Raw genomic sequence first — 144,179 nt, forward strand, 5'->3', positions numbered from 1 at the left:
AAGGATTTTGCCCACATGTTTCATGCCCTCTATGTGTTTATAATTGAAACTCTTTTAGTGGTCGACAAGATGCTAAGGTTAATCTTTAGCTGCCATCAAAGAAAATTCCTGTCAGTTCAGTTAGGTGCAACAGTTCGAGTTCCTGTTCTTGAGGTTGATAGAGGAGGGGGGAAATGCTCACAACGTTTTGGCCATCATCATGGATGTGAGAGCTGAGTTTTCAGCTGGGTACAAAACAAGGAACTTTAAAACAACTGTATGCAAGATCTCAGAATGTCAGAAGGGTTTTGTAGCAATAGAAGAAGTCAGAGTGGACAAAGACGTATGTCTCAGATTAGATCTACTCAACTATTTACAGGGACTGGGCAATGATTTACGTAAGTGCAAGTGCAAAAAATGTCTATCCATTACATGTTTTTGTGTGAAAAAAGAAGGTACTTTGCAGTTCTAAACGCAATAAGTAAACTCTTCATTACATACTTTTGTAATCATTTTAATTTTTAATACCTTTGTAATCATTTTAATTATTTAATACAATTGATTTAAATATATTTCTATTAATATATTGACAACAAACACCATGTACCATCCATCTTTTATCATGTGCAAAAAGTTACACATTTTGCTTACTAACACTTTGTTAATACTGGTATTCCATATACTGTAATACCTAAGTGTTTTATATAATGCCTTGTCTAAGTACTGAATATAATACAGTATATTAAAAAATGTTTTCATACTTTGCCAAAAACTGCCAGCCATTGTATAGAATACGAAGAAATGTTATATATTGACTGGATTTTATACTTTGCTGTAACATACACAATACTTTGTTTATTAAAAGCAAATGCAGCACACACTGAAAGCATGCTTGTTTTACACATCTCTCTATCCAAAAATGTTGAAAAATGAACCTTGGGGACCTTGTAAATATCTAATTAAATGGCCAAGAAAATTAATAAAGTTTTTTGTCTCATAGTGAGCAGGAAACTATATGCAGCTACATATTTTATTAAGTATGAATGGTAAATATAAATAGTGTTTAATGCATGCAAACATGGTGTGTATAAACAATTAATTTGGCATTTTTTGTAACTGTAGGATGTAGATAAGCATCATATGTTTGTTTTTATTGTAGCTGATGATTAAACATTGCCTAAAGGATTATGATTCAACAAATTAAAATGAACTAAGGATGAGACAATGTAATAATACAACAGCTAACTGCCAAGGATAAGGTGTCAGTTATTGTACATAAAGCCTGCCTTTGAGATGAAATGCATTTTACATTTGACTTCAAACAAATACCACTGAAATAGAACACACGGCATAATTTTGAAAAATAAAAACATTTTGTCAGCTGAACTAAGCCTGTGGGTGGCTGCTGGTGTTTAAAATGTGTGTAAGGCAGTATCTATCAGAGCAGCACATTGAAATATGTTTTAAAGGATTTAACTGCTATGCATAATGTTATATTCTTTTAATCTGTCAAAGGCATAAACGTTTTGCTGGAATATTTCTTTACAGTGTTTGTCATTAAAATAACCGCAGGAAGGTACTTGTCAAAATAGAGCACTCAAATAGAGCACCTCAAAACTTTGGATAGGGATCACATTTTTTTAACAAAATAATATCATATTGTTACAGCCATATGTGACTACAGAAGTGTTTCTAAGAATCTAGATACAATAGGTAACACTTGACTAATTAACATTTCCAGCTTCACAGCAAAGGGATGTTTGGCTGAACTGTAGCGATCCAGATTCAGTGATCAAAACAATCATAAAGTTTACATTAGTTTAGCTTATCTAATTAAGTTCTGAGTTAATGATTAGATTTCAATCAATAGTCCAGGAAGACAGTATGTAACTAACAGAGAGGTACAGTAGGAGAAAAACAAGAGGGAAAATAAGATATCAGAGGTATGAGCTCTTTTTTACAGATCACCCAAAAAGACTGAATTGGAGCTAAGTATTTGTACATTGTGAAGAGACCTTGCTATTCTGTAGCTTTTAGGAAACTCTGAAGAACCCCTTGATTATTTTCTCTCCTGGTTAATGGGTGCATTTTTAGAATAGGGAGATAAGATTCCCATCCATTTGCTGGCATCCAGGTTTACACGGAGGGAAATTCAACTGCAGGTTGTGCTCTGGTTGGTTTAAAAGCAACCTATTTCTTCTTTGGGTCCTGGTAGGCATTATGCAATACAAGAGTTTGAATACTTAGTAACAGCCTGGGGTTTTTCTGACTGGTTAGGGCATTAGGCCTCTGGGACGCCTTTTTTGTAACTCTGTACATAGTGTTATGTGTGTTGTATGTTTATGTTGTGTGTAGATTAGTGAGTGTATTTTCATGGTCACTGTGACATGGTCATTGTAGTTCACCAAGCACCAGCAATTCCTGTTCCTGGTTAAATACCTACATTTCTTTTGGTATTAATAATGTGAAACCTTTGCTGGGATGCACCCACTAGGCTTAAAAAAACAAGACAAAGCACATAGCTTAGTGACATGAACTTCTGTGGAGTTTTGTGTGCATTCATTTTCTTCAAGCTTGGCTGGGTAACTGGTGGATTATTTGAATAAAGAATAATTTATTGAGCTAATGGCTGAAAACTGTGATATTGCATTGAATATCCTTAATCAAGAATTATAAGATTGCTTTAATTGTGTTTGGCGCACCATATTAGCAAAGGTCTAGACAGTATTCATGTGTGTTACTTCAGTAGAAAAGAAATGTTTATTTGAAAAATATACTGATGGAAAAAAGAAACGCAACACCTCCTCCTCCACACTCTGGCCCTCCCATCTGTGTGGAAAAGGCTGAAGAGTGACTCATCCGTGAAGAGGACCCGATGCCACTGCTGATGAGTCCATCGCAGCCTCTGTCTGGCCCATGTCAGTCGGTGTGACTTCTAGGAGTTGTGAGCAGAGGGTCTCTGACAGGTCGCCTTGCTCTAAGGCCAGCAGCATGGAGCCTCACTGTCCTGTCATTGATGCAGGCCTTGTGTCTGCTGGCAGTTTCAGCAACAATACGGGCGCAGATCTGAAGTGATCTCTCCTATGGACCAATCTGATGTGTTGGTCCTGCTCTGGTGTAGTCACTCATGGGCGACCGGATCGTGGACGATCATCTGTCCTGCCGCTGCTGAAACCTGCTCTGCAGTCAGGACACAGTGGAATGGCTTACTCCATAGTGTCTGGCAATGCTGGACCATGACGGCACCATGCCAATGGCTCTCTCCCTTGCTTCTGGTGACATGGTTATCATTTTAAAACATAACATATCTATACAGTATTTTGTTTTTCTGAAAAAGGGATTACATGCCATGAATGAAGTAGGATTGGAGCATGATTTTTAATGTGCCTGATTCTTTCATGGAGTGATTATAAACTAATTAAAACAACTGAAATTGTTTATATTGAAATGTTCCATTTTATTGTTAAGTATGCATATTATATAGTATATAATACAGTACTGTATATTATTACAGTATGCAAACATTTGAAACATTTTAATATCATTTTAATTATCCCTTTCAAAACCATGGTGTAACTAATTGCATCTAGATGAAGGCAGACTATAAGAATGATGGTAATACTGTAGTTGATGTATCATATGGAAATCTGTGGATGTTAATTAATGGCATTCTTTACTGTGTGTGGGATATTGGGAAACACAGTTTTTTGGTCCATGTATTCAGCTCACATAACAGATTAAATACTGTACTTGGTGAGAGAGACACTACCTTTTCCATTTAAAATAGACCCTTTAAAATAAAAAATAAAACTATTTTAGAAATGTAAAATTAAAAAATGCTTCTGAAAAATTTAAACGTATTGCTAATATTTGTCTTTTGTTTTGTTTCCTCATGTCACAGTTAGTAGTCAAAATATTGTATATAAGGCCTGAGCCAGACATGTAGGACAGCATGATAGAAAAGCAGATTAACGTGCCTATGTGAAACACTACTTAATTTTTTTTTAATTCAGAAAACAAATGTCATTGTCACTAGCTTCTACCAAAAACAAAACAAACCACAACCAATTAGTTGCCCAGCTCATGGAAGTATTTCTCAATTTTGTGTATCACCATTTGTACTGGGGTTCTTAAACTGAGCAGAACATATTTGTCACGATTGTAGTCTCTCCTCCTTAAGGGCACTCTGGCTCTTTCTTGTTTGCCTCATTCCCCGCACCTGTCCCCTGTTCCCATCCTCCTTAAAAGCCAGGCGCTGACGTCAGTCCTGGCTCTGCATCTGATCTCCGTATCATGCAAGTCCAGGACCTGGAAGCGCCTGGTCCCGTTAAGGTTTTATTCTCCGTTCCCGTTTGTATTCCGCCGGTTCTGACCCGGTTCCAGGTTTTATCTTGTTTGTTCCCAGATGGACTTCCCAGCCATGGACTTTTGCTTGTGTTCAGATTCTCCCTTGGACTTATTCTTTGGATTGTTTGCCTCGGCCACACCTCCCCGGATCACCAGCACTGCATGGACACACCCCCCTGTTTTCATCCCCGTATTCCTGCATGACTTTTTCCCCAGTGTTTCCTCACATTCTGGATTGTGTTGTCCGCACAGGGTCCAGAAAGAGCTGTTCGTTACAATATTTTTATAGTTTTTATATGAAGAAGCCCTTTAAATCAAGTTTCTCAAAGTGAGCATAAAACAGATTAAGTTTATTTGGAAGGCTGCTGTCATTGGTCATTGTCCCGTAAGATGAAAGTTTTTTTTTTAAATAAATGATCATTTCCTGATGTTTTTACCACAGTAATCTTAAATTGTTATAAAAAATTGCAATTGATCTCCAAACCTTTGAGTGTAGTTGTCTTTTGCTTTCCTCACAGCAGAGCGCAGCTGATACATAGCTGAGATACAGTATATTTACAGATGCAGCCATTCAAAATGCGCGGGCGATACCGCATTATTTTCCGGTACGCTGTACGCAGTCTACCGCAAGCTACCGGTAAATACCGCGAGTTACCGGTAAATACCGCTAGTTACCGTAAATTCTCCTATAATACGACAAGCAAAATAATAGTATCCGGAATTTCCGCAAGGTGGAGCTAATAAAGCTCAACCTCTCATGTTTGAGCTGTGGCCATCAGTCTTTAACGAAGATATTACTAATAGTATTAATAATGAATGACCTTGGACAAGCTGTAAGTGTAAACTCAAAGTATTGCCCTGGTCAACATTCTTTTTTTCATTGACCGTCTTTGTAAAAGTAACACCACAGCATTTCGCAATCACGCATTTGTTTCCAATCATGCAAAGTACAGTGATTCATCATGCCTTTCACATGCTCATAAAAGAGATTGATTTAGGAACATATTACCATATGCAAACTGTACTGTATACAGTATGTATATGTACATTTAATGTCTTAACTGTGCCCGTTTAAGTATTGAATATTCATATCTAATTTTACCACTGAAGGGAAATCTTAGTGCCATAAAAAGAATGGGAGCATACTGCAACTCGTGTGAAGTCCATAAACGATATTAATTTTGGAACTTAAACATACAGTATATGGCTGGTCTCGGTACTTTAAAGAAAACATACACACCAGTATTCCATTTCTCCCTAAACATTTTAAGCATCGAAGTCTTTAACTAACGTGATACCGGAGTCAACAAGCATACTTTTAGAATTTGATTAAAAGGGAATATAATATGGAATCGCGTATCTCAAGAAATTAATAACGATATAATTATATTCATGTTGCAAAAGAACTGCAACGGACATAAAAACTCCCTTGCTTTTAACAGAGCGTTCCATAATTTCTAACTACGAAAATGATTTAAACTGCGACACTTACCATTCAACCAGAGCTCGAAATATCACAAGGATCCTCTAGAGCACAGCAAAGACTGTATTAAAAGAATCGCGTATCTCAAGAAATTAATAAGATATAATTATATTTGTGTAATTCGTATAATTATATAATGCCAGCGAACTCTTGTTTTTATGTCCACTATAACAATCTCCTTTGCTTTTAACCGAGCGTTTAATAATTTCCTAAAATGAAAATGATTTACTTTATTTCCCTCACGGGATCAATAAAAGTATCTATCATCTGTCTAAACTATGGGACAGAATTCTGGGGTCTCCCCATACCAGAGATTATGGTAGGGCTTCAGAATGGTGATTGGCCAATCAACAAAAACAACCATATAAACATAATACAAACCAAAAACATAGATAACGACCACAATACAAAATCAAATATATCAAACCATTATACTCTCGCAAATTCCTCCAATTATCATAATCCCGCCCCTTATGCAAAACCAAACCCTCCTCCCATCCCAGTTTATCCTCTTTATCATCCTCAAAATCTACCTCGATTTTCAACTTAAAGCATTACTGCTTACTGGGTTTTTGAGGGGGAGGTGTCTTTCGCTGGAAATCTCGCCTGCTTCCACTACTCAACCCCCTCTCTGCCGGAGTGCTGGCTGTGACGAATTAAACCAGTTTCACAGGTATTCAAAGTAGGAAGTACAGTGTTAAGTGGTAGCTGGGCTACTCCCTCAATAGAATCGCTTTAACATGCTAATGCGTTGGTTTAACAGTACGCTGGGCAAACGTTCCGAGGTCAAATTCTTCCAGCACGGGGGTACCTTTAAAGCGGAGACGACGGCACCGAAATTTTTTGGCGCGCCTTCTCTTTAAAGCCCTGGCCAAATATGAAAACAGTACGTACAGTTATAATTCAAACGGAATTAAAAACTACACATCCCAGTTACCATGGTGGTGCTTGTGATCATTGCGTTTAACCAACGAAACAGGGCGAAAAATCAGTCACATGACTTTGGGGCAGAGTTTCGAAAGCTTAACCTATCAGCAACAAAGCGAAATTTACACGATAGGCTACCTCAAACTGTCAGTTACACGACTGTGTATGTCGCTTAAGCCACTCCTATTTGGCAATTTAGTTATGGAAGCGAGAAGATGCCCCCCCCCCTCTCTGGGTGCCTGATTTGCCGCCATCTTTAACCGCTTCGTGTCCAAATCGCAGTAGCTACGCGTACGAAATAAAGTTCATCCCACCTACAAAACATATATATTTTTGTGGTAAGAGGGAGCAAAACATCAGTATTTACTGCTATTAATTAGTGTACGATTTATAGTTGAAATCTGAGCCTAAATATAAAGTTAAAATCTCGACAAAGCAATGTAGGAAATACAGAGAAAATAAATCCTTTCTGACATCTAAAATCAGTTTCGATCAAGGTCTCTAAAACGAACAAGAAAAAGAGGATTTTCGGAGGGCAATTACGCTGTATTTATATAGAATAAGTGATTTATGAGCAATCTAATTTCTTGTTCGTTTAAAACAGTGAAATGTCAGCTGCAAAAGATCGCACCAGAAACAGCACTCTCTCTGCCTGTCATAGACGTTCAGGAAAGGCTGAATGAAGTCATGTCAAGTACAATAATTCGGTGATCAATAATAACAGTTGTAGGACAAGAAACAAAAGATAGTGAAAACTTAAGGCTAAAACTCAAATTCATTCTACAAATTAATGCAAATGAAAAATCAGGATGTTAAAGTGCACAAAAATGCACATGGGCAAAAAGTTTTAGAAATGGAGCAGGTGTTGCTTTGAAATAAACAAACAGAAAAAAAGCCATGACTATAGTGCAGAAGAGGGATGCAGGAACACTTGCTTAGATATACAAAAAAATCACAAAAAGGTCTATGTTACAAAAGAACATACAAACATGTTCATCATGTACATGAACATGTACATCAATTTCCCTTCGCGATCAATAGTCTTATCTATAAACATGAAACAGAGTGAGGAATCAGAAAATTAGCATGCATAAAAAACAGCAATTATGTCAATGAGCCCTAAATGAATTAATAGCAACCATGGTTTCATGGAGGGCTTCTCAGATAGTTGGGCATTCAGGTAGATTGCCAGGTGAAAGGATTTGTAAACATACTTTGTTAAAGCAAGTCAGTTTTTTCCGCAACACATAAAATACATTTTTCCAAGAAAGTTTAGCCTTTGTCACTAATGCCACCTTTTATGGTGATATATCAAATAAAGTTTTTTATTATTGTTATAGGGAAACATGATCAGATTTTCCCTGGTTCAGAAAAAAAGATCTAAAGTATACTAGTTTGTCACTCTTCTCATTCCCTTTGCTAAATGACTTTTCATACTAATCTGATCAATCTAACTGCCAGTTTTCTGTGCTTTCTCTATCCTGCTAGATTTGCAATTATTCTGAAAATTTTCATCTTGAAATAACTCATTTCTAAATACCTTTTTCACTGTTAACATCTTGCAGCAACTCTGCAACAAAATATACACTTAGCTCAACCTGACAGTTCATCCTGCTACCAACATTAAATAAAACAAATCTTAAGATTTCTATATTTATGTCTTTATTTAGTGGTTTCATTAGTGACAAAGGCTAAACTTTCTTGGAAAAATGTATTTTATGTGTTGCGGAAAAAACTGACTTGCTTTAACAAAATATGTTTACAAATCCTTTCACCTGGCAGTTTACCTGAATGCCCAACTATCTGAGAAGCCCTCCATGAAACCATAGTTGCTATTAATTCATTTCGGGCTCACTGACAGAATTGCTGTTTTGTATGCATGCTAATTTCTGATTCCTCACTCTGTTTCATGTTTATAGATACGACTATTGATCGCGAAGGGAAATTGTTGTACATGTTTGCATGTTCTTTTGTAACATACACCTGTTTGTATATCTAAGCAAGTGTCCCTGCATCCCTCTTCTGCACTATAGGCATGGCTTTTTTTCTGTTTGCTCAATTTCTAAAACTTTTTGCTCATGTGCATTTTTGTATTTTTTACACCTCTAGCACTTTAACGTCCTGAATTTTCATTTGCCTTAATTTGTAGAATGAATTTGAGTTTTAGCCTTAAAAATCTTACGTTTTCACTATCTTTTGTTTCTTGTCCTACAACTGTTATTATTGATCACCGAATTATTGTACTTGACATGACTTCATTCAGCCTTTCCTGAACGTCTATGACAGGCAGAGAGAGTGCTGTTTCTGGTGCGATCTTTTGCAGCTGACATTTCACTGTTTTAAACGAACAAGAAATTAGATTGCTCATAAATCACTTATTCTATATAAATACAGCGTAATTGCCCTCCGAAAATCCTCTTTTTCTTGTTCGTTTTAGAGACCTTGATCGAAACTGATTTTAGATGTCAGAAAGGATTTATTTTCTCTGTATTTCCTACATTGCTTTGTCGAGATTTTAACTTTATATTTAGGCTCAGATTTCAACTATAAATCGTACACTAATTAATAGCAGTAAATACTGATGTTTTGCTCCCTCTTACCACAAAAATATATATGTTTTGTACGTGGGATGAACTTTATTTCGTACGCGTAGCTACTGCGATTTGGACACGAAGCGGTTAAAGATGGCGGCAAATCAGGCACCCAGAGAGGGGGGGGGGCATCTTCTCGCTTCCATAACTAAATTGCCAAATAGGAGTGGCTTAAGCGACATACACAGTCGTGTAACTGACAGTTTGAGGTAGCCTATCGTGTAAATTTCGCTTTGTTGCTGATAGGTTAAGCTTTCGAAACTCTGCCCCAAAGTCATGTGACTGATTTTTCGCCCTGTTTCGTTGGTTAAACGCAATGATCACAAGCACCACCATGGTAACTGGGATGTGTAGTTTTTAATTCCGTTTGAATTATAACTGTACGTACTGTTTTCATATTTGGCCAGGGCTTTAAAGAGAAGGCGCGCCAAAAAATTTCGGTGCCGTCGTCTCCGCTTTAAAGGTACCCCCGTGCTGGAAGAATTTGACCTCGGAACGTTTGCCCAGCGTACTGTTAAACCAACGCATTAGCATGTTAAAGCGATTCTATTGAGGGAGTAGCCCAGCTACCACTTAACACTGTACTTCCTACTTTGAATACCTGTGAAACTGGTTTAATTCGTCACAGCCAGCACTCCGGCAGAGAGGGGGTTGAGTAGTGGAAGCAGGCGAGATTTCCAGCGAAAGACACCTCCCCCTCAAAAACCCAGTAAGCAGTAATGCTTTAAGTTGAAAATCGAGGTAGATTTTGAGGATGATAAAGAGGATAAACTGGGATGGGAGGAGGGTTTGGTTTTGCATAAGGGGCGGGATTATGATAATTGGAGGAATTTGCGAGAGTATAATGGTTTGATATATTTGATTTTGTATTGTGGTCGTTATCTATGTTTTTGGTTTGTATTATGTTTATATGGTTGTTTTTGTTGGTTGGCCAATCACCATTCTGAAGCCCTACCATAATCTCTGGTATGGGGAGACTCCAGAATTCTGTCCCATAGTTTAGACAGATGATAGATACTTTTATTGATCCCGTGAGGGAAATAAAGTAAATCATTTTCATTTTAGGAAATTATTAAACGCTCGGTTAAAAGCAAAGGAGATTGTCTGTTATAGTGGACATAAAAACAAGAGTTCGCTGGCATTATATAATTATACGAATTACACGAATATAATTATATCTTATTAATTTCTTGAGATACGCGATTCTTTTAATACAGTCTTTGCTGTGCTCTAGAGAATCCTTGTGATATTTCGAGCTCTGGTTGACTGATAAGTGTCGCAGTTTAAATCATTTTCGTAGTTAGAAATTATGGAACGCTCTGTTAAAAGCAAGGGAGTTTTTATGTCCGTTGCAGTTCTTTTGCAACATGAATATAATTATATCGTTATTAATTTCATGAGATACGCGATTCCATATTATATTCCCTTTTAATCAAATTCTAAAAGTATGCTTGTTGACTCCGGTATCACGTTAGTTAAAGACTTCGATGCTTAAAATGTTTAGGGAGAAATGGAATACTGGTGTGTATGTTTTCTTTAAAGTACCGAGACCAGCCATATACTGTATGTTTAAGTTCCAAAATTAATATCGTTTATGGACTTCACACGCGTTGCAGTATGCTCCTATTCTTTTTATGCTCAGGCACTAAGATTTCCCTTCTGCTTTGTGTAAGGATGGTATCAAAAGCAATCTTAAGAGGTGAGAAAGCTGTGCTCAATGTATTTAAGGGACTTAAAAGTAAAAGGAATGCTTCATATTGCTTGACTAATTTTAAAAACTAAGTTATAAATGCAGACGCTCCCTCGGTGCGCTGCTCTGGTACGCCGGCTCTTACACAGTGCCTGTCGGCCGTAAGCATTACAATATACATACCCAACACTGCTTGTACCCATCTGTCATGCAAATAAAACACCTTGAATTGAATTGAATTGAGGGGAGAGGGGGGGAATACTAAAGCCAATACTGGCTCAATACCCTCAATGGGCTTTGACATGCTAATGCGTTGGTTTAACAGTCCGGGTGTGGCAAGCTTCCAATGTCAACTCGACTTGATTGGAAGACAATGAACGTATTTTAGCCCTAAATGAATTAATAGCAAACATGGTGTACATAAAATACATTTTTCCAAGAAAGTTTATAATAATACGATCTATAGTTGAAATCTGAGCCTAAAGATAAAGGAAAAGCATTTTCAGAGAGCAATCACGCTGTGTTTATGTAGAAAAAGCGATTAGGTTTATGAGCAATCTAATTACCTATTCGCTTAAAACGCTATATAAAATAAAGTTTATTTAGAGATGAATGATCAGTGTCGCAGTTTAAATAATTTTTGTAGGAGGGCTTGGACAGATTCCAAGTGTATTTTTGCAATTTACGTTGCATTGTCCAATGTTCTGTTGTAATACAGGCTAGAATACAGTTACAGTAGTCTAAGCTTTATCAGCCTATTTAAAATAATTTTTTTGAATCCCCAGCGGAACACACTCCATAGGAATCAGCGCTTTTATACAGTATATCGCCTTTAAACACATATATTTAAACACGCGTTTACGATTTAAATCAAAACGCGATTCAAATCAATATAAATGTATATTTTGTAACGCATAGGTGACTATTCATTGTTATTAAAAAGACTTAAATTCAATCATGTTGTGATATTTAGAAATATAAATTTGTTTGGTGCGAGTGAGGTTTTATTTAATCTCTGACCAAGGGAAACGTTTCATTTTTTCAAAGAAATGTTTGTTAAAAAATAAAGTCATAGTTCCATGGGATTCAATCACAGACCATGTGACATGGGAGTCAGGAAACTAACACACAGCGCCACCGGATTTAATAACGCAATAAAAACGCTATAAAATAATGTGACTAGGCACAGAAAAAGTTTACAGCACAGTACAATAATAAATGCTGACCATGACTTTAGAAGCATAAATTACCTTACACTCAATTTAAACACAAGCTGTCTTTCTGTATGAACCTCTAAGCTGGTTCATACAGAAAATGTAGAAATGCATTAGCCTGATTATGATTAAAAAACACATAATTAAACACGCGTTTGCGATTTAAATCAGAACACGATTTAAATCAATATAAATGTTTATATTATAACGCATACTGTCCAGCCTCCATTTCTCTATAAAAATTTACTCTGTTGCACACACACATACAATAGAAGCAGGAACCGCTGTCAGAAGGGAAGAAGGTGACTATTCATTGTTATCAAAAATGACTTAGAATCGATCATGTTGCGATATTTTGAAATATAAAAGTCAATTGATTGTCCATAATATCGCTATTCTATTTTTTCGAAGAAATGTTTGTTAAAAGAAAAGTCCAGCACCAGCTGGATTCGAACACACAACCTGTGCGTTGTTAGTCACGCACCTAGACCAGTAGGCTACAAGACAACTCGCATGAACAGGGAGGCGAAACAGCCCTAGACAGCCCTGTCGCAGTACACGAATATAATCATACCGTTATTAAATTCTTTAGATACGCGATTCCATATTATATTCCCTATTAATCAAATTCTAAAAGTATGCTTGTTGACTCTGGTATCACGTTAGTTAAAGACTTCGAAGCTTAAAATGTTTAGGGAGAAATGGAATACTGGTGTGTATTTTTTTCTTTAAAGTACCAAGACCAGCTATATACTGTATGTTTACGTTCCAAAATTAATATCGTTTATGGCCTTCACACGCGTTACAGTATGTTCCTATTCTTTTTATGCTCAGCTACTAAGATTTCCCTTCAGTGGTAAAATTCAATATCTACGACGGGCACAGTAAAGATGTTTACAGTAAGTCTTTCTACGACAGACCAACGTACCACGAGTGCCCCTGTCGGTCAATCACGTACCAATCACGTACCGCGTCATCTTGCGTCATGATACGCGACACCGCAGCCAATTACCTGCGGTACGTGTCTGTACCGCGCACTTTGAATGGCTGCATCTGTAGTTCAGTCACCCTTAATAAAGGCCCTATTCTTTCTGTGGCATAGGTCTTGCAATGTCTAGCATTGATGAGTAATGGCATTTTGTTGGACCTTGTCCATATTTTCAGCATTTTCTACATAAAATGCTCAATGTGCAATAAGCCCTTCCAGTCTGTTACCAATTATAATGCACAGCTGACTTTAATTTGCCTTATCATCAAATATTCTGTTTTATCCAGATAGCCTGGATCATGTAATTATATTTTTGTGTCCAAAATATATCAAGAAGCACCACACAAGTGGCTCAACACTGCCTGGTATAGTCGAAGTTAATCTGCCAGGGCTCTCTCAGCTCAGAGAAAAAAAAAAGGGATTTTGTCCAGCCATTTCTTCAAAAGAAACTAGTATATCATTTTTGACAGCATGGCCTTGTAGTTCGCTCTGGATACCCACAACCTTTTTTGTAACACAGTGCCTTGTTTTCTCATCCTTAAATCACATCCTTTATCATTTGTGTCCTGTAGTTTATGTTTCAGTGTTGAACTTAAAGGAGCTTGTTTAATTAACTTTATCAACACCTATTGAGTGTTCATAATGCTTTATTCAGATAACCCTTGTAGTGTTCTCTGCTTAAAATGAAAAAGTTGTTTTTGATTATCTAGTATGCTTTTTTTGTAACTAGATAATCAAAATGTTACAGAGTATTCTAACTGAAGACATAACATTCTTTCATTTGAATTCTATAGTTTTTATGTATTGGATTTGAGACTAGCAGCTGTGATAGCTTGACTATTTTGTAATTAACTTGGATGTGTTTGGCTGAATGATGGTCGAGAAAAAGTTTACAATCATGGACTTCTTTCCATAGCACAGAACTATTTCATACTATAAAACTTGTGATATTACCTTAAAACCCCTTACGCAAAGTTCCTAACCTGTTTCAAGGATCTTAAATTCAGTTTAAATCAATTTGCCAGAATCCATATTGTTTCTATGTATTTTAATAACATAGAAATGTGGGAAAGGGGCTGTTACAAAAGAATAATTTTAAATAAAAATATTTTATTATCTCAATAGAAGGGGGTTTGCTTAACTATGAAACACAGGGTAATATAATTAAAATCATTTAAGCAATTTTGTTTGAGTCAAGCTATTATGTTGTTAACCATACAATTATACAGTATGCCACTACATCACAGTTACAGTATAATTAAAGTATAGCATTTAGAGGGCAATTTCAAATCTAAAACACAAATGCACATTTATTATGTGTGTCTAACTGCATACATTCCAAAGATGTAGTATACAAATTTAACAACAAAATAAAGATTAATTGTTTAGTTTATTGTCTGTTTAATGTTATTTTCTTTTCTAGCTACTGTATATGTTTTGGGAATATCCTGTGATACATCACTTACTATAAATATATTGTTACAAATGGGGGATTAAGAAACTGGTAAAAATCACCAACTGACTGAGCAGTTTAGTCAATAAGTGAAATAACTATTCATAACCCCCAACTTGTACATGATTTCTAACCACACACAGTACCTGAGCGGGTGGTACAACTAGAGGCATGTGAATTCTTTATTCTCTGGCACAGCTTTGTTGAGAGGAGTGTTGTAACAGAAGAAATAAGGTTCTTGATCCCGAGATGAAGTAAAACAGATGAGTTTATTGCATGCAAGGAACAATAAAGCCGAAGTCTTGTTTCCCGCAAGAAACAACAAAACCGAAGTATTGTTCCCCGTACTGTTACAAACTTTTGGGTTATATAGTGTTTTCTTCTCCGTTTCTGACGTCACTCGGTCTGATGGTAAAGAGGGGGGTTCATGGTATTTGGCCAGTTTACGATGTTCTGGGCAAATGGTCAGTTTAACATTACACCCAGGGGGGTTCCTAGCTTGCATCTGCAATCCTTATCAGTTAACCCCCTTTCCTGCCATAAACCCCAGCTTGTAACTTAGAAGTCTAAACCCCCTACAGAAAAGATTAAATTCAAACCCCCGTCTTCACATCTTTCTTCATTCCCCCCTTATAAAATATGGCATACGTCAGTGTAGCCTATTTTTATACATACAATGTCAGGGCAGATCTTTCCTTTCTTGGCGAACAGGTATGTATTGCCATGATATTGTAAGTTCCACGGTTATAGCAAGATGTGATACATGTTTTTGTGCACGTGATGATTACAATTATACATATAAACAATGCTATTCCTACAAATAAACACTGTAAAAAAGTTCCGCCCCAGGCCCCAAACACAGACTTTACCCAAGATCCAATTCCCCAATTTTCAGTATAATAGTCCTGATATTTCTGTCCCTCATTGTAAATGTGTTGGGCCAGATCTGAGATGTGCTCAGAATTATCAGGGATATATGTGCAGCATTCAGTGCCAATTACTGCACAAGTTCCTCCTTGGGCCGCCAGTACATAATCTAAAGCTAGTCGGTTCTGCATGGCCACTGTTCTGAGGGCTACCATCTCATCATTAACAGCCTTCAGACTAGATGAGGTAGAATTTGCTAATTCTTCTAAAGTTGAGGCCATTTGAATTAACTCTCGACTCAGAAAGTTCATGCCGGCTTGTGGAAATATTATACCTAAATAATATTCCCAATCAGCCAATTTTCTTTGTGGTCTGTGGTTAGGTCCGAAGGGGCTGTGGGTTTGAACACGGATATGAGGAACCACATATCCTAAATAACATGAGCCAGACCACTGGGCTGGCAACCATGGGTAGGCTCGTTTTCCACAAATGAAATATGTTCCGTTTGGCGCTCCCCATGCCTCTGAAAATAAGAAACTTATACCGAATTGTGGGGTGTGCCGATCCCATCCTGGAATTTGGAAGGTAGAGGTGGATATATTTGCAGCGATGGTAAGGTTGCAACGACTCCATCCAACCAAGTGCAGACCATTAGTGTGCTGAAAACATATGTTTCCCTCACGTTCCTTATTTAGAGTCAGGTATGGTGGTGTATGGCTTCTGTTATATTTAGGAGCGTAAGAGCCTGTGAAACTCGTGGGCTCTAAGCCTCACTCCTGTAGATATTGTAATGTTGTGCAGGTTAAAGTCGTGTTATGGCAACCCCCATAGTTTGTCATATTAAAATCTCCTAAATTATCCCTCCAAATGATCATGCCTATGACTTCCTCAAGACGCCAAGGAATGGCCCCCATAGGAAGTCCTCCCTGTACATATTTGGGTAATGCGGCACACACCCAGCAGGCACTTTGGTTGGTTTTCTTAGCTGTCAGATAGGAGAGGCCTAAAAAGGAATTAATTCCATGTTCTCCTTTGTGGGAGAGATGATCATTAATCCCTGCGGAACATAGTCCTACAGCAACAATTATCATTATTGACAGAAATGATTTCATTCTGGGTCTGGGGATGAGGCTCGTCGGCAGTGTGACGCGTGGATCCAGCGATCTTTTCCTTCCACTCGAACCGCAGACTCGGTTGTCAACAGGATCTGGTAGGGTCCGTCCCACCTGGGCTGGAGAACCTGTGAAGGAAATTTCCTGATCCACACCCACTCTCCTGGGATGAGGTCGTGCCCTCCTTCAGGTGGTGGTCCCCACGCCTCCAGGACCTGCTCGCGGGCTCCTTGGGTGGCCTCTGTCAGCAACTTGCAATACTGTAACAGAGAATCAGTTAGTATACGCAAGCCTACTCTGTCATGTCCTGGAGAGTCATTCAGTCTCATGGGACGCCCCGTGATCACCTCAAACGGGCTCAGCCCCACTATTCGATTTGTCCCAGCCCGGATGCTGCACAGTACGGCGGGCAATGCATCCACCCAGGGGATCCCTCCCAGGTGGTACTTTGTCAATTTAGCTTTCAAAGTCCGGTTCACCCGTTCCACCATGCTGGAGGACTGCGGGTGATGAGGGCAATGCAGGTCCCATTTGATCCCTAGTAGGTCTGCCACCACCTGACACACTTTTCCAGTAAAATGTGTGCCCTGGTCTGAGTCTATGCGATACGGGAGTCCCCATCGGGGAATTACTTCTGTCACGAGATATTTGGCAGTTGTCTGAGCAGTCTCTCGTTTGACAGGGACAGCCTCCACCCATCTAGAAAACTGGTCCACCATCACTAGGAGGCCTGTTTTCCCTTTACAGGGTGGCAGTGAACAATAGTCTATTTGCCAGTGTCTAAAGGGCCCCTCGGGTGCAGGACGTCGAAGATTAGGAGCCCGAACAGGCGGTGCTCCAGAGGCTTTTGGGCACTCTCCACAGCGTTGTACCACATCAGCTGCGAAGGGTGTGAAGCCTGTGCCCACCCAGCTCTGAGCAAAGCGTCGAGTCATTTGGCTAACACCTGGGTGCCTTGTGGAGTGTATTTGCTGTGCCAGGTAGGGCATTAGTTGCTTGGGACAGGCGGGTCTGCCTGTACGCTGGCACCTCCAGGTCCCATCCTTCTGCAGCCCCACATTGCGTTCCATCCAGGTCCATTTCTCAATCCTTGGAGCCTGGGCCTGGAGCTCGCTGAGCTGTTCTGTCCGGAGTACCTGTATGTTCACTGTGCAAACTGAAATAATCTGAAGAGGTTTTTCTATAGCCCACTCCTCCCATTGCCCCAGGGCAGCTTGACGTGCTGTCCAGTCTGCCAGCTTATTGCCCCTGGCCTCGGGAGTGTCCTCTCTGCTGTGGCCCTTACATTTGACTACAGCTACCTGCTTTGGGAGTTGGAGAGCCGCAAGCAGCTCAGACACCAGATCTGCATTCTTTACCGGAGTGCCAGCAGAGGTTAAAAAATCCCTATTACTCCATAACCTTCCAAAGTCATGGCATACTCCAAATGCGTATCGTGAGTCTGTGTATATTGTGGTGGTCTTGCCTTTTGCTAATTTACAGGCTTCCACCAAAGCTTTCAGTTCAGCTCGCTGTGCTGACGTGGGTACCTCAAATCTTCCCCCACATTGGATATCATGTTCTGTAGTCACAGCCCAACCCGCTTTCCTCTCCCCACTAGAATTTATGAATGAAGTTCCATCAGTGAAGAGGATGAGGTCTTCATTCTTTAGTGGTTGCTCGGCTATTTTGATGCCCTCATCTTCTCCCATTGCCCAAACATCACAACTGTGTTCTAACATGTAGGCTTCTGATGGGTCAGGTAACAATGTGGCTGGATTTAGAGCTCCTTCACGTTCAATGGTAATATTTGGAGCCTCTAACAAGACCTGCCACTTGCTCCATCGTATCGCATTAACCTGACTGACCCGATTCAGGGACATGAGGGTGTGTACCGCATGTGGGCATCGAACAATCAGTTGTTGATCTAGCACTATGTTATTGACTGCCTGTACTGCTAGACAGACGGCCTGAACGGCTCGTAGACATGGTCCCCAGCCCCTGGCTACCTCGTCCAAGGATCCAGAGTAATACCCTACCGGGCGGTACCTACCCCCATGTTCCTGTGTTAGTACAGCTGTCCAAAATCCATTCTTTTCACTTACGTAGAGGTAGAATGGTTGATCTGTCTGAGGAAACCCCAATGCAGGAGCCTGTAACAGAGCTTGTTTTAAATCATTAAAAGCATGTTCAGCTTCAGGACTCCAAGCAATAGGATCAAGGGACCTCCCTCCCCCCTTTAATAGGTCTGTAAGTGGTTTGGCCCTTTCAGAAAAAGCATCAACCCAATTTCTATTGAAATTGCACAGACCCAGAAATGATTGGAGCTCCCTCACCGTATTGGGACTAGGGTGTGTTCGGATTGCCTGGGCCCGATCTTCTGTCAATTCCCTTTTTCCCTGACTAATCTTTTGTCCCAAGTAAATTACGGTGTCTAGGTATAACTGTGCTTTGCTATAACTAGCCTTGTGTCCTTTTTTAACCAAATGGTTGAGAATAATTTGGAGGTCCTTCTTGTGGGTTTCCTCGTCAGGAGACACGATTAAAATATCATCCACATATTGGATAACGACGGAGGACACTTGAGGCAGCTCCCGGAGATGCCTCCAAAGTGCCATGTGATACACGGTGGGGCTGTTATGAAACCCCTGTGGTAACCTGGTCCAAGTATATTGTTCTCCATCTACAACAAAAGCGAACCAATCTTGTACCTCTGGGTGTAGAGGAACAGACCAGAACCCATTAGCCATGTCAATTACTGAAAACACCTGGTGCTCAGGGGTCAGTAGTTGAAAAATAGCAGAGGGGTCTGCTACTAAGGGGGTGAGACGGTTGATGTGTTGATTAGCTTTTGAGTAATCAACTGTGAATCGCCATGCTCCGCTGGCTTTCTTTACGGGCCATATTGGACTGTTGCTTGTACTATGTGTTTTTCGTACAATGCCTTGAGTCAATAGTTTTTGTATTACTGGTCAAACCCCTTCCTCCGCCTCTTTGTTGATTTTATATGGCTTTGTGTATGGCGGGGATTTCCCAGTAAATGTGGCGGGTTCCATATCCAGAAGCCCGCATTCGTCCTTATCCATAGTCCAAATTGAATGCCCTTTTAGTTCGTCTTTTTGGAGGGACCAGATGTTTACCTCCACCCTCTCCTCATGTACGGTTAATGTAACCCCTTGTAGGTATTTCAGAGCATCCCATCCCAACAGATCTGGGGTAGATCCTACCCACATGACAGCATTAAATGTTACCTCCCCATCTCCTAGTCTAATCTTGAGTTTTTGAGTTTCTCTGAGTGTTATTCGATTACCCCCTACACCAGTGGCGTCCAGCTCCTGTGAACATGACACCACACCGTTTGGCTGACTGTTCAGATAAACACGATAATTGAGCCCCAGTGTCCCATAAAAGTGACATTTGAATCCCATTAATCGTGCATTGTAATTTGAGCTCTTTTTCACTCAGTTCCTGAGATAGGCGTAGGGAGGCCACTAGGGGGAGTCCTAGTTTAAAAGCTCCCTGATAGCGCGTTTGTCTGCTTCGCTCAAATCCTGTAATTGTGACAACAGGTTTTTTTGCCCCTCTCGATTCGAGGGATTGAAAGGGGGATCTCGGTATCTTCCAATCCTGCCCTCACTGGCTAATCGCTTTTTGCAATTCTTTTGCCAATGTCCGAAATTTTTACAATAATGGCACCGAGTTGTAATTTCGCCTTTTGGATTTAGTCGGGTGTCAGGGCCAGCTCCACCCTTCAGTATGGGGGGTGTCCACCCTGTTTGTATTGCCCGCACCTTAGCATACATATTTCTCTCGATTTGCCGTGCAATTTTAACTATTTCCTCAAATTGTTTAGTCGTATCTTGCCCTATTTCGGGCTCTTTTAACTGAAGGGCTTTGGCTATATCGGGCTTAAGACCGCCCAAATAAATTTGTTTAATCACAGCAGAGGCGTCGCTATTCACATCATCTTCGTCACTTAGTCCTGAGCATTCCAGCCAGAGTGTGACGAAGCGGTCAGTGAAGTCAGCCACATCCTCGCTTTCTTTTTGCTGACACGCAGATATCTTTTTCCAATCTGTCTTTGGTGGATAATTTTGTTTAAGCCATCGCCAAACCCATTCCCATCGCCCTCCCCTGCCGTTATCCTCACACAATTGTTTAAGTTCTCCGACATGCTTTTTCCCTGTTCTTCTGAGGATCATAGCGGCAGTCAGGGGGGAGATACCATAAGTATCTTTTAATTCCTGAAGCGCACTCCAGGTTCGCTGCATCCCTAATTTTGGGTGCGGTACTTCTCTAGCCCACCGGTCAATATCCTCCGGTTTTGGATTTGATCATATTGGGGGTTCAGGGAAGGTAGGTGCGAGAACGGACCCCCTCGGCGGGGTGCGAGACGGAGTTAGAGTGGCGCTGTCATCAATGGCGCCAGCCCCTGCTACATCAACTCCTTTCCCACTTCGAGTGAGAGTACAGACCTGCGGGCGCCCTCCCTCTAATAGGGGAGACCCTGATCCGTCTTTATCACACTCATACCAAGTGTTATCCCAATCAGACCCCCCATCTCCATATGGCCACTGTGGGAATTGATCCCAATTATTTTCGTTTCCTGCCTGTTTGTTCCCCTGTGGGAGAGCAGGATATAACTTAGTCGCCGGCTGTAGCACATTAACCAGTGCAGCGTGACCAGGAGTTAATTCCTTCTTTAGTTTCTCATTCTCCTGTACTGCCTCTTTTAGCTTTTCTTCTAGTACCTCTTTTGCCGCGAATAAATTATCTTTCCTCTCATTTAACGCTTTTATTTTTTCTGTGAACTCCTCTTTTTTATCCCATTCTGATTTCTCCTTCATGCTAATCTGCCACCTCAGGTGTCAGCCGATCACCAGGGCTGCAGCTAAATCTTTGTTTTTGTTCCAATGTTCATACGCTTTTTTACAGGCATCTTCGCCCCAAACTCCTTCTGACAGACTCAGCTTCTTCCTATATTTCTCTTCCCTTTCAGTCAATTTACACTTTTCCGATATGTAATCAGATACTTCCACCACTTTCTCAAACACCCAATTAGCACACATGTTTGGTTTCTTTAAGATTTACCTTTGTCGTGTGTGAGGTAACAGCTCATTCAGTAGGGGGATGTTTTCACTTGGAAAAACCTGTGCATTACTGCACTCATTCAGCTAAGGGCGTCTGTTACCTCCAGATCTAAATGCCTCTCCGAGACTTTAGAGAGGACTTACACCACACTGTTCACAGGTAAGAAACGAGACCTCGAAAACCCCCTTTCTTGATCAGTAATTCACCATCCCCAGAACGCCAGCATCGCTGCTTTTGCCCCGGGGTGGACTTACACACTGAGCTCAATCAGGGCGATTCTCGGGTCTCAACGTCCTTTAAATCCTGCTACTTAATGCTTTGCTCTTTTATTATGAGGTGTGTTTATGTTAGTGTTGTGCGTGTGTATATGTATTTCACAAACAAGGAAAACACCAAAAACATACATACATACATACATATATATATATATATCTCCTACTCCTGTTTCCTTTAAAACAAAAAACCACTCCACTCCAATCCGTGCACGATCAAGGCGTAGCTAATCTCAGGACCCCGGGCGCAATAAGGCCCACACCAATCCTGGATTATACGTGCATTTAATGCACCACTCAGCTCCAGAACCCCGGGCGCAATTAAGGCCCACACCGATCCCGAGCCACAGAACTCCGGGCGCAATTAAGGCCCACACCAGTTCTGACCTTCAGAACTCCGGGCGCAATTAAGGCCCACACCAGTCCTGAACTACGTGCATTTAATGCACCACTTGCTCTAGAACCCCGGGCGCAATTAAGGCCCACACCGATCCTGAGCCTCAGAACTCCGGGCGCAATTAAGGCCCAAACCAGTTCTGACCTTCAGAACTCCGGGCGCAATTAAGGCCCACACCAGTCCTGAACTTCACGGTAAGGGTCCAAAACCCGTTCAAAACTCCACGCGCAATTAAGGCATACACCAGCTTCGAACGCCTGTACACAATACCGCGGAACCCCTGCCAGACCAAATTCTGGGCTTACAGCAAACAACCCATTACATACACCGGTGTCTTCCCCGGGCCAGAGGAATTCAGAAACTCACGTTTACTCCGTCATCTCGGGCGATTCTCGCAGGGAGCAGAGATTTCCCAATCGGTCAGAGAGAGTCGGGACTTTTAAATAAAAGAGGAGTCCTTACCTCTTAGTTATGTGCGTGCTGACCGTCTCTCCTGCCGATGGGAAGTTCTGCGCCTTCTGGAGCATCCGCCGACTACGCCAAATTTGTTGTAACAGAAGAAATAAGGTTCTTGATCCCGAGATGAAGTAAAACAGATGAGTTTATTGCATGCAAGGAACAATAAAGCCGAAGTCTTGTTTCCCCGCAAGAAACAACAAAACCGAAGTATTGTTCCCCGTACTGTTACAAACTTTTGGATTATATAGTGTTTTCTTCTCCGTTTCTGACGTCACTCGGTCTGATGGTAAAGAGGGGGGTTCATGGTATTTGGCCAGTTTACGATGTTCTGGGCAAATGGTCAGTTTAACATTACACCCAAGGGGGTTCCTAGCTTGCATCTGCAATCCTTATCAGTTAACCCCCTTTCCTGCCATAAACCCCAGCTTGTGACTTAGAAGTCTAAACCCCCTACAGAAAAGATTAAATTCAAACCCCCGTCTTCACATCTTTCTTCAGGAGTAATAATACAGGCACAGTTGGTTAAAACAAACCAAGTAATTAATAACCAAACAACCAAGTAACCAAACAAACAAATAATTAATAATAATTGCTTACACTTATATAGCGCTTTTTCAAAGCGCTTTACAGGTAATGGGGACTCCGTTCCACCACCACCAATGTGCAGCATCCACCTGGATGATGCGATGGCAGCCATAGTGCGCCAGAACGCTCACCACACACCAGCTCTCAGTGGGGAGGAGAGAAGAGTAATGTAGCCAATTCATAGAGGAGGAGTATTAGGAGGCCATGATTGGTAAGGGCCAATGGGAAACTTGGCCAGGACGCTGGGGTACACCCCTACTTTTTTCGAGAAACGCTCTGGGATTTTTAAAGACCACAGAGAGTCAGGACCTCGGTTTTATGTCTCATCCGAAGGACGGCGCCTGTTTACAGTATAGTGTCCCCATCACTATACTGGGTGCCCCCTATCCATAAAATGCACCCTAATCAGGAAACATTTCTAAAAGAGGTATCTTTTACCCAGGAAACCCAGGTTCCCTAAAAACACAGAATAGCATGCTCTAATAAGGTTCAAATACTTAGCTCCAGTCAGGTTTGGTTTGGATGATCAAGAAGTAAGGGCTCTCTCCTGGCTCATGCTTCAAGTCTGAACTCCCCTCTCTTCTCTCTCCCTGCTCTCCTTGTTTCTTCCTTCTTCCTCCCCTCCTTTTATCTAACTTCTGTTTTTTTCTTTCATTTCTCCTGTGCTCTTAATGTGAATTTATACTGTGCCTTTCTGCCCTGCTCCTTTGCAATCATTAATCCACAACTTGCCTAGGTATACCATGATAAACTTTACTATTGTTTCTGCTCAAAGGACCCCCCAGGCCTCACCAACATCCTCTCTGCTTTAAAGTTACAAGTGTTTACTCTTCTCAGTGTCACACATGTTATCTAAAATCTAAGAGACACTTCTCAGTCACCCAAAGCTGTAACAATATATATTATACATATGACTAAAATGCTGTCAGATGGTGCTGGATATGACTATTGTAACAGTACTGCTAAGCTCTCAAACATTTCTACATGATGGTTCTCAACTTTCTGTCAATCTACAGACGCAATCTACTTTTGCTTGTGGTCTTGAAGGCCACAAAATCAGTGCGATTGAGTGGAGTTCATTGCACTTGGCTGTATTTGTTTGCATGAATTGTTCTTATAGAAATAATTATGGGTAAATTACATTTTATTTATAACACTGAAATACTGACAGTGTGGTTAAAAGCTTTGTCTCATCTCCAAAACTTGTTGGATTAGCCCCTTATTTTATTTTATCACTGCCTAAATCTACTATTTTATACGTGTATACTGTAGATATCTTATCTGTAAATGTCTTACATTCTCATTTTTTTCAGGAAAGGTTATATGGTCCCCACAAAAATAATAATTTCAATATCCTTCACATCCAAGTAAAATGACTGAACTTTTCCAGCAATTGTCACAGATGTTGGAAAGGACGAACCGTTGAATGGCAGGAGAGCGAAAAAAGACCCTATGTGTAGCGGCGAGACGGGGGTTAGCCCGAGCTCAGCTGTTGAGTAAATGCCATATAGAAACCTATGCCCTAAGGTAGCGGACGTGGGGCGACCTGGTGCTAGGCGGGTCTCAGGACATCCGAACCACGATGCTGGAAGGAGCAGAGCAGAAGCAGGAAGTAAATAGGCTACACAACAAGACACACCAGAAAGACATGAATGATCTCAGGAAACTAGAGAAGCGCCCTCTAGGTGTACTGGGCATGACAGCAATTGTGTAATCCAATTGGGAACACAATTACCATTTAATAAATAAATAATATTTGCATGGCAATTATTAAAAATCATAGATATAAATATATTTGATTTATAGGGAATTACTCCTTAAAAGGTTAATTGGCTGTTCTCATCTGATAGCCATCTGATCTGAACTCTGATGAGTTAATAATCCCATATCACATTATCACATACAGTATGCATGGGAAAATGTCAAGCTATGTCTATAATGAAAGTAGGACTTCATCTATCATCATCTTTTTGCTTATTGCTTTTGATTACTATACGTTCAACCACTAGATTTATGGAATATATCAAGCCAATATTTTGGCAATTAATGACTTGATATTTGTATGCATCTTAACTTTGTATAGGAAAAGCCTTATTCATTGAAATGGATACACATTTCCAATTATAAACTTATATTCAAACCTCTTAAGACAATGTGAGCTGAATAAAAATGACATACAGTATACTGGTATGTACACTTCAAATTATTTTTAATGTACTTTATTTCACTGTATGTGGTGTTACAAATATTATACTTTTATTATGATCAGGTGGGTATTAAAAATGTATGGGAATCAAAAGCGAGTCAATCTTTAATAAGAATTAATTTCTCTCTGTGCATGACTGAAATAGGAGAAATTTAACCATGGCCCAACTCACAATAAACATGAATTCTATGTATTAGTTTGAACAATTTTATAAAAAAAGTGTTACATTTAGCATCTTACCCTCAGGCTGAGATCACTGTTACACAGCTATATACTGTACTCAGACCATAGAGACCCTGTGGTCCTTTTCTGTAGTTCCTCTATTATATCACCCCAAAACTCACAACTTGCAACCCGCTGAAACTAAGCAGGTGTGAGCCTGGCCAGTACCTTTTCCCAGGAGACCTCCTGGGAAGGCTAAGGTTGCTGCTGGTAGAGGTGTGGGACCAGTAAGGAGCACAAACCCTGCGGTCTGTGTGGGCCCTAATGCCCCAGTGTAGCAATGGCAACACTATACTGTAAAAAAAGGCACCATCCTTCGGATGAGATGTAAAACCGAGGTGTTGACTCTCTGTTGTCATAAAAAATCCCAAGGCATTTCTCAAAAAGAGTAGGGGTGTTACCCCAGTGTCCTAGACAAATTTCACCCTGGCCTTAAGTATTCATGGCCTCCTAATAATCCACATCATGAATTGTCTTAATCTATTCTCCTCTCCACTGATAGCTGATGTGTGGTGAACATACTGGAGCACTGTCCAGGTGGGTGCTATACATTGGTGGTAGTGGAGGGGAAAACCCATTACCTGTAAAGTTCTTTCAGTGGAGTGTCCAGAAAAGTACTATATAAGTGTAAGGAATTATTATTATGTTGGAAAAAAAAACTGCTAGATTTAGCAGCGAGAATAACATGGCCAGGCTTCAGAAATGTTAAGTTAACCTTTTTAAGAACTAAACCTTATTCCTTGCAGCGGAAAGATAATTGCTAAATCAAAGCTCTGCAGGTCAAAATATTAGTCATAGGTCATTAAGAATACTGTAGTTACAAGCACGCCAAGGTTTTGCTGCATTTGAGCAGAAAAGGTAGTTCTTGCTGTGACACACAAAGCCAATATGATTGACAAAATGACCATTCTTAAGAAAATAAAACTTTGTTTCATATATCCTAAAATGTGAATTTGGGTTAAAAGTGATTGAGCTAAAGAAATCTCTGTAGGCTAAAAAATCTGCTTTTATTATAGACTGGTGCCTGTCTGTAGCAGATATACATGACTGTTATCTTAAAAATAAGACATGTAGACTTATAGTACTTCCGATAGTCTTGAATTACATGACTATTGGGAATGAGTCTTGTAGGGAGAGGCATATAATTAACGTTTTCACCTCAAAAAAATCCACCTACGTATAATTTGCAGGAAAAGAGGGCACAATTGTTGTACCTCTTCTGCAATGAGACACATTTCAGTTTTTAAAGAAATGGTGTTGATTGTAACTATAGTACTTGAAATCTCAGACGTTCCATTTTTGATAATTTTTTTATAACCCTCACTCAATACAAAATCTTTTAAAAATCTAACACAATTAAATTGGTATTCATATCCCTATCTACCTATTATTTTCTTTGTGATTTTTTTGTCTATATGGAATTTAAATCTTTTATTTTTTTAAGGATTTAAATATGCAAATGCAAGTCTCAAGAACTACAATCATGCACATTGCTACTGAAAGACATCAGTAGAATGCTCAGTGTCACTGATGCTTCAGTTTTTTGCAGGGTCTCATTGATTGCCACTAGATATTCTGCACAGTCATTCACTATCTGACAATGCAGATGAGAGACTAAGTACTTCTGTGCATTCTGCTTCTGCCCCATTAGTAGTACTGTCCTTGATTGCAGTTATTTGAGTTAGCTCATTTGCATATTTAGGAATCCTTAGAAATTGTTAGAGAACAACATGGGTATTGTACAACCACCTATTAGCAATGAAAAAAAGAGTTAAATAAGATGCTCATTTGTTTCAACCTTATAGACATTTGTAAAGATGAATAACTATTTTGTAAGAAATTAATGACATTACACCATCTTGTATAGTACTTTTAAATATTTGACTTGTTTTAACATCTAATTGCAATCAGTGCAATGTGCAAATCATAAATAAAAAATAATTGCAATTTTAAATATTATTTAGCATAAAGGTCAAGAGCATCTTGATAGAACAACAAAGGAGCACATTTTTAACACCATATTTCTGTATGATTCTTAAAAAATATGCTTAAAGTCAGTTACCTACTGTATCCTTGTATGTTTTTCAAAAATGAAAATGTAAATATCTGCACAATGTAGTTTCATAAATATTTTAACTTCAAAGACAATCTTTATGTAAACAAATAAATGGTTTAGAATCTCAACAACAGTAAAAGTTAAATAATGAATAAGACCTTTGCTTTAGTTTTATTTTATGAATGTTGCTTAGTTCTGGGTTCTATACCACATGTACAATATACAGTATAAGTATACAGTAATTCTTCAAAGTGTGCTTTGCATGTTCCTACTGTGTTTGTGTGGGCCTTCTCTCAGTGCTCCATTTTCCTCCCAAAGACATGCTGGCAACATTATTTGTTGTCTCTAAACTGTTTGTGACATAAAGCTCTGTATTCATGATACTTAGGTATTTAAATCCCCATAGAACACAATGAGAATTAAGAGGCCTAGGTGTTTTGATTATAAAGCTTATTGTGTCTACTAAGCTCTAGTTGGAAGATTCTCTTTATTTCTCAATAGTGATATACTGTAGCAATCTGCCAGCACTATGCCACTGGGCTCTGGGGACAGTGGTATTAAGCCAGTTAAGGATGATGAGAACAATTCTAATCTTAAGTTAAGTTTACTACCATGCTAGGCCTATGTGGAACTATGGAAATAGATCTGTCACATTTGGAGAATGCATATGCTTACCTTGTGTTTTGCCCTTCTCTTTATTCCTAAATAGTCCGACTATACAAGCGGCTGAAACCCCAGGTTTGAACAGGTACTAGGACACCGGTGCAGACTTGTTTGCCTATAGATGGTGCTAACAATTGGTAGATAGCTGTAATGCAAATAATAAGTTTTTAAAAGCATTCATTGTTTTTTTTTTATTACCAGCCGTAGGGTATTTAAAATACTATCCTGGCTTTTAATGCATTATATCATTGTTAAATCATGCTTTAGCAAACTGATACTCTTGCAAAAAAATAAAACAGATGTAGGGACAAGGTCTTTTATTTTGTTTAGAATTAAATGTTATTAAAGATTTCCGTTAATCCTTGTGTGCCTTGACAAACCTCTGATAAGGGGCATCGTAAAGCTGTATCACGTACATTTAATGACATATAGCGCAGATGGGCTCCAGCCAGTCTCCAGGCTGGTTAATTCCCAAAAAGCACAGGACAAAAGTCATTATCCCATTATCACCCAAAGGAAGATCCACCAATAAGTGATCTGTAAGGGTGGTACCAGAATTAAACCTGATAGCATCTTGGCCAATCACCAACTGGTGATACCACACCATATAAACTAAAATACAAGTCCTCTTTCTCCAGTAACTGATTTTAAAGCTCCCCTCTAAACTGCCCAGCTGACTTTTATGACCATGTGACTGCAAGTCAGTTTTTTCCAAGAATTCTGTCCAATATTTTTTCTGAAACAAAAGAAATATTGTGTTTGCAAAACCCCATTGGACTCTTCCATTTTGACAATATTCAGATTATATCCAGAATGAACAAAGGCATAGCACAGAACAAACACAGAGAAGACAAACTGTGCACAGACTATTTTTTAATGACTGGAGTCTGCAAGACGTTTGTTTGGCAGAGCTGCCAAAGGCCAACACAAGCTGCTAAGCAAAGTAAGGCAAAAGTAATTTCTCTCACTCTCTCTTGTGTCAGGAACCTCTCTGCACTGAAAAGATGGTATGGAAACCCAGACAATTTTTACCAGTGTGAAGTTTAAATTCATTATGGATGGCTGGACAATGGATTTTTGAGTATTAAATATCATTATTCACATTATTCTTGAGAGAACTGTTATTGCAAACACATATTTGATGTTTAGTTCATGATACTAAATGCAAGTAAATATGTCTGAGAATATAAATGTGTTTAGTTATAGGAGACACATAAAACCTATGAACTATACTGTAACACATTATGCATTCATATTGTAACTCTGAAGTTATGAACTCAGATCTTTGTAATCCATGAGTAAACAACCAGACATTCGTGTTCACAACAGATCATTTCAAATAGATTTATACAGATGCAGCCATTCAAAGTGCGCGGTACAGACACCGCAGTACAGATACCGCAGGTATGATGTCACGCGATACCGCGGTGCGTGATTGGTTGACCGACAGGGGCACTCGTGGTCCATTGGTCTGTCGTAGAAAGACTTACTGTAAACGTCTTTACTGTGCCCGTTGTAGATATTGAATTTTACCACTGAAGGGAAATCTTAGTAGCTGAGCATAAAAAGAATAGGAGCATACTGTAACGCGTGTGAAGGCCATAAACGATATTAATTTTGGAACGTAAACATACAGTATATAGCTGGTCTTGGTACTTTAAAGAAAAAAATACACACCAGTATTCCATTTCTCCCTAAACATTGTAAGCTTCGAAGTCTTTAACTAACGTGATACCGGAGTCAACAAACATACTTTTAGAATTTGATTAAAAGGGAATATAATATGGAATCGCGTATCTCAAGAAATTAATAATGGTATGATTATATCCGTGTACTGCGGCAGGGCTGTGTAGGGCTGTATATAATATGGAATCGCGTATCTAAAGAATTTAATAACGGTATGATTATATCCGTGTACTGCGGCAGGGCTGTGTAGGGCTGTTTCGCCTACCTGATCATGCGAGCTGTCTTGTAGCCTACTGGTTTAGGTGCGTGACTACCAACTGGCAGGTTGTGTGTTCGAATCCAGCTGGTGCTGGACTTTTCATTTTTATTTATTTATTTTTTAATCGCGTAACATAAACATATTACCGTATGCAAACTGTACTGTATACAGTATGTATATGTATATTAAATGTCTTAACTGTGCCCGTTTAATTGAATTAAAAAAAAAATATTTAACACGAACATTAAGCTGTTTACATCTTCCGCCTGAGAACAGTCACCCGTTGCTACCCAACGCAGAATGGTGATTGGCTGACACTATCTGACACCCCTCTGATTGGAGAAAAAAGACGTGCTGGTGTGCTATACACACTACCAGGAAGAGGATTTCTTTCTATTCAAAACGTGTATTTTAAAAGTTTAAGAAGTAAAAACCTTACAGCGTACACAGATTTCTAAACTGATCAGGATCGTTATCTTTGTCTTATGCATAATAATGTTCACCGCTCTGTCCAGCAAATTAATAATAAACTTTATTTTATATAGCGTTTTAAACGAATAAGTAATTAGATTGCTCATAAACCTAATCACTTGCTTTTTCTTTTTATTTAGGCTCAGATTTCAACTATAGATCGTATTATTAATAACCATAATAACAACCAACCAACAAAAACAACCATATAAACATAATGGTGGTGCTGGACCTTCCAGTTTTATTTATTTATTTTTTAATCGCGTAACATAAACATATTACCGTATGCAAACTGTACTGTATACAGTATGTATATGTATATTTAATGTCTTAACTGTGCCCGTTTAAGTATTGAATATTCATATCTAATTTTACCACTGAAGGGAAATCTTAGTAACTGAGCATAAAAAGAATAGGAGCATACTGCAACGCGTGTGAAGGCCATAAACGATATTAATTTTGGAACATAAACATACAGTATATGGCTGGTCTCGGTACTTTAAAGAAAACATACACGAAACATGGTTTCATTATGACCAGAATCGGTCTTGAGATATTTTTAACTTGATTTACAGTATTTGAGAGGTATGTCTTAACACCGATACTACAGTGCTTAAGTACTGCTCACGTATATGTTTCTAGGTTTATATTATGCATTTCATACGGTCAAATTACTTTTGAGCAACTAATAAGAAGCGCGAAACGGTATGCGTTTTACTTTCGTTTTGTGCTGGGACCCGTGGATTGATTAGAGATATCAAGTACATACAAGTCATTTTTTAAATGTTGTAGTTCGTCTTGAAAAAATGTTACGAGTACATCATCTATCAACAATTACACAGGTTCTGTTTCCATATTGCGGATTTTGGTTACGTAATATTATTTTCTAGATTTCACGTTGTGAATATGATGGGATGTCTGATGGGATGTTTCTAAAAATCCATCCTCTGTAAAACGTCTTCTCTAGTTGTCCTGCATATGTATTCGCTAATGAAGCTGTGTGTTCTGAGCCTAGATCTCTACATTTCTGTATGAACCAGCTTAGAGGGCTAAAGACAGCTTGTGTTTAAATTGAGTGTAAGGCAATTTATGCTTCTAAAGTCATGGTCAGCATTCATCTTTGTACTGTGCTGTAAACTTGTTCTGTGCCAGGTCACATTATTTTATAGCGTTTTTAAAGCGTTATCAAATACGGTGTTACTGTAGTTTACTGAGTCCCATGTCACATGGTCTGTGATTGAAACCTGTAAAACCGGTTTAATTCGTCACAGCCAGCACTCTTCAGGTGTGAGGGTCTTCTGCTCAGAATGAAATGCTAAAATGTTTGTGTATATTCTAATGGTAGTGGGGACGGGGTGTGTGGGAACAGGTTTGGTTGAAACATTTTCTCTGAAAGCATTTTCTTCGCAGTTTAACCGATCTTGTTACAGCATGTTACAGTTTACTATTATTAACCATATTAATTTTAAGTGCTTAATGTAAAATCTTGTAAAAATATATTTTCATTGTTCAAATATACATTAAGTCTGACTATCATATAATAAGTTAAATACAAAACTAAAGAAAAAATAGGGTTAAATATAATTCAAAATATTTTGCTAACAATGTTAACTGTTTAGGAATAATAAAATGTATTAACTAAGGAGTAGGATGGCACAGTTGTTAGTATGTTTTTTGTTTTGTTTCTTTTTCATAAATACAACAGTAGTACCTGATGTCTCAGTGGCTTTCAAAATTAAATTATGCATGCAAACCTGTGAACTAGAAAGATAACTAAGATATCCATCCATTATATTCCATAATATCCATGAAATATATGGCGCTGAAATACAGTATGTGTGACCCATAAAAGACACCAAGGGATTGGGTGAGCTCCCATCACAAAAAAAAAACTGCGAACCTGCACTACAGCGATCATAGTACAGTATGGAGACCAAGGCGTTTTACGGGAAGAGACGGGGTGCTTCTGCCGCCCCAGCTTCCAAAGAGCGAAGGGTAAGCAAATACAGCAGACTTCATCTGAAATACGCGATTACAGCGCATATTACAAGGTATTATTGCCGTTTTGAATTTTAAATTCAATTATAATTATTTCTTCGTAGCCTGTTCTTCAAGAAAACACCGCACGGGCGAAACGATCTACCACCAGGACAGTAAAAAAGAAAGCGGTAAGACGGAAAAAAAGAAAAGTTTATTTTGACTTCTGTTCCGCGACTGATGAATACTATTGTGTGACTTTATTTCTTACATGAATTATGTTATTTTGCCACAGGCCGTGGGTCTCTGCTCTTGGCCACTGGCCAGGGTGCCAACCTGTAGAAGCAGCACCTGTATGGAGACATTTCGGCAGCAGCGGGAGCATTACGATGCATTACTGGGGAGGATTGGGAGGCTAGAGTTCCAGCAGTCAAACAGTTGAGCAGCTGTCTCCCGAAAAGTGCCTCTCCCCGCCGCGCAGGCTGCAATGCCTGGCGGAAGCTCTGCCCCCCGCAGAGCACACACTGCCTCAGGACACTCAGTTCACCACCGCGCAGGAATCTGTTGATGCTGTCCCCGCCGGCTATCTCCCCCCAGGAAGCACAGCGGAATTCACAGATGCCAGTGGGACGAATAATTCTCCCAGATGTCCAACTGCTACCCATCACCCAGGAGATGGAGGGGGGGTTGTACTTGCAGTGCATCGGCATAGACGGGAAAGCAAGAGCCGACCGCTACGCCGCCCTCGTGTTTCGAAATCTTGTGACTTTTGAAATTTACTGGGGGTGGACCACGTCTGTAAATTTCGATGGGTCCAGAGGCAAAAGTGCCTTGCCTTGCAATCTCCGGGAAACCATTAGTACGATGGTGAATCGGAGATTCTCAACCCTTGCTGCGTACAACTGGAAAAGAATTTGTGATCGGATCAACGAAATGCTTCGTAGGAGGAGGCGGTCTTTTCCTCTTGTCTAACAGTCTGTCCACAAACAAAACATTCCTGTTAGACAAGAGGAATTGAAAAAAAAACAATGTTGTCAATGAAAACCGGTGTGTGTGTCTCTCCCTGCTGGATGTCCCTCTCACAAACTGCTGAATGAATAAAATAATTTTATTGAAAACGAGTTTGCGATTGTCTGGTCTTTAAATTCTGGAGATACGCGATTCCATATTATATTCCCTTTTAATCAAATTCTAAAAGTATGCTTGTTGACTTTATGTATGTATGTATGTTTTCTTTAAAGTACCGAGACCAGGCATATACTGTATGTTTAAGTTCCAAAATTAATATCGTTTATGGGCTTCACACGCGTTGCAGTATGCTCAGGCACTAAGTAAAAGGAGATGCTACGTATTGCTTGACTAATTTTAAAAACTAAGTTATAAATATAAAAATTGCAGGCGCTGCTCTGGTGCGTCGGCTCCTACACAGTATACATACAGTACCCAACACTGCTTGTACCCATCTGTCATGCAAATAAAACACCTTGAATTGAATTGAATTGAGGGGAGAAGGGACAATGGGCTTTGACGTGCTAATGCGTTGGTTTAACGGTCCGGGTGTGGCAGGCTTCCAATGTCAACTCGACTTGATTAGAAGACAATGAACGTATTTTAGCCCTAAATGAATTAATAGCAAACATGGTTTACATAAAATACATTTTTCCAAGAAAGTTTATAATAATACGATCTATAGTTGAAATCTGAGCCTACTTTAAAAATAAAGGAAAAGCATTTTCAGAGAGCAATCACGCTGTGTTTATGTAGAAAAAGTGATTAGGTTTATGAGCAATCTAATTACCTATTCGCTTAAAACGCTATATAAAAAAGTTTATTTAGAGATGAATGATCAGTGTCGCAGTTTAAATAATGTGAGTCAGGAAACTAACACAGCGCCACCGGATTTAATAACGCAATAAAAACGCTATAAAATAATGTGACACAGTACAGCACAGTACAACAATACTGACCATGACTTTAGAAGCATAAATTACCTTACACTCAATTTAAACACAAGCTGTCTTTCTGTATGAACCTCTAAGCTGGTTCATACAGAAAATGTAGAAATGCATTAGCCTGATCATGATTAAAAAACACATAATTAAACACCCGTTTGCGATTTAAATCAGAACACGATTTAAATCAATATAAATGCTTATATTGTAACACATACTGTCCAGCCTCCATTTCTCTATAAAAATTTACTGTTGTACACACACACACAATAGAAGCAGGAACCGCTGTCAGAAGGGAAGATATGTTCAAAATATCGCAAATATCGATCATGTTGCGATATTTTGAAATATAAAAGTCAATTGATTGTCCATAATATCGCTTACCTATTTTTTCGAAGAAATGTTTGTTAAAATAAAAGTCCAGCACCAGCTGGATTCGAACACACAACCTGCCAGTTGGTAGTCACGCACCTAGACCAGTAGGCTACAAGAGAGCTCGCATGATCAGGCAGGCGAAACAGCCCTACACAGCCCTGCCGCAGTACACGGATATAATCATACCGTTATTAATTTCTTGAGATACGCGATTCCATATTATATTCCCTTTTAATCAAATTCTAAAAGTATGCTTGTTGACTCCGGTATCACGTTAGTTAAAGACTTCGAAGCTTACAATGTTTAGGGAGAAATGGAATACCGGTGTGTATTTTTCCTTGTGATATTTTAAGCTCTAGTTGAATGATAGGTGTCGCATTTTAAATAATTTTCGTAGCTAGAAATTATGAAACGCCCTGTTAAAAGCAAGGAAGTTTTTATGCCCCGTTGAAGTAAAACAAAATGCCTGACAAAGTATGGCTTGGACAGATTCCAAGTGCTTGTACAAATGTGCTAAAGAAATTATACTTTGAGTATACAGCTTGTCCAAAGTCATCCATTATTAATACTATTAGTAATATCTTCAGTAAAGGCTTTGACGCATAAATATTTCTGATAAAGGTAGGTTGTGTACTTTTGTCCAACTGAGCAATCTTGCTTTCATAAAATATACCAACATTTTAATGACTGATGATTAACATGCTGTAATACACAGTTCAAAATTAAAGGCTCAAATGCTGTACATGAAAGGTTAAGCTCCCCCTGGCGGTTTTACAAGGCGACGCTGGATAGTTAGTCATGTGACACACGTGAAATGCGTGATACCGCGTGATACTGTGACACGCCCACCGGGGTATGCCGCGAAATACCTCACCCATTTTGAATGGCTGCATCTGTATTATATTTCATTGTTGCTTGTCATGTATATTTTGGTTATATCAATAAATTGCATATTGTGTATTTAGAATCCATGAGACTATGTTTGATTGATTCCTAAAAGGTGTAAAGTACTCTCACACTTAACTGTTAAAATTTCTGATTGTTACAGTAAAATAAACCCCAGCCTCCTACACAGAATAAAAATGGGAAAAAAGTAAAAATCCTGTATAAAAAGCCTGAAACCTTCCTTTGAAAATTATGTGACAGAATATAAGAAATGGTATGTACCTTCTGGCTCTCTTATGATAATCCCAAATGCATGTAGTGTTTATAGAATTCTATTTTTATGTCAGTCTTTCATCTCTTATTGAAATGTTGGGACTAGATACAGATTTCCTAGCCAATGAAACACAGGTCCAGCTACTGTATTTGATGAGCTGTTCTTTGATGTTCACTTTGGGAGATAAAATGGCCAGATTATGATATGCTGCCAGGTGTACTCTTTACTAAAGCTTTGAATGATGATCAGAAAACCACTAGTGAGTTTTTGCACTCTGTTTTACATGGTATACAATGAAGCATTAAGAAGATGAATGATTCTACTGGACAAAAACAATTCCATAATGGGCAGTGAAACATATGACTGTCAAATGTATGAAAATATGAGTCATCCACATGGAACAAAGTCATTTTATTCACAGCAAATACATGTGTTAGTTCCATACTTTTGAAAAATGTAGTCAATATTCTTTCTAAGCTCATTTATACTGTTTTAAAAATAAATCATTTTATTATTCTACAGATAATGTACCAAAACTTAAAATGGGCCATTAAACAGTGTTTTTACACAAGTACAGTAGAAAATGTAATAGCTGGAATCTTGAAGAATCATTAATCTAGTAGTGTTAATTAGAGATTGTCAGATACAGAGCAATAGGTTCTTTTCAGCCTCCATTCACAGAATATATTTCATCCATCCAAAAACATCTTATTCCTGGTGATGGCAACCCAGACATTACATTAGCAGGATTACAGTCCATCGAAAAGTACTTTATGTACAGACACATAGGGAGAGTTTAAAAGGTACGTTGTAGGTTTACAAATCATATCTTTGTGGAAGAAAATTACAGTACCCAGCAAAAACACATGCAAACAAGGGGTGAACACACAAGTTCCACAGATGGCAAACCAATCCAAAATAAAAACCTAGGATCAGAATATGCACTTTTTATATGCTATGTATATTAGTTGTTTTAAGTAACAGTTCAAAATAAATTAATTCTTTCTGGTTCTGTGTAATATCATACTATTCACTTTGGAAAATGTTGTAGTATTGAGTGAAGGAAAGGGCTTTTCTAGCTGTTGAGCTCTGTTAATGGAGGAGTGAGAGGCTCTTGGTGTGTGTGAGAAAGTAGTGGTGGCCAGGTATACCGACAGCTGAATGTGCACAGCCAGGGATAGGAGATTGAGATGTCAGAGAGGTTGTGGGGGTTTTAAGATGAGTGTATTGAGTGTCTGCAAAAAAGTCAGGTGCTTGAGATTTGGAGTTGAGAGAGGAGTCTGAGTACAAGAGTGAGATGCTGGAGAATCTGATGTGTGTGACGAGTGTGGGATTTAGGGTTAAATATGTAAATATTTACATATTTATATATATGCATATATTTTTTAAGTGTATTTTTTCAATAAAAGTTTTTTTTCTTTGGTGTTTATACCATTGAAAAAAAACAGTCATGTAAAAGTGTTGACATTCACAAGCACCTCTCTCATTTCACTATTTTTTCAGCTTCTGATGACCTTTACATTTTGAACTGGTTTTACAAAACTGAATATACTAACTTCAAAACAATTACAGTACAATGGCAAGTATAACCAACATTTTTTAGCATTACTTAAAGGAAATCTGCTAGTTAAAATATTAATTGCATAATCAAGTTTATTTAGTGTATAAATACAGAATATCATATTTATTATTCTAAGGTATCAATGAATAACAACTCTACACCAGGCAATAACAAAATCACATTTACTTACATGTCAACAAGATTTAAGGCTGCTAGCATTTAAAAAAAAACGTTCTGGTAAGTAAACTACTTGCACACCTGCTTTATTTTATCTAGTTACAGTATAACTACCATCATAGGTTGCATGGCTTTTTTGTTCCCTTAACTATTTTTAAATAATAATAATAACAACACTACTAATGATAATGATAATAATAATAATAATGTAACGCTACGGGGTTCACGTGGGTGCCCTTACTGCTGCCGCATCAGGTCAGCCCCCTACCGTCGGGGACTTGAACCCAGGCCTCCGGCGTCACTCAACAGGGACCCAGCCAGTTGAGCTAAAGAGAGATCCCCCCCTCAGCCCAGCGGGTGCGGCCCCTGCTATTCACAGGGAAGGGCGGTGACGTCACTGCTCTGGTAAGCCAGCTCAGCTCTCGCAAGCAATAGAGGCCGTTTAGGTTACAATAATAATAATAACTTTGTTTTAAATAAAACCTTTAAAGGTGGGTTTACTAAATGACAAAAACAATAAAAAATACACACGATATGCAAAATGAGAATGCACAATGAAAGGAGACAGTAGATGGGGGTACTGAATACAGTAGGAGCAGAGAGGTAAAGAGTGGGGAGTGGCGGTGCAGTGGGTCTGTGGCTAAGGATCTGAGCCTGTGGCCAGTTCGTATCCTGTGGCTGGCAGAGGAATCCTACTCCGTTGGGCCCCTGAGCAAGGCCCTTAACCCCAACAGCTCTGGGGCACCGTATAAATGACTGACCCTGCGCTCTGACCCCAAGCTTCTCTCCCTGTCTGTGTGTCTTGTGGAGACCAGGTTGGTGTATACAAAAAGACAAATTCTTAATACAAGAAATTGTATTTGGTCAATAAAGTGATCTTATCTTAAAGAACAGAACCAGTTAAATAAACGCTCTTCTAAAGAAGAATGTTTTGACTCTAGATTTAAAGCAGTTAAGAGAAGGTGACTGAATAGAGTTCCAGAGCTTTAGGGCATAACAGGAGAAGGCCCTGTCACCCATAGAGTGTAGACCGGCTTGGGGGACAGATAAAAAAACAGAATTAGAAGAGCAAAGGTTGTGGGGTGGGGAGTAGGACAATTTTAGCTCAGACAAGTACTGAGGTGCTAAGCCATGCAGAGCCTTATACAGTAGGTGAGCATGAGAATTTTGAAGTCGATAAGAAATTTGACAGCGAGCCAGTGCAAAGACTCCAGGATAAGAATAATGTGATCACTTGCCAAATTCCGGACATACTGGAGTTTGTTCAATGTAGATTTAGAAACCCCAGCGAATAGAGCGTTACAGTAGTCAATTCAGGAGAAGACAAATGTGTTGATCAGCTTTTCAACCACAGATAGCTATATATGTAGTCTAGCGGTATATCTGGGGTGAAAGAAAAATGTTTTGACAATATGTTGCACAAATAGGCCAAATGTCAAGCCTGAATCAGATATCACCCTTAGGTTCAAGTACAGTGCCATCTGCAGATAGGGTTACTGCATTGGTTGATGGTGGGGGGCCAATAGGTATGACTTCAGTCTTGTCATAGTTTAGATGAAGAAAATTTTGAGTCATCCATGTTTTTATGTCAGAGATGTAATTAGATTGAATAGAGACAGCCACATCAGCATCAGGTTTGATATGGATGTATATTTGAGTATCGTCTGTATAGAAATGATAGTTGAGGTCATGTGATCTTAAAAGCTAACCAAGTGGAAATATGTAAATGCTAAAAAGTAGGGGAGCTAGTATTGAGCCCTGAGAAACACCAGACATAACAAGTCCAAGTTCAGACTGCTAAGAGAGACAAAGTGACAGTGATCAGTGAGGTAACACTTGAACCATTTAAGAGCTGTGTCAGAAACTCCAAACACAGTCTCAAGATGAAACAGTAAGATATCATGGTTAACAGTGTCAAAAGGCACTGAAATAAAAAAGAATGAGGATTGAAAGAGAGTCAGAATCAGAAACTATTAGAAGATCATCTTTGACCAGGGCTGTTTTCTGTGCTGTGAAGTTGTCAGAAACCAGATTGGAGGGGTTTGAAAAGGTTATTTATAATGAGGTGGTTATTTAACTGAAATTGTGACAGAGCATTCTAGAATTTTTGCAAGAAAGGGTAAGTTGGAGATGGGGTGAAAACTGTTTAGATTGTCCAGAGCATTGTTTGGCTTTTTTGGCACGGGGGTAATTGCAGCAGTTTTGAGGACCATTGGTACAACACTTGTGCTCAAGGATTCATTTCTTATATTGAGGACAAAGGGGCAGAGAGAAGTGAAACATGACTGAAATAAAGTGGTGGGAATGGGATCCAATATACAGGTGTTTGATTTCATATGCAAAACCAGTTTACTGATGAATGCAAAGTCAAGAAGAGAGACGTTAGAAAGAAGGGAACCAGTAAATGTAGACAAACCCGGAGGAAGTTTGGAAGTGATATGTGTTGTGAAGAGAATGTGATGCCAGATGTTGTTAATCTTGTAGCTAAAGTAATTTAAAAATGTGTTGCAAAGTTGGGAGTAATGCGGTGGGGCAGCAGGCTTTAGCAGTCTGTTGATGGTGGAGAAAAGGTGTCTAAAGTGATGCTTATGGAGAAAACAATATTTTAACATTATTAGGTTGGGTTGCCTACTGCTTGAAATACCCAGGCCAATCAAAATGCCTCTTACCTGCTAAAATTGTCCCTTTTCACCTTAGGTCAATTCATCCATTTTCAAAGAACCATTTATCCTTAGAGGCTTGCAGTGAGCTGGAGGCACAGGGTGCAACACAGTACTGCAGCCCAGGAGACACAGTAGTCCACTGCAGGGCACACACACCAGTATCCACCACCACTCCCACACAGGGACAATTTAAAGACCATTTAATATGGACAGCAAATCCTTATATAGGAGCAAGCTAGAGCACACAGACAAGGGAGAGCATGCAAACTCCAAACAGAGGGTCCACAAGGCTGGAATCAAACTTAGGACCTTGTGAGGCATCAATACCTGCCATGCGTTAGTATTTATTTCTGTAATAATATTTCTATCAATATATATTGGGAACATTATAGAAATAAATTATAGAATGCTTCAAATAAAATGAAAAGGATAATGTAGCATAATTGGGGATTCCTGCTTATTTGTACAGCTTTATCAGTATAGTTTGTAGGACAACATGACACTAGATGTTTTTAAAATAATTTCATTGTAGTGAAATCAGAAAAAAAAGATTACTGCATGTTATTATTGTGTCATTTTTTTCTGATTATATTTATTTTCCATTGTCACCCCAGTATGTTTATACTTGTTACCACCATTATTATGTATTTTAATTATTTTATAATACAGATGCAGCCAGTCAAAATGGGTGGGGTATTTTGCGGTATACCCCAGTGGGAGTCGCATCAAAACGCAGTATCACGGGGTGTATCGCGTCATTTGATGTTATACCGGACAGTTTCCGGAATCACCTTGTAAAACCGCCAGGAAGAGCCATTAAAGCTTAACCTCTCATGTACAGCATTTGAGCTTTTAAATTTAAACTGTATATTACAGCATGTTAATCATCAGTCATTAAAAAGTTGGTATATTTTATGAAAGCAAGATTGCTCAGTTGGGCAAAAGTACACAACCTACCTTTATCATAAATATTTTAATTATGCAGAAATATTTTATGCATCAAAGCCTTTACCGAAGATATTACTCATATTATTAATAATGAATGACCTTGGACAAGCTGTAAACTCAAAGTATTACGCTGGTCCACATTATTTGTAACCATCATTTTAAATGAAAAGACTTTATTTTTTCAGCGACAAAAAGTAACAACACAGCATTTCGTTGATCTAACTAACAAGGACAGGACATTAGCTAGCCAATATGATAAAGGAATAAATTACTTTTTTTGTTTATTTCCTTAGCACATTTATTTGAACATTTCCAGCGAATGAACAAGCACTGAAAAACTGTCCAATCCCTAGTTCGACGAGCATTTTCTTTTAGCATAACAGACATAAAAACTCCCTTGCTTTTAACAGACCGTTTCATAATTTCTAGCAACGAAAATTATTTAAACTGCGACACTTATCATTCAACCAGAGCTCAAAATATCACAAGGATCCTCAAGAGCACAACAAAGACTGTTTTAAAAGATACTTGTACCAGATACATGAGAATCAAAACTTTTTTATCTACGTCTTTAAAATTTATCACACAGTAACAAGTCAAATTTCAGGGGCGTCCGTATACCAGAGATTATCGTACCGCTTCAGAAGGGTGTCAGCCAGTCAGATTCCAGGACCGGAATTATCTGTTTTATAATCGAGAATATGTAAGCACGTATCTAAATAAATTAATCATGATATTACTTTAAGGATCTACATTTCCAAATCTATGTATCTATATAGCTGGTAGTATTACTGTATTTCACTTTCTTTGTAAACACATTTTGTTAACACCCGAATCGCAGGTGGATTCTGTTTTTTGGTCTGTTATGGTCTGTAGCTCAAATCCTGCTTAACTAAAAATTAGACGTGAGAAGAGTATTATTGGACAATGTTGTGAGGCTCTGGCGGAATTTCTCTGTAAACTGAAAAGTTATAGAGGAGACAGGTTGTTTATCGCTTCTTTTGACACTTGTAAAAAAAAAACATTCCAATGTTAATGCGACACGGAAGATAATGTGGTGTATTGGTCGTTATTGAAAAGATGTAATCATTTAATCTCTTTACTGTGCACATTTTAATCCGCTTAGTATTGAATATTTATATGGAATTTTACCACTAAAGGGAAATTTTAGTAGCTAAGCATAAAACGCAGAGGAGCATAACGAAGGTCATAAAGGTCATAAATGATATTAATTTAGGAACATAAACATATTATGTAAACTGTATGTTGCTGTTATTGGTATTTTAAAGAAAAAATACACACCAATACTCAATTTCTCCTAAAGTATATTGACATTTTTTATATTTCAAAATAACACATGTTCATACTGTATGTACAGTACACAGCGGTACCGCAGGTTGAACTGTAGGGCGCAAATCCACCCGAACCCAAAAGCCCAACATATTAATGTGCATTTGCCTGATGCTGCGCGGTTTTCATCACTCTCTGCGGGAGTAGTTTTTAATTCAGTTTGAATTATAACTGTACATACTGTCTTGGTATTTGGCCAGGGCTTTAAAGAGAGGGCACGCCAAAATTTTTCGGTGCCGTCGTCTGCGCTTTAAAGTTACCCCTGTCGCGGAAGAATTTGACCTTGGAACGTTCACCCAGCGGAATTATTGTTTCATTGCACATTGACAGATACTGTATCAAGGAACCAAACAATTATCGCGCCCGGCTCCTCAATGGAATCGCTTTAACATGCTAATGCGTTTGTGTAACACTCTGTGTCTACAGTACATTGTGAACAAACCGGTTTCACTGGTATTTTCAACCCGCAACCAATGTTGTTTCATCGGTTCTTATCCTGTAAAGCGCTTTGAGGAGCCACCTTTAAAGGCGCTATATAAAATAAAGTTTATTATTATTATTATTAATATTTATCATATTTTTTCTCCCAGAACTTGTAAATTGTTGTTGTTATTGTTGTTGTTATCCTGTAAAGCGCTTTGAGAAGCATACTGTCCAGCTTGTCAGGTGCATTCTTTTGTAAAATAATAAGTAGAGCTTTGGGCTTATTAGTGCTCCACTTACAGCAACCCAATGTAAATACATATTGTCTCCAAATCCACCACCACTTGTATGAATCATAGCCCTGCCAAATGATGCAAATTCCGCTGCAATGGTTGTGTGCAGGAATTATTCAGTATGGCATCTCCATGTTCAAGTAAACACTGCTCTGTGTGCAAATGCAAATGCATTTAAAAAAAGTTTTTTTTTTTAAAAGCCACCTTTAAAGGTGCTATTTAAAATAAAGTTTATTATTATTATTAATATTGATGATATTCTTCCTCCCAGGATTTGTAAAATTGTTGTTGTTATTGTTGTTATCCTGTAAAGGGCTTTGAGAAGCATACTGTCCAGCATATTGTATTTCATTGCACTTTGACAGATCGTCTTAATTTCACTTGTTGTTAGAATATCCCCCAAGAGGATATTCACCCCAAGAGGATATAGAGGATATCCCCCAAGAGGTATCCAGGTAACAGTGAAATGGGCGTACAGTCTGGGGAGATCGCCCGTTTTCCATGCACTCCTTGGTGTCTCTCTCTCTCTCTCTCTCTCTCTGTCTCTCTCTCTCGGGCCCGCGCTCTTGGCCGGCTTGTGTTTCTCTCTTGTCTGGGCGTGGGAGTGCTGCTGGCGGGTGGTGACATAGAAGAAATAAAGCACAGTTTTTAACTCCACAGGTTTGAGTCTTTGTGTTCGTCCTCAACGAACCCAAATTCATTACATTGGTGTTAGAAGCGGAGGATGGACAGTGAACGGCCGATGATGTTGGACTCAGAGAAGCGCCGGTTCCCCCAGCAGCCGAGTGACCCCCTAAAGCGCCTTTTGGGGGCGAGCAGCAGCCACCAGGGGCCGGGACGACCCCTCAGCACTGCCAGTGGCCACAGCCCTTATCAGGGCTACCCCACAGTGACCTACTCAGCGGAAGGGGGGCCCTTTCCCGGGTCGCCTTAGGCCATGTGGCAGGAAGGAGACGCCAGACCAGCGGGGTCCAGCCCACCACCCCTGCTCCAGCCTGCGCTGGTGAGACTGAGCCGTTATAATGCGGAGATGTTTGAGGCTCAGTTCCAGATGGCAGCCTGGGCAAATGGCTGGTCTCAGGTGGAAATGGTGGGCCACCTCGCTGGCGTCCTGGAGGGGAAGGCCTGTCAGGTGTTGCTTGATGTACCCGGGGACCAGCGGTACAACTACGTGGCGTTGGCGTTGGCGTCGGCCCTCTGGAGGCTTTTAGGAGAGGGGAGGCGCCGGGACTACTGCGGGCAAGGTTGGCCCAACGCTGCTGCCTAGCGGGAGAGCCACTGGGTCCAGTCACCACAGACGTGGCAGATGCCCACCGGGAGATAGCCCTCAAGTGTTTCTCTGGGCCCTGGTGCCGACTGAGGTGCAGTGCCACGTGATGCTGGTCACGCCGGTCCTCTTGGAGCAGGCCCTGGCTCTGGCTGAGGAGGCTGATGCTGTATTCAAGGAGACCGGTGGGCACCAACCGAGGGGTGCACGGGGATTCAGATGGGGAGGAGGAGACAGCCAGCATGGCGATGCTGGGGGAGTGACGAAGGCTGGTCATCTGCCACCGCTGTGGGGAGAGGGGGCACATCGCCCGGGAGTGCCAGGCGCTGGATCCCCGGGGACTCCGGAGGCCGCTGGGAAACGGGAGCGGGGCGGCCTAAAGGGGGGAAGGCCGCCCTTGAGCGAAGCTACCCCCGCTCCGGAAAGCCAGAAAGAGTGCTTCACCCCACCTTCTGTGGGAAGGGTTGGCCACAGCCGGGGCTTATTTCTTCCCTGCCTCATCGAGGGCAGACCCTGCCAGGCCCTCGTTGACACCAGTTTGACCATCACCCTGCTTCAGCCTGGTGTCCTGCCAGGCACCGAGGCAGCTGGACCCCCAGGGCACACTTTGGGGCTGCAAGGGTGAAACACCCCTTCTACCTTGCCCCAGTCTGCGAGGACTGTATCCTGGGGTTAGACTGGTTGTAGCAAGTGGGTGGTTGCCTTGACCTGGGCATGAGGGACAGGGTGCTGCGCCGGGGGTGGCAGGTGATGTGGCTCCTGGGCGATGTGCCCCCTCTCCCCTCTCCTCTCCTTGAATACGGCATCAGCCTGCTCAGCCAGAGCCAGGGGCTGCTCCAAGAGGATCGGCGCAGCCAGCATCACATGGCACTGCACCTCAGTCAGCACCAGGGCCCAGAGGAACGCCTGGAGTGCTATCTCCTGGTGGGCCTCCTCCGGGAGAGTAGGGTAACCCTGGCTAAGTAGGCCACGTCTGCGGCGACTGGATCCAGTGGCTCTCCCGGGAGGCCTCCCCTCTCCTGCCAAAACGCCTCCGGAAGGCCGACGCCAACGCCGCGTAGTTGTACCGCTGGTCCCCGGGTACATCCAGCAACACCTGGCAGGGCTTCCCCTCCAGGACGGCGGCGAGGTGGCCCACCATCTCCACCTGAGACCAGCTGTTTGTCCAGGCTGCCATCTGGAACTGGGCCTCAAACATGTGCCATGGGATCTCCCCATTATAACGGCTCGGTCTCACTGGCACAGGCTGGAGCAGGGGTGGCGGGCTGGACCCCGCTGGTCTGGCGTCTCTTTCCTGTAACATGGCCTGAGGCGACCCGGGAAAGGGCCCCCCTTCCGCTGAGTAGGTCACCGTGGGGTAGCCCTGATAAGGGCTCTGGCCACTGGCGGTGCTGAGGGATCGTCCCGGCCCCTGGCGGCTGCTGCTCGCCCCCAAAAGGCGCTTTAGGGGGTCACTCGGCTGCTGGGGGAACCGGCGCTTCTCTCCGACATCATCGTCCGTTCACTGTCCATCCTCCCGCTTCTAACACCAATGTAATGAATTTGGGTTCGTTGAGGACGAACACAGAGACTCAAACCTGTGGAGTTAAAAACTGTGCTTTATTTCTTCTACGTCACTCTCACTCTCACTCGCTTCTCTAAGCGCTTTACAGGATAACAACAACAATAACAACAACAATTTACAAGTTCTGGGAGGAAAAATATGATCAATATTAATAATAATAATAAACTTTATTTTATATAGCGCCTTTAAAGGTGGCTCCTCAAAGCGCTTTACAGGATAACAACCGATGAAACAACATTGGTTGGGGGTTGAAAATACCTGTGAAACTGGTTTGTTCACAATGTACTGTAGACACAGAGTGTTACACCAACGCATTAGCATGTTAAAGCGATTCCATTGAGGAGCTGGGCGCAATAATTGTTTTGTTCCTTGATACAGTATCTGATCTGCAAGGCCATTTGAAACAAAAATAAAAATAAAAATAAGATACAATCTACAGACATTCACAACATAAACATATCTTAAAACATTTACATATATTGTTAAATTATTACTTTAGATATATACTTTAGGTTACTGAAACAGCCAGTTAATAAAATCATTGCAATTTTGTTCTTGTATGGAGGTGGGGATATTCTGACAATTGATTTAAAGACAATCTGTCAAAGTGCAATGAAACAATAATTATGCTGGGTGAACATTCCGAGGTCAAATTCTTCCGCGACAGGGGTACCTTTAAAGCGCAGACGACGGCACCGAAAAATGTTGGCGTGCCCTCTCTTTAAAGCCCTGGCCAAATACAAAGACAGTACGTACAGTTATACGTTATATATGAGTACAGTTATATATGAGTTGTCGCCATCTTTAACATGTTCGAAAAAAAAGTTAATCCCAGCTACAATACATTATTTTTAATATTTTTGTGGTAAGAGGGAGCAAAACATCATTATTTACGGCTAGTAATTAGTGGACTATCTATAGTTGAAATCTGAGCCTAAATAAAAAGAAAAAGCATTTTCAGAGAGCAATTACGCTGTGTTTATGTAGAATAAGTGATTAGGTTTATGAGCAATCTAATTACTTATTCGTTTAAAACGCTATATAAAATAAAGTTTATTATTAATTTGCTGGACAGAGTGGTGAACATTATTATGCAGAAGACAAAGATAACGATTTATGTTAAAAGACATTTAATTAAACACGGGTTTGTGATTTAAATGGAAATGGGGAACTCTTAATCTAAATAAAAATAAAATAAATAAAACAGGTTTCGATAGTTAATAACCACTTTTTATGCACGAAACACGGGTGATTTTTCTTCCTCCTGATCAGTTTAGAAATCTGTGTACGCTGTAAGGTTTTTACTTCTTAATTAAACTTTTAAAATACACATTTCAAATAGAAAGAAATCCTCTTCCTGATAGAGTATGTATAGCAGATCAACACGTCTTTTTTCCCCAATCAGAGGGGTGTCAGATGGTGTCAGCCAATCACCATTCTGAAGCCTTACCGTAATCTCTGGTATAGGGAGACCCCAGAATTCTGTCCCATAGTTTAGATAGATGATAGATACTTTTATTGATCCCGTGAGGGAAATAAAGTAAATCATTTTCATTTTAGGAAATTATTAAACGCTCGGTTAAAAGCAAAGGAGATTGTCTGTTATAGTGGACATAAAAACAAGAGTTTGCTGCGGCATTATTGGAAACCAAAATTTTACAAAAAATTACTGGCATTATATCCTAGAAGACACAGACTGGCGCCAGACCGGGAGAATGCCTGCAGCGTAAAAGAAAATGCCTAATGAACTAGGGATTGGACAGTTTCCAAGTGCTTGTGCAGTCGATGGAAATGTTCAAATAAATGTGCAAAAGAAATAAACAAAATAATCATTTATTTCTTTATCATATTGGCTAGCTAATGTCCTCTCTTTGCTAGTTAGTGGCTGTGTTTGTGCGTTGGGTAGCAACGGCTGACTATGTTCTCAGGCGGAAGATGTAAACAGCTTAATTTTCGTGTTAAATAATTTTTTAAAATTAAAATTCATTCTATACAGCAATCGCATATTTGGGTACTGTTTCATAAAACTTCCATGCTTAAAATGTTTAGGGAGAAATGGAAGACTGGTGTGTATTTTTTCTTTAAACTACCAAGACCAGCCATATACAGTACAGTTTACATACAGTAATGTTTATGTTCCTAAATTAATATCGTTTATGACCTTCAGATGCGTTATGCTCCTCTTCTTTTTATGCTCAGCTACTAAAATTTTCCTTTAGTGGTAAAATTTCATATAAATATTCAATACTATGTGGATTAAAATGTGCACAGTAAAGAGATTAAATGATTAAATCTTTTCATTACCGACCAATGCACCAGGAGTGCCCCTGTCGGTCAGTTTGGCCAGCCAATCACTTACCGCGGTGCCCTGCGGTGGCTTGTGGGTAGTTTCCCGTACCGCGGGTTTGTACCGTGCATTTTGAATGGCTGGATCTGTACATTCATGTAATTATCATTCCTTTTGTTGTTGACTAATAAAAAATGGAACCCTGTTGGAAGAGATATTCAGGAAATGTGTCGTGGTACTTATGAATTAGCTGGAATACATTTTTAATTTTGCTGCTACCTGGGTTACCAATTTGGAATAATTTTTTTTGTTGTAATTTCCTGACATAATGCTGTTTACAACACTTGCCAAATCTACTCTCATTTTCTTTCTGCTTGCTTGGTTTTTTATATCTTATTCCATCTCCCCATATGCAGATCAGAGGTTTAAGCATGCCATTTCATTGATGATTGCTGCAACACGATTCCGCCCACAGTGGATTTACTGTCTTTGCAAAAGGATTTGGTATGAACTGTGGATTGGCTGAATATTAAGATGCACTGTTTAAATTAAAATTGAAATGCATCATTAAGGACTAACAATATTTCAAACAGTTTGAGTTATATATATATATGGGAATAAAGTGCTTGTGTACCAGTTAATCAACTTATGCACTAGGTGTTGAATACAATCATTTTATAACATAGATTGTAAAGCATAACAATATACTCAATACAGTATATCAATTGCAAATCAATAACTTTAACAAAAAAGACTTGTAGAATTGTACACTGCAATTGCAATAATATATAATATAACTCAGTACATCTATTTTTTCTGGTTTTGAAACCTTTATTGATCCAATTGGTTAATTTTTAACTGTTTTCTAAACTCAGGTTTAGATTTACAAATGTTTGCCTTTATGTGTATCATTTCTCAAAAAATCATCACAAGTAACATTTTAAACTAGGTTGTCCAAAGAACTCCAACCCATTACCCGTTAAAGAGATAAGACACATGAAAGGAAATAACACTATTTCAAATGCAAACAAATGGTCACAGTGCAAAGGCATGTTGGTTAAATTCTACCAACACAAGTAAACCACATGTAAGTTTTGAAATCCAAAACCTGGCACAAGGTAAATGTTAATGTGTCATTTGTCCTACTGTTTAAGAGGAAACAAAATAGTTCCAGAATTATTTTTTCTCCAGAAGAACAGGACAATAAACATTTTTTGTGTCTTGGCAAGGAACATTATATATGGAAAATGGAATGGAAAAAGTCAAAGACAGGCTATTCTCTGTGTGTTTAATCAATATAAAATAGTGACAGATGTTCTTAATTTGTTTTTTGAATGAAGCAACAAGCACTCCTCACAAATAATTATAACAATATTACCAGGTATCATTTTTTACTATGACTGGAAGCATAACTTTCTTCCATTTTACAAACTTGTTTTATCTTGTTTTGAGTATTTTAATGACTCTGCAGATTTATTCTTCATTAATCTAAATATTGGATGAAGATAGTTGCAGCATAGGAAAAAACAACATCTTCAATAATCAAAGTAACTTAAGTACATCTGACAAACAATCCAGAACTTAAATTCACTATGACCATTTTCTTAAAACATTGTAAATAAGTTGCAGTAATAAAATCAGAACAAAGGGGTTTAAATTTATTTTGTCAAGTAATGACCCAAACAAAGATTGTGTGATGACAGCCATTTATACATTTTTTCTGCAAGAAAACAGATACTGTATTGTAACTGCAGATTACACTGTATAAAAGATTTCACATTAAAGCATAAAGTAATCAGCAAAAAAATTGATTTCAAATCACTATACATATTCTTTTTTTTTTCATTTTACTGAGAGAAAAAGAAAAACATCTTTGCATTTGATAATTCTGTAATGGGTACATTTCATGAAAGCAATACAAAGTTAAAAGGATCATGAGAGGTAAATGCATAACCAAATCAAACACATTTAAATATATAATACACAAATACAGACTTTTTTACCCCAAAATCTCCACACGGTGTCACAATGAAGGTAAATATACTGCAAAAAAAGATGCAAAAATTGTCTTTGTGAGAAGTCATGAATATTTTAAGTAGACAATTGTAGTTCCAGTTGTTTCATAAGAGCTTTACTGTAAATGGATGCTCAGTACAAGAGTTTCTCTTCCTTTCTTGCCTTGATAAAAGTGCTTCTTGTGTGGATAATTAGAATGCATTGGGTGCAGAGAGGTGGTTGGAAGTTAGGGTCAACTGTGTTGTCCGCTCCGTGGAAATAGCAGGCAATTTTCTCTTTGCTTTAAGAAGAGAAAGTGATATTGGAAAAAGTCAGCACTTAAAACTATAGTAAGGCACCCTTCACAAAGCCACAAACAAGAAGCAGGACAGCAAGTCCGTAGCTTGTAGCTATCCTCGTACCTGCGAAAGAAGTTATAAGATATTCGCTCATCTTGCAGATTTGCAATGCTTCTTATCAGGCCACTGTTAACACATTTACTAACATGTTGAAAATATGTTAGCACCTTGGCTATGGTGCTCTTGGCTATCTTAGCATGCACTATAAATAACACATACAACCTTTCTCAGTCCATTGTAAAATCATTGATAGTTCAGATGCAAGTCATTTGCAGTAGGGTAAGCTTCCTCTCAGTCTCGCATTTAATTTATAATTTAAATTCTATACACTACACAATTGTTGTTTAAGCAGAAAAAAGTATCAACATGATAGCTGATATATAATTATACTTATGCATTGCATACTGTATATACAATAGTATAAACCTGTACACAAAATATTTTCTGTATTATATACTGTAACATATTTTTTAATATTCTGCATAATATACTTCCCTTTTTAGAGACAGCCAAAGTTGTATGCACTCATATACTGTATATTATTATCTTGAAAAACATCATTTTAAATGTGACATTTAAATAAAGTATGTGCTTAAGCGACTGCTCTATACTATTTCAAAAAGGCAAATGTTAATACTGTATATACTCATACCAAAATGAAATAATTATTATACTAACAAGGATAAGATTGGAAAAGAACAGTAAACACAAGTGGCATTCCTTGCTGTATGTAAACTAGCCTAAGCACTTAAGCGTTTGGAAAAAAAAGACCATGGAATTTCACACTTATTTAATCATGTTGAAGTGCCTTAAGCATGTTGTAGGCCTTTGCATTTTTACTTCTCTCTGTGTCTTTGGGACTCTTTAAGATTTGAAGAACTTGAACTTGTAGTATAAAAGACAAGTCTGAAAAAATGAATATGCTTATGAATTTCAGTACCAAAGAATGCAATGATTACTGAGAAAACAGAGAAACAAATTGGACATATACCTTTGAGATTCTAGTGCAATTTATGGAAAATCAGAGATTAATTGAGTTGATCAACATGGTATTGTTATATTTGTAATAAATATTAAATTGCATTTAGAATGAATGACCATGAAAAAGAAGAAAATCAAAACCAGATGTGAGATTATTTTGCTATATACTGTGATGTTCTTTATTTTTAACTGTTTTTTTTTTATTTAGTCAAACACAAGAGCTAAACAATATCCAACTATTAATGGAAATATGCATATTCCTGGTAAATGTTTCTGTAACCCTTAGCCTATCCTGGAAGCATAATATGCTAAATTGGATGATCCACTGGACAGAACACCACCTCATGGTACATGCATGGTACATGTCTTCCCAAGCCAGAATCAAACCCAGGACACAACAGCTGTGAGGCAGCTGCACCAAGCCGTAACTACACAATAGTGCACATTTATGTTGTAACACTCTGTATGAGGTACTTATTGTATCTTTAAAAATAGCAAATGAAAGCAAGTGCATCTTTACAGTAGGATAGTGTAAGGTGTTTAAAAAAAACTACCTTGACCATGTTTTGTATCAGATTAAGCAAAACTTTTCATTGTAGAATTGTCTTGGAGACTTTACTCCTGTGAAGATTTGGTCAAATACACCATATTATTATTAAATTATTATTCAAAGCATGCTAAAAGCAATATAATGGTACTGTAAAAACTAAAAAAATCTCAAAAAGTATTATACAGTACTGTATATAGTATTGTGACATGATTTAATGTGCATTTTGTATGTTATAACACTATATTAAAATTAACTTGACAAGAAATAGCTTTTTAATAATCACAGCAGCGTTTTGTTGATTTCCTGACTCTAATGATAGGCATACAATAATAAATGAGGGAGAATGCCATGACTGTGTTGATGGTGTTTATAACAAAGTGCATAGTGTACACTTTATTTTGTTGTATTCACACTTAACATTGATGTTATTTTAATAACTGTTGGGGCAGATACTATTTATATATTCTTTTTTCACCCAGATGAAATTCCGTCCAGCTCACACGTTCTCACATTGACAAAAAACATTTTCCAGCCCTGAAAAACATTTCCTTGGTTATTTCCACTTTTGATAAAATGCTTGGATATAATTTTTAATGGGATATAATGTTGAAAGAAAACAGTAAAGATTAAGCTGTTACAAATGTTTTACTCTATTTTTTCATTTAAAGTGACCATTTTTCTCTTCAACTGTAACCTAAAAATAAATGACAAATTTAATATTTATCCATCCGTTTTCCTACTATTTATCCAATACAAGGTCTCAGATAAGCCAGAGCCTATCCTGGCAAGCAATGAGTGCAAGACATTATACACTCTGGGCAGGATGTCAATCTATTGCAGGGCTCACAGACATAAATATGCACACACTCACACCAGGGCCAGTTTCTTCAGAAGCCAAATAAACCTACCAGTACATCTTTGGTCTGTAAGAAAAAAAAAAGAGTCCAGAGGAAACTCATGTAAATACTGATCCCTGTAAACACAGCATCCAAGGACCTGAATCCAGGGCCCCAGTACTATAAGGACATATTACAAATCACTGTACCACCATCTTCCCCAGGTTTATACAGTAAGTAACATAATTTTATTGTAAGGTGTGTTTTACCGTTTACTTCATTATGTATGGTAATGGTATGGTATGCATTTTATTGTGGTTGTGGATCTTGTTCTCATTTTTATCCATATCTCAAATTATTATGAAAATATTAGGGAATTTGGTGGCTCTTATTATTTTCTTTGGTGGCTCTGTGAATATCTATCCTAAACACAAAGTTATAGTATGTTTGTCCAGTTATGGGTGCCTGTGATATGGTACTGATATTTAATTACCAAAGCAAAAACAAAAATACATTTATACATCTAGATCAGGCAAAACAATCTCACTCATTTGCCACATTCTGCAAAACCCTATGTAAACCTATAGAAAAAATAAAAGCTACATGTTTATGTGAATCATCAGTTTACGTTTTATTGAGATTACAAAAGATGGAATAAAAACCCTGGACGAAACTTGATGTAGCTGCAATCAAATAAAGGGTACAGCAAAAATAATAAAGGACTCAGCTGTTTCTAGTTTCTGTTCATTTTATTCTGTCTGGGTGCATTATGAAAAGATTACATATTTTATAATTGAATTAAATTGTAGGTTTAAGGTATAGCCAGTTATGTTTTTTTTTCCCTTTCTCTTTTAAGAATTTTCTGAAAAGCTTATTATTTGTTATCAATGTTAAAAAAGTTATTGGGTAACACAGTATAACCCTATTTTTAATGTATTTTTAATACCACATTTTTTTCTACCAATAATTCTTTAAGGCACAATAATCTTTCAAAGGCAGAATTAGATGATGTAATACTTTCTATTCTTTAAACATTATTATTATTTTTTGCATGTTCCTGAATTTAAGATAGCTACTGTAAGAGTTCAGCACTGTTTTCTTCTTATCTGCATAGTTCAGAGTCACTTGTCATTCATACCAAATCCCAGCATAAATTTAAATCAAAGAAAATACTTTCCATCTTGCGTAAAACCTGACTGATAAATGCACTGTTTTTCAGGCAAGAGCAGTGTGTTGGCTAAGTTTAAGGGGAAAAATAATTTCAATGAGATGTACTGTATATGTAATTGTTAAATTAAAGAGTGATTATTATTTGTCTAATCATTCCATTCATAATCATTCAATTATCAATGATAAATATTAATATATTATTTTGATACTATTTAATTAATTAATATAGTGATCTAATTATTAATTTATTAATTATGAGGTAATGGTTATATATTCATAATAATTACATTCTGTACTGTTCAACAGGGTGAGTGTTTTAATTTAAACAGAGAAACATACCATACAATTTTTCATTTTTCATAAAAGTTAATGTTATTACTTATATGAATAAATTCATGATAAACCTTATGCTACACTCATACAAATGTAGCAGTAAAGAAGCACATTTTTATAAAGGTTTTAAGAGTAGGTGTAATGTTACTAAGGTTCACAGCATGAAACTAAGAGAGACTACTTATTCTTATCCAAGTAAGGTTGTGGTGTAATCAAATTTGTCCTATTAGAATTTTCTTGTAATTACATGTTTAATACACTTTTGATGCAAAGTCATTACATTTTTAATTAAAATACAGTTGATGTATTTGTATTATAATGCATATACTTGTTAGACACACATCATACTGAAATAGATTAAAACAAAACTCCTTACGGTACTTAGTGAGCATGTTAAAGATTAAAAAATCTATTTTTTCACAATAATTCTGTGTTAATTGATATGCATGAAACACACACTCAAAAAATCTGATTTATAAATTAAAAGCTTTCAGCAGAAATATAGTAATTGAAATCTTACTGATTTATATATTTTTTTACGTTCTTAGATAACAGTAGTAGTAGGAAGAGGAGGAGGAGAAGGATGAGAACACAGCTTGTGATAATTACAAGTGAACTCAACACTTCATGCTTTATAAAGATCAAACAAATCAGCTAAATAATTATTATGCAAAACCCCTCTGTCAAAGTTAGAAACACCATGTCTCACACTCAGTACCGATTATATCGGGTAAGTCCTCTCTTATGTGGGTAAATTAGGCAAACAATCACTTCATATGATTTCATATGTTTTCTTATTGACAATTACTTCTGAAAAGGGCAAAGGAATCTATGTTTTAAAGTGCAGTTGTCATGTAATCTTACTGGGCCAGTCATGGGCCCAGAAAAACAAAAAAGAGGAGAGTTGACTGAAAGGGCAGCTTCCCATCACCTTGAAAAATCCCTTGACTACAGAAATCACTCACAGAAGTCAAATGGCATATTAAGAATATGCCATTCCAATACGACACAGTGAAATGGGCAGAAATTAAAAATCAACATGTTAGGTAAGTTAGACGAAAAGATGAAGTGATAACATCACAAGAAACAAACAGTTATATATTCAATTAGACAAACACACAATAAAGGTGTAGGGAGAATTATGAATAAAACTGTCAAGAAATCACTAATGAATTGGCAACAGTTTCAGACATTATACTTACAGCAGGAATCCAATCTCAACATATCAAGTACACCATAGACCAAGAGTATACACTAACAATGCCAAGTAAAATAACAAAGAAAGATTCTATAAAGAAATCAAATAAATGCTGATTCATCAAATAAATACCAAACTAAGATCATGCCTTGGTTAGAGGGGACTTTGATTAGAAAAGACAGAAGGCAATGGAAAAATGGATAATGGCTGATGTAAAACAGGAAAGAATTCTTGAATTAAGTGCTGGCAACATCACAACAATCAGCATTCATAATTCTTTCTTCCAACATAAAAACATTCAGAAGAATGTTTCTTCATATGGTCGAATACAGAATGAGACTGGGAAGAGGGTCTCTGATCCATGTATTCAGATAATTCAAAAGCATTGACAAAGTTAAACTAGTAACATTCTTCAGAGTTAACAGTAAAATAAGGACTGAAGGTCACATGGAAACTATGTAGACTATGCAGAAATACACTGCAATCTGAGAACAGGGTGTACTTCTTTGTATAAAGGGTGTTAGGACATTAAATAAGCTACCCAGTCATATTGTTGAAGCAGAAATCCAGAAATCCACGTCTTCATTCCAAAATTAACTGAGGGAGGGAGAAACAACATAAAAAATCTACAATGTTCTGAGGCAGACATTACTGAGTTAAACTCCTGGAAACTCAGGAAAAGCAAGAAAATGTGAGGGTAAAACACTTTAAAGCAGTGTGAAAATGGTAAATATGGTCTGAAATTGAATAATCCAAACTATCCAACCTTATTTTACTAATATCATGGCAAAGGTTAAAGGCTCAATGTAAACAAATGTAAGAGTCTGGCAGATGGAGAAGTAGAGGCAGAACTCTAAATTTAAAACGCTAGAGAAGGGGGAAATCTTCACATATCTTGGCAGATAAACAAGCTAAGATGATTCCGCTTCCAGTGAAGTAAGAATAAAAATTGGAAAGTCAACAAACACTTCTTTTAGAAAGCTTAATTAAAAACATGAACCAAAATTGAGTGTGCACAATGGTATCATCATTGCCATAGCTACACATAAACACCTAAGAAAGATATTCAGAAACCAGATGCATTTGCCATAAATGACTTAGAAGAATACCAGGAATTACTTATAAGGATTGAAAAATTAATGAAGAAGGCAGAATAATCACTGAAGTGCACTTTCACACTTAACTTGCCAGCAGCCATATCACCCTGCAACTCACAACTGGCAAGGCACTGAAGTTAAGCAGGTGTGAGCCTGGTCAGTACCTGGATAACATCACTTTATTAACATCACTTTATTAACCCTATACAATTTCTTGCATTAGGAATTTGTCTTTTCGCATACCCCAGCTTGCTCTCCATGATGGGAGACCTCCTGGGAAAAACTAAGGTTGCTGCTGAAAGGTTAGTGGGGCCAGCAGGGGTGGTCTATGGGGCCACCCTGTGGTCTATGTGGGTCCTAATGCCCCAGTATAGTGACAGGGAAACAATAGTGTAAAAAGGCGCTATCTTTCGGATGAGACGTAGAACCGAGGTCTTGATTCTCTGTGGTCCTTAAAAATCCCAGGCCGTTTCTTGAAAAAAGTAGGGGCCCCATAGTCCCTTAACAATCATGGTCTCCTAATAATCCCCACCTATGAATTGGTTTACTCTGTTCTCCTCCCCACTAATAGCTGATGTGTGGTGAGTGTTCTGGCGCACTATGGCTGCTGTCGCATCATCCAGGTGGATGCTGCACATTGGTTGTGGTGGAGGGGAGTCCCCATTACCTGTAAAGTGCCTTGAGTGGAGTATCCAGAAAAGCACTATATAAGTGTAAGCAATTATTATTATTATTATAAATCTAAAAGAGAAGACATGAATATCTGGAGAATTATTATAAATGGATTAGACCGTTTGTTGAGTACTGCCAGCAATTGTAGACTACCAGAAAATGCAAGAAGGAAATGAAGGAGACTCAGAACAATATGGCACAGGACAACACCCAACTATCTATAGAATATACTTTAAAATAAAATGGATAAAGGGATAACATGGAAACAACTGGAGACTGTAGTGGGCAATGGATGGACATTGTGAACATGACTCCAAATGTCATACTGAAGGTAATCTCCTACATAAAGAACAATTTGGAAGATTTTCAAGTAGTTGAATTATGGGAGTCCACAACATTCAGCGATAAAGTATTAAGTATTAAGTAAAGTATAAGAGTTTACTTTATTCAGTTGTAAAAATAATGCAAAATCGTTTATTCAAGGAAATTAATGTTTATTTAAAGCACTTTTTTTACTGACCTCTGACCACTTAAGCTTTGAAACAAGCCAAAATCAAAGCTTCAACTCCGTGAACCCTGTAACTGTTTATTAGGGAATGAATAGAAAACACAGTATTTCAGTGTATAGTCTATGTTAAACTCGAAAGTTTACTGATTTTTGCTGTATAATAAAGTATACTCTAGTGAATAAATATACTTTTGTTCAATATTAACATAACATGCATTAGATAAATATAGCTAAATCTCTGAACAAAAAAGCTGTCATATGTCATAACCTACAGTAATTGTTTTTGTTTTTGTTTGATATAAGACATTTTGTCTTTGATAAGATAGATAAAGGGCTTTATTTTTATATATTGCTTCTACAGTATGTTGCATACAATGATGTTGGTTCTATAGGAAGATGGCTTTCACACCTTCCTGAAAAGAACTGGTATGAAATGTTACCTATTAAAAGCTTAGTAATATTGTTATTGAATTGAGATGTTATTGTATTTACTGAAATTATTGTTGCAGTTTCCACATAAAAATATGTATTACTAAAAATACCAACCAGCTATTCTGCAATTGGAATGGATAGTTTTCAGCACCTGTATTTTCTAAGTCCAGTATAAACTGTTTATGCCGCATATGTTGACCAGAAATTAAATGATGCTTGAGGCTTCATTGTTGGATATACTGTATAACACATTTAAAACTGGGAAAGCAAAAGAATCATTGTTGTAAACTACAGTATGTGCAGCAATGGACTTGCAGTTTTTCAGGAATTTGAAAATTCTATTTGGGTACGGAGATGTTATTAATATGGTTTGTACATACAGCTAGAAAGTTACTTCTGATTGAAAATTCATACCTGAACCAGGACTGTGTTTTAGGATTTTGGATGCCGTCGTTTGAGAGCTAGAGGTAGAGTGAAGTTGTTGGTTCTCAGAACTCACTCCATTATCAGCTGCAGCTGACATATTCGTTTTTCTTGGCTTTTTATCTGTCAGAGGCAAAGGTTCCGTCTTCTTGACTGGCTGGTTTCGTAGGCGATTAGTGCTGTTCACTTGAAGATACGCTTGAGCCTTGTATTCCCGGAGTGCCTCATAGTTGGCATCAGTTACTCTGCATTCATACAAACCTTCATCTTGTTTTCCTACTTTGGAAATCTGTAGCTTGTGGGAAATGTCATTTCCTTGAACCCTTACTGTCTGCACAAATACAAAAAGAAACATTTTCTCAACAAATAGCATTACTGTATTATCGGTGTAAGAAATAGAGCTACAAAAAGAAAGATGATTACACTGCATTTCTAAAAGTTAGAGAAATGTCTGAAAAAATATTTTTTATAACACTATTGTATAACATGCATATATACAATAATATTCAAAATTATGAGATTTCAAGTTTATCATTTATTGACTTCTACACATGCATACAAATGTAAACACAAATTAATAAAACAAACAACTTCAGCTTATGACTAATGATATCATGAAAACTACATTGAAATTCTGAGAATACCATTCTGTTCTATTAGGTTCAGCTGCAATGGAATAGAACAACAGATTAAATACTAATGTACTCCATGATTCCATGTATCGTTTAGATTTAAATATTCTAGTATACAAATATCTGAATGAAAATAGTCATAATTTAGTCAAATGTTTTTCTTTAATTAATAAGTATTATTAATTTTATTTGGTGCTGTATGACACATGGCAAAACAGAGAGCTAGAAATAAAACAAGTAATTATCATTTACACAGATATTTTAGAGTCTGTTCTATAATAGTTACAAAACACAATTATTTATATTTCAGTGCTTACACTTATTTTAGTCCCCTCGTCATCTGGATCACTTCCTGGATTTAATTTCACCTTAAAATAAAATAAAGATTGAAAATAAATTAAAATGTGAAGGAGTAGAAACATTCAAATGTGTCAAAGTAGAATGTTTGCTTGAAGGTACAGTAGTTTCAGTATAAAATGCTTGCCAAACAAATCACTTGACACCATAGTAACTATCACATGGTAGCCTGTTTAACAAAGCCAAGTGGGGAAGGATTTTTCTTAGCATTCAATCAGAAAACAAAATACTCCCCATTCCCTCTGTTCAAAAACTACCACAAATCAGCACTTGTACTCAAAGAACATTAAGTAGTCTTAAATCTTAATAGCTGAAGACATTCATGGAATATATAATAGAATACTTTTTAGGATAAAGTATTTCTACCAGTGTCTACACATCTTTTGTGGTAGCACCAAATTTGCTTTAGTGAAATAATACACTGTAAGTAGGAACCCAGCACTTTGATTAGTAAGGTCAGCATTATTGGAAATAAATGAAAACAATTCACCCACCCCTCAACTTCTGAATATAATTCATATGTAAACTGTTTATAAGGTGAAAATGTATAAATAATAATCATATTACTTTACATGTACTGTAAGACCTTCTATTTCTCACACTCCAAAAATTACCTAATATTACTTTGCTTTACCCTAACAGAGCAATGAATCATCAGAGTAAGAACATTTGTTTGTCCATGATAATTATACATTTTAGTCTACTACAGTAGTCAACAAAATAAAGTAGTGTGAAAAAATTCTAAAACGCAGACACTCCTAAAAACACAGGAGCTGTGTTGTGGGTGACTGTAGTGGGAGGTCAAACTAATTGCATGATGTCTTCAATTCAACTTTGTTGGAGTGTTGTTTTATTCATAAATTACTGTAGGTGTTTGTAAATTGAGGGATGAATGTATTGCAATATAGTATACCGAGATGTTTTCAATAAACACTCTGAAGGTAATGGTTTCATGTTTTATCCAGAAGATAGACAAAAGTTAATCAACTGTTTTAATAAGCCATAGTTAGTTTTCCTGCAGCTTGTCTGGGTTATCCAGCTTTAGTGATCACAGATGCCTGAAAGATGGTGAAGTGTATCCAGGATTTGACTGCACATGTTGCATTAAAAGTTCTGGCACCAGTATGAAGGTGTCTTGGGAAATGGGGATAATGAGATGCATTTATGCCACAGTGCATAATCTCTTTAATATTTCACACAAAACATCATATTTTACTACTGTAAGGACAACTAACTACACATGTCTATAAAAACAGCATAACCACAACCATTGCCCTATCAGTTGTGCAGGTTCTGTTTCCTTCCCAAAATTAATCTCAAAATTATTGATTATCTTACGGAGTAGGCACATACAGTATAGGGAAATGTGTTGTAAGTCATATTATCTGATATTAGGGTATATATGCTTGTTTCCTGGTAACAAGTAAGTTTGTATCCATTCCCCACATAGAACATTTCTGAATAATGGAGGATTTGTAATTCATTGTGGCTCCACAAGGCTATAAGAACTGTGAACCCATCTCTCAAGACGAGATAAGAGTTGCACAGACATTGCCATGAAAACATTTGGCCATAAACAAAGTAGTCCTGGTTAATTCTTAGGTCAAGAGAAGAGATTCGATAGGATTACTATGTAGCTGGGAATGCGAAAAAGGAATTTTTTAAGATTCAGTTTTAAGAAACTGGGCAAACATACCTTAAAATCTTCCATATATATACCTTGTGTACCACAAACACCATGTTGTACCATTATGTTGATATTAAATGAAGAAATCACAAATGGTTATACTCAAAAGAACAGCATTAAACTTCAAGACAAAAGGGATATCTAATCAAATGCCCGTAGATATCACTTGTTTGGTCTTAAATTATTTATAATAAAACAGATAAAGCAGTCAGATTCTGACTGCAATAAGCATTACTGAAAGGATTTAAAATTTAGAGAATAGGTTATTATGATCCAACCTCATCGATTGAAGAAAGGAATACCAGGTCACACTTCTAGTGGCTAAATGAGGTACAAACCCATTGCGTGTAGAGGACATCAGATTTTTGAGCCAATAATATACCATTTTTCATTCCTTATTGATAAAAGACTGCACGAAGTATTGGATGTCTTCATTATCCTGTCTCTCCTGACAGAAGCAATAAAAATTCCTGAAGGAGAGACATGCAAATTTCAGATTTCAATTGGCCAACTAGCACCCCGGAAGACAAGACTTTGGAATGTCTTTGTCTGAGGCAAGCAAAGAAAACAGCTATTACAGTCAATGAAAATTATGACGGTAATAATGTCAACGTCAATGTCAAGAAAAACTGTTTTTCTTTTTAATTAATGAAGCACTCATGAAAATAAACCACTATGACGATGATGGACTAAATTGCTTTGTATTTTTTAATGAATTTAGATGAGACGAAAGGAGCTGTTTTACTCAAACTCATACTGAAATTAATTTAATCACATGGAGTTTACTGTGTATTTGCTAGCAGTCATATTGCCCTGCAACTCAAAACTGGCAACCAACTAAAGCTAAGCAGATGTGAGCCTGGTCAGTACCTGGATGGGAGACCTCCTGAGAAAAACTACGGTTGCTGGTAAAAGTGGTGTAAGTGGGGCCAGTAGGGGGCGCTCACCCCAGTGACGGGTACACCATACTTTAAAAAGGTGCCGTCCTTCGGATGAGAAGTAAAACTGAGGTCCCGACTCTCTGTAGACATTAAAACTCCCGGGGTGTTTCTTGAAAAGAATAGGGGTGTCTGCCCCTGTCCTGGCCAGATTTCCCATTGGCCTTTACCAATCATGGCCTCCTAATAATCCTCATCTATGAATTGGCTTCATCACTCTGTTCTCCTCCACACTGATAGCTGATGTGTGGTGAACATACTGGTGCACTATGGCTACCATTGCATCGTCCAGTTGGGTTGTGGTGGAGGGGAGTCCCCGTAGTGTCCACTCCACTTTGTGAAGTGTCCACAAAAGTGCTATAAAAGTGTAAGGAATTATTATTATTTACTTTATGTCTGATAAATTGCAGACTGGCTGTAACAGGTACAATTCCAGGGTGATGGCTGTAGGTAGCCAATGCGGTGCCTCAGACTATTAATGTGCAAGAATTGCAAGTATCTGGGTGTGCGGTTTTCTTTCTTCTCTTTTGTTTTCTAACTGTCTAACATTTTCAACCAATCTTTTCCACACCTCATGTCATGTTCTTATTGTTTCTTAATTGATTGGCACCCAGATAAACAATGAGATGTATGTGCTGTATAAATAAGATGGTTGGTCAAACGCCATGTGGTCTGTCAGAAATGTGATTTTTGTTCATATTGTATATGACTTTCAAAATTATTCAAAAGTATACTGTGCATTTCATAACATGTCATTGCTATAAGAATGTTCTTTAATTAAATGTAGTTTGTTTAATTAAATTTAGTTTGTCTGGATATTGAGCAAATCGAGAACATATTATTGTAACACCAACATCTTACAGCACATGCAGGCATGTATTACTTACTTATTTCTTCTGAATAATGTGGAGTGAAAGCACAGTAACACACCTGAAGCACAGGCCTGTCACTTTGTTTGCATGATACTAGCAAAATGTCATAAGCACTTAGACTACTCTTAAGCTATGGTAGTTTTTTAACTGGAATATTATGTTTTCAGCAGGGCTAGTTATGAATATTATTAAAGTGAGTTAAAGAATGTATATATAATATTACTTGTCCTGTCCGATTTTAATATTTTTAAGTAACTCATGCAGTAATTCCCCTATAATTATTGCAAATTCAGTATTGTCATAAACCGTGAAACAAATTTCTAAAAGTATTTCTTTGAAACTTTGAAAAAAGTTTCTCTGAAAAATAACTTTACAAAAAACATTATACAAAAGTTTGGAATTTTTATTTACAGTGCCAAAATACATCCTCTTACTAGCAAAGAGTCATATGATGTATTGATAACCCTTCATTGCACAAATATTACATGTACAGTATTTGATATCTGGCCTTTCTGGAGATCAATACACTTTAGATTGTGCAGATTGTGCAACAAAGACTTGTGCCTTTTAACAGACTCTTATCAGATGTGTTTAAATTTTTCTTTAAAATTATGTTTTATACATTTTATTTCCTAATAAAATTAAAACTGCTTGACTAAAATGTGACTAAAACTAATTCTGTTTTAGTCATCTAAAAGTAACTATAGTCAAAATTTAGTCGACTACACTAAATTTAAAGTGGGTGACTAGAAAGTCACTATGACTAATAGACACTTGAGTCAACTTGACTAAGACTATGACTAAATCAAAAACTGGTGACCAAATGAACACTGCAAAAAGTTACTTGTAGGTCTCGGAAGACTGAAAGTTACTGTTTGTTCTGGAGCAGTGGTTCTCAAATGGTGGTACACGTACCTGCAGTGGAGTGCCGCCAGGTGGTACGCCAAATGACCCTGGAACTGTGTTGTGTGCGCTGAAAAATCGGGACGGGTTTTCATATTTTGTATTTTAATACATGTCGAATACGCAGCCTACGTACTACGATACAGTGCACGCTAATACTTCAGTAGACACAAGAGAAACTCTGTAATTCTAAACCACCAGGAATGGGTGCTATGGACCTAAGTGACCAATTGTATTTTAAAAAAGCTACTGTATCTCCAGCAAATAGGGAGGTAGGAGAATGTGCGTGATTTTGGAACAATGCCAACATTGTAAACACAGGAATGCATAGAAATACAAGCTATTAATGTTGGTAATCTTGTGAGCACAGGAAAGCATGATAGATAACAGAAAATATTTAAGAACTGGTCTAAATTAATTTGAGAAAAATACACCGAGTGTCTCTGTGTTTTGCTCCCATGCGCATGAAATAAAACTTAAAATAAATACGGAAATAAAAACGGAAACGTAGAAAAACGCAAGCTTGTGGATTGCTAAAGCAGGTAAGTCCCACATTATTATGTGTGGAGAAAAAGCTGCTGAACAGCTCGACCTGCTGCCCCCCCTGAAAGACACAGTCATTCATAGAATTATTGAAATGAATGATTATATCAAAAGTACGCTGATAGAGCGCATTAAGATGAGCAGATGTTTTTCACTGCAATTAGATGAGTCTGTAGTCGATTTGGCTAATTTGCTCGTTTACGTTAGATATCAGTTTGAGGGTACGTCCCGTGAGGACTTTCTGTTCTGTAAACCGCTACCAACAGGAACTATAGTAGAGCACATATTTCAGCTTCTGAATGAATTTATCGAAGAGAATGGCATCGACTGGATAAAATGTGTCGGAGTTTGTACAGACGGTGCTAGAGCAATGACAAGCTGACATAACGGTGTAGTTGCACGAATTAGAGAGATTGTTCCAGAAATGAATGGATGCATTGCAACATCCACTGCGTTACCTTTGCCATCAAGAAAATGCCTGACAATTTAAAATCTGTTAGACTCTGTTGTGAATTGTATCAAGGCTCAAAAAATTAATTCACATCTGCTTTGCTCGACTAAACAGGCTCACCCCTCTCACTGAAATGGTGCTTTTTATTATTTTTATTTGTTGTTGTTACTGTTTTTTTTTCTGTAAAACACTTTAAGAAGCCACCTTTAAAGGCACTATATCAAACAAAGTTTATTATTATAATATTTATTATATGTATGTGTGAGTGTGTGTGCACGCGTGCTCATGTTGGTCATTGAGAATTTCTGGGGTTCCTATGAGATGATGACTTGTAGTTTGTACTTGGTTGGATTAGGGGTGGTACTTGGTCCAAAAAGTTTGAGAACCACTGTTCTGGAGGATGGGTAGGGAATATTTTGACAGGACAACAAAACCCAGGAAAACCAGATCGCCTAGGAGAGAAAGTAGCAAAGAGCTCAACTGGACCAGGGAAGCAAAATACAATATTCAATGACCATCCTATTCAGCCAGCAATTCATCTACTTGCACTCTACAGCAACACCGGATAAGCACCCAAGACGGTTCACAATGCTCCTTGCAATGACAAATCATCACGGATCAGGGGATGCCTACTATGCAGGACATAAGCAATAGGAACACACCAAGCTTTTCTAGTTTATGAATTTCCAAAAGGAATAGTTCACATTTACCTTGTGCTCAGTTCAGTGCTTGATAGGCATAGTATAAGATATAAAATAAGATAAGAAAAGGTCAGATTTTATTGTCTCCTGAGAGAATTTTTTTATGGACACCTAGCACTCCTGTACATTTAAATAGAATGCAAAAAAATAGGGAAGAAAAACATTGCACATCATTCTATTGCACATGTACAGTATAACACATGACAACATGTAACATTTATAACACATCACAAAACATATTGCACTCGAGTGGGTTGTAAGAGTCAAAATTGTTTTTATCCTTGACATTTGCATTGGATTGGATAGTGGAACAAAGGAATGTTTGTATCTGTTTGACTTACATTTGGGAACCCATAAACATTTGCTAGAAGGAAGAAGTTGATATTCAGAGTTGAGGATGTGGGAAGGATCTGAAATTTTTCCTGCCTGTTTGATTATGGATTTTTAAAAGATTGTCTGCAGGGAGTGGTGCTGTTTCACTCCCATGACCTTCATAGCTGTCTGGATGAGGCGGGTAATTTGCGATTTAAAATGAACTGATAGATTACCAAACCACACTGAAATACCATATCTGATAATGCTCTCGATTACAGCACTGTAAAAGAGTAGCATTACTTTCTGTTGTAACCCCAAACACTCTTAGTCTTAGCAGGAAATATAAGCACTGCTGAACTTTGGAGCAAACACTCTCAACATGAGTAGATCAATACAGGTTACGGCCTATGTGTACACCTAAGAACTTATATGAATCAACCTGAGTGATAAGTTTGTTGTGGATTACTACCTGTGAGTGATCACCAACTGCTCTGGGATCGAAAACTATTTTTTGATTGTTGTCACACCATTGCATAAACCTTTGGATTTCTGACATCTATACAGATGTGCTGCTACCTCTATGCATTAATCCAAGAACAGATGTATCATCTGAGAATTTGAAAATGAAGTTGCTTTGACTACTGCTTGTACAACCATTTGAACAGAACTGGAGAGCTCACACAGCCCTGAGGAGCACCTGTGCTAATGGATCGTGACTCGTAAAGAGTTTCGTTGACCCTGACATACTGTGTGCGATCTGTTACAAATGAATGGTACCATCTTATAATGTTAAAATTCTAAACTTTAATAGTACAAATGTGGACTTGGACAAGTTAATGCTATACCCTTGTGGGCAGTGAAGTCATCAAAAAATGAGATGAGACAGGGATTGGGAAACACTATAACATCAGCACAGACCAATGATGGATAGAAATATAAGAATAACAGACACATTGAGCTAGTGGATCAAGAGACAAAACAACACTAGGGCATTTTTGACAAGTGTCCCTTGAAAAACTAACTTGAGAGTAACAGGTTCTGCTTGCTAGCAGCATTGCTTCAGGGTTGGTAATTAAGACATTATTCATATTAATAGACCCTGATTCCAAGCCTATATGATTTAGATTCAACAAACACAGATATTCTCACTCCTGGAGGACACAGTGAATAATGTCAGTCATAAGGAGCCCTTTTTTGTCCACAGCCATGGCGTTTTGTTGGCCCTGACATACTGTGTGCGATTTGTTAAAAATGAATGGTAGCATCTTATAATGTTATGGTTAAAGGACATTTGCTTCAACTTACTTATCAATAGATGGGGCTGCAGCGTATTAAATCAAATCAAATCAAAGTTTATTTGTCAAATGCACAACAATAGAGCGTGCAGCAGTAGTCGCTGGCAATGAAATGTCTTTTCTGTGAGCTCACAAAAATCACAAGAATCACAAAAGTCACAAAATTAAGGTTACAAAATCACAAAATGCAGAGCTGAAGTCCACAAACAGCATCCGAGCATAGGCATTGTGGTCCTTTAGATGTTTTAGAACAAGATGCATTATGCTGTTGATTACATCATTGGTGCCCTGCCAGTGTTTATATGCAAACTGATATGGATCCAGTACAGCGTTCACTTCTGAGCACAGCATGGATACCATAATCCTCTCAAAGCATTTCATCACAACAGACGTCAGTGCTACCGGCCTGTAGTCATTGTTATCTGAGGGACAGGGCTTTTTGGGTATTGGCACGATTATTGCTTTTTTCCACAGCGCTGGAACAGAGTGAGAGTCAACTGACTTCTGAAAGATAGGACACCATGCTGGTGTTAATTCCTCTGTGCAGAGAGGCAGTGATGCCTTTTTTGCACATATGTGCCTGAAAGATTGTGTGGTCATCTGTGGACTTATTACAAGCCTACCAGCACTACTGTCAGCTGTAATAGTATCTAAGACTGTATATTGTCACATGCACCAGAGAAGTCCTGTGTCTCAAACCTCAGATAGAAGTAATTCAGCTCGTTTGCTTTAGCCAAATCATCCATTGTATGGAAGCTCTTCTTTGAAGAATTAATGTTTGTGACTGTTTTCATTGTTTGCCACAACCTCCTGGAGTTCATTGTTTCAAAGTCACTCTCCATTGTCTCCTTGTGTTGATTCCTTGCATTCCTGTGTTTTAGTTTAAGCTCTTTTTGCAGTAATTTCATGAGTAATTTGCACTTGATCATGGTTTTTATAAGTGAGTCTTTTGCAGTTCATACAGTCTATCACATCCAGTGATGTATAAATTGTTTATCTTGATAAGAATTTACTGTAGCTTCATGCCTTTTGCCTCAATTTAGAATTTGAGTTTATTAGCACTTAGATAGATACTTTATTGATCCCATGAGGGAAATTGCAGACAGGGATAGTATAGGCACTGTATAGGTATTGTATAGTTGTACTATACAGTATCTTAGCAGCTTTCACTTTTCTAATTCTCCACTTTACAACCATTTCCTCATGTCTTTCCATAAGCCTTTTTTGGATTATTTTTCCTAATAAATCATTTATTGTAATAAAACTAAACAGTCCTGATTTTTATTCACGCAGATAAACCTCTCCAATATCTTGAATTCGGGTTGTTAAACATTGTGTTAATTATCGATTTTCAGAGAACACAATCATTTAAGGGTTGGCGTGGTGACTACCACTAGATCACAACACCTGTTTTATACTTTCCTTTGGTGTTTCAGTAACCTCTAGAAAATGTGGTATGGGTTTCGTGTTTAAAGCTGTTTACAACAGGGTCTAAGGATTAGTCATATGTGCTGTTCTCCTAGAATAAGCAAATATAATAATAATGATAATAATAATAACAATAATAATAATAATAATAATAATAATAATAATAATTGCTTACACTTATATAGCGCTATTCTGGACACTCCACTCAAAGCGCTTTACAGGTAATGGGGACTCCCCTCCACCACCACCAATGTGCAGCATCCACCTGGATGATGCGACGGCAGCCATAGTGCGCCAGAACGCTCACCACACATCAGATATCAGTGGGGAGGAGAGCAGAGTAATGTAGCCAATTCATAGAGGGGGATTATTAGGAGGCCATGATTGGTAAGGGCCAATGGGAAATTCGGCCAGGACGCCGTGGTTACACCCCTACTCTTTTCGAGAAACGCCCTGGGATTTTTAATGACCACACATATGATTGACTGGAGGGAATCCTCCTAAACCATCTGATCCACAGTGCAATGTTTCAGATGAGACTGAAATAAAATCAAGTCTGGAGCATAGTCTTATACAATTCCATTGTGTTACTTATTACAAAAGTTAATATTGAAAGAAATACATTAGTAATTAATAGAAGGCTGACAGCTGGTACAGTAGACCAGGAATAGGGAATGGTAAAACAAAAAGATGTAAGATGAGTCCAAAAGAATTTAGAGATTTTACATATGGTGCATTTTTCTATCATTTCCATTAAAAGGAAAATGTTACTTATTTTCAAATGTTCTTACATTTTGTGGAATTACTTAGGTGTACAAATATAATATCTCAGAAAAAAGTAAAAAGTGAGAAGATGGAGTAAAGCATTGGATGAATGCATGTCAGCTTATACCCTGAAATTAATTTTTTAACTTTTAGCTTAGAAGTCCAAAATATCCTTGTATATGTCATTTTTTTCTGTATTTGTGCAGGGGTGTCTGTAAGGCATCTGTTTGTCCAACATCACTTGTACCTGTGTAAAATTGCCTTAATTCAAAACTTGACATCATAGATGTCAGATAGACAGCAGACAAACCTCAGTAATGCTGAGGCTAGCAAATGATGCAGTACCTAAATTGCATAAAATAATGCCAAATAAAGCAATTCATACATTCATGTTATATAGGCCTCAGTACAAAGAGTAACTCCACACTAGCTGTCTGGGTGCCAGTTAATGTGACAGCAAAAGGGTTTAGAATCAACATTTTTAGGCCCTATCTATGAATTTATACTTATTGAATACTACTTATGAATACTGCTAGTCAAATATTAATAACTGTATCTTTTGGATGTTAACCAGTAGAGCATTTTGAATAGCTGGATATGTATCTTTTTACCAGAACCTTGCTTGTCTTTTTATCATATTAGGAAGTTTAAATACAGTATTGAATCTACAATTCATATGAGATACATTCAGTGAGATAACACCAATGAAACTATTTAAAATACAAGACCAACCTTTATACATTAAAAATGAATAATAGTAAGTTAAATGCTTGATCATGATATTAAAATATTTAGCAAAGCAAAGTTTGAAAAATGCCTGTTTCACCTCTTCAGTTTGTTCATATTTCTGTATCTTTACAGTACATGCATATTTTTTCTCTTTTTAAAAGACTTTCTGTAATCACAAGCCTTTAAATAGCCTTTATTGTAAACATTATGTTGAGAAAAAACTCCAAAATTAATCACACAATAATAGTAATACCAATAAATGGTATAAAAAACATGATGTTACGTTACAGTGTTTGCACTGTAAAACTGGCAAATAAAAAGCTGAAGGCTAAATCTGTTTCTAAAAGATGTCGTTACATTTAAAAATCAGATCTGTGCACACTGCCTTGACAACTAAATATTCAATGAATGTACTGCATAATAAAACTTAAAAAGGTCAATTAAAAGGCTTTACTAAAATTGCTGCAAATTATATTGGTTTATATAAGTTTTCACATTAGGGACACAGCACAAAAGTTTAACCCAAAATCTGTTGCCAACACATAACATCCATCTTAAGTATAATGTATTTATTTTAAAAAGTGTGCCAAGTGGACTGATGCCCAGAAAACTATTTTGCTGACTGCAGATGTAAATAGTACAGTATTGGTTCTTTCAGTAAATTTGCACAACAAATTCCTCTAAATTCGAATGTGCCTGTATATCTATAAAAATATACAGTGACAGTGACAATCACAATGACAAATCAGAAGTAATATGTCTTCTTTGGTGTCAATGAATCACTGCCTGAGGTGATTATTTCAAGTAAAGAGCTGGAGTTAATCAAGTTGTTTAATGTTCAGTATGACACAAAACACCCAGGACAATCTGATAAATTTAACAAATATATTTAGCACTGCCATGAATATATTGACAAAGAGAACTTACTGTATGATCAATTTCTAAACTCTAATGTCATAATACAGACCAACTCTCCATTTGACTAAGGTTCTATTTTAAAAAGAAATGTACTTTTTTATATTTCTATTAAAAGCACAAAATACCAACTTGACATTGTCCCAGTCTACAAGCATATTCACTATATAAGCACTATTCAAAACAAAAATAAATATAAATATATTGTTATTATTAAATGCAAATTATGTAAACCAATTACAGTAATAACTCACATATACAGTAATAAAATAAAGTGCCAAATAAACTGGCACTGACAAGACTAGCCCATTTTCTAGTGACCTGTTAACATAATGTACTGTATACTGTACAGTATATAGGCAAAATATGTACTTTAGTTACTACTGTGTTTGTAATTCTGTACTTTATTGTAAATATTGTAATATGTAATGATAGTAGTTATGCACTGAGGGGATTATATATTGTAGGTGCAGTCACATAGAGTTAATATGGAAATTAATTGTTAAAAAGATGGCTTGAGTGTTTTGAAGAAGAATTCATACCCATACAATACCCATTATTGTCCCAGTAAATGGCCTCATCTGAGACAGTTAACCTCCTATTCCAGATAATAACCATTGCTAAAGGTGTATTTGATATTTTCACTAATCAAAAAGAAAAGGCCAATCCCTTTGTTTTACCTGTTGTTAAACAGATAATACATTTTTGCTATAGGAGCTGAATTGTAGTTTTTAAGTCAGAATAAGAAATTGCTGTTACATATTGGGGATATTAATTTAAATGCACTACTCATAGTACCCATTATTTAAGGTAGGATGGTGGGAATTCTTTGGAACATTTGCTGAACAGACCCTTATCCTGTCACTTGAGACAGTAACAATATCAAGAAATCTAGGGCAAGCAATTTTACTAGAATTTTGCAATCTAATCTATCTGAAAGTTTGTACATAATGTCAGTACTATTCATGCTTGGAATAAAACAGTTAAAACAAAAGTAGATATGGGATTGGAAATGCATGAGAGGATTAGTGTTTCAGGAGCAAACACAGTTTTTTGACCATCTTGTACCAAAAGATATAAACAGAGAGATATATATTAGACATGTATCCAGATAGATATTGACAAGTGGCACAGTCAGATATTGGCTGGCTTTCTTCACTGCACAATAATGGAACTATTGATTTTATACTCTCATATAGAACAAGAAAAAAATAGCAGATAAGGAAAGAATCAAGGGTTATTTTCTGCAGTACATATAACAATATACTGTTCATCTGCATGTAGAGACTTAGAATGCTGACTGATATTAAGACAATACCTGTGGGAATGATATAGGTATAACACTGTCAAGTATCCTGTGCAAGAGGTTTCAAAGAAAATGTAAACAACAAAAATTAAAGTGGGCATCCCTGATGACTGCCCCTAGAAATAACCAAATGGAAAGAATATTTGTTGCCTGGTAATACATTTGCTGAAAGGTTTACTTTTAGAATTTTAACCATATTAATGAAATTTGATCCCAAGCCCATAAAAGCCAGAACATATGGCATGTGTTCATATTTAAACATATGCCATATATGAACATATTTCTAAATAATCTTTCTGTTACGTTGACCATGCAGCTGGGCCTCTGTAAAAAACCATAGAAATGCAGCTTAAAGCGGCACTCCTGATAAGCAGGTCTGTACCATGGACATTGTAAAACTGTGTTCATTCCTTATGATTTAAGGTGCAGCTTGGTTCTTCTCAGTCTGGTACCCAAGACAACGAGTAAGAAGTCACTGTCCATTACCCAAAGGATGATCAACCAAGAAGGGACCAGAAAGGTGGATCTCAAGATTTTACCTGATGGCATCCTAACTGATCACTGATTTCCTACTTTAAAAGGTAGTACCCAACTAATTTAATTGGTTAGCTCGCTGGCTCATTCCTTTTTCCTTCCTTTTTTCTTCAGCTTCTTTCAATCTGACTTTACCAACTTAGTGACTGCTGCAGTCCAAGTCAGGACTTTAGCTTTGTTCAAAGATGCCAATCCAAGAGAGGTAATAAAGAGCATTCTCCTCAATATATTCTTTCTGCAACAAAAGAAATCTTGTTTTTATATGAACTAATTGTTAACTGATGAATGACCACATATCTCCACAGGAGCTTGTGAAAATCTGCCAAGATGAATGGACAAAAAGTATTGGTTTACCCGTTGCTGCTAATTTTGCTTTCAGCAAAGAAGAAGCTCACAGGTCTGAATATGTATGCAAGAAACATACTTTAGTTTCTTTCCTTGTAGTTTATGTTGACGTTTACTATAACATTTTTCATCCTTAGAGCTATTTAGTTTGAGCGCTCTGGTTTTGAATATAATATTAAGTTAAAAAAAATGTGAATACACATTTTGTAATTTCACAGAAAGGAACACCACAGGAAGAGTCTGAGTACACTTCCCCTGATAGCATTAGATGTCTAAACTACAGTACATAATTTAGAGTAAAACATGCAAACTGTGGAGTTTATCTGCATGCGATGAGCCAATAATTCCCTGTATAATTCTCTCCATTTTAACCTAACAGCAGCAATATCTGCAAAAATGTTCAGAAATATTCCCCAATCTACCGTATACATATATATTTAGATGACTAAAGGAAAATAAATATCAGGTTCATACCAAAATAACAGTAGCTCATCGAAAAGAGCCCATCTTGGTTTTAGTAGCATTATCCAGACAATAGATCAACAACAGTGTCTTCTTACCATTATGCTTTGCTGCCACCCTATGATATTTAAGGCATGAATTTAATTAGTTTCTTAGAACTTTAATTTCCAATGTAGTGGAAACAGAAAAAAATTAGAATGCCAACTAAACATGCCAACTCATTTGAAATAATATGAATGAATTGAAACCTTTAACTGTAAGAGACTTTAAACTAAATGGCTTTTAAACAAGCTCCCTGAAAGAAAAAGACTGAAAATAGCTGCACTGTTCAAATGCACCTGTGGGGACATTTTTCATGTTTTTTCCAAACTGTTCACTATCCACAACTAAGAACAGTCTCCCTTTCATATTTTGTTAAACTGAAAAACTGTTAAACTGATAAACATTAATATTTAGTTATAAATCACTATGTATACATCATACATAAAAAAACATGTGTAGAGCCTCTGATTGTGAGTGGTTCAGGAATGCAAATCCCCTTGGTTACATGCAACCTTCCAGAAAATTATTTTTATTTACATAGCATTTTTCAGGAGAGCATTGTTCACTAGTGCATTGTTCAGACGTGTTGTTTCAAATAAAATTCCTGTAAAATACTGTAGCAATATCTATTATCTCGTCTTTGCAGAGGATCTAAACAGGTATTTTTTTTTTAGCCTGCATATGTTCCAATGCAAAATGGACCCATTAGTCCTGTGTATCAAAAACTAAATCCAATGTCCCCATGGAATTAATGTCTTGAATAAATAAAAAATACTTAGCTAGATGAAAATAAGAGAGAACAACAAGAGTGAATACCTTGGTTTTATTTGTTAACTGGCAACCAATGCCATCCTTTCTTCTCCCCTGTCCCAAACAACAAAGCAAGCTCCAAGTTAGCCCGCACATCATATCTAGAGCGTGGTCCCCATTCCTTCCAGTTTCAGTAACGTAGAGCTCCCAGCTATTCCTACTTTGATGCTTGTACTGTAAGTTCCCCAACACACCTGCAAGTGCTTTTAGCATTCTTGGATCACACTATGAGTCCCACCTCAGAAGCGAAACTTTACAAATAGTGGTTATTTTTGAACTTCTCAGATGTACAGCATGTGAGAGTCCGGGTATTCGGACAGAGGGAAAGCAGCCATTGCAATTGAATGTCTGCTTAAACATTAACTTAAAGTTAACTTGCATTGTAACACTGTTAGGAAGTCTTATTTTCATTAAAAAACTGCAAAACAGTTTCCCACTTCAGTGATAATAATGCATGTTTAAACTAGATATCGCCTCACAGCTTGACAGAAAATCCCAAGTTTGCAAAATCTACAGTTCTTATACAAATTTCAGCTCAATATGACAACTATATAACACAGAGATCAAACAGTAATTTATAATGCAGAAACCTATTTTAAAAAATGGTGCAGTCAAAAAACTGTATAATACAATATTTGACTTCAAAGCACACAGTCCACAAGGGCAAAGTTTTTGTTTATTCAGATAACAAATCTACCTCCAAAGTGGTGGTTTCTATTTTGCAATTTCTGGACTTTTTATTTTCTCCCAGCCAATATATAGGTTTTCAACAGACATATTTTAATGCTGACAATTGTGGTGCAGAAACCTGTAAACGATTGTGAAATCCAGTATTTAGCATAAAATAAACAGAGTAATCAAATTTGAAATTTAAAGTAATCAACGTGTAAAAACTTTCATTAATCATTTTGCAAGAAATTGTATATGGCTAATAAAGTGATCTCTTACCTCTCTCTTAGATGTAGTTATTCTAAAACTTATATTCATAATTTGCAAAGTCATCTCTTAACACCTTATAATTTTATAACCTTTTAACACGGTTCTGGCAATCAGGTGTTCTATCTGCAGTAGATCATGTACATTCACTTGGTGGATAAAGGTTACAACAGAATGAAATCTACTGTACAACTGTCTTATTTGCCTTATCATTGGATCAATGTCACATTCTGTCAAAATATGTGTTGACCCCATAATAGGAGGTGGGCAGTGTTGTCTGGTCTGGTGATGTAATGCTTAGTTATGATCTGACATGAAGGCAGAATTTATAAGAAGATATTGTGACTACTATTGTGCCAACTGAAGTAAAAAATCTAGATGCAACACTTGGCTAGGGTAAATATTTGAGGTTCTCAGGACTTCAAAGCCAGAAAAGAATTGTGTTGTTCACCTAGTTGAGCTGGGTGTTAGACAACTCATCAAAGTAATCTCTGTTTTACCTTGGTTAATTAAGTTCTGGGTAAATGATTAAGTGTAAAACAACAGTACAGGAACAAAGCATAAAACAGGTAGCTTTGGGCGGTGCGGTGGCTCTGTGGCTAAGGACCTGTCTGGAAGGTTGCTGATTCATATCCTGCGGGTGGCAGAGGAATCCTGCTCTGTTGGGCCCCTAAGCAAAGCCCTTAACCCCAACTGCTCCATGGGTGATGACCCTGCGCTCTGACCCCAAGCTTTTCTCCCTGTCTGTGTGTCTCATGGAGAGCAAGTTGGGGTATGCGAAAAAGACAAATTCCTAAAACCTAACACAAGAATTGTATAAACTGATCTTAATCTTAATCTTTAGAAGAGCAGACAGGAGCACAAAGATATAATAGGAGACAGGAATGGAAGACAGAAGGTAACCATCCAGAAAGACCTGATTCGAGATTAGTATTTGAACCTCGTTAAGAGAGATTGTTATTCTGTTTCTTTTAGGATACTGATTTCTTGTGATAAGAATCCCTTGGTTAAAAATTGCCTCTTTTGGTCGGTGGTTGCAGTTTAATAATAGGGAGATACTGTAGGTACCGTTAATTTTAATCTGGGTTTACAGAGAGAAATTTAACTCTAAATCATATTCTGTTTAGTTTAGAAGGCAGCTTTATCGTATTTTGGTCTTTGTAGGCATCATATACAGATGCAGCCATTCAAAATGGGTGAGGTATTTCACGGCATACCGCGACACGCCCACCGGGGTATCACGCGGTATCACGTCTGTCACGTGACTAGCTATCCGGCGTCGCCTTGTAAAACCGCCAGGGGGAGCTTAACCTCTCATGTACAGCATTCGAGCCTTTAATTTTGAACTGTGTATTACAGCATGTTAATCATCAGTCATTCAAATGTTGGTATATTTTATGAAAGCAAGATTGCTCAGTTGGACAAAAGTACACAACCTACCTTTATCAGAAATATTTATGCATCAAAGCCTTTACTGAAGATATTACTAATAGTATTAATAATGGATGACTTTGGACAAGCTGTATACTCAAAGTATAATTTCTTTAGCACATTTGTACAAGCACTTGGAATCTGTCCAAGCCATACTTTGTCAGGCATTTTGTTTTACTTCAACGGGCATAAAAACTTCCTTGCTTTTAACAGGGCGTTTTATAATTTCTAACTACGAAAATGATTTAAAATGCGACACCTATCATGAAAAGAAAAAAATACACACCAGTATTCCATTTCTCCCTAAACATTGTAAGCTTTGAAGTCTTTAACTAACGTGATACCGGAGTCAACAAGCATACTTTTAGAATTTGATTAAAAGGGAATATAATATGGAATCGCGTATCTCAAGAATTTAATAACGGTATGATTATATCCGTGTACTGCGGCAGGGCTGTTTCGCCTGCCTGCTTATGCGAGCTGTCTTGTAGCCTACTGGTCTAGGTGCGTGACTACCAACTGGCAGGTTGTGTGTTCGAATCCAGCTGGTGCTGGACCTTTCAGTTTTATTTATTTATTTTTTAATCGCGTAACATAAACATATTACCGTATGCAAACTGTACTGTATACAATATGTATATGTATATTTAATGTCTTAACTGTGCCCGTTTAAGTATTGAATATTCATATCTAATTTTACCACTGAAGGGAAATCTTAACATAAACATACAGTATATGGCTGGTCTCGGTACTTTAAAGAAAAAAATACACACCAGTATTCCATTTCTCCCTAAACATTGTAAGCTTCGAATGAAACCACTAAATAAAGACATAGATATAGAAATCTTAAGATTTGTTTTATTTAATGTTGGTAGCAGGATGAACTATCAGAGTGTATATTTTGTCGCAAAGTTGCTACAAGATGTTAACAGTGAAAAAGGTATTTAGAAATGAGTTATTTCAAGATGAAAAAGAAAACATACACGAAACATGGTTTCATTACGACCAGAATCGGTCTTGAGATATTTTTAACTTGATTTACAGTATTTGAGAGGTATGTCTTAACACCGATACTACAGTGCTTAAGTACTGCTCACGTATATGTTTCTAGGTTTATATTATGCATTTCATACGGTCAAATTACTTTTGAGCAACTAATAAGAAGCGCTAAACGGTATGCGTTTTAGTTTCATTTTGTGCTGGAACCCGTGGATTGATTAGAGATATCAAGTACATACAAGTCATTTTTTAAATGTTGTAGTTCGTCTTGAAAAAATGTTACGAGTATATCATCTATCAACAATTAGGTTCTGTTTCCATATTGCGGATTTTGGTTAGGTACAGTATTATCAAATCCAGTGGCGCTGTGTGTTACTTTACTGAGTCCCAATCTGTGATTGAAACCTGTAAAACCGGTTTGATTCGTCACAGCCAGCACTCTTCAGGTGTGAGGGTCTTCTGCTCAGAATGAAACGCTAAAATGTTTGTGTATATTCTAATGGTAGTGGGGGCAGGGTGTGTGGGAACAGGTTTGTTCTTCACACCTGAAACATTTTTTCTGAAAGGATTTTCTTCGCAGTTAACCGATCTTGTAACAGCATGTTACAGTTAACTATTATTAACCATATTAATTTTAAGTGCTTAATGTAAAATCTTGTAAAAATATATTTTCATTGTTCAAATATACATTAAGTCTGACTATCATATAATAAGTTAAATACAAAACTAAAGAAAAAATAGGGTTAAATATAATTCAAAATATTTTGCTAACAATGTTAACTGTTTATGAATAAAATGTATTAACTAAGGAGTAGGATGGCACAGTTGTTAGTATGTTTTTTGTTTTGTTTCTTTTTCATAAATACAACAGTAGTACCTGATGTCTCAGTGGCTTTCAAAATTAAATTATGCATGCAAACCTGTGAACTAGAAAGATAACTAAGATTTTAATACTAATTAAATGACCGCGGGCACTTCCCACCGCCTCTACATTCTCAGAGTAGAACAGACTAACCTTCTAATGAAAGACGGTCCACCCCCCACGGACAGGAAAAGTGCCCACAGGCACTTAAACTTAATATGGTCAGTAACGGTAAACAGTAACATGGTAAGAAGGAGCACGTACAAACGTTTTCGAAATAACCACATGTAAGACTCTGATCCTAAAAATGGGATTTCTATAGGTCTTTATTTAGTGTTTACATTAGTGACAAAGGCTAAACTTTTAGCTTCAGTAACGTGTACATATCTCCCCTTTTTATAAAACGACTTGGTTGAAAACTGTTCCAGAGCCACTGTTGTTTCATCAGTGAAAAGTACATCATGAAATGCCTCTCCCTGTTCAATCCACTGCAAAAAAGAAAAGGAGCATAAAGCTTCTGATGGTCATAAACGATATTCATTTAGGAGCAGCATCAGAGGTATGTTTTTAACTGCACTACATTGGAGAGAATACCATAGTGTGTTTTTTTTTTTACTCCCTGGCGGAAACTGGCTTCCAGAAGAATCAGTATGGCTCAGAGATTAAATAAAACTTCACAGACATTAACGAAGAGCATAACGCGTGTACTGTATGCACTGCAAGTACAACCCAACTCTCTGCAGGAGTGCTGGCTGTGACGAATTGAACCGGTTTCACGGGTATTTTCAAAGTAGGAGGCGAGATTTCCAGCGAAAGACACCCCCCCCCCTCAAAAACCCAGTAAATACAGTACTTACTAGTTAAAGGCTAGGCTCCCGACTACGGCGAAAGGAACCCTTCTTTCATTAGAAGACAATGAACATATTTTAGCCCTGAATGAATTAATAGCAAACATGGTTTACATAAAAGACATTTTTCCAAGAAAGTTTAGCCTTTGTCACTAATGAAACCACTAAATAAAGACATAAATAGAAAAATCTTAAGATTTTTAAAATACATGACTTTGCTAAAATTTATTTGAAAATAAAAACAATTACAACCGCCAGGGGAGAGAGAGAACAGGGGAGGGATGTTGGTTTTGCATAAGGGGCGGGGCTATGTTTGGGTATGTTTGGGAATGTGTAGTTACATGTTCTGGCTGTTTGTGAATTATCGTTGTTGAGTATGGAGTGTTGAGGTATTGATTTTGTGTAATGCTTTATGTTGAAAATTGAGGTGGATTTTGTTTATGATAAACAGGATAAACTGGGATGGGAGGAAGGTTTGGTTTTGCATAAGGGGCGGGATTATGATAATTGGAGGACTTTGCGAGTGTAAAATGGTTTGATTATTTGATTTTGTATTGTGGTTGTTATCTATGTTTTTGGTTGGTATTATGTTTATATGGTTGTTTTTGTTGGTTGGTTGTTATTATGGTTATTAATAATACGATCTATAGTTGAAATCTGAGCCTAAATAAAAAGAAAAAGCAAGTGATTAGGTTTATGAGCAATCTAATTACTTATTCGTTTAAAAAGCTATATAAAATAAAGTTTATTATTAATTTGCTGGACAGAGCGGTGAACATTATTATGCATAAGACAAAGATAACGATCCTGATCAGTTTAGAAATCTGTGTACGCTGTAAGGTTTTTACTTCTTAAACTTTTAAAATACACGTTTAGAATTGAAAGAAATCCTCTTCCTGGTATAGCAAACCAGCACGTCTTTTTTCTCCAATCAGAGGGGTGTCAGATGGTGTCAGCCAATTACCATTCTGCGTTGGGTAGCAACGGGTGACTGTTCTCAGGCGGAAGATGTAAACAGCTTAATGTTCGTGTTAAATATTTTTTTTTAATTAAAATTCATTCTATACAGCAATCGCATATTTGGGTACCGTTTCATAAAACTTTCATGCTTAAAATGTTTAGGAAGAAATGGAAGACTGGTGTGTATTTTTTCTTTAAACTACCAAGACCAGCCATACACAGTACAGTTTACATACATACAGTAATGTTTTAAATTAATATCGTTTATGACCTTCAGATGCGTTATGCTCCTCTTCTTTTTATGCTCAGCTACTAAAATTTCCCTTTAGTGGTAAAATCCATATAAATATTCAAAACTAAGCGGATTAAAATGTGCACAGTAAAGACATTAAATGATTAAATCTTTGCACTACCAACCAATGCACCACGAGTGCCCCTGTCGGTCATTTTGGCCAGCCAATCACTTGCCCTGCGGTACCCTCCGGTGCCCCGCGGTGGCTTGTGGGTAGGTTACCGTACCGCGGGTTTTTACCGCGCATTTTGAATGGCTGCATCTGTACAGGTGGTCTAGATGTAGGTTTATAAGTTTGTACATAGCATAACGTGTGTTGTATGTGTATCTTGTGTGTTGTTTAGTGTGTCATTGCCGTTACTAATAAAAACTTGTTTAACCCAGTGTCTTCAAATTATTACTCTTCTAACAAAAGCTGTGCCAGAGAACACAGAACGCAGGTGCCTCAAACTATACCAAAAATATGGATATATTCTTGGCAAAATCTTTATGTTGGGGGTTATAATTATTTAATTTACGTATCAATAAACCTGCTCAACCTATTCCTGATATTCATTATTTTCATAACCCCTATATGTTGTAACAATATTAGGTACTTGGGTTTCTCCTTTGAGGTCTGGGCATCTGTAATCAAAGGTGTGTCCAATATCCAACTCTATTTTCAATATGTCTTGAGTGTGAGTTCCTTTTGATAATTGTCAAACTCCCCGAGTACAGCCAACTTACTCAAAAGAAAATTGCTTCTCCAGCGACTCTGGTGTAATACTAAATCTACCCTGACATCAGTCATTGCCTAATTCCTGAAAGAATACTGCTGCAAAATATTGCTGTCTCAACACAGATGGATCTCCAATTACCTTCATAATTACTGAGGCATGTAAAAATGTGTAACTTAACATTCAAAAGATCAAACTTCGTTCATTAGCAAACTTAAATTGCACAGGCCTCAGCACCTATGATTCATGTTAATACGGAGAGCCTGAAGAATGCCGAGCATGTACCCTACCTTAGGAGTGATTTTTCACAGAAAGCTGGTTTTGAATTAAGGAAAACTATAAATCTAGCAGAGTAGACTTTGGCCACCTGAGAAAGAGGGAATTTGAAGTTCACAACTTCAAAACTGAAACCAAATTAATGGTCTACCATTAGCCAGTATAAGGTACTTACCGGCTCCAAAATAAAACAAAGTGTCTTTCAGAGACACCTGCAAAAACTAACATCCAAAAAGTCACATGTCCATGCTTACAGAAGCTATTTTGCAGCTCCAGTGATCTGAACACATACAAACCCTTGTTTGTACACTAAATGGGGCATGAACTTCTTTTCAGAGATTTTGTCGGTTTTATAATAAATGGTCTCTTAAAATGCTTCCCCTGTCTGGTACCAGAAACCCACCCACCACAAACACAGTGTACGTCTTTTATCTAAACATTCCATACATAACTCTACCTGAGAGTGTGAAATTAATCTCCATCAACAAACTAATTAATTAACTAATTATAACCTCATGTGTCTCTTTATGACTTATAAAGCCCTTTTAAACCTCTCTAGTGGCAGGTACTATCACTACTACTACTACTACTACTACTACTACTAATAATAATAATAATAATAATAATAATAATAATAATTGCTTACACTTATATAGTACATTTCTGAACACTCCACTTAAAGCGCTTTACAGGTAATGGGGTAACCCCTCCACCACCAGCAACGTGCAACGCCCACCTGTAGGCTGTTATTACAGTCCCCTCAATGTCTGGCTTGTAACACATGCATACATCTGATCCTATTAGAACAAAAAATTCTTTGTGTTCAACCCACTGACTTCATGTTAATAAAGATATTGGGACACATTAACTTTAAGTAAAAATCTTTTGAGTATAAAAGTCAGTATTTAGTTGCATATTCCTTTGAGTCAGTAACTGCCTGAGAGTGGAAGTCTGAGATCCACTGAACTTCCGAAACTTGTCTGTAATCATTTCAAAATCTTTGCTAAGCATTTATGGAAACTACATTGTGGTCATACCTATTTGGGTTTTCTGACTTTTTTCATATATTAATGCTCAATTGAATTTAAATCTGGAGATTGACTTGGTCAGTCTAGTCTTCTCACTTTTCGTCTCCTGATGAGCTCTATGTGCATTTGTTTTCCAGTGTGGTGAAGTAACATCAAATACTTTTGGAGGCCTTTTCGTTCTACATAAAAAGACAAAAAATTTCCATAAACTTCAGTTTCCTGTTCCATCATTAGTAACATCATCAATGAAAACAAGTGAGTCAGATACAAAAGCTGTTACAGCATGTATGCTCAGTACATGCTTCACTGATGTGCTCTCTGAAGTATCCAAATTTCCTTTCTCTTTATATAGTTCAACTTTAGTTGATCTTGATCTTATATGCTCTTGAAGCTTTTTTTTTCCTCAAACTTTCCTGGTTAATCTTTATATTTCCAAACAATTCTGTTTTGAATTATGTTTTGAAATTTTGAATATACTGTGTGAAGCACCCATCTGTCCAACATGACAACTGACTATAATTATTTTGCCCATCTCTGTAATTGTAACTGTTGACACTTTTAGTAGACTTTCATATTTAGTGATTGAAGCATTGTTGGGTAAATTGCAAAGAGAAAGTAATAATGAAAAAATTATCTAATCAAATAAAATTAATATTATTGTTCTTGGGAATGGTAAAGATGTAGAATAAAATTAAATTATGCATACATTCATTTGTACGTCCATAAGAAATGTACACAGCAATTAATCATATGAAAATTTGAAATTATTGTTTTGTACACCTAGGAAAATGGCCAACTTAAAACATATGGGAATATGTTAGATTGATATTTTATAAACATTATATTATATAATTGATTGATAGAATGTTATTAAATATTATATAGTTTATTGTCTCCTGCTTGTATTAGTGTTATTATTATTACGTGACAATCTGAATTCTCCTCTCCATTAAAATTATAGTTGAGAACCTAGTTCAGCAAAGAGAATAATGTGATTTATACACAGAGCATCTGTAGCAATTGCATATACAGTATGTAAAATTGTATTTATTCAGTCTCGTTGTCGGTTATGCATATGCTTGTTATTCCTCCTTGTGAATTATGAGATACAGTACCAACATTATTGAGTGCCAAAAAGACTTGCAATGAAGGAAAGACTTGAAAACAGTTATTAATAGAAGCCCAGATGTTCAGAATACCAATTATGCATAAAGCAGGTTTCTGACACTAAGAGTTTGCTTTAGTACTTCAGCATAAAAATGCTTATAACATTGGGTTTTGTGTGTTAAGAAATATTGTGTTGGCAGTTAAAGTTTGAAATGTATTCTAGCATTGACATGATGTTTCTTTAACTAGGCTCTGTTTCTTAGGAGGTTATAAAGTTTGAGTCTTTCACATTTCATTTTTATCTTAAATGAACATGATTAATTTGGAGAACATAAATGTCTTGTATTTCCTGCTCTCTGCTTAAAGCAAATTGAATAGATTAAATCATTTTAATTTATTGTTTCTTGAATAAACTAAATAAAATGAATTTAATTTAGGAAAAATAAAATGCAGAAGTCTGAATTTTAATCAGAAACATTCCATTAGAAACTGGGAAAACAGTAGCCCTAAGGCATTGATTCAAGTCTAAGTACAGTAATAAAACTACAAGCTCACACGCACCTAGCAAGAGTCCCTGGTAGCTGTAAACTTGCTCTTTAGGCATTACAGTCACAGCCAGCACATGACGCAGCCCAGAGCCGAACAAATAACTGGATTATCAACATATATTCCACCCTCAATTGAGGCCATTGATGGTCAAACCATACTAGTGCTTTGTAAAAATATTCTAAACAGAAATACTATATAAACTGAAAGCAAGATAACGTAATTGAATGAATTACTACACTACAATTTATCTTCCTCTTTTTGACATTTAATGACATTTTAACTTAACTTCAAATGTTCTCTACATAATGTCATAATTATTAAATGAAGCTGTAAATAATAGCTGAAGAAGCTGAACAGCTTATTGTCATAATTATTTTCCCGCAGATATACAGTACATTATCATATTGTGTAACATACAGTATATAATTCAAGGCCTTGAATGCGAAATTCCCGAAATACAATAAGCTTTGGAATGAAAATACAGTATTTAAAATACCAATAACAGTGTTAAAAGTGCGCGGTATCGCGTATCATGACGCAAGATGACGCGGTATGTGATTGGTTGACCGACAGGGGCACTCGTGGTCCGTTGGTCTGTCGTAGAAAGACTTACTGTAAACGTCTTTACTGTGCCCGTTGTAGATATTGAATTTTACCACTGAAGGGAAATCTTAGTAGCTGAGCATAAAAAGAATAGGAGCATACTGCAACGCGTGTGAAGGCCATAAACGATATTAATTTTGGAACATAAACATACAGTATATAGCTGGTCTTGGTACTTTAAAGAAAACAATACACACCAGTATTCCATTTCTCCCTAAACATTTTAAGCTTCGAAGTCTTTAACTAACGTGATACCGGAGTCAACAAGCATACTTTTAGAATTTGATTAAAAGGGAATATAATATGGAATCGCATATCTAAAGAATTTAATAACGGTATGATTATATTCGTGTACTGCGACAGGGCTGTGTAAGGCTGTTTCACCTCCCTGTTCATGCGAGTTGTCTTGTAGCCTACTGGTCTAGGTGCGTGACTAACAACGCACAGGTTGTGTGTTCGAATCCAGCTGGTGCTGGACTTTTCTTTTAACAAACATTTCTTCAAAAAAATAGAATAGCGATATTATGGACAATCAATTGACTTTTATATTTCAAAATATCGCAACATGATCGATTCTAAGTCATTTTTGATAATGAATAGTCACCTTCTTCCCTTCTGACAGCGGTTCCTGCTTCTATTGTGTGTGTGTGTGCAACAGAGTAAATTTTTCTAGAGAAATGGAGGCTGGACAGTATGTGTTACAATATAAACATTTATATTGATTTAAATCGTGTTCTGATTTAAATCGCAAACGCGTGTTTAATTATGTGTTTTTTAATCATAATCAGGCTAATGCATTTCTACATTTTCTGTATGAACCAGCTTAGAGGTTCATACAGAAAGACAGCTTGTGTTTAAATTGAGTGTAAGGTAATTTTACTTACACTCAATTCCCTTACACAAAGCAGAAGGGAAATCTTCTGCCCCTTATGCAAAACCCTTATGCAAAACCAAACCCTCCTCCCATCCCAGTTTACCCTCTTTATCATCCTCAAAATCTACCTCGATTTTCAACTTAAAGCATTACTGCTTACTGGGTTTTTGAGGGGGAGGTGTCTTTCGCTGGAAATCTCGCCTGCTTCCACTACTGTACTCAACCCCCTCTCTCCCGGAGTGCTGGCTGTGACGAATTAAACCGGTTTCACAGGCATTCAAAGTAGGAAGTACAGTGTTAAGTGGTAGCTGGGCTACTCCCTCAATAGAATCGCTTTAACATGCTAATGCGTTGGTTTAACAGTACGCTGGGCAAACGTTCCGAGGTCAAATTCTTCCTGCACGGGGGTACCTTTAAAGCGGAGACGACGGCACCGAAATTTTTTGGCGCGCCTTCTCTTTAAAGCCCTGGCCAAATATGAAGACAGTACGTACAGTTATATTTCAAACGGAATTAAAAACTACACATCCCAGTTACCATGGTGGTGCTTGTGATCATTGCGTTTAACCAACGAAACAGGGTGAAAAATCAGTCACATGACTTTGGGGCAGAGTTTCGAAAGTCCCTTAAATACATTGAGCACAGCTTTCTCACAACTTAAGATTGCTTTTGATACCATCCTTACACAAAGCAGAAGGGAAATCTTAGTGCCTGAGCATAAAAAGAATAGGAGCATACTGCAACACGTGTGAAGTCCATAAACAATATTAATTTTGGAACTTAAACATACAGTATATGACCAAAAAGTTTTAGAAATTGAGCAAACAGAAAAAAAGCCATGCCTATAGTGCAGAAGAGGGATGCAGGAACACTTGCTTAGATATACAAAAAAATCACAAAAAGGTGTATGTTACAAAAGAACATGCAAACATGTACATCAATTTCCCTTCGCGATCAATAGTCTTATCTATAAACATGAAACAGAGTGAGGAATCAGAAATTAGCATGCATACAAAACAGCAATTCTGTCAGTGAGCCCGAAATGAATTAATAGCAACTATGGTTTCATGGAGGGCTTCTCAGATAGTTGGGCATTCAGGTAAACTGCCAGGTGAAAGGATTTGTAAACATATTTTGTTAAAGGAAGTCAGTTTTTTCCGCAACACATAAAAGACATTTTTCCAAGAAAGTTTAGCCTTTGTCACTAATGAAACCACTAAATAAAGACATAAATATAGAAATCTTAAGATTTTTTTTATTCAATGTTGGTAGCAGGATGAACTGTGCTAAGGTCAAAGGTGGGGAGTAGACAGATAATAAGCCATATACTGTAGGTACTGAATGAGGATGAGGATTTTGAAGTTGACTCGAAACCTGATAGATAACCAATGCAAGGACTTGAAAACAGGTGAAATGCATCCCTGATAGGATTCTCGCTGTCATATTCTGAACATATTGAAGATTGCTCAGTGTGGATTTAATTTCCCCAGTGAGCAGGATGTGCATTTATTAATTCTAGAAAAAAAAGCCTTTCTTGATTTCTCTTGTTCTTAGTTTCTCTAGTTCCCTTTAAAATAAACTATTATTCCACAATGCAGAGTATTACATGGCCAGTATTTACACATGATATTTGTGATTTCAAGAAATTAACACAAGCAGCTTTTGGAGATTTAATTGTTGGCTGAGTTATTGCAGGATAAAAGACTAGAGATGTTAGTAAGAAGAAGATAATTTTGGGATAGCTGAGGAATACACCGATAACAAGAACACTTCCTAATGGGGTTAGGCATACTATTGATGAAGATGATGAAGTTAACAGACTGTATGTTTACATAGATACTGAAATGAGGATTGTATTTTAGATTTTGTGTAGTTGCTAGCGTTGAACTGTGTGTTGGATGCACATGAATTGAAGGAATGGGCAAACATAGCTGATGCGGATCCACAGAGCCAGCATATTAAGATATTTATAATTAGAGGCAATTTGTTTAAATAACTAGGTATGGATGCTGATGTGCAAGAGAGGTGGAAAGGCTGTTTCCTTAAGCCAGCACTATAAAATATTTTATTCTCAGTGAGATGCTGCCATTTCATAGTGGGTTTCTAACACTGTGTATAGTTCCATCCACACAGTGCCTTTACTTCCATCCATTACTAATCTCTTTATCCAGTACAGAGGATTTGGAGCCTATCCCAGTAAGCGACGGACACAAGGCAGAATACACCCTGGACATAGCGCCAGTCCATCACAGGACAGACAGACACAAACACACACACACCAGGGCCAGATTAAATCTAACCTCAGAACCTTTCTTTTCAGAAGACTTAGTGTCTGTATCTGCTTCATTTTCTAATTTTGGTAGCACCTCTAACTGCTTGTCTTTCTTATATGCATTTACTTTGTAATCTGTGGTCCTTTTATCTGTTTTTACATCTACTGTATTGCTTTGAGATGCCACCTTTAATGGTGATATATCAAATAAAGTGTTTTATTATTGTTATAGGGAAACATGATTAGATTTTCCCTGGTTCAGAAAAAAAGATCTAAAGTATACTAGTTTGTCACTCTTCTCATTCCCTTTGCTAAATGACTTTTCATACTAATCTGATCAATCTAACTGCCAGTTTTCTGTGCTTTCTCTATCCTGCTAGATTTGCAATTATTCTGAAAATTTTCATCTTGAAATAACTCATTTCTAAATACCTTTTTCACTGCTAACATCTTGCAGCAACTCTGCGACAAAATATACACTTAGCTCAACCTGACAGTTCATCCTGCTACCAACATTAAATAAAACAAATCTTAAGATTTTTATATTTATGTCTTTATTTAGTGGTTTCATTAGTGACAAAGGCTAAACTTTCTTGGAAAAATGTATTTTATGTGTTGCGGAAAAAACTGACTTGCTTTAACAAAATATGTTTACAATTCCTTTCACCTGGCAGTTTACCTGAATGCCCAACTATCTGAGAAGCCCTCCATGAAACCATAGTTGCTATTAATTCATTTAGGGCTCACAGACAGAATTGCTGTTTTGTATGCATGCTAATTTCTGATTCCTCACTCTGTTTCATGTTTATAGATAAGACTATTGATGGCGAAGGGAAATTGTTGTACATGTTTGCATGTTCTTTTGTAACATACACCTTTTTGTGATTTTTTTGTATATCTAAGCAAGTGTTCCTGCATCCCTCTTCTGCACTATAGGCATGGCTTTTTTTCTGTTTGCTCAATTTCTAAAACTTTTTGCTCATGTGCATTTTTGTATTTTTTACACCTCTAGCACTTTAACGTCCTGAATTTTCATTTGCCTTAATTTGTAGAATGAATTTGAGTTTTAGCCTTAAAAATCTTACGTTTTCACTATCTTTTGTTTCTTGTCCTACAACTGTTATTATTGATCACCGAATTATTGTACTTGACATGACTTCATTCAGCCTTTCCTGAACGTCTATGACAGGCAGAGAGAGTGCTGTTTCTGGTGCGATCTTTTGCAGCTGACATTTCACTGTTTTAAACGAACAAGAAATTAGATTGCTCATAAATCACTTATTCTATATAAATACAGCGTAATTGCCCTCCGAAAATCCTCTTTTTCTTGTTAGTTTGAGAGACCTTGATCGAAACTGATTATATAATTATACGAATTACACGAATATAATTATATCTTATTAATTTCTTGAGATACGCGATTCTTTTAATACAGTCTTTGCTGTGCTCTAGAGGATCCTTGTGATATTTCGAGCTCTGGTTGAATGATAAGTGTCGCAGTTTAAATCATTTTCATAGTTAGAAATTATGGAACGCTCTGTTAAAAGCAAGGGAGTTTTTATGTCTGTTGCAGTTCTTTTGCAACATGAATATAATTATATCGTTATTAATTTCATGAGATACGCGATTCCATATTATATTCCCTTTTAATCAAATTCTAAAAGTATGCTTGTTGACTCTGGTATCGCGTTAGTTAAAGACTTCGATGCTTAAAATGTTTAGGGAGAAATGGAATACTGGTGTGTATGTTTTCTTTAAAGTACCGAGACCAGCCATATACTGTATGTTTAAGTTCCAAAATTAATATCGTTTATGGACTTCACACGCGTTGCAGTATGCTCCTATTCTTTTTATGCTCAGGCACTAAGATTTCCCTTCTGCTTTGTGTAAGGATGGTATCAAAAGCAATCTTAAGTGGTGAGAAAGCTGTGCTCAATGTATTTAAGGGACTTTCGAAACTCTGCCCCAATGTCATGTGACTGATTTTTCGCCCTGTTTCGTTGGTTAAACGCAATGATCACAAGCACCACCATGGTAACTGGGATGTGTAGTTTTTAATTCAGTTTGAATTATAACTGTACGTACTGTCTTCATATTTGGCCAGGGCTTTAAAGAGAAGGCGCGCCAAAACATTTCGGTGCCGTCGTCTCCGCTTTAAAGGTACCCCCGTACTGGAAGAATTTGACCTCGGAACGTTTGCCCAGCGTACTGTTAAACCAACGCATTAGCATGTTAAAGCGATTCTATTGAGGGAGTAGCCCAGCTACCACTTAACACTGTACTTCCTACTTTGAATGCCTGTGAAACCGGTTTAATTCGTCACAGCCAGCACTCCGGGAGAGAGGGGGTTGAGTACAGTAGTGGAAGCAGGCGAGATTTCCAGCGAAAGACACCTCCCCCTCAAAAACCCAGTAAGCAGTAATGCTTTAAGTTGAAAATCGAGGTAGATTTTGAGGATGATAAAGAGGGTAAACTGGGATGGGAGGAGGGTTTGGTTTTGCATAAGGGTTTTGCATAAGGGGCAGAAGATTTCCCTTCTGCTTTGTGTAAGGGAATTGAGTGTAAGTAAAATTACCTTACACTCAATTTAAACACAAGCTGTCTTTCTGTATGAACCTCTAAGCTGGTTCATACAGAAAATGTAGAAATGCATTAGCCTGATTATGATTAAAAAACACATAATTAAACACGCGTTTGCGATTTAAATCAGAACACGATTTAAATCAATATAAATGTTTATATTGTAACGCACACTGTCCAGCCTCCATTTCTCTATAAAAATTTACTCTGTTGCACATACACACACAATAGAAGCAGGAACCGCTGTCAGAAGGGAAGAAGGTGACTATTCATTGTTATCAAAAATGACTTAGAATCGATCATGTTGCGATATTTTGAAATATAAAAGTCAATTGATTGTCCATAATATCGCTATTCTATTTTTTTGAAGAAATGTTTGTTAAAAGAAAAGTCCAGCACCAGCTGGATTCAAACACACAACCTGTGTGTTGTTAGTCACACACCTAGACCAGTAGGCTACAAGACAACTCGCATGAACAGGGAGGCGAAACAGCCTTACACCGCCCTGTCGCAGTACACGAATATAATCATACCGTTATTAAATTCTTTAGATACGCGATTCCATATTATATTCCCTTTTAATCAAATTCTAAAAGTATGCTTGTTGACTCCGGTATCACGTTAGTTAAAGACTTCGAAGCTTAAAATGTTTAGGGAGAAATGGAATACTGGTGTGTATTGTTTTCTTTAAAGTACCAAGACCAGCTATATACTGTATGTTTATGTTCCAAAATTAATATCGTTTATGGCCTTCACACGCGTTGCAGTATGCTCCTATTCTTTTTATGCTCAGCTACTAAGATTTCCCTTCAGTGGTAAAATTAGATATGAATATTCAATACTTAAACGGGCACAGTTAAGACATTAAATATACATATACATACTGTATACAGTACAGTTTGCATACGGTAATATGTTTATGTTCCTAAATCAATCTCTTTTATGAGCATGTGAAAGGCATGGTGAATCACTGTACTTTGCATGATTGGAAACAAATGCGTGATTGCGAAATGCTGTGGTGTTACTTTTACAAAGACGGTCAATGAAAAAAAGAATGTTGACCAGGGCAATACGTTGAGTTTACACTTACAGCTTGTCCAAGGTCATTCATTATTAATACTATTAGTAATATCTTCGTTAAAGACTGATGGCCACAGCTCAAACATGAGTAGTTGAGCTTTATTAGCTCCACCTTGCGGAAATTCCGGATACTATTTTGCTTGTCGTATTATAGGAGAATTTAGGGTAACTAGCGGTATTTACCGGTAACTCGCGGTATTTACCGGTAGCTTGCGGTAGACTGCGTACAGCGTACCGGAAAATAATGCGGTATCGCCCGCGCATTTTGAATGGCTGCATCTGTACTTGGACATTTATTTTATTATTTTCTTTAATATGTTGCTTTAAAATGTGTTTGTTAAACCTTAAACTGTACCTGTCCAGAAACAGGGTTGACTAGGAATTAAATAATACCCACTGTATACCCATTTACATTCACATAGCATATCTCAAAATTAACATGCACTGTTTTATTCATTTTACTGATATAAAGATGACAGTTTGCTTTGTATTGAGTAACTTGGGCTTTTTGAGTACAGATTATATTTGACTTGTAAACATATTTTTAGTTGAGCTTTAATTTCAGATACTCAGAAATTCCACTAAATTCTAACTTCCTGTTAGACTTCTCTCTAGGACTTCTGGATAGTACTTGCTAAATACATTCCATTTAGAATTCAAGATCACAGCTTTATCTAAGGGTTTTTTATGACCTGCATCATTTCAAAATGTTTTTGACACATTTCTGATGTCTGTGTGGCATCTACATTTTCAGCCATCTATAAAAAACAAATAGTCCCAATATGCTATATGTATTTAATAACACTATAATCTATTGCCTCTTATAATGCTATTTCAGAAATTCCTTATTATAATAAGACTTGTAGTTTTGGAGCATTTAAAGTTTTGGACCAACAGCAATGCAAGAAAAAAAACATTACATACTATACATACTATTAAATCTGGAATCTGGACATATTTTAAATTGAATGCACCATCAGTAAGAATGCAGTATGCAGTTTACTTTCTGTGATGCAGAACCACCATTAATCCAACTAATTATTACAGTTAATGTATTCAGACCGCTAAAACATTTTTAATGGAACTAAATTAAGCTACTGAAATAAGCCTAAATAAGATTTTTTTATTTGCTTATTTGAAGTAGATATTTTTATCTACTTTGGATTTTCAGAAACATGGGATGGAAAACTAACTTTGCTAGAATTTACAGTACAATTATTCAATGGAATGCATGCAATGTGATACCCACAGACTGGATTTAGTACATTTAATCACAGAGTTTGTGTGGTCTCCAATGTCTGACATGGCCCTTTTAATTATAAATGTTAGTCTTTGTATTTCTTAAATAATTGACATTGAGTCCTTTACAAAACACATGGTTACTTCATAACTCAAATTTTTCATTTTTGAGAGAAAAAAATACATAAAAATACATACACTCTCTTAAAAAATAATTTATAAAAATGGGCAAATACTGTATACTTAGATAATCTGGTCTCTGAAACATCACACTGATCACAAATGATCACATCTTCTTTAGTGAGATAATGAACAATAAATGTTATTAGGCCTGTGCATTCCTATTGACTCTTAACATTATTACGTTTGACAGTTTAGCCTAAACAAGCATAAGAATTCCTTGGGAAGTTACCAAGTTGAAATGGAGATTTAGTAGTATAGGATATGGAGATGCATGAATTAATTCTGTATTGTATTTGTAGGAGTATGTGTAAACTGATGTAAGAATTCCTGATAATCCTTTAAAAATAATCCTATTTTCTAAGCAAGCAAATCTGAAAATAACAGAATTATATTTATATAAAACTGACAACAAATTTGGTATTATAGAGATAGTGATTTTATCAATAGTCCTTCCATCCTTTAAACTCCATAATGAAAAGGGACTGTAATCTAAATATTATTTCCAAGAGTGTTTCTGTTTCTTAAGGATTATACATAAGAATTAATTTGTATGTTGTACATCTACAGCTCATTTTAGTTTCAAGAATAGATTTCTTAAAGGAGTATGCATTATTCTAATTTATTTTATAACATGACAATACTTTATACTTACAGTTCAAAATGTTATAGTTACACATTTACAGTATGTTTTATATTAATGTCAACAGTAAATTAAAAAAATATATTTTGACTAAACTGAGATGCACACTAGTCAAGCATCATGTGTCTAATGTGAAGAAAATATGCCACATAGCATGGATCCAATTTTCTCCAAAAAGATGTAGCATGTGTTGTTGTGAATTATTATACCCTTATAAATCTCTAAGAATGCAAATAAGGACAATAGTTTTTACTCAAACTGTTCTTATATTTACTTCTTTCCATGCTGTTCTTTATTTGGCTCTTCTCACAAAAGTCACTAGATTTGTCATTAACTATTCATTCCCCATCTTTATGAATCACAAATATTGTTGGACTATTCAACAGTATTAATTGTATTACTCAATACTTAATCTTCACAACCAGTAGCTTTTTCCAATCACAAACTTTCCTGGCTAATCCTGTTTGGTCAGGGTCAACTCTCTATAGTCAACAATTGCATCACTGAACCAGCAGCAGCCAGTTTGTTGTTTTTTCTCCTTAACTTATCTCGCACCCTGAGACAGCCCATTTGTCTGCTGACATTAAAGCATAAAGAGGTAGCCAGGACTCAACTTATGATTCTATGCAATCTACTGTAGACTCCCATCTCTCGCAGCAGTAGGGAGAAGGTATAGTGCTACTTTACCAAGAAATGCTCTACTCCTACAGGAACTAATGGCTCTAGTCAGCTCTGGTTCAGATGGGCAACCCTAAAGTGTGCTTCATTCCTATTGAGTTTAGCAAATAAAATTACCATACAGCCCTGATACATCATATCATCATATTATACATAACTGATACATCATAACAGATTGTCCAACACCTGTGACACCCCTCAGTATGGCAAAGCTATTCTTTCTTAAGGATACATACTGTAGCTTGCTGAGTCCCACAGGTCTAAAGATAGTCCAGTCTGGTGCTAATGAGACCTACTGTACCCTCTGGAGCTCTCATTCTCCCTACATCCAGGCTGGAGCATAGATGTAGACTTAAAATCTTTTCCTCATAGATGTTTTATTCTTAATTAGCTGTTTCACATGGTGCACATAAATCTGTCAAACTTCAAATCTTAGAGACATTGTTTTAAAATGTGATGGAATTTACCCTTCTCCATATGCTTCAATAATAAAAATGTGCAATTCAGTAAAGTTTAGGTTGAATTTAGTGAAGTGTTTAATAAATTTCATATTGTGCTCTATTTTGTCAACTTAAATTAAAAGCATAGATGCATCTCAAAGGCGAAAGATGATTGATAGTAATTTCCTGATCAGTTTACATATACAGTATTTGCATCTGTAGTCACTGTACCTTAACCCAAAAGAGGAAGAAACTAAAATGAATGACATTAATGGATATAGGAAAATGACAGCTTGTAACTAAAACCCCCAAAGCAATTTTTAAATCACTTCTCTCTTTTCTCATTGGCAGTGTTATCTATTAGATTTAGGTGGAATGTCACAGACTGACAGAGCTGAATTGTATTAAAGAAAAGTCTAAAGTTTAGAGATTACCATCTGAAATACTATATATTCTATATAATGTATACAGTTGTGTGTTGGGTCTAGTATACAGTAAATGTGCGGGTTAGTTCTTATTTTTATTTTCCCTTATTTTGGAGAGTAACTCTGGCAGCTGAGGTACTGTATGCCTGTTAAAGTTTGTTTAGATAACTAAGACATTTAATAAAATAAACAGTCCACAAACTCAGGAATATCTAATCTCTTAATCTGACTCCATGTGAGTGGAGACCAGATGGCTCCACAACATTTTGAACATTTAAGACTAAAGTTTCCAGAAGATGAGCTGCAGGTCATGTGTTATACAGTACTTGTAAAGAGGTAAAACGGGATAGAATATATCAAGAGAGAAGAAGTGACAAAACAGAATGGACAACTTTACAACTTCACAACTCCTCTTTGACAAACGAAAACCAGGTACTTGGCACTGAAGGAACATCAGAGGGACTACATTTACAGTAGCAAAAGGAACTGTATGTTTCATATTCATCACTCTTTTTTATTTTGAATTTGTTTTTGTTTGCAACTAAAGTTTTTCTCCTTTTTAGCATCAGTTTAATGGGCTGTCTTACCTGTAAGGAATTGTTTGTTAAAAAATGCATTTTTTCTTATAAAGATTTAGTTTCAAGTGTTCTTGTAGGGTGATCAGTGTTAGGGATACAATATAGAAGGCTTGATGAGCTGTTGTAAAATCTCACTACAATTGTAAAAAGGGTTTGCAAATATTGTTTTTTTGTGTTTTGTGTTTCACGTCTATAATCATCTGTAATGTACAGTATTTAGTCTTTTAATACGTCTGGGTGGGGTGCTGCTTCATCATGCATTTACTGTTAAGGACACGTAAAGATTAAGTACTGAAATGTAGAAGAAAGTAGAAGAAAACAAGCTTTTCCACTGTTAAATTACCTTAAGTTGTTCCTTTGTTGCCTCAGAATATATGTAAACCTACACAGTATTTCTTGACCAGTGGAAATGTGTAATTATTATACAGCAAATAGTTTTTACTCAAACTGGTGTCAGAACTGAAAACTATTTAGGTTAATAATTAAATCCGTCTCCAACCTCTATTTATTTTTGTCAAGAACAACCTGTTATCCGAAACATTTCTATATATGGCCATCGTAAAATTCCTGTGGATAGATTCACATTGCAAATAAGAATAGAAATTGCATTAATAATCACATCTGAATTGAATGAGAAATATACTGATTGTATTTACTTACTATAAGTAAAGCTATGATATTTCATGTGAAATCTAGCATGTCACATGGATGAGTTGTACTTGGATGGGTCAATGCTGACTTTTTTTTTTAGAGTAATGTTGAATTAGGGTGCTTCATTACAATCATCCTCAGTGACATAGAGTAGCTAAGCACTTCATCCAAAAACCTGATGCCTGTGAAACGTGATTCACATTCTCATGTATCACTGCAATGCAGTGTATCACAGTTGACAGTCTCATTCTTCTGAGGAGTGAAGCAAGCACAACTGAATTCCTCTTCCCACACTGAACTTGGATTCATTTCTATGTCTGAAGTTTTTGGGAGTAACTGTAAAATCACTGCATAGAGAATCCTGTTCTGTGTTTATCATGTACAGATGCAACCATTCAAAATGTGCGGTACAAACCCGTACCGCTCGCAACTACCCACAAGTCACTGCGTTATACCGCGGTACGTGATTGGCTGGCCAAAATGACCAACAGGGGCATTTGTGGTACATTGGTTGTTTGTGCAAAGATTTAATTATTTAATCTCTTTACTGTGCATGTTTTAATCTGCTTAGTATTGAATATTTATATGGAATTTTACAACGAAAGGGAAATTTAAGTAGTTGAGCAAAAAAAGGAGCATATTGCGTCTGATGATCATAAACAGTATTAATTTAGGAATATAAACATATTATGTAAACTGTATATGGCTGGTATTGGTATTTTAAAGAAAAAATACACACCAATATTCCACTTTCTTCTTAAACATTTTAAGCATCAAAGTCTTACATGTGGTTATTTTGGAAACTTTTTTACAGTACGTGCTTCTTCTGACCATATTAAGTTTATATACTTTGTGAAAAGTGATGTTTTAACCTTTTCTGTGAATATGCTCATTATTGGAGTAAACAAAAGCATACTTTAAGAATTGGATTAATTGGGAATATAATATGGAATCAAGTATCTAAAGTCGTCACCGCCTTTCCCTCTGAATAGCTAGCAGGGACCTCAGCCGCAGGGATGAGGGGAGATTTCCCTTTAGCTCAGCTGGCTGACAGCTGGCAGTGACGTTAGAAGCCCAGGTTCGAGTCCCAAGCTGATTACTGTATTCCACTTTCTTTGTAAACAAGTTTTATTATTAATTTGACTCATTCACACATGATGAACCATGATCTTTGACATGCAGGTGTGGAAGTGTGCAGGTCTGAAGTAGAGTTAACAGCTTCAGATTTAAAAGGTTATTAATATATCTTCAATGTGTCTCCTCTATAAATTTTCAGTTTACATACCGTCCAAGATCATTTATTATGAATATTGTCTTCTGTATCACATTAAAATTGGAACGCTTTCCACAGGTGTAAATCTATTTATTGTAAATCACCTATTTTCTTTTTAATCCTTCTGTGCCCGAATCAGTGTGAGAGAGTCTTCTTGATTTCGGCCATAGTCCATCTCCTTACCAAAGCTATAGTGCAGTAAGTTGTCTGTCCCGACAAATGGTACAGATAAACAGATATTAATAATAACAAATTATTTCAAACAGCAACTGATATTATTACTGCCGATAATTATTATCGACACTATATTGTCATTACAAACGTACAGTCTCTTGCAGAGAGTGGTGCTGGTTTCACAACACAGTTAAAATAACCATTTTTTATTGCTAAGACAATACGATTATGCCATATCCTCCCTGGCTCCAGCGCCGCTAGGCGGGATGATGTAACCATGTTAACTGGCTACACCTCAACTTTCCATGGACGCATAATCAGAGAGCCAAATAAATTGTGCACCATTATCAGTACCCCAGCCTCAGATGATACAGGCTACTAAAGGCCAGGTCAGATTGCACTCAGCAGTTTAGCATAAGACCCGTTTGAAAACCCGTTCCTGAGCCTTGTTCTCCAGTTCCCATGATTCCATGAGTTCTTGTATTCCCCAGTTCCTGGTTCCATGTTGCTACCTCAGTTCACCTATTCCTGTGCTCCTGTTCCCGTGTTCCACGATTCTTACCATGTGTGGATTCCTAACCTGCCCTGTTCGGACCTGCTTCCAGTTCTCCCATGGTGTCTGTGACTTCCTTGCTGTTCCTTGGTTTGGATCTTGACTGTTGCCATGCTTATACTTTAGAAAGTGTATAGTACGATTTCTCCAGTTTCAACCCATGCATGCATAACCGTGACTAGATGAGGGCCCCTCAGCAGCAGCCAGTCTGTCTGCTTGCTCATCACAGCCTCAGTCTCTCCAATCAGCATGCATACTGTAGCACTCAGTCCAGCCCCAGTGCGCACAGTACTGCACAGCTAATCCAGCAGGCACACAGCATTGTCGCGTCCTTCCTGCTGACTCCTTTACTCTACATCTCCCGCCTAAAGTTCCTCTCTTTTGGGTTCCTCCCCCAACAAAGGTCTGCCTTTCCTGTCTACTGGAGTGGCGTACAGTACGTAACAGATTCTGTATGATTATCTTATGCCTGCGTGAATCCAATAATCATTTGAGAAGCATGAAAAATAGTAGCAGTTACCACAGTTTGGATAAGAGCAAGTAGATCACTCAGGTAGTAGGTTAACTATATGACTACACTACACTACATGAAAATGTATTTAATCTGCTTGCACTACAAAACTGCTGATTTGTACACACAGCGAAACATTCTGAATTAACAGTACCTTGCCAAAGTTTTCTGTGAGATTAAATACACCTGTTGTTCACATTTTTCACTTGTATTGTGTTAGCTGTTTCAATTGAATATGTTATTTTTGCAAAAGATAAAAGCCTAGAGTGTACACTTGAGCTCGTGGATGTACAGTACATGTTCATCACAACGGGATAATTCTTAAAATTGTGTTGATTTTTAATGTCTGTAAGGGTAGATTTCCCAGTGTGCATTAAATGATTGTTAAACTGTGGTGGAAACCAATGGAGAGATACAAATAATAATCATATAAAACTTCATTTCCCAAAAAATGACAGCCTAAGGTCATATAGTATACAGAATTCTGCCATCCTGAACAAATGAAATAAAGGGGGAAATGTTACCATAATTTGTCATTATTAATTTCATGAAGAATGATTAATTGTACAACTCAACCATGATTTACTTTTAATACCAGTTACAGGCTGCAATCCATTTTTTTCACATACTGATGAAAAATTACAAAAAGGTAATGTACTAAACTGAGTATTACACTTGATTAAAAAATGACATTTCACAAGATTAACACAAATGCATCAAAAAACCAAGGTCAATATATAATCATTAACTGATCATTAAACAGATTATGTTATATAATGATGCCACTGAATACAATGAATACAAGTGCAATTACATTATATATAAGCAATTAGCTTGCTTTGGTATTACAGGGATTACAACAACCAACAGACCCAAAGCCGAAAGGATTTCCCATATGTCTCAGTAAAAATGATATTGCTTTTTAATTTCATGTCTGAAATTAAATGGATTTTTCTTAAATATACAGTATGTTGCTGTATAGAATTGTTTTGTTTTCTGAAAATCTGCAGTATTTTTCAGTTTTGTTCATTTTTTTTCTATATTTTGTTTTCACAAAGCTCATATCATACTGCGACAAACCATTTATAATGTACAAAACCTGACAAGCTAGAAAAATGGTTCAACCATTATTAGATCTGGTATCAAACAAATGAGAGAAACTGAGAAGAAACAGCTGAGCCATGCACAATGAGCAAGCGTTGTTTGTAAAAACTGGACTTTTTATAGGTATTTCAATAACTGTATGAAACACTTCTGCATTAAATCTTACCACACATATCAGTACAATATTGATTAAAAATATATAAAGCCCTTTTCTTTGAAAAGTGTAGCTAGATAAACTAATGAATTTTATATGCCACCAACTGTTACTGTCCAACTAAGTTAAAAGTTTAATTACATTCTATATTTACTAGTGCAGGGGTCCAACATCGATCAGAGCACAGTCAATAGTTTCATGAAATTTATGTAGGTTTAAATTATTCAAAAGACGTAAAGTAAAACTGCAAAATAAGTTTTGTTAAGGACATCTTAATCTTAAATTTAAACCAGATCCTCTGGAATATTATTCCAATGTTACATAATAGCCAACTTTATTGTTTCATGTGGATATTTGTGTGGATCACATAACACTTTCTATAGGCTAAGTTTCCATAATCTAGAAATGACAAACCTTTTTGTTTTGTAAGAAAACTCTTCAATCAAGTATGGAATCTGTCATTTCCAATTGTCAAGTTTTGATTTAATCCAAGCCAATTTGGTTGAAATGTTATTGAGGAAATTAAATTGTATGGAGTGTAGACATACCTTCCTTATATGAGAAGGAGTGATTAGCAGCTACATATCACAACACAAAATTCCTTTTTAATTAATGTGAGGAGATAAAATCAGCAGACTAGAAAAACTTTCTAAGGTTTTGAATTTTGTCAAATTGTCAAGACTTTCAGCACAAATTTGCAAATAGTTATAGGAATCAGAAGTGTCTAGTTATTTGAATATACTATATAGTGCCCTAAAAATGTATTCATATTCCGAATATAAGAGGAATACATAGTATCATAAAACAGAATGATTTACGAGATAATGTGTCCTTCAAAAAAAGTCAAATTAGAATCTTTATAGCATTGCACAGAGTAAAGTCCTGATGTCATACTGTATAAATATCCTATAAGTCCAGAAAACACAAGGATCACATCTATTCATACCTTTATACATAGTATTTTTTTTATCCTTCCCTGGCATGGATTACACTGTCAAGACACCTACTGCTGTGTGCTATGATATTCTGGCACATTTTAGAAGACATTTTTATTCTCCCAGGCATAATTGCAACAGATCAATCATACCCTTTAGTTTCCATATATGAACTGTTAATTTGAACCACATACTGTATATTTAATTGGATTAAGATTTCAAGATTGAGAATTTTGATAAATTATCTATATCTTTGTTAATTTGCATGCATGCTCTGGCTCATTATCATGCTAGATTGCCCATTTAGGACTACATTTGAGCTATTTAGCAGAGGGAACCAGGTATTTAGTCAAAATGGTTTTGTATGTGCAGTAGATAGAGAGAGCTCCACTACCACAGATGCAAAAAAAACAACCCAAACATAATAGACCTCCCAGCACCTTTCACAATGAGCTCATGTTAAATCATTATGAATTTAATCTTTGTTTTTCACCAACCTTAATGCTAATGGGCATTTCCAAAGATCAATTTGCATTTCATCTGATTATAAAATATGGGTTAGGATAAAATACTCCCACTGTCATTTAGATAAAGCTCAAGTTCCAAATTCAACTGGGTGTTTTTGTGATACACCCTCAGAAGAAATGTCTTCCATGCAGCATTTCCATGAATGCCAAATTCATATAGATGAAGTTAAATAGTAGTTTTTGACTTTATTTTCTAAAGTTTGTGAGATCTCACAGCAATTGTCTTTGGATTTACAGTTTCTTTTATATTATGGTTTGGTTGCATGTCAAATCACTTATCTCTAACACCATAGAGGCAAGATGAACTTGTGTTCTCTTCATGGCAGTACTGCCACTATACCACTAGCCTTAAATGTCTGAAGAATTCACCTTTATGTTTAGCTTTATGTGGATTCTTTTATAGCCTTCCTGAACTTGTGGAAATCAGCAGCCATGTGATCACTGCATCTTCATTTTTTTGAGAGGTTTTGGTCCTTAATCATGATGACACATGCAGTAGTACTACTGAATGTCTTCTGTGTGTTAACACTTTATATCCCAGGAAAATAGGAAACTTTTTGATGGATGGAATTTTATATTAAGATGTTTAAATACACTGGCCCTAATTGTTTCTGGTGTTCAACTAATTATTTATTTCTGATAAATAACACTTGGCTCTATACAATGCATTTAGAATAACAGTATAACATTTTTAGAAATGTCTTTAGCACAGCATTATTCACTCAACAGCCATTCTATGCTTTTTTTGTTCCTTTTTCATTTGGGGTATGAATATGACTGGAGAGCACAGTACACTACTGTTTGAAATTTCAGAAACACTACAAAATTGTATTAATATACACAGGATATTATTTGAAGAAATTAGTTAAACAACAGAAAGACAAAAAAAATCAACAAAAGATACATTCTTATGAAACATGAGATTAGATATTTTATGTTCCCTTTTGAAGATTTGCACCCATCAGTTTGACCTCATTTCTACTTTTGTAGAAACTTTAATGACAGACATTAAACATGACAAATATGTACAGTATGTACATTTTTGTATTACTAGTGTCTCTCACTATTAATATGAGTCTGTATTGATTGCAAAAAGGTTGTGAATGTAAACAAATAGCCAATTTACAATTTACAAATAGTTCTTATTTAATAGAACTGGATGTATCAGACTCTTACTGTATGCCTCTGAACAAGAAACAATTGGGTCAAATCATGCTTTCATTTATTGTTAAAAATCCTTTCTTACAAATTAGGTTTCCCTAACTGTTTCTCATAAATGAGTACCTCTTCCTAAAATCTCAACCAGTATTGATAGGGGTCTTTGTAGCTTGGCATTTTTTCACACTCACAATCCTATTTGTTCTAGATATTATTTATCTTGTATTCTGTTTTAAACTGTATTATGAGTTCCAATACTTTATTTAATTTCACCATAATAAATAAAAAATGGATTTTCGATCACTTTCCAGTAAAGACAGAAGTCTGCATCAGTCACTCATTGCGTCACACATTACATATTTAGACTATAATTTACAAGTAATTACAAGTAACAAGTAAAGCCTTCAGCTTTTCCAATTAAATAAACAATGAGTTTAATTAGACAAATGAGGACAAATAAACCAAGATACATTCTGACTCATCTGGATTTGTGTTCCCCTAATAATATTAGTAATATATTGTTTTGCCACTTAACCTAAGTCAAACAATGGAAACATTTCCCCACCTACCTTTATATTTGACTTCCCCCTTATCCCTGTAATTAACCATTTTCACTACAAAATACCATTAAGCAAAATACAACCTTTATCTGACTTCTTGTGCATTTGTTGGAAAACAAGACAATTTCCTGAAGTGCACATGCACATGGGAGTGCCTTAGACGTTTTATTGAAACATTAATCTTTATCCTGACATATTTTTAGACAATAACACTTTGATATCTGAAAACAAATGTCAAAAGGAATAAGTCAAAGGAGCTCTGCGGCTCTCTCTGTTGGTGAAAGACAATACTGCAAAAGGCATTTGGTTTCAGTGTTTATTAATGTCACGTTTACCTCAAAATGAAATTAGAATGTATAACATGTCGCAAAGGATTAGAAATTATTGCTTTGAAATAAAATTTATCTATGACACTAAGAACAGCTGCAGTAGTTTTACAAGAAAATAATATCCAATGCTAAAGACTAATCAATAAATTAATTACACATTAATGAATATCATCTGGATTCATTTTTATACGAGTTACAATAGTTACTGTAAAATGTATTAGATTAGGTCAGAAGTAGGGGCGACCAAGTCACTCCATTATTGTATCAGTCTGAAAAATCAAATATTATCAAACATAATATAATATCAAACATATTTTATATGTTAAGTATTTTATTGAATATCTAAAAACTCTGGTTCTTCTTAAGACTCAACAGCAGGATGACAATGTTCATAAGCTAATGGTGAATCCTGCTTATTTTGCTCCTAATTGTATTTTTTCATTTCTGTATATTTTGTGCTTTTTGAACTATTTCCAGAAAGAGGTTTTTATTTACCTTCCCTTCTAGCTGAAGTGTCTGAATCACTGATTAGAAGTTTCATAAAGCAACTAATTGTGAGATTGTATCTTGTAAACTGCAAAAAAAAACACTGAACTCCCAGAAACAGTTGTACTGTAGATCTTTGTTCTTACCAGTCACTCCTTCGCCCTTCTCTAAAAATTTAATCATATATAACTACGTATATACATCTTCATACTGTCAAATTATGCCCTGTCATCAAAAGCAAATATGCAATTAATGTGCTGATCTCAGCTAAAGGAAGATCAAGAGAACCCATTTTGAATTCTGTTGAAAATAGAATACTCCAGGGTTCTGTCATTTTAAGGTTGTACATATTTTCTGTGTAATATATTTTATAGGACATTGAAGATATTTTAGTCTCTGAACTTTTATTATATATTATATTATTATATTATAAATAATAAAACTTAAATACTAGAGCATGCATTCTCCTAACAATGTTCAGCAATACTACTGGCTGGTTACTGCTGTATTAAAGCACTAATTTCTTAGATTTTTTTTCATTTGAAGTAACATCTTGTTAAAATTTTGTTTACAGCAATGTAAACTTTATATATTACATACAGACATACAATCACAGGGGTAACTATACTACAGTACCTGCGTCCCAGTTACTTCTTCGCTGTTTTGTTCCTCTGGAGTTTTTATAAACCACCACTGAATCTCCAAGTAGACTGAGGACAATCCACTCTGAAAGGCACATGCCATCTCTACATTTTGACCTTCCTTTGCTGTAATATTTGAAGGCTGTTCAGTAAATTTTCCTGCAGATAAAGAAATGAAAGATTATTCCTTTAGAATCTTGAGATAAACCATTACTAAATGTTTAATTAAAAACAAATATGGAAGGACGGAGTTATGCAATGCACTGAGAATCCTGGAGGGAAGAGCGGGTATGCAAACCATGGTGACATCCGACCACTTCATTCATTAAAAACGTTCTGCCTCTTTCCATTTTCTTCGTGTAAACCTTAGAAATGTGAAATTAAAATGCTAAGCAATAGTTTTGTGGAGAAAGTTGCGAATATGCGCCACAAGTCACAAGTCGACAGTAAAAGGCAATGCCTATGTAATACAGTCTACTCCCCCCAAAACGCGTTATGTCCTAATATTTTGAGACTGCATATTTCATTACTTTGGCTACGCATTTGGAAAAAAATGAGACTGTTGCCAAAACGTACTCTTAATAAGGAACTATGCGTTCATAGTACTTTCGGGGGGAGGAGTCGATGTTTTTTATGCCACCTGTTAAGGTTTTTTTTTACTTTTAAAAATAATTATGTAGAGTGGCAGGTATTTTAATTCAGCTTTCACCACATTATACTTTCGCTGCCTTTAGTAGAAACCACATACACGAAAGTGTTTTACTGCAGTGAGTAAAAGGGAACTACATTTTTAAATAAACCGAGCACAGCAACTAGAGAGAGCTTGTCCAGGGTGCTGAAAAATAACTGCAGTCCTTTAAAGCACAAAGCAGCCCAGTTTCTGCGGATCTGCTACTTTGAATGCTAGTCGCGCCTGGTGTTTTCTTCAAAGTTATTCTTTTGGAACGATAAACAAAGGAAAGGGAAGCTTGTATAATTTGATTAGAAATGAGAAATTAGGAATTCAATCACTTTTTGTCAAAAATGCTTTACACCTTTGAGTTCAACAGTTGATTTTTTTAATCATTTAAAAGTATAGCAGCTCTCAACTACTGTCAGTTATCGTCACCAACATGAAACGATTACTGTATTTTAAATTACAGTTCGCTAGAATTAAACTGTTTTTTTTGCTCTTCATCTGTCGAGTGCATGGATTTCGTATTATAATAACCTATGAGGGATGTATAGGTTTGTAAGGAAATGTCACAATTTAAAAAAAAAATCATGTTTTTATACACTATTGTTAAATGTATTATTAATCTGGTACAAATGTCTAAGCAGCTCTTTATATATTCTTGCACAATACTTAAAGTACTTACAGTACACAATACTTAGATTTACATTAAAGACCATACAGTACGTACACATAGTACTTTGTAAGAAAAAAAAACTGCCTACCTTGCAGGGAGAACCCAAGATGAATACATAAACTAGAAAATAAGACAAATCCAACACAGTCATGAAAGGTCCACATCATTCCAAAGGGGGAAATGTCACATCAGGGTATTAAAATCGGTCTTAGAAAACAGTTCTGCAAATTACATACGTGCAGTGCGGATCTTTCTTGTGACAAAATGCCAAACATTAAACATGCTGCAGCAGGACTAGACTTTGAAAGTTCTACAGTATATGTTGTAAAGGATTCAATAAGATGGACTTGTAACTGTGGTGCCTGCCCAAGGTGTTGTGAAGTATACAATAATAGGCTCTGTTCCTTTCTCTCAGTACGTGACTGCTGATGAAACGTCAGTATGCAGCTCCCTATTGCATGCTCGCTGCCCCTCAGTAAGAGCTACAGTAGGGAAATTCATGATAAGAGTCCACAGCAGAAATTCCGTGAGCTGTGGTTAGTGCATGTTCCTTTTGATAAAAGTAAACGTTTTCCGATTTCACTCCATTACTATGAAAGAAAAAGAGATGTTTCAACGATTTTTGTAAATCTAAATGTTAAGAATTAGCTGTTAGTGTGTACAGTACGTCAATATACTGTAGCAACAGCTTATTGCAAAGCAAAAAGTAAAGTTAACGTATTTCTAACTAGACTTTAGTGAACATTTGTGTCTTTGCAATCTTTGTAGTTGTAACAAATAGTTTTGTTTATGAGCTTTTTCATTTGGTATGATTTCAGTGTGTCCTTTTATGCATAATATTTATACGAGGCAGAGTCCCTTATTGGAAAAAGAAAACGGTGTCAGAAACGTCCGAAACAACAAGGCACACGGCCATTCAGGTTTTGCCTGAATGATTCAGAGCATCTTTTTAAAAAGATTCGCAGAACATATTTCATTTCAGTAAACGCAGTTTAAATTAAATTGTGATTTCGTTTTATTATTTCTATGGTCTTGTAAACAACTGCGATGCAGCATTAGTATTCAATTAAATTTAAGGCTGCCTACTAGTTCAGGGAAGATGTGAGAAAATTTGCATAAACAGAAAGATTGAAGGGAATCATTAGTGAACCATAATGGAGTAGTAGACAGAGGTACAGTACCTGGTTGTGTGGTTCCTTACCACACACTTATCAACAGCTGCAGACAAAAAAAATCCAAATACATTTCTATTTTAAAATAGTTACCTACTATAGCTGCAGCATCGGTTTAATTATATTTGGGTAGAAGCCAATATAATTTTAATAAATCTCACTATCCTAAATTGACTACTGGAGTAACAAAGTTGGAGTGGACTGATTTAGCACCTGGGAAGACTGACCAGAGCACTCTGCTTTTTATGAGGGCACTAAGACCTTACGTCATTTTAGTGTATATCTAGGGTTCGGTTTGTGAACATTACATGATATTAATACTGGGCACTGTGGAGAGGTGATACCCAACTCTGATACTTGAACACAATAATCCAAGTTTTTGTGCAACAGACAACCCTACAGCCCATTTTGGCACCTGGAGGCAGCAGAGAGGAGGTTGGACCCATCTCCAGGAGTTCAGTTACAACAAAAAGAGGATTATTTTTTTGTACAGTGGGTGTGCTAGTCCTTAGGGGAGAGAAAGCGATATAGAGAGAAGGGTGACCACAGTTTACCATAGCAGGACATGTAGCAAAAGAGATGCAGGGTCAAGGATGAAGGCACAGTGGTGCAGTCCAACACATGGGGAGACTGTGAACACTACAATATTATTAATTTCAGGACCCTATGCAGACAGCACAATCTGGAAGGGAGTGAACAGACATGGGGAGGAGACAAGGAACTGGGCTGGTAGACAAACGGGGGGGCGTGACAAAGGTGCTCAGGGGGTGGGGTCCAGGCAAACAGTCCAAAGGGAGTCCGAAGGGAAATCCAATACAGGCAAATATTCAGAGCTGGGTGATCCAATCCAAGACAGACAAGACAAAGTTAAAAGCAGGAGTGGGATCCGGTGAGGGGTCGAAGACAGACAACACAATGTTAAAAACCGGAGCGGGATCCGGCGAAGATTCGGGGAGAAAAAGGGGGAATGGGACCAGGCACTCCAAGTCCCGGACTCAGCTGGTTCGGGAAGCCGATAGGAGGCCTATGCCCTCGAGCCGCGGACATACGGCGACTGGGTGGTAGGCCGGCCTACGGGTGTCTGTGTTCCAATCCAGAGCTGGAACAGATTGAGCGTCTGGCTTTTATAGGGAGACTGGAACAGGGAGCAGGTGCACAAAATCAACTAAAAATGTGAACGAGCCGGGGCACCCTTAAGGAGGAGGGATTACAATCGTGACACCTCATAATGTTCCTGGATAATGATAGTTATAATAAAGTGTATTTTTGCATGAATTAAATAATTTTATCAGTAATTCCCCCAGCCAAGTCTGCTTATATACATTTCTCTATCAGCTTCTGTTTTTATTATTTTAAAAATATTTTTAAAAGGACTACCACTTTTTATCTTTGGAGAGCTGCATTCTTGATTTTTAAAACATTTATTTCTGTTGCTAATGTTTCCTTCATTTAAAAGCTTTTGTGCCAAATGCAGTTTCTTCCTACAGTATACTCTTAACCATTAACATTCTATGTATTCAGACTCTTTGCCTCTCGCTTTATACAATCAAAATGTTACCAGCATCCAAATATTGGAAATACAATTTAAAAATTAGAGGCAATAAATTTCAAAACAAAATAAAACAACTTCTCAAACAGTATCTATGGATGTAATTGCTTTTGAAACATGTATAGAGATAGATATGTAGGAGTTGTGTGAATATACTGGGACAATTTATTAATTGTAGTAGTAAACCACAAGGTCATTCTTTTATGTCTATTAGACAATCAATCATCAGAAACAATCAGCGACGCACACACAGATTCAATATACAAGATACATTTATTAATACATAAATTGTGCATTTGAAACATAACAGTCTGCCTGAATACAGATGGCAGATCTTATTGTGAGGGTTACTAAGATATAGAATACTGTATATTACAAAAATAGAAAGCACAAAGAGATACAAAACAAAGAATATGCATTCAGTATACAGTACCATTTGCTATACCAAATCATGAATCAGTCTCATGAATACAAATTCTACATTAGATACTCCAAAGTAAATGCATTACTCATACAAATTAAATTGATTTCAACCCTTGTTGAGATACAATTGAATTCTCGATTGGCAATGTAGAATATTGGGTTTACTTATCCAAATATTGATCTGTTTTTCCTGGGGCACTGACACAAAAGACCAGCTGGCAGCCTCTGTTGCAGCGATATCCAATCGGCATCCTCTGGATCCTGGCCAACCAGTCCAGGTGCAGTTCTGAATGGCAGAAAGAAGGAAGGAGAGAGAGTCTGTCTGTGACGCGCAGAACAGTCGTTATTATCCCAGGGACCTACTAGTAGTCTGGCTGACTTGTAAAAGTCTATGCACATAGGGTGACCATGGGTCTGAGCAAGTCACTCTTTAGGGTGGAAGAAATGTGGTTTGCTTCTGGCATTGCATGACTGCTGAATTAAACTTATTCAAATTGTCAACAAGAGTCCAAAAGTATACTTCAGTGATCAAGCGTAGCGTCCACATCATACTGATTTCTTGAAAGAAACTAGGGTATTAGCTTTAACAGTATGACTAAGCAGCTTGTTCCATACTCCTATTACATTTATTGTGAGAATGGGGAATGTTGTAGGCTGATTAATTATCCCAGAGTTAAAGTTAGCCACGAAAAGGATTTTTTTTTTTTCACTAAAACACATTTATACATAAACCTGTACAGCCAGTTCAAAAACTGTTACCATAACCTGGGGTGCTATCTGTGTTGACTTTCTATGTTCTTGTGTTTGTGTGTGTTTCCTACAGGTACTCTGGTTTCTTTCTCTGTCAAAAAACAAATTGTAAGGTTAATTTGCTTCTGGAAAAATAGACCCTTGTGTGAGTGTGTGCATACCTCTGTCGGTATGTATCCTGAAATGGACTGGAACCTAATCCAAAGTATACTTGCTTTGCACCCGTTGCTTGCTGGGCTAGGCTCCAGCTCCCCTGTGACCCTGACTTGGATTAAGTGGTTAGAAAATGGATGCATGGGTAGATATGTTTGTATACATACATATACAGTATATGTAGAAATGTGGGTGTGATGATAAAATTATACAATGAGGAGATATAACAAAGCAGGACCTAACACCAGCTTGCAATGCAATCAAATTATAAAGATTAATGATCCTTTCAAGTCTTACAATCAGGGAATACTGAGTGTGTCATGACACGTGATTTCATTATTCTCCATAATGCAGCAGCTAATTGTATTATAAATAGGTCTCAAGCTTAAACAAGACAAACTAATATATAATAACACAATGTAATTGTCATGACGGCGTCCTTCGGCTTACGATTGCCCTGGGAAACCATCACATTCTCACAATTCGCTATTCGGTTTCTCTGTACCCATGCCTCCCTTTCATTTTTTCCCTTTTGTTCAGGTGAAGTGGCAATGTTTATTAATTATAATTATTTAAAAATAATGAAGTGTTGCTGTGCCTCTTCTCTCTCATCTCTGTGGTGCAGGACACACAGAAGCCATTCCATGTGGTTCCTGATTTAAAGTGTTTTCTTACTGATAAGGAACCATCCCAAAATGGGGAGGTGGCCCAACTATCATGATCAAGGGCCACTCCTGGCACCTATCTGTCTCTGGGATTTTAAGGAACATCTGGATTGCAGTCCTAGGTTCAGAGTTCATTGTTACTCATCCCTAGAAGTGACCAACCAATCAGGAACCTTAAGGGCACGTGGGTCCCGAATGCCACCCAAACTCTCAACCAATCAACAGCTGTATTGTTCCCCATTAAAAGGTGATGCACAGGCCTCAGACCTGGCACCTCTGTGTGTTCTCGTGCTCAGCTTGGACAGTCATGTGACTGCCAGTGTTGTCTGAGTGCTGGGACTTGCACTTGTTCCAAGTGTTAGGCTGGAGGAAGCCCGTATGTAAAGACAAATCTTTGCCTGCAGCTGCCCTCGTGAATCGCTGGCACCACCGTGAACGCCCGTCTGGTCACCTGAGTGATGTACGGTTGGACTCTTTGGCAACAATCTGAATAGATTCTATTCAGCAGTAGAGCTATGCCGGAAGCGAACCGAGTTCCTTCCCCACCAAAGAGTGATGGCTTGGACCGCAGTCACCCCCTGTCCACAGAGAACTACTAATCAGCCACGCTATCAGTAGGTCCTTGGAGAGAATGCAGCAGCAGAAATTTCTCCTTCCCTCTTCCACCACTCGGAGTTGAACCAGGATTGGTTTGGCACCGAGGCAGAACCGGGCCCAAGGATGCTGATTGGACACCACTGCGACAGAGCCTGACAGCTGGTCTTTTTGTCCGTGCCCTGGGAAACACAAATCCGTATCTAGATAAGTAGCCCTATATTCTACATAGTTACCTCGAGAATTAAACTGTATCGCAACACAAGTTGATATCAGTTTAATTCATATGAGTAATGTATTTACTTTTGACTATCTTGTGTAGAATTTGTATCAATGAGACTGATCAACAATATAGTATAGTCGAATGGTATACTGAAGCACATTCCTTGTTTGCATCTCTTTGTTTTTTCTATTGCTTGTGATATTCTACAATATATTGGTAACCTTCATACTAAGATCCACCATCTGTATCCAGGCAGACTGATATTTTTTTATAGGCACAGTTTTATGTATTAATAAATGTATTCCATGTATATGAATCCATGTGTGTGCGTTTATGATTGTTCTGACAATTGATCATCTAATAGCCATTAAAGAATCACCTTGTGATCTACTGTTACAATTAATAAAGTGTTCCAGTAAATTCACAAAACCCCTACACAGGGCACCTGCAATTTGGTTTCTCCATACCTGAGCCTTCCTTTTCCTCTTTTTTTCAGGTCAGTCATTATTTGGTTTACCTGTACCCAGGCCTCCTTGTATTTTTTCTGGATGCTTACTATTGAGTTTCTCCATATCCAATCCTCCCTTATTTTTTTTCTTGTGGCAGGACATTTGCTATTTGGTTGCTCTCCGTACTCAAGCCTCCTTTTATTTTTTCTGCCCTTGCTCTGTGTTAGTAGTTTTCAGCTCCAGAGTTGCCTGGCGCACCAGCATCTGCTCTAGGATTGCCCAGTGCATCAAGCCAGCCCTTGCTGCCTGCAGGATTTTTCAGCTCCAGCATCGCTCAGTGCACACAAACAGACTTCGCTCAGCTCAGCAGTCTCTGCAGCTTCAAGTCTGCCCTTCTACCTGTCCAGCTCCTTTCCAAGGAAGCTCACAATCTGGTTCCTCCCATACAGTACAAGAGACTCCCTGTTTTCTAACCAGTCGATTATGTGTGGCAGCATCCCAGCTTCCAGTTTTTGCTCTGCACTCCAGTCTCTGCTCCAGCGTTGCCCTGTGCACCAAACCAACCCTTGCTCAGCACAGCAGTCTCAGTGGCTTCAAGTCTGCCCTTCTAGCCATCTGGCTCCTTTTCCAGGAAGATCTCGATTCAGTTCCTCCCATACATTTCACTTCCTGTTTGCTACGGGCAGCTTTGGTTTGCCGCATTCCAACTTCCAGTTTTTGCCCTGCAGCCCACATTGCCTGAGGCAGTAGTCTCTTTTCTAGCCAGAACCTTCTAATCCCATTCAGTTCATTTTTTGGGGGTCTAGCTATTCGGGTCCCTTCCATACCCGAGACTCCCTCCAATGGACTACATTCAAAAACCTTTCTTTTCACAAGGGATGTGGTTAGCCCGGCTTCCCCTGGGATCGACGGTTTCCTCCATTACTAAATGGCCTGGGCTGATTAGCCCCGTCAGCCATTAATTCATTCTCATAATCACCTCTTACTTTAGACTCTCTGGTCTCTTGCATTTGGGTTCTGACAACTCACCATCCGCATGACAGTAACACAACATTTCACAACTATACACATATTTACAACTCTGCTTACTGCTTTCTATATATATACAGAAAAATTAATCAGGAGCAACCACTCTCTAATAACAGGAGTCAGCAAACTTTCTTAAGGAGAGTACACTTTAAATGAAATTAGCTCATGGACTTGTTTTTACAGATTTGTATGCCATTGATACTTTTCTAATGTAAAAAAATAACCCTACTTAATTTTGATTAATACAAAAATATATAATAATATCTAAAACAACTCAGTGTGGTCCTTGCCCTTGCTTTCTTTTCCTATGTTCTCCAATTGCAGATCTTAGCTAGACACTTTAACAGAGATAGTTTGGCATTGTCTCAAAGACTGCATTTGAATGAAGGCAAAACCTAGCACAAAGCAATAACTCATCACAGCAATCAACAAGTTCTGGAAAAAGGAGCTGACCAAACAAAGTTATAATTTTATTAACAGTCTTGTTCATGTTCTTCTAAGTATTGTCGAATGCAAGGGGAGGCATTTGGGAATGTACAGTAATTTCATGAAGGAGATAAGAAGTTTTAATGTATTTGTTATGTTTTGAATTATCAGTTGATATAATTTTAGATTTAAACCTCTGAATGTTTATAAGCATCTATGAGTTAACTCCCAGCTACAGCATTTATAGCATTTGTACTTGAGCCCTGTGTCAACAAATTAGAACATCAGGAACATCATTTTTCAGTTTTGGGCATTTAATAAACCATTAAAATGAGAGATTCTGTGTATGCACAGTCTAGTTTTTGTGATTTTATATAAACAGATGTTGGGTTCCTTTTTAGATAAAAACTAATTTAAAATAAAATGGGTCACTGGAGTTATGAAGTCCTGTACACACATACTTGACTGCAATTTATGGCACACCAGTGTGCAACAGCATGATAGTTGGGAAATTTAAGTCTTCACTGCACCACCTGGCAGTGTTACAGAGTAGTGCAGTCTAGCTTTTGACAACTGGGGAAAAATAAAATTGAGGTGATGCATGTCACTTCTGTACACTGTGGTAGCAGTGGTACACCTACAGACACCTCATGCATTCTAGATGGCTGCAACTATGTATTAACCCTATCGACTGCATTGTAGGCCCCACTGACAACGAGTGTCAATTCACTTCTAGCGCTACACTTTCCATCACTAAAAACAACATTTTTAAAATAATTTCTCAAAATATCACAAATACAAGTGATCTACATTTTTCTTTTAATACAATTATTATTTCTTTTGAGAAACTATTTCATAATTCAGTATAATGCCGGTAACAGACATACATAAACCACAATGGCTGCTTAACTGCTATTTTTACAGCTCTAACAGCCTCAGGTGGAGGCTTGGTGGAAAATGACCTGTAACCTTCCTTCAAACGTTCACCAATTAAGCTACATATTGTACAGTAGCTGTTATTCTAAAGCATTTATAAATAAAATATAAGGAAATAGAGTTCCTTTATAACCCAAGGCAACAAACCACCATTTTTTTGCTCTGTCAATACTCCTGATCAAAATAACATTTGTCAAATTTGTTTCATAAATGGTAGGTATCCTATGAGTTAGCATAGATCAAAATTAAGTTCGTGCTTAAATAAAAAATACCCCTGACTGCCGTTTTAATAGTTGTTCATATTAATCTCTACCAGAAACTGCTATTTTGCAAAACCAATTTGGTTAAGTTAACTCGGTAGGTACTGTATAAATTGTTTTTTGACTGTGCAATTGAAATCTTGTAATACAAGAGTTCCTCTGTAAACAAAACAGCAGCCAGACTACAACTCTTACACTGATTTCATCTTGGGAAATAATATGCTGATTATAGTGACATGTTATCATCTTCTGTGTCGCAGAGATGGTATTTCTATGCACAACAGGTCACTGTGAAACATAATAGTAATTTTTCTTGTCTTCTTTATCATATTGCCAGTCTCTTATAGTTTCCATAGCTTCACATATACTGTAAAAGCAAAACTCTTATTACTTGGCTAAAGTTGGTCATCCTTTATATGACTTCTAATGAATTATACCCTTTTTTGATTTAGGGTGATATGGCCTAAACCACGGTTTAAATTTTAATTTTGGACGGTAACGATATATATCATATTATATTTTTTTTTCATAATTTCAATAGAACATGCTTTAAAAGGAGTACAAGACTTGGATAGCAAGTTTTTATTGCCTGGAGTTAACTATAAGGTTATTATTAACTGCTGGTTAGTTACTGTGCTGTTCCTTTAGTATTTCTGAAATTCCACATTGAACTGAAGTAGAAGTCGAACATTTTAAGAACGTTTTTATTTTGCAGAAGTGAAACAATACAATACAATAAACTTGATACAATAAACGAATTAAATAAGTAAATACAGTATGTAATGTCCTTCCATCGCTGGCTTTTCTTGTCATAAGGGCAATGACTAGTTAATGACTCAGTGGTTTATGTCTTACCTTTCTGACAGACAACAATTTGTTAGTATTGGCAATTTTTAATCAGATCCTACCTATGTAATCTCTGGAGTCCCTCAATGCTCAATCTTCCATCTTTACCTTTTTAATACTTATTAGAAAACATGGAATGGAATACTTAACAGAAAACATGGAATGGAATCAATGTCCATTGTTATGTTACCGATGATACTCAGAATCACCGAATCCTCAAATTGCTCATTCAACACTAATCAAATGTCTTGAAGATATACAGTATCACAAACTGCTGAAAGGTCTAATGGTTCGAGAATAGCAGAAAAGTCTGTATATGCATAAATAAGTATCATTCGCAACTTTCACCAATGTAGTGTCATTACAATGGGCAGCCCTAAAATGTCTTTGGGCAATGTCTTCTACCTTGATTCCAAGGCTACTGCAACTGCAGTTGACTCAGAGTCATCTGTGGTTTGCATTTTTCATGATGAATGCTTGCATGAAATAAATCACCCCCTTCTCTTTTTCTGTGTTTTGTGTTGGCATTGGCATATATACTGGCTTTGTTGTGACTGGTGTCTGAACTTGAGCATCTGTAATGATGGTATCTAGGGGCTGATGTCCTGAGGTTCTAAGTTTTGGAGTGGAGCAAATGTGTCTGGCAATGTGATGATACACTGGAATTTTTAAGAACAGGCTGCTGTTTTCTGCTCCTTTCCATTATTGCATTGTCTAGCTACTCTGAAGTTTAGGGGGTGGGTGTCTTCATGAATGTGAGGTTGTCAGTTTCTCCATTTCATGGTACTCTATCATCTTGTTACAGCCTCCTCAAGTGTACAGTATGTACTTTTCAAGAAGGTACAGACTTTTGTAACAATTTTCACAGATGTACCGTATATGGGAGTCTTCCAAGAGGCTCCACATATCACAGGTTTTATATATACAGGTCATTTTCAATTTACATGGGGGATGCATTCCTTAAAAATGTATAAATTCAAAACTATTTCCCCTTAAGAATGAATGCAAATCTGGGGAATATGGATTGTGTGATCTACTTCCAAACAGAACAGTTGAAAGTTTGGAACCAGAACCAGATTGAACTAAATATAATTACATTTATTAATGTAAAATGTTTTTTTTTTCTAGATGTACTAACAGTCTTTTTAAACTGAATATTTCATTAATGTTCATCAATCTCATGCAAAATGTGAAAGGAAAAATGTGTGTGTGGGGTAATCAATGGTGTGGAAAATGCATGAGTCACATACCCTATACTGGTCAATTATCTTTGGTCCATTTACTGTATCAAACATACTGTAACATGAAAGGAATGAGAAACTACTAGCATCTTTTCCAAAGCAGCAGGCTTCAGGCTGGGTGTTGAAGGTTAGAAGTATGATATCCAATTCCTTTTAACTTGTTAAAAGTAATTCAGCTCATAAAGATTTTATTACATTTTAAGTTTATCATAACCAATATACAGTATACACCACAAGAAATTATTTCCTACAGATTTAGCCAGATAATGACTGCACAAAAGACACTAAAATACATTTAGTGTCCTTGTACAAAACATTTATGTTGTTTTTTACAGTCCTATGTATTGTCCCATATCATTAAACTCTGGTTAAATGAATTGGAATTATATATAGTGGTTTACGTTTGACTCACCTCAGAAAATGTTGAGTGCTTTTTGTAAACAAAAATGGTAATGCAATCTTTAAAAAAATATTACGCAGCAATGATTTTTAAACTGTGTAATGAAGTTATTTAAACTAAAATATTTAAATACATGAAAAATTGGTTGTAATGACAGAACAAGTCTACGGTTATTGAAGACACATCTTTCCTCTCACACCCATCTAATAATAACCTTTACAAGCCCATTAATGATGGCAATTCATACATAACATGCGCCCAATGTACAGTATAATAGCGAGTTTGTCATAGTAGCACAAAATGACAGAGAATGCAGGTCATCACTCAAATGTGCCTTCAAAGCTATAGAATCAAAGTAAGCTACAGTATAATGGAACTAACCTGGTAATGCATCCATATGGAAGATCTGATGTTTGAGTTCTACGGTTGTGCATTCTAAATTATAATATATGCATAAGACAATTCTACATTTAAGATGGTTATCAATCCTATTTAAGTAAATAAGTTAATGTTGGAGCAATTTTAGCAATCACTGGAACCTGATATAGTATTTCTAAAATGAGATTGCAAACAAGTGAAATAGTTTTTTTTTACATTTCCCCATTTACCACCTTGAGTTCAGTGTGCTGCTGGGTTTCAATGACGGCTTTCTATGCTTCTTATCATAGTGTCTGCACCCCTCCCTGTGCAATCAAATCAATCCCTGGCCTGCCCTGCCTGTCCAATGCTGATTTTCCATCCTTTCTCTTTTTCTAACATCTACTGAAGTGAGAATTATAGGCAATTATCTATCCAGGAATTTCCAGAAAAATTTCACATAAGTTCTCTTTTGTTGATAGCTTTTTATGTGAGGCTGTTATATTCACAATGTCTTTGGATTTTTGTGGACCTTTTTGTGCATGATTTCTTTGCAGTAGATATTCAGATTTATCTGATTTTAAACACATTTATTTATTGAACTTCTCTTGAACTTGATCCTGTCAATTGGCAAATACCTATCATGTCACATTTTAGATTCTGTCTAATAATCAATATTTCTCTTTAATTAAGTAGAGTTGTAATTTAAGTAGAAAAGGAATCACTTTCTAAAGCACCATAATTCTGCTTAGTGGGTTTCTTGTTAGGAATCCCTTTGTTTTTAAAAAATTCAAGTTCTGTAAGCAGGCATTAATAATTAAGTAAATTACTATATCTAAATAAATATAACTGAGCTTTAAGAAGTGAGAGATGCTTCTGGACCATGCAGTAACCTGCAACAGGGAACGTTTGTAAAAAAAGGCATACTGTATCTGTAACTTATGAAGGGTTTTTGTAGCAAATTAAAGGGCACATTCATATTATAAAGCACAATAGTAACTGACATTTTTTATCTTTAATACTTTTTATTCAATGAGACACTGCCTTCTTTTATTTAAAATATTTGACAAAATCAGGCAGTTTAAAATACTTTAATGACCCCTTTAGCCACATAAGTAGGATATACTGTATGCATTTTAAAGACTTGCGGGTTACAGTAGCTAGTCTAACAATGTTTGGTATTTCATACATATCACTTAGTTTATTTTGCTATATTTTATTTACATTTCTCATTCATATTGTTACAGCTTAAGGTGACTAAGAAGTGCCTCATGGATTTTAGTTAAGGACTGTGACACTTATCAGAGTAAACGCTTCTAGCTTCAGAGCAGAGAGGATGTTTGCTGAGGTCTGGGGGGGTCCCTTCAGCAAAAACAATTGTAAAGTTTACCTTGGTATACCTAGGTTAGTTGTTGGTTAATGATTGGAGCAGTAGAAACATAAAATATAAAATCATATTAAGATCACAAAGGGAGAGAAAGGGACAAGAAACAAAAACAAGGAAGGAGAGTTCAGAGGAGTTGGGATTTGAAGCTTGCGCCATGCGAGAAACCCCTGCTTCATGATCATCCAAACCAAAACTGGCTGGAGCTAAGTATTTGAACCTTGCTAGGTGTGATATTCTGTGTTTTTAGGGAGCCTGGGTTTCCTAGGTAAGAGATACCTCAGTTAGAAACGTCTTTCCTGCTTAGAGTGCATTGTTATAGATAGGGATATAGGCCCCCATTCATTTTGCAGCATCTAGGTGACCAGAATTTTAGGCGTCTGAAATACCTTGTTTGTAAATATTGTACATAGAGTAACTTGTGTGTTGTATGTTTTGTGTGTATAGTGTAGTTTTGTGTCTTGTCATTGTAATAAATATTTGTTTAACCAAGTGTGCCTGGATTATTACTCCTCTCAACAAAGCTGTGCCAGACAATAAATAATTAACATGCCTCTAATTATACCGGCCGCTCGGGTATATTCAAGAGAAACAAGTTGGGGATTATGAATAATTATTTCACTTATTGATTAAACCCTTCAGTCAATTCCTGATTTTTACCAGTTTTGTAACCCCCCATTTGGAACAATATCTATTCCTTTTTCATTAACATACATTGTCATAATCATTATACTGTACTTATTTTACTAGAGTGTAGGTGATAACCATCATGAAGAATCTAGTATAATGACTATGAAGTATCTTGTATAATCATGAATTTGTATAAATCACTCATAATGATAACATTGCACAACTAAAGCCATGCCTTTTCTTGTCAAGTCTATGGTATTCTGGAAATACATCAAATGTATTTCTAAATTAAAAAGCAGAGGAACAAAGTAAATGTTCTTAAATGCAAGTAACGTGATATTAGATTATAATTAGATTATAAGAGAAATGTTTCAACGCAAACATATTTTACAAGTTTAAGACTCATAAAAAAGAAAAAAAAACACCAAGCTCCCTTGTGGATCCTACACTACATTTTCAGTTCTCATGCTGTCTGAAAGAGTTCATGGCTAAACTGCTTAACAATGACTATACAATCAAAAACACTTCTTATATCTGTTATATCGATTTTGACTTTTCTCCCAGTTACTCTTTTAGACACTAAGCTTTGTGTGATAACCAGTCTTCCAACAAAAGTCAAGCCTCAAACAAAAGACATTCTTAGCATTTAATAATGTAATTATGCCTCATGTTCCTTCACGGCTCCCAAGTAATTAATCAGGATTGTTAATAATCTGAATGGTGTTTCTGATTTATTAGCAACATTCATCTTCAAGGGTTTGTCAAAATGTTTAGCAGTATGTTTTATTACAGTGTATTATTATTATTATTATTATTATTATTGTTATTGCTTACACTAACAGTATATAGTGCTTTTCTGGACACTCCACTCAAAGCGCTTTAAAGGAAATGGGGACTCCCCTCCACCACCACCAATGTGCAGCACCCACCTGGATAATGCGACGGCAGCCGTAGTGCGCCAGAACGCTCACCACACATCAGCTATCAGTGGGGAGGAGAGCAGAGTAATGAAGCCAATTCATAGATGGGGATTATTAGGAGGCCATGACTGGTAAAGGCCAATGGGAATTTTGGCCAGGACGCCGGGGTTACACCCCTACTCTTTTTGAGAGACGCCATGGGATTTTTAATAACCACAGAGAGTCAGGACCTCGGTTTTAAGTCTTATCCGAAGGACAGCACTTGTTTACAGTATAGTTTCCCTGTCATTATACTGGGGCATTAGGACCCACATGGACCACAGGGTGAGTGCCCCCTGCTGGCCCCACTAACACCTTTTCCAGCAGCAACCTTTTTCCCCAGTAGGTCTCTCATCCAGGTACTGATCAGGCTCACACCTGCTTAGCTTCAGTGGGGTGCCATTTGTGAGTTGCAGGGCGATATGACTGCTGGCCAAGGGTGTATGTTGGGGGAAGGGGGAGGGGGTTCTGAGAGGGGGTGGCAGAAAAAGAGTGGTGAGGAAGAAGAAGGATTGGCATCAATGGTGGTAATAGTTGTGGGGCAGGCGTTTGAAGTGTGAGTTTGTGCAAAGCAAAGATTAGAGAAGAAATGTTCATTGCCAGCACAAATGCAGCAGTAAAGGTCTATATTCATGGCTCCCCAGTATGAATGATGGCTCCTCTGAAGCAGAGAAGCTTCAGCTTTAAATTAAATCTGCTCATTGTGTTCATATAAAGAAGAGCCCCTGAAATTAGTGGATTTTGCTGACGGTGATTAGGGTAAATGGAGCACGAATTTTCTGTTGATGCTGAAAGAGAGACAGAATTCAGAGATCATATGTCTGGAAGATGAGCAGGGGTTGTTAGATTTCTGGATGACAGAGAGGGGGCTGCAGTCAATGGGTGAAGATTAAAAGGTAGTTTAAATAAAAAGATAAGGTTAATATCTGCACTGCATAAGACAATGGCAGGTGGACTGTACATCAAGGAATCAAAAGGCTCTTGGGGATTGGGAAGAACCTTTTGTAACAAAGAGCTAAAAAGCTAAGTCATGTTGAGGAAATTAAGGGAAAGGTTTGAAACTGGAAGGATGTTGTAGGATCTGTAAGAAAGGAAAACAAAATATAGCATTTGCTAAACATATGCACCTTAAAGTCAAGAAATAGTTAAAAGTATGTGGTGTACGGTACACATGAAGTTTGAGAATACGCCCTAATATGAACACTTAAAATGTGTAGCACCCAAGAGGCATCCTCAGAAACTGAACAGTACAGTATGCTTATACTGCATTTCACCTGTGCATTGAATTGGCAGTCCATTGGGTACAGAGTAGAACACAAGTCTTAGTGTGATTTGGTTATGTAATGCGTATTATGGAGAAAAGACAAAAAGAGAACATGAGGCACCAGGGCAGTTGGTGAAAGACTATTGAGATACTACTGTGGAAGAAGGATCTTAATTAAGCACAAACTGGGAAAAAAGGGGAAAAAATGTAGTCTATAACTGGTTTATGCAATATACATCTATATACTATATGCTGCATACTGTACATCAATAAAAATGTTGCTTCTAAAAAATACAATTTTAATTTTGATCCTCTTAGTTTAGTCCTGCTAGTTTGGCTTATACTGAACTTTGTTTAAAATTGCCTTCCTTCATCACTGCTTTTTTTCATGGTATGATTTTGTGAAATGTATCTAATTTATTTAAAAATGTAAAAATATGAAAGAAACTTCACAAGAACAGAAGAGTTCTTTAATGTTATTCATTGTGGTAGATGGTTGGACAGGTGACTTCTTTGTATTAGGGATGTCAAATGGTCTGAAAAAGGCTTATCTTTGAAAAAGCTTGTGACAAATGCTTTGAAGCTTCCACTGATTGTGAGTTCCCTCAGTATCAATCGTTCATACTCATTAGCAGTTTTAAATCTTTGGGACATTTGATCTGCCAAGATTAAATCAATTTTCTGACAAGTATGCAAGTAATGTCCTTTTCAGTTCACCATTCTTTGAAATGGACTGAGCAGCTATTGATATTGGTTCACTCATTAACGTTTCGCTATTAATTAATTTACTATGTTATGGTTGAGGATTATTCCATTAACCTGAGGGTGACCGATCAGGCCAATATGGGACCCCTTGTAATCTCTGACAGATTGAACAGGTGTTATCTCCTGAGATTTCTGGTTGTATACTGTTACAGTCATGGTGAGCTCTCTTCAATGTTCTTACTTTGCTTCCTCATTCTGACAACTTTAGGTCTCATAGTGCTGAGCTCCAACTCAGTTATTCTTCTGTCTGGTTCTGTCAATGACCATATTCTCAGAGAACTTTACATTAATGTTTGTACCTTTTCATCAGTCCATATTCAGTACAGAGCCTATTTGATCACCTTGCCCTCTGACAAACTGATGATGGATTACTTTAATAAAAACAAGATAAAGAGGATCTGGAAAACTTTAGCAGGAACATGGATATAAGGTGTTTTGTGCTGAAAAACTGAAATGATTAAATGATGCAAGACTTTAAATTGCCCAATTTTGATGTAGGCAAGAACTTCCTGTTGCATTACCACAAATTGTGTTATAGAAAAATTATGTTAAAAGGAAATTCTTTATTGAAACAATCAAACCAAAAACCTGGTTTTCTACGATTAGGGCTACACCTAGACTAGATTAGACAATACATTGATTAGTTTATAGCCACTTAAGACTTTCAAGGCTGACACACTCTTCACAGCTGAAATGTACAGTACTTTCATCAATCTTTCCAGTTGTCTTTTAATTGACTGTTTTCAGTCAATTCAAAGTTCTGTGCAGTCTTTCAGTTACTGCACCTGTTCTTTTGTTCCTTGGAATAGCCTGTTTACAGTACATCTTTAGTCAGCACAGTTACATCAGTTTTTTAATGGTTCTGGTTTCTAGTATTGTGAAACTGTCAAGCTCAGTAATACCCAAATTCACCATGATGCATAAGTATGTCAGCTTACTCTTACACTCTTACCCTGAGAAGTGTTCCTTATGTTTTAACATATGTTGAATGGAAACATAAAATACATTATATTGAGCGTATAATACAAACTTGAGCGTAGGTGGTGTCTTTCCGGCCTAAATGTACATAATCAGGCCTGGAGAGATTACTTATCTGATTATAAGGTTACTATAGAGTCTGCTAGATCCACCTAATTCTCTCACATCATTGAAAATCACCAAAACAACCCCAGACATCTTTTCTCCACCATCAACAGACTGCTCAAGCCAAACTGCCCTACCACATTACCTGCCTCATCACAACTTTGCAACACATTCTTAGATTTCTTTAGTTCTAAGATTGACAACATCCGACATCACATTCTCTCCACTACGGATATAATTTCCATACCTCCTCCCTCCTCATCCAACTTCTCTGGTTCCCGTCTCTCCAGCTTCTCTCTTCTTGACTCAGCATCCCTAAACAAACTAGTTACGCGCATGAAACCCACCACATCTATTTTAGATCCCATTCCCACCACTTTATTCCAGTCCTGTTTCTCTTCTCTCTGTCCCATTGTCCTCAATATTATACATGAATCCTTGAGCACCGGCATTGTATCAACGGTCCTCAAAACTGCTGCTATTACCCCCGTGCCAAAGAAGCCTAACATGGCTCTCGACAATCTTAACAACTTTCGCCCCATCTCCAACTTACCCTTTCTCTCTAAAATTCTAGAACATGCTGTCACACTTCAGTTACATAACCACCTCATGACAAACAACCTTTTCGAACCCCTCCAATCTGGCTTCCGTCAACTTCACAGCACAGAAACCGCCCTGGTCAAAGTCACCAACGATCTCCTAATAACTTCTGATTCTGGTTCTCTTTCCATACTCATCCTTCTTGATCTCAGTGCTGCCTTTGACACTGTTGACCATAACATCTTACTTTCTCATCTCGAGACTGTGTTTGGAGTCTCTGACACTGCCCTCAAATGGTTTAAATCTTACCTCACTGATCGCTGTCACTTTGTCTCTCTCAATGGGAACAGGTCTGAAATTGGTCTCGTCAAGTCTGGTGTCCCCCAGTGCTCAATACTGGGCCCCTTGCTCTTCAGCATTTACATGTTCCCACTTAGTCAGCTTTTAAGATCACATGGCCTTAGCTTTCATTTTTAAACTGACGATACTCAAATATACATCCAAACCAAACCCGACACTGATGTGGCTGTCTCTATTCTATCAAATTGCATCTCTGACATAAAAATTTGGATGACTCAAAACTTCCTTCATCTTAACTGTGACAAGACTGAAGTCATGCTTATTGGTACCCCCCATCAACTTCGTAAAGCCAGTCCTGTAAACCTATCTGTAGATGGCTCTGTACTTGAGCTTCAATCAAAATTGAAAAACCTTGGGGTTATATTCGATTCTGGCTTAACATTCGACCCACATGTACAGCATACTGTCAAAACATCTTTTTTTCACCTTAGAAATATCGCAAGACTACGCCCTATGCTATCATTAACTGTGGCTGAAAAGCTGATCAACATATTTGTATTCTCTCGAATTGACTATTGCAATGCTCTACTCCCTGGGGTATCTAAATCTACTCTGAACAAACTGCAGTATGTCCAAAATTCAGCACCCAGAATCCTGACCAGGTCTAGTGCAAGTGTTCACATTACTCCTATCCTGGAGTCGTTGCACTGGCTTCCGGTCAAATTCCACGTAGACTTTAAAATCGTCATGCTCACCTATAAGGCTTTACATGGCTTGGCACCTCAATACCTGTCTGAACTTTTATCGCCCTACTCCCCACCTTGCAACCTCCGCTCTTCAAATTCTGCCCTCCTTACTGTCCCCCAAGCCCGTCTACATTGTATGGGCGACAGGGCCTTCTCCTGCTATGCCCCCAAGCTCTGGAACTCTTTGCCCAAGGATATCCGAGAGTCACCTTCTCTAAACTCCTTCAAATCCAGACTCAAAACCTTCTTCTTCAGAAAAGCCTTTACTTAACTGGTTCCATTCTTCACCCCTCTGCTCTTCTTAATACCACCTTCCACGGTCTCCTCTATTGTTATTGTTGTATTGTTGTAATTATAATTGTATCCTATCTTGTGAAATCTTCTTAATTAGTGTTGTAGTCTTCTTATTTATTGTTATTGTCATCCTGTAAAGCGCTTTGAGAAGCCACCTTTAAAGGCGCTATATAAAATAAAGTTTATTATTATTATTATTATTATTATTATTATTATATATACTGTAACGTATACTATGACTACTATGCAAAGGTTTAATCACACTTACTGTATAAATCACTACCACCACAACATTTTCATTTCTATTAATAACTTACAGTTTACTTTCCCTAGCTGAAAAACAATCATGTTGTAAGTGGTATAAACTAATTAGAAAAACAATGTGCTGTTCATTTGATACCATACAGTATATACCATTTCTGGAATGGTGGTATAGCCCAAGGTTAAGCTAAGAATACATGCCACATTGAGAAAACAATTGAACAATATAAATAATTTTTAAATTAATTCAAAACCAGTAAGTTTAATTTGGTATATTGTATATCTGTATATTTGTGGTATTATACAGTCAATTTGGAACTACAGGGTTAAAAAAATATCAAAAGAATATCCTGTTTTTAATTTTTGCATAAGCCATGTAGTTTTCCAGAAACATTGTTTTAAATGGCAGAAAACAATTCTTGGATTTCACCTGCAGCTCATGAACATCTAATATAACAGGAAATTTTTATCAGCTTTGTAAAAAACTAAACTTGCATATCTTCAATTTTAAAATACTAGAATTAATTATTCCACACCTGGATTTTTACAGAGGGCAGGTATTTTCACTTTTTTTTAAATTGGGTTGCAGATCCTATTAACATTGGATTCCTAAGAAAAATGTTTTACTACTTGGATATAATCATCAGTAATACTGTCTATATTCCGGTTTAGTTATTATTGCACCAATGTATCTAAGCAATTATTATTAATATGGTTATGGTTTTATAAACTCATGTGTATTCCGGTAAATAATGTATGAGTTCAAATTTCAAAATTATGGAAACACGTACAAAAATTCTTAGTAAAGATAAAAAATGACTTAGTTAATAATTTAATAATGCTACATTTTTATAATATATAATTTTGTATTAAAAGAGGTTTTTTGAGTAAATCTTAATTGAATCATGATAAATTATATCATTAGACATAGTTTTACTTGATTTTTTATTTTAATATTTTAGTAAATTCATAGAATTTAGGATTCTTGATTAGAATTGAGAATTCTAGAATTCTTCTCTGATGCTTTGATAATAATTAAGCCATTTGAACCAGTTCAGCATATATTGTACAGTACTGTACTGTATATGAGCTTTGAACATTGACTGCTTACAGATTATAAGATGGAAGACTAAGCAACCTATGATTCAAGAAAGTTTTTTCCTTGCCTTGAATATGAATCTTGGCTTGTACTCTCTGAAGTCAAGAACAATTTTTACAATAAAATATTTTTTTATAAAAAAGTCTTGCTATACAGTAGTATGCTCCAAATAATTAATGTTTTCGGTATTTTGAAGTTTATAAATGTTTCAGAGACATCACTCACAGACATAGAACAGCAGAGCATTGGACAATAGCACTGTGCATCAGTTTTAGCTGAAATAAGGTTTAGCACTTAGCACAAATCAATTGATAGAATATATAGAATATACATTCAACAACTCCATATAACATCTTTACACAGCAGGAAAGCAAGTTTTCCCCTAAAATAAATTTTACCATATATACACAACTTTCACCTAATTAGAAAAAACTTAAATTTGTAAGTTAGAGCTTTTGTATTTCCCTGCAAATGATTCAGGTAAACTCAATATCTCCCACGGATTTAGGAAAATACAGACTTGTGTGCTTTACTTCCGTTAATTATTTTTGGAAGTTTATTTGCTCTAGATAAAAAGATGCTCACTATCTGATACAGAAATGTCTGAAACTTGGACATACAGTATAATGCATCCACTTTCGCAGTCATAGAACAATGTGCTCCCTCAAAATTGCTTGATAATATGTTAGAGGTTATAGTGCATTTGTTGCAAAATCTATACCAAAAGACCCATCAGGCATATAGCAGGAACACATTATAAAGCACAGAGGAATTCTCAGAAGTGAAAGCGTGAAAAGCTGACAAAGTGAAAAAGAAATGAGAGAGTGAATTTGATCGGCTAGAATACCATCTGAAAAAAACTTTAAATGGGCTGAGAGAAGCAGTACAAGTTATCACAAACAAAGATGAAATGTAGGAGTTGCCTAGAAATAGAAAAAAAATAATGAGAAAAAGTTTTATTTGGGATGGAATGGGATTTATATTTTGCAGTGGATTTTTTTTTTTCAAGAAATTTGCACCACTCTTGCCAGCTTCTCTCACGGTTTTCCACTGAAACTGCTAGACTATTTCAGACAAAGGGCATATTCTTACCTCTACTCTCATCTATCCAGCTGTCACCAAGCTCTTCAGACAGCATGGCCACATCAGATGTCTTTCCTTTCTTCCTATGATTTCTACTGTCCTTCCAGACAAGACAAGACAAGTTTTTATTGCTGATACTAATGTCACTTTTCTGTTCCTTCATCTCTTATCTCAGCCAGTTCTTTGAAGTTTCTTGTTTCAGAATTGCTCTTCAACTGCCTCCCAACTGTCCATCCATTCTTTCATTTTCATCCCGTTTAAGGTCACAGGAGGGCTGAAGCCTCTCCCGTCAAACAACATGCACAAAGCGTCAACAGTCCAACACAGGGCACACAGACACAGACATGCTAACACTCGCAACTAACCTACTATGTTTTTGGACTGTGAAAGGAAACTGGAGCACCCAGCAAAAACCCACAAGAACATACAAAAACATACAAACATCATGCAGACAGCATCCCAGATCCAAAACTGAACCCATGGCCCCAGTGCGTTGTTCAACAATGCTAGTCACTGTGCCATGGTGCTGCCCACTAGGTCACCCCTTGTACTACAAGTACACCCCTTGTACTGCGCCAGCAGCCATATCACCCTGCAACTCACAAATGGCAGCCCACTGAAGCTAAGCAGGTGTGAGCCTGGTCAGTACCTGGATGGGAGACTCCTGGGAAAAACTAAGGTTGCTGCTGGAAGCGGTGTTAGTGGGTTAGTGGTTACTGCTCACCCTGCAGTCCATGTGGGTCCTAATGCCCCAGAATAGCGACAGGGACTCTATACTGTAAACCGTCCTTCGGATGAGAGGTAAAACCGAGGTCCTGACTCTCTGTGGTCATTAAAAATCTCAGGGCATTTCTCGAAAAGAGCAGGGGTGTAACCCCGGCGTCCTGGCCAAATTTCCCATTGGCCCTTACCAATCATGGTCTCCTAATAATCCCCATCTATGAATTGGCTTCATTACTCTGCTCTCCTCCCCACTGATAGCTGATGTGTGGTGAGCGTTCTGGCGCACTATGGCTGCCGTCGCATCATCCAGGTGGATGCTGCACATTGGTGGTGGTGGAGGGGAGTCCCCATTACCTGTAAAGCGCTTTGAGTGGATTGTCCAGAAAAGCGCTATATAAGTGTAAGGAATTATTATTATTATTATTATTATTATTATTATTACTCACATTACTCACTCGCATGACTAGCAACTGAACCTCATACTCTTTAGAAACCACTCTTGATGCTCTTGTCCTTGTGTGTCTTCATCTGACACATCTTTATCTCTCTCTTTCTACCCCCACCACCTCTTCCTCTTCTTTTCATCCTCATAGAAACACATTGTCTTATTTTTTACTGTGAATTTAGATCTTTTTGTATTTCAATTTGGTCTAATCCGAGATTGACAATTACTTATCAGATGAACCCCTTTCATTCAGCACATATTAAATATCCCCTGATCAGAAGGTAATTGTAGATTCTATGATTCATTCTCCAGATTTGTTATAATTGATGTATCTTGCATTGATTTGTTTGCCATAATAACCTTTTGTATTAAATGGAAATGTATACTTTTATTATACCTGTGTAAATGTATCACTATGCAAGTGTTTGCAAATGTGGTTTCTGCTTTACTGCAAGTTGCCTAGAATAAAGAAATAAACAAGCCAACTTAAATTAAAAAAGTGAATAATATCAAGTTCAGTTGGCCAAACTCTTTGCATACTCTGTTGTATTGTTGCACATTGTTTAAGAAAGAAACCAATTAAACTATCCCTTAGAAAATGTTATAAGTGAAAACAATTGTTATGGATTGAAGAAGATCAGGAAGGTACTGTAGCTGCTTCAGCATGCGTAAACTGCAAAGGAACAAGTATTTATTCCAAGGTTAATTCCATGCTGAAATGAAAAGAGACAAAATGTTTCAGTTGTGGAGCCTACTTCAGGTGTGTGAAAGGATTTTGTCAGAAATTTAACACCTTTTCCTTTGACTCAGACACCACCCAGAGTAGCACTTAGAGACTTCTTCAACAATTATTGAGGAAACTAATGCTTTCTACCATTTTCTCCCTCTAACAATGGTTTACTCTTTCAACATCAAAGGAGAACAAATTTTAACAGCTAACAGCTCCACATCATAAATGATCTCATCAAATCACACACACTTGAAAAAGGCTCCACAGCCAAAATGTTGTGTCTCTATTCTTTTCAGCATAGAATAAACCTTTACTTTTTCCTTTGCCAATGTTATGGATGTACAGTATTAATCCATATTTTATGTCAAACTTGTACATTAATCCATGCTCCTGTCCAGATTGTCCAATTCATGCATTAAGAGGAAATTAAACATAAAAGCAAGTTTATAATTAATTACTGTCCTTTGTACAGTGGAAGTTCAATGTGAATCCTCATGATATCCATAAAGAAACCCCAATGAAAACATTTCAAAGCAATAATTTATTTATCATCTCATTTTCTGCTTGATAATGATTAAATATCTCCTGGTAATAAGTGGAATCTATTGCCATACTAAAACAAAGGAACTCAAATGACATATTAGCCTTGTTCGAAGATACAAACTGAGGCATCTACAGTTTTTTCTGTTCCTTATACTGTATCTGACTAAAAAATCCCCATGACTCAAAACAACCAAAGTAGAATCATGGATCAGCAAAATAAAAAAAAAAGATAACAGTCAAAAGGCCAGTCCTTTACAGATATTACACAAATTACACTAAATTTAGAACATAATATGCAGAACACAATTCAATGCTGTTAGCACAGAACCTATTGAATAGCACAAAACAAATCTAAACTAGATTCTATTAGGAGAGGCTTTAAGTTAAAAGAAATCAATTTCAGAGCCATGGAGAAGCCACTGGAAAAGCCACGATTGGAGAAAAAAAAAGTTTGCCGGTGTTTCTTCTAAATAGGTAACTACCATTTAATAGTTAAGGTGGGTAGCTGTGTGAGCATGCTTAGGCTGCAAAGGAAGAAGTACAGTAATAGTTTTTTTCCATACTGAAAAGAGAAGAAAGAAAACAACGTTTCGGCCATGGAGCCTTCTTCGGGTGTCACCTGAAGAAGCCTCCATGGCCGAAACGTACCAGTTAATGTGTTAGTTAAAAAATAGCAACATAAATATTCTTGTATGTATGTACAGTAACAAGTATCTTTTGTTTATGGAGTGGTAACATTATCACAGTGGTAATGTTCTTTTTGTGTGTTTAGACATTGGAACAAAGCTTCTGAAATTAATAGTTTTGTCATTATCTGCTATTATGTCATTTTTATGCAATATCCATAAAATGGTGACAAAAGTGATCCAATTAATTCTAGACCAATATTTCTGGCTATATTACATGTATTTGGAAGTAGTTAAAATACTATACAAGGAGTAAGATAAAGGATGTATGCTCTCATTGGAATGATGTAACTAGTAGAATACTAGAAATATCTGTACTAGGATCACTGTTCTAATTTATATAAATAATAGTTTGTATAGTTAATAAGTAAAGTTTGCGTAGTAAATTAATAAACTTTGTAGCCTTAGCATACTGTATTCTAACATGTGTTACTTTACTAATACATTTCTGATGCCCCTTATTAGAGGTTTCAAAATATATACAGGTGCTAGAAACCAATAAATATAACACACACATTTCTCTTAAAGAGAAACAACATATTTTTTTGTTTCAAGATAATTAAGACAATAAAATGCATAATACTATAGCAAATGCATGACATATTTCATTGAAAATGTCAACATTAAAATTATTAGGAACACAGTAATTGCATTTATGTACAAAATACAGTACATTTGGATAATAACCACTTATCACAATACCAAAAGTTTATGCTACTTACTGGGCAGGGCAAATGTGTCCTTGATGCAGCCTGCCATTTACAAAAGGAGTGTCAAATGTCTTATAAAGGAGAAAAAAAAAACTCAGGATTTATGATGTCCTAATTTGGAGAAAATTGTCCAAAGTATAAGTTTTACTTTTTTCCCTCATGACACCAGAATGCTGCTGTACAGAGCTACAGTAACAATCCCGGTTAAATATTTTTTAAGTAAAGCATGCTAATAGAATAGAATATTTATTGCCACACAAACGAGGCCGGTGGAAATTGTTGTTGGTACAGCTTTGCTACAGACATTTGACATGTGACAAGAACATACAGAATATAAATACAGTCCCAGAATTCACAATATACAATACAGATAATTAAAATACAGGACGAAGAGAGACAATACACAATACAGAACATAAATATTCACTCTATAATCTAATATGCAAAAAATGTCAAGTTGATGCCCTGTAATGTAAACATAGACAAATAGACAAATGTAAACATAGACAAATCAGTGCAATTTAAATATGATACAGGTCATGAAGCACAATACTAAGTTTTTGATGGTTGGGGGCACATTACTTTTTGAGCAGTCTAACAGCTGTCAGGAAAAAGCTGTTCTTGAAACATGAAGTTTTGGATGTCAGTGATCTGAATTGTCTACTTGAGGGGAGCAGCTGAAATAAGTCATGCGCAGGGTGAGATGGATCTGCAATAATCTTGTTGGCGTGTATGGTGGTACATTGGGTGTACAAGGATTCAAATGAGGAGAGAGCAGTGCCAGTGATCTTAGAGGCCTTCGTAACAATGCACTGAAGTATTTTCCTTGTTAGGATTTCTGTGCTTCCGTACCACACAGAGATAGAGGACGTCAGAATGCTCTCTATAATAGCTGTGTAGAATCGGACAATGGAGGTGTTGACTGATTCTAAACTTCCTTAATTGTCTGAGGAAGTACAATATCTGATGTGCCTTCATGATTAGATGATCTGTGTTGATGTAATGATCTAATGTTGCAAAAACGAAAAGCAGATCTCACAAACGTGTTCATTAACATGTAAGCTCATAGCCCAACAAAATCCCTTCCCGCAACCCGTTTATTGTCCTTCATATGTGAAGAAGCACAAACAGAAAGAGTAATAAGTAATTTATCTCCAGATCCTGTTTTATGTGTTGAACCATTTTAGCTAATTTTGTGCTTCAGGTTTAACTTTGTATTCCAGCTGCAAAATACGGTATCTATTCATGCTTAAGAACATGATGGCCAGGTAGAGTTTAACTAATACTACAGCATGTCTTTTCTCACTAAATTTTTTATGAGATCCAATCCCTTTTTTTCACATTCATCTGACGCACACCTCCTCCACCTTTGTAGCTACTCTTTGTCACTTCTCACTTTGCCAAAGGTCTCAGCTTCCTGGTCTTTAAATGGTGAAGGGGGAGGAGACAGGTTCATGGGAGGTGTGAACACATTTTTGGTTTGGTTTCATAACATCACTAATCCTAAATGTTTGTTTTTTATTGTCTTTTTAATACCACTTTGTTATTTAAGAATACAATTATAAAAATACATATTATACATAGTGGCTTTAATTATTAGTATTTTAGAAGCAAATATGCATGTAAAAACCACAATTGCGATTTCTGTTTAAGGGCATCTTTAAATTCCCATACTCTCTCCCAACATATTAGAGATTGTTGGTCTGCTGGTCAAAATGAGCAGTAGAACTGTTTTTTACTCCCCCAATATCTGTATTCACATGTTTGCTAACTCTATACTATGGAAGTTCATTCATGTTATTCATTTATTATTAACATTATTTAAATATCTAACATACTGTGATATATAAAACACGGGCTCAAATCTTGGACTCTGAAACGCAAATATAGCAATGATAGTGACAGCACAAGTGCAAGAAAGATGCAGAATAGAAGTGAAAATGCGAGTGAGGTAATTTGTGAATCATACCAGCAGTGCTGTAATTGTAATTACAACAGCTTGATAAATGTGATGTGCAAAGGAAGCAGAAGGTGTGCTTGATGTGCTGTCCTTGTCTGCTTCCGGACATGAGACCGTTTGGATCCACATACAGTATCACTTCTCTGATTGCTCAACAAAAGCAGCTCCGTTCTTCACATTAACTTTATAAGTAATAAAAACATTTTCAAAATATGCAGCTTTGTATGTAAAAATATTAGTACTTTTCATAAAATTTAATTAAATATTAGTTATTTTTAGTACTTTAAGAGATGATGATTTTTACAGGGGAAGAAGTGGACGTGGGCATAGGTTGTCCACCGCATCTGTGACGCGGTGTAAGTGGTCCGAGGAACATTTTGAGAGCCACTGTTCTAGAGGACCAGAGGCAGACAAAAAAAGATAAGGAGTATAGAACAGAATTTGTGAGTCTAGGCTGATCAACCAATCGCCAGTTGCAAACACTTACAGAGCACGAGGGGGAAGTGTTATAAACAGGTAATTTTGGTTAGAAGAGAATAGCTAAATGGTCGCAAAGGCCTAGTCCGAGGAAAGAAAAGTGAGAAACAAGAGTCATTTGCAATAATTAAATCAAGGGTTTGTCCTATATTGTTCATACCCTGTTTTCTTTCAAGACATGGATAGACATTTTCAATTGACTATTAATTACTCAACAAAATAGACTGATCTAATGGCCTCTTTTCCTTTATTACCTTTCTTATGCTTCTTACAGTACATTATAAGGAAGAAAAATATATGTCACAGTTATACCACAGGAAGATTAAATTAGAAAAAAAGTACAAAAAAGATCTGGGAATTGTAGTAAATTAATTCTTCTCAACATCTAGAGAATGCATAGAAGTAATAAAGAAGCAAAGAGAATGCTTGAATACTGTATATTCTACAACATGTAGAATACAACTCAATATAACTGAAAATTTAATAAATGCTATATGCTGCAATATACAAAAAGAAGACCAGAGAACAGCAATACTGTTCATTCAAAGACCTATAGAGATGATTTATGATGACAGGCTGGAGGTGCTTTACCTTTAGAGAGTCAATAAAAACATCTTAGAGGAGATTTGATTAAGCCTTCCAGATTCTAAATGGAATAAATAAGGCTGACCTGAGTAGTTATTTCAAAATAAGTTCAGTGATCTGCACGCAGTAAAAGAAAATTTGTTACAAGCCATTTTCATATTGATAATAGAAAACACTTTTTACACTAAACTTGACATTGTAATAGAATTCCAAAATGTGTAGGAAAATGATGAGTACTGACAGGCTTTAGATAAGTACATATAAAATGTTCATCCAATACATGAATCACACAATAACTTGGAAAATAAAAAAACAAAGCAACAAAAAATGTGGTTAAAATGAAAAACCTGCCTGAAATTTTCAAAAACAGTTTCCATTGTGGAATTCTCATTGCTCTGGCTTTCAAGGCATGCACATGCCATTGTACAGTATGTACTGTATCTTAAAATAAGATTCCCACAAACATGGAAGACTATTTTCTTACAACCTCTTATTATTTTTAGTAATTTTTCATATTTAAAATAAGAACAAGAAATGAAATGTTAAGCAACACTGTTTCCATTTTTGTTTGCTTTTCTGCTTGAGGGAGTTTTGAATTATTTAACAACACATTTCTGAGAGAATATGCATTAGTCAAATGAGAACTTAGTTGCCTCAAGGCCTGAATTTAGTAAATCACACAATGGAAATTGAACATAAACCACCTATTTCAGCCTCAAGTCTTGAAAAATGTTACTTAACAAAAATGCAATTTTGTAAAGAGGTTAAATTAATAATAGTAAAATAACTAGGTCTAAAAGGCTACTGAAGACCATATTGTAATTTGAACCATACCTTGGTAAGCAAAAAATGACTCAGCTTATTCAAATATTGTTGTGAGCAATATTTACATTATAATTGTTTCATTAGACCTTGCAAAATAGATTAACAAAGCTTTTGTTGTTTATTTTAGGTCTTTTTACCTTTTGTGTAAAGCAATATGATTTTCCACAGTGACCTATTATATATGCATACAATGAAAAGCAGCAGTCGCAGTTTTATTTCTGGGCAATTTTATGGTCTGTAATTGATGTATGTGATATAGACAATTATTTAGCATTAATGAATGCCACAAGTGTTAGAAGAGGTTGCACAAGATTTCCTCTGGGCAAGTACAAAGCTATTGATAGTGGCTTATTGAAAAACAAAAAAATGTAAGTTAATATTTTAAAAAAATATATGTACAATTTTCTGGAAAGAATCAGTGACATTAGTGGTATCATACATCAGAACTTTTAAAACAATATTTTAGCCTTGCTTCCATATTGACAGTAATATAAAATATTGGTTTATTTCAAGGACATTATTAAATATTATTAGTTATGTATTTTCTTCCAGCAAAATAATCACTCTTTAACATTTTATTCCAAAGCCAAATATTGAAACTATCATTTTCATTTTCAAGTAAGGAGCACAATGAAGTTCATGAAGAGGAAAAAATGGCCAGAAACTATTAGATGCCTTATTCAGATACTGCCGTATTTAACTCTTTAATGTCCCTCCAATGCAAATAAAGTTCAAGTGTTATTTAACTGTACTATTAACATCACCAATTTGGAATAATTTCCTCTTACTAACATGGCTTAGCATATACTTATACCTACCTATTCCAGGAATAGCTATTCTGGAATAAAACAAATAAGGAAATGTAGTTTTTAATGTCTGTTTAATTAATTTAAAGAATTTATAGAGCAAGAAATCTACTATGCTTTAGTTTCAAATTTTCATGCTCAGAAAGCTGTGAAACCTCAAAAGAGAATATTTACCACACTTTGACACACCCATTTTAGTGTACTTCATTAGTTTTCTTGATAGCTTCAAATTTTTATCGTCATGTATAAATTTTATTTAGTGAGTCTTTACCATTTAAAGTGAAGAATCATTTGACCCCTAAGTTATTTCATTTCTCTTCATAATCATAATAAGAGTTGACCCATTGATTTTACAATTACTAGATTTTCTATATGAAAGAATAGTATAAGTAAATTGGTAAAGCCTTTTTCTTATATTTAGATATCTGAAAAAAAACATTTATGTTAAACAGATAACAACAAAAAAATCTTCCCTGTTAAATCAGTTTGCTCTGTACTTACATATTTGAGAACGGATAAATAAAATTAAATCAGATTATGGAATTCTAAACCTCGTTCAAAGACAGAAGTACTTAAGACCCCTGCTGTATTTTCAATCCAGAGACAGAAATATGAAAAACACAAAATGAAGTCAAAAGACTTTTATCATTAGAAAACAGCTTTGAAACTTTTTATCACTATTCAGTTGTGTACATATAGCTCTTTTCTTCCAGCATGCTTTAATCTTTTCACAAACACATACAAAAGAAATGGTGTTATATTGTGCACTAAATGTAAATATTACTAAAACAAATCGCAAAAAGGTACATAGCAATGACAAATCCAATGAAGTTCTGCTTAAGACCAATACTGCACTAGTAAGACCCTTTAGAATACTGTGTTTAGTTTTGGTCCCCTTTCCACAGGAAAAAAAATATTAAGCCTTAGAAAGTTTTCAAAGAAGATCAACAAGAATGATCCTGGTCTCAGCAGACTGTTGTATTTAGGAGGTTGGAAGAGTCTGATCAGTTTAGAACAGGGATGACCTGAGGTGATTTGATCCAGGTACGGTATAGAAAATCTTGTGTTGTATACTGTACATAGGTTCAACTCAGGGGTCTGTTTCACACTCAGCACTCAATTTTGTTTTTGCTACTGTATATACAGCTTAAAAGAATATTGTTGGAATAGATATTGTAAATCATGTCATTTCACATCTCTTTTGAAACATGAATGGTGACAATTGTAATGTGTTTTAATCACCAATGAATGTTGTGTTGCCTTTAACAGGACTGACAAAAGACAATGAACATGTAGATGTCATCATGAGTCAACAGTTTGATATTCTTTAACAGAAGCCCAACTGTGGTGCAAATGGATGGCAATGCTACCACCCAGCTACATTTTGACCAAATGCTTGAACCAACTTGAATTCCACAGAAAATCTGTCGCTCCACTGACCCGTCCTTTGAACAAGAGATAGCTACTGTACAACTGATCAACCTTCACCAGCTGACTTCAACCTAACAGGAACAGTGAAGGGAAGTGGAAGAAAGATGTCATGAGAGTCTATACAAAGGTTGATCAGGTTTCTGTATCAGCGCTCGTGTTAACACTCAAGACTGTGTTAACACTCAGGTAGGTCATAATCCAGAATTAACTTTGGAATATTTTAATCTTCACAATGTGTTATATTTCATACTAACAATGTGTCATTGTTCTTTGATTTATATTTTTAGGCACATTTTCAGTGACTTTTCCTGATACCTCTTTAAAACATGTGATTGGAATTCCAATTAGATCTGAGCGTTTTATCTTTTATGCTATTATTTTGTTTTTTTTTTAAATACAGTAGTGTGTACTGTGTGTCTTGTTTTCAACTAAGACTACAATATAAACACTTCTTTGATTTGCTTCACTTTGTAGTGTTTTGGAAAAGTGGAATAAACACATTAATAACAGACAAGTCCGATTAAAGCATAAAACAAATATACAAGTATGTTTTCATGTCTTTTTAATTTAATTATTATACTCTTATTATTATATTATTATAAATTATGATTTTACAGGGTGGTACAGTGGCAAAGTGGTTTGCATTGCTACCTCGCTCTGCAGTGGCCGTGACTTAAATTCTGGACCCAGGGTGCTATATGGAGAGTTTGTATATTGATCCCCTGTTCGTGTGGGTTTCCTCCTGGTGCTCCAGTTTCTTCCCACAGTCCCAAAACTTACTGGTAGGTTAATTGTCTTCTAGGGAAAATTGGTTCTAGGTATGAGTGTGTGCATGTCTACATATCTGCTCTGCGATAGAGTGGCATTCTGCTCATTGCTTGCCAGGACAGGCTCTGGCTCCCCTGTGACCCTGAACTGGAAGAAGTGGTAAACAAAAATGATGGATTATTATATACTCTTACATCTTTAGGTTACTGATAAGTGTCTTTTTTGGATTTTAGATAAAGTTTGTGACAGTGGGCAGAGTAAACACTTCTAGCTTCAACTCAGGGAGGATGCTTGTTGAGATGTGGGGGTCCCTTGATTAGAAACCATGGTGGAGTTTACCTTTGTATACCTAGGTACTTTGTGCGTTAATGATTCTCAGTGATGAGCAGTACAGAAACACACAATATAAGATCACATTAAGAGCACAGAGAGACAACAAGAAAGGAGTACAACAAGAAAAACAAGAAGCAGAAAGAAGAAGGAGAAGAGGACAAGAGAGGAGTTGGAACTTGAAGCTTGTGCCAGGCGAGAGCCTCTACTATGTTATCATCCAAATAAAACCTGACTGGAGCTACAGTAAATATTTGAACCTTGCTATAGAGTATGCTATTCTGTGTTTTTAGGGAACTTGGGTTTCCTGGGTAAAAGATGCCTCAGGTAGAGAGATCTTTCTTGCTAAAGGTGCATTTTTAGAATATTTATTTTGTGGCATCCAGGGTGCAGAGAGAGAGATTTAACTGCAGATTATATTTATTTAGAAAGTAGCTTATACATTATTTGGCCTCTGTAGGCATTATTTAAGAGTTTCATACTTAGTAGAAGTCTGGGCGGGTTTCTGCGTAATTAGAATGTTAGTCCACTGAAATGCCGTGTCTGTAAATGCTGTGCATAGAGTAACCTTAATTTGTTGTATGCTTTGTAGTGTGTGGTGTAGTTTGTGTCTTGTCTTCATTAATACTTTTTCATTTAATCAAGTGTATCTGGATTATTACTCTTTTCAACAAAGCTGTGCCAGAGAAAAAATAATTAATGTTCCTCTATTTTTTCAAACTGCTTGGGTATATTCTGGAGAAATCACTTACAAGTTAGGCGTTATTAATATTTATTTTACTCATAAACTGCACGGTCAATTCCTGATTTTCACCTTTTCTGTGACCCCCCACTTGTAACAATGCATTCATAAGTATATTTTAAATAACATCTGTTGTTGTGATTGACAACACCTAATTATCCAGAGACTCATTAGGAGACTCATTCTTCAATTTCACATTCAAAGTGGAACAATATCTTTTAGTGAACATTAGTTACCTTCCTTCATACATCATATATTCATTCTGTGATGCCTATCTGTTTACAGTATTACTATATATAATATGAACTATATAACTGTGCTGTCATTAAGATTATGTTACTGTACATCATTGAACTATGATTGTTTTTTGTGTACCTTCAGCAATTGATAGATTGCTTTTTCATACATTCTATATAGTTAGTTACAAACGTGAAAAGAGACAGCATTAATAATGTAAAATGATAAAATATAATTACATAATATATGGCATGTATTTAAACATTGAAAAAACCATACACTGTAATGTGATTCATGCAAATAATAAAATAGGGGTATATATTATTGTGACAATATATTATTATTGTGACAATAATATATTTGCTACAAAAAGAATGATTATTTTTTTAGATTTTATTAAAAAAAACAGTGGATAGAATATCATGTGACTGTGTGCTCAGATCATTTCAAAGTTTATGGCAGTGGCGTACAACTCCTATCAGGAGTTTTCTGAATTTATTTCCACCTGAGGCCTTAATTACATAATTGAAGTCAATCTGACAATTGGACAAGTAGATACCTTACTTTGTTCTTAAAAAGCTGGAGATTTAAACATACCTACAATACCTCCTGGGAAGTGGACTGAATGTGGGTACACTTTGTTTATTGGAATAACAAAATAAAAATAGTTCTGCACCTGGCCAATGTTTACCAACTGCCAATGAATAAATACCAGTCTATTTAATAAATTACTATCGGTTTCCAAAGACAAATGTAAAAATGTACTGTGCTGTTTTTAAAATCATATAAATATTAATATGAGGAAACAAAGCACTGTGCACATAATCTAGTAGGAATCCATGAATTTTGATCTGTTGTTGGGTGCTCAGGGGTCTTCAATGCTAGTATCCCAGGAGATAATTTTCTTCATGGAGTACTTCTTAATCTCCAAGGATAAATAAAAATAGCCAAGAGCAGTGTTTCCCAAAGTATGGTACGCATACCACAAGTAGTATGCAGAGCACCGCCAGGTGGTACGCCATATGACCCTGGAACTTCGTTGTGGCACTGAAAAATTGGGACTGGATTTCATATTTTCTATTTTAATAAAATTAGTTTGTGTTGAATACGCAGCCTATGCACTAAAATTTAGCACATGCTAATACTTGAGTGGACACAAGAGATACTATGTAATTCTATACCATTGTAGGGGAATGCGTGCTACTAACTTAAGTGACCAATTGTATTTTAAAAAATGTTATCTCCAGCAAATAGGGAGGTAGGAGAATGCCAATGTTGTAAGCTCAGAAAAGCATAGAAATGCATACTACGAACGCTGGCAAACTTGTGAGCACAGGAAAGCGTGATAGATAGAAAAATATTTAAGAAGTGTTCTAGGTTAATTCGAGAAAAATACATGGAGCGTCTCTGTTTCGCGCCCATGTGCATGGAATAAAAACTTTAACTTCTGAGACGGACTCCTGAAGTGGAAACGGGGATAAATGCAAGCTTGTGGATTGCTAAAGCAGGTAAGCTCCATGCTATTTTTGAAAAACTTTGTTTACCGTTGGCAAAAGAGCCGACGCGTATTATGTATGGAGAAAAGCTGCTAAACAGCTCGACCTGCTCCCCCCTCCGAAAGACAGTCACTCATAGAATTATTGATAAGGCGGATGATATCAAAAGTATGCTGATAGAGTGCGTTAAGATGAGCAGATGCTTTTCACTGGAATTAGATGAGTCTGTAGGTGTAGTTGATTTGGCCAATTTACTTGTTTATGTTAGATACAAGTTTGAGGGTACAGAACATCCCATGAGGACTTTGTTCTGTAAGCCGCTACCAACAGGAACTACAAGAGACCACATATTTCAGCTTCTGAATTTATCGAAGAGAATGGCATCAACTGGACAAAATGTGTCAGATTGTGTACAGCGGTTGCTAGAGCGATGACAAGCTGACACAACAGTGTAGTTGCATCAGAGAGGTTTCTCCAGATATGAAGTTGATGCACTGCAGCATCCACCGCAAGGCCTTTGCAATCAAGAAAATGCCTGAGGATTTAAAATCTGTTAGACTCTGTTGTGAATTGTATCAAGGCTTGACCAATGAATTCACATCTGCTTTGCTCGACTAAACAGGCTCACCCCTCTCACTGAAATACTGCTTTATTGTTTATTTTTGGTGCTGTTCATGTTGTCATTTTGTAAAGCACTTTGTGAAGCCACCTTTAAAGACGCTATATCAAATAAAGTTATTATATTATAATAGTTATTATAATATGTGTGTTTGCACGTACGCTCATGTTGGTCATTGAGATTTTCTGGGGTTCCTATGAGAAGATGATTTTGTAGGTGGTACTTGGATGCTTTGGTTTGATCAGGGGTGGTACTTGGTCCAAAAAGTTTGTGAACCAGTGGCCAAGAGGATTCACTGTGTTATATGACAGCAATTATAAAACACCTTACCACAGATGTAATTCAATGTTTTTTGATTGGCACATTTACAGTGCCTTGCATTGTATTCAATGCAATTTTGCATAAATTAATTGAGTGGCCTGTGTCTTGGTCAATAAAAGTGTTCACATGGTTTCAGAATAAATACTGTACATCTGTCTTGATCCCTCAGTCTAGTAGTGAATTTCAACCAAAGTTTACACCATGAGGTGCTCAGGGATGAAGGGATAAAATACAAAGGCCTTTAATCCCTTTAAGCATGGTGATGTTGATTTTAAGAAGTATAAGG

At 36.8% G+C, this 144,179-nt stretch overlaps 1 protein-coding gene across 2 annotated transcripts; it reads right to left on the reverse strand.

The window, feature by feature from the left end:
• Positions 1 to 50,267: 50,267 nt before the first annotated feature.
• Positions 50,268 to 108,023, reverse strand: vstm2a (V-set and transmembrane domain containing 2A). Of its 2 annotated transcripts, none has more exons than XM_088642927.1 (5): positions 107,667 to 108,023; positions 106,225 to 106,388; positions 60,497 to 60,547; positions 59,539 to 59,878; positions 50,268 to 51,410 (listed from the first exon to the last, which is right to left on the reverse strand). In XM_088642927.1, the coding sequence occupies exons 1-5, from the start codon at positions 107,743 to 107,745 to the stop codon at positions 51,334 to 51,336; spliced, it is 711 nt and encodes a 236-aa protein (XP_088499053.1). In that variant the 5' UTR covers positions 107,746 to 108,023; the 3' UTR covers positions 50,268 to 51,333. The 2 variants fall into 2 exon arrangements, with proteins under 2 accessions (XP_088499053.1, XP_088499052.1); XM_088642926.1 differs by having other exon boundaries at positions 50,268 to 51,289; positions 107,667 to 108,021.
• Between the last annotated feature and the right edge of the window lie 36,156 nt (positions 108,024 to 144,179).

The sequence above is a fragment of the Lepisosteus platostomus genome, chromosome 8 (genome assembly GCF_059453375.1).
Source record: "Lepisosteus platostomus isolate fLepPlt1 chromosome 8, fLepPlt1.hap1, whole genome shotgun sequence".
Lineage (NCBI taxonomy): Eukaryota > Metazoa > Chordata > Actinopteri > Semionotiformes > Lepisosteidae > Lepisosteus > Lepisosteus platostomus.

Excerpts from the sequence above, each read along its gene's own strand:
- vstm2a (XM_088642926.1), bottom strand. The coding sequence starts at position 107,745 with ATGATGTGGACCTTTCATGACTGTGTTGGATTTGTCTTATTTTCTAGT. Across the intron at positions 106,389-107,666 it reads TCTTGGGTTCTCCCTGCAAG|GAAAATTTACTGAACAGCCT; the intron begins GTAGGCAGTTTT and ends CTTTATCTGCAG. Across the intron at positions 51,290-59,538 it reads AAAACACAGTCCTGGTTCAG|CAAAGAGAAAATTGCCTGCT; the intron begins GTATGAATTTTC and ends CTCTTCTTAAAG.